The sequence below is a fragment of the Mustela putorius genome, unplaced genomic scaffold (assembly GCF_011764305.1).
Source record: "Mustela putorius furo isolate JIRA1106 unplaced genomic scaffold, ASM1176430v1.1 tig00003846_pilon_pilon_pilon, whole genome shotgun sequence".
Taxonomy (NCBI): Eukaryota; Metazoa; Chordata; class Mammalia; order Carnivora; family Mustelidae; genus Mustela; species Mustela putorius.
The window spans coordinates 10969893-11114071 of NW_025421999.1; positions in this window are offsets into that span (position 1 = coordinate 10969893).

Below are 144179 nucleotides of genomic sequence, written 5' to 3' on the forward strand. Positions count from 1 at the left end.
TACCAATTTTTTAGAGTAGTTGTAGATTTTTCAGTGACAGAAAGCGCAAACCTATTATTTGTATCTGTACTTTTATAGGAGTCTGGATTAACATAAAAAAAATCACGTTAGTGGTGAATTTAAAATGTAGTTTCATCTCTTTATAATTCAGCCTAACAATCATAATGTGATAACTCATCATAGAATAGCACCTACAGTGAACTAACAAATGCAGGTAAAAGATAAAATTTTTCTTAATGGAGAGTAATAGAATATTGCTTTATATTGAAACATATATAAATAGTTTTAAAGTAGAACTAAACTTGTGAGACTTACTATGAAAGACAGTGCTTCAAATCAATTTACGCTTATATTGTGCTATTTCGGGCAAAACCTACAGATGCTGCCATCCACCCCTACATTTCTTCAACCACAAGGAGATATTTTTGTCAAAGGATGTGAAACATTACTGCGGTTGATATAAAGTTGGATTATTATCCTATCTATGGTATTGAACAGTTCTGTAACTTTGGAAATATTAAACTTCTCAGAATTTCAATTTCTTCATCTTCAGAGATAGGTAACATCTAATTCACAGAAGTATTTTAACGATTAAATATAACTGAGATATAAAAGTCAGAAAGACTTGCTCCTTGTGCTTATCAACAGTCACTCTGGAGACAAGCATGAGGCAAATAACATCTATAGAATATGGTGAGTTCTGCATGGAAATGACTTTAAAACCCTCTGAAAGCTCCCAGGAAAGACTGCTGAATTTTTTCAGTGGGACTAAAGAAGTTACACAGAGAGTGCTGCACATAATAAAGGATATGGCCAGAGAAGCTAAGTAAGAAAAAGTATAAGTAACCAAAGAAATGTAGTCATACGTTGGTAAGTGGCTGAGAGGATTTTCAGCAGGTTATGGTGACAAAATAGTGGATAATGATTGCAGATGAAGGTTCAGGTTAAATTAAAGAGGCTCCAATATCTCTTGTAAGCACTTTGACATCACACTACCTAAAATGGAGAGTCAGTAGGGAAATAAATATTTGGGATTTTATAAATTGAGAAATAACTGACATATTGCCAATACTGTATACATATGAGGTATACAGGGTATTAATTTCATACATATATGTACTATGATAATATGATTACCACCTTTGCTAAATCTAGCAGCCCTATCATATCACATAATTACAATTTTTTTGTGGTGAGAACAATTAAGATCTAGTCTCTCAGAAACCTAGCTTCTTTGAAGTTTACAAAATAGCATTGTTGATCATAGTCACTATGCTGTACATTAGATCTTTAATACTTATTTATCTACTAGTTGCAAGTTTGTACCCTTAAGCAACATCTATTGAGGAGAGTATATTCCTTTTAGGAGCAGTCTAAAGCAGATATAATAAGGAGACTCACAGATAAAGGACAATGTCACAACAGCTAATAGCCAAGAGAAGAAAGGAGGAGAAAATTATAAAACAATTTATATAATACAGTGTTAGGGTCAAAAAAACCAATTTTGTAAAATCTAAGAACATATAAAAAATGAGTAAAAAAGAAAACTGTATGACAATGCACTAAATATAAGCAAAGATATACTCAGAGACAAATTTATAATAAATATATAAGCTAATTATTGACCTGAAGAAATCATAAAAATAATTAAATTTTAAAAATAAGAGTAAAAGTAAATTTGAAACAAAGTGAAAATAAAATAAACCCAAGAGCTTATATTTTCTTTGAAAAATAAAATATTATTTTATTAATAAATATCTAGAAAATCTAATCAAGAATAAAATATTGAGTAATAGGTAAGTAAATATGGAAAAGATGGTCTGACAAGTAAAAGGCCTGCTTGTTTAAATTACCAGTAGATAAAATGCAAATCTGTATGTTAACGTATTTGAAAAGAAATTCGTAAAATAGATAATTATCTGAAAAAAAAAATAAAGTATAAAAGCAACCCAAGTGTCCATCAATACATGAATGGATAAAGATGATGTGGTATACTACACACAAACACACACTCACACACACAAATGAGTATTACTCAGCCATAAAAAAGAATGAGATCTTGCCATGTGAAACAGCATGGATAGACCAAGAGAGTATAATGCTAAGTGAAACAAGTCACACAGAGAAAGACAAATACCATATGATTTCTTTTTTATATATATTTAAACACTTCAGTAAGATTTTCATTAACAAATACTTAAAACAGAAATAGGCATGTATAATTATATGCAGATGTGATCATAATCTGCAAGTTTACTTTTCCCTTTTCTTTTTGCTTGCTCTCCCTTCTCTTTTTTTTTCTTTCCATCAAGTAATCCACTCACTTAGCATAACCCCCTCTAGGTCCATCCATGTCTGATTTCATTCATATGTGGAATCTAAAAAAAAAAACAAAACAAATGAACAAACCGAGAAAAAGGACACAAACATAAAACAGACCTATATTTATTTATTTTTAAAGATTTTTATTTATTTATTTGACAGAGAGAGATCACAAGTAGGCAGAGAGGCAGGCAGAGAGAGAGGAAGGGAAGCAGGCTCCCTGCTGAGCAGAGAGCCCGTTGTGGGGCTTGATCCCAGGATCCTTGGACCATGACCTAAGCCAAAGGCAGAGGCTTCAACCCACTTTTTCCCAATTTTAGATGGATATCTAAAAACTGTCTGTTATACAAATAAGAAGCAACTGAAAAATGGAATGAAGAAAAAAGATTGCATTTATAATGAAACTACCAAAACATATAAAGACATTACCAAAAACTATGTAAAACATCTACAAATAATCCTAATAATAAAAATGTGGCCCCATAGAAAGTAAGCTCCCGAACTTTACTGAGGATAACCACAGATCTAAATAAGAAATCAACAAGCATCTAATGGGACTAAAAATAACAGGGAATGAGTTAATTTTGCCAAATCTTAACCAAGTAGAAATATTATTAGATGACATGAAATTCACAGATTATTGAAAATGGAAAGTAATTGGAATTAAGTTAATATTTACATACTGTTTACGATGTGCCTCGGCACTCTTAACATATATAACCCACATAATCTTCACCTCTATCCCAGGGGGCATATTATGCTTTTCTGCATTTTATGCAGCAGGAAATAAAAACTCAGGATAGGAAATTGCTCAGGATCACATAGCTAGTAGATTTTTCAAACCAAGAAATAAATCCACATAGCATGACTCGAAAACCCACACTCGATGTGTTAATGATATTCAGCCCCTCAATCCCAAAAACTGAAGACAGTTCAAATAAATTAGGATGAATATATATATCTTTGAAATACAAAAATGCTTAGATATAATGTCAAATAAAAAGGAATAATAATATGATCTCAATTTTATTATTTTTCCCCATTTGCATTTGTGTGTTTAGGAATAGTGCATTAAAAGAAACTGGACAGAGATACACCAAACATGTTAAATGCAGTTTGAGATAAGATTATATCTGATTTTGATCTTTAAATACATTTCAAATCTTCAGTAAGCAACGGGTAGTATTTGTATTAAAACAAACAATAAGGTTGAATGTTAAAAATAGATATAAATGGTGACCATAGATAGGAAAAGATAAAACTTTGTTTTAAAATAATATTTTGCAATTGGACCATTTCCTTACACCACACATGAAAATAGACTCAAAATGGATGAAGGACCTCAATGTGAGAAAGGAATCCATCAAAATCCTTGAGGAGAACATAGGCAGCAACCTCTTCCACCTCAGCCACAGCAACATCTTCCTAGGAACATCGCCAAAGGCAAGGGAAGCAAGGGCAAAAATGAACTATTGGGATTTTATCAAGATCAAAAGCTTTTGCACCACAAAGGAAATAGTTAACAAAACCAAAAGACAACTGACAGAATGGGAAAGATATTTGCAAACGACATATCAGATAAAGGGCTAGTGTCCAAAATCTATAAAGAACTTAGCAAACTCAACACCCAAAAAGCAAATAATCCAATCAAGAAATGGGCAGAAGACACAATAGCCAAACTATGGAAAGAACCTAGATGTTCATCGACAGATGAATGGATCAAGAAGATGTGGTATATATACACAATGGAATACTATGCAGCCATCAAAAGAAATGAAATCTTGCCATTTGCGACAACATGGATGGAACTAGAGCGTATCATGCTTAGCGAAATAAGTCAAGCAGAGAAAGACAACTATCATATGATCTCCCTGATATGAGGAAGTGGTGATGCAACATGGAGGCTTAAGTGGGTAGGAGATGAATCAATGAAACAAGATGGGATTGGGAGGGAGACAAACCATGAGTGACTCTTAATCTTACAAAACAAACTGAGGGTTGCTGGGGAGAGGGGGGTTGGGAGAAGGGGGGGTGGGGTTATGAACATTGGGGAGGGTATGTGCTTTGGTGAGTGCTGTGAAGTGTGTAAACCTGGCGATTCACAGACCTGTACCCCTGGGGATAAAAATACATGTTTATAAAAAAATAAAAAATTAAAATTAAAAACCAAAAAAAAAAAAAAAAAGAAATGGGCAGAAGACATAAACAGACATTTCTGCAAAAAAGACATCCAGATGGCCAACAGACACATGAAAAAGTGCTCCATATCATTCGGCATCAGGGAAATACAAATCAAAACCACAATGAGATATCATCTCACACCAGTCAGAATGGCTAAAATTAACAAGTCAGAAAATGACAGATGCTGGCAAGGATGTGGAGAAAGGGGAACCCTCCTACACTGTTGGTGGGAATGCAAGCTGATGCAACCACTCTGGAAAACAGCATGGAGGTTCCTCAAAATGTTGAAAATAGAACTACCCTATGACCCAGCAATTGCACTACTGGGTATTTACCCCAAAGACACAAACGTAGTGATCCGAAGGGGCACATGCAACTGAATGTTTATAGCAGCAATGTCTACAATAGGCAAAGTATGGAAAGAACCTAGATGTCCATCCACAGATGAATGGATAAAGAAGATGTGGTATATATATACAATGGAATACTATCAAAAGAAATGAAATCTTGCCATTTGTTACAATGTGGATGGAACTAGAGGGTATCATGCTTAGTGAAATAAGTCAATCAGAGAAAGACAACTATCATATGATCTCCCTGATATGAGGAAGTGGAGACACAACATGGCAGGTTAAGGGGGTAGGAGAAGAATAAATGAAACAAGATGGGATTGGGAGGGAGACAAACCATAAGTGACTCTTAATCTTACAAAACAAACTGAGGGTTGCTGGGAGGAGGGGTATTGGGAGAAGGGGGGTGGGATTATGGACATTGGGAAGGGTATCTGCTAGGGTGAGTGCTGTGAAGTGTGTAAACCTGGTGATTCACAGACCTGTACCCCTGGGGATAAAAATACATTCATTATATGTTTATAAAAAATAAAAACATTAAATTTAATTTAAAAAAATAAAATAATATTTTGCTTAACTGAGTCAGATCAGCCCTAGTAAGTTTCCTTAACTTTTTCAAAGTATATGAAATCAACTAAAAGCCAGTCATAAACAAAGCTAAAAGGATCCTTCCTAATTCTCATGATACCCTTCCTTCCTGTTCCCAGACATATGATACTACTGGCTAAGAGGAATTAAATTAACGAAATTTGTATTTAGAGGAAAATCCCAGAAAGCCACATATTTACACGTTTCAAATTGTATGAAAAGTCTGTTTTCGCCTTTTATTACTCAAACAGTATACAAAGATCAGCAAATTATGCACCGATCTCCCCAATTATAGACTGTGTAATCCTAGGGTTCAACGCAGGCTTTTTCTAAGCACATTTCTCTAGCACAGGAAATGAAAGAAAACAAAGCAAGTGAAAGCTTTTGCATGATTTTACACCTAAATGAAAGTGACAACTAAGCTTGAATACTATATCTTCTTGTTCAAATACCAAAATCCAAATACCCAATACCAAAATATTTTTATTGTTAAGAGTGCAATATTACTGAAACGTTAATCTAAGGAATCCTCCGTGATGACGACTGATTTAAGCTCCTTCAGTCCCCTTCTTGCCTCAAAAACAAAACCCCCCTCAAAAAACATGGATGTTTAACTGTATAATTACCTGCTGGGGTATCCCGCAAAAGTTCCACTTCTAAGTCATGGGTGTTAAGTGAAACCTGGAAACCACAAATCGTTCTGCGGTCATAGAATCCTGCCATAATGAGAATGTCAGTGCTGGCCTCTATCTGCAACCACAGCCACTTTCAGCTTTCAGTTTTTATTTAAAAGGCTTAATTGGAAGTTTTTATTACTCCCAATTAGGCTTTTTAATTAAAAGGAAAAGTTGAAAGAGGCTGCAGGCAAATACTGCTGAAACTCATATCAGCATAAAATCAAAGGAAATAAAAACAAAATTACGCTACTGTAAAACCTCAGTAACAGGCACAGCTTTCAATAATGTTTACCTCTGGTCATATTTAATGTTATGGTTAGTACACTGACAGTGATGAAGTGGACACGACTGATTGGAAAAACCAGAGTGTATCCAATGTAACAATGAATTCATCAAAATGATTCTTAAAAGACCACATTAGCATGCAAGGCAAAAATCTACCAAAATGCACAGTTGACAATTCAAGTAGTTAGCAGCTCTAATTCACCAACATGGCACTAACTCTACACACTAATGCAGACTCTTAAAGTCTCTTTAACAAGCTGAATACTACGTATAAACAATGCGGATAAGTGTTTATTGTTGTAAGATGATTAGCTTTTGAATTTCTTAAAGGATTTTTTTCATTTATATAAAACTTTAGCTTGTCATTATAGTCGAGTTTTGCACTAGTGATGGTTTTTTAATTCAAAATGAAATTAGAAGTTGCATTCTCTTCCATTTCTGGCGTCTTTTAAATTCCCCGTAATGTCTTAAGAGCAAAATAGAACTTCTTACATAAAGGTGAGTTCATCCTCTGAGATAATAGGAATATGTACAGATATTAGATCCATACCAGCATGATTTTGTAACTAGTACACTTGGCTATTTATCCTGAATTTTATAAATTATACTAAGAGTTAGAGGCGATATTTAAAATATTCATATGTAAACTGTGATATTAAAGAAATTATTTCTAGGGCAGCTGGGTGGCTCAGTCCATTAAGCGCTTGCCTTTGCCTCAGGTCACAATCTGAGGGTCCTGGGACTGAGACCCACAACGGACTCCCTGCTTCTCCCTCTTGCTTTGTCCCGCCCCACAACTCCCCAGCCCCCGCTTGAATTCTTTCTCTTTCAAATAAATAAAATCTTTAAAAAAAAAGTTATTTCTTCATGAACTTTCCAACTCCCAGATTAGATTAATACTTGCCCCCCCCCAAATCACACCTACCAAATTTGGGGGGGAAATAGACAAATATTTATGCAGAGAAGGTAAGTTTTAGTATGATGTCAAGACTGACAGAAATCTTTGTTATGTCCAGTCATTGAAGGAGTGCATATTTTAGCAACTGCAATCAGGACTAAAATATAACACAATGTAATGCAACCCCTCTGCCTTTTTCTAGAGACAATAATCATGTATAATCTCTTTCAGGAGGAGACATTCACTAAACTTGTGCAACACTGAAGAAGAACAGTGGGTATCTTTACTGTGTCTGGAGTATAAACCTCTTCAACCCCCTGCATTGACTTTTGTTCCCTAAAATTCATTCCCTGCAAATCAAATTTTCCTAAGGCATAAATCAAGTCAGGTCATCCCCTTGTTTTACAAACTCTTTTATGGCTTCGTATAGTTGCTAGAACAAAACCCAGACTCATAAGCATAGTTTATAAATGCCCTGACTGATCTGACTCATGATTTTAACCTTGTGTCGTGTTTCCTCTCTAAGTTGTTTATTTGAGATACTTCTATTCACCCCATGAACTTCCCTCTTAGAATTACTTCTGTTGCATCCCATAGGTTTAGGTATTATTGTTTTTCCATTTTTGTTTCAATATATTATTTATTTCAACTTTGACTCACTGGTTTTTGAAGAGTGTGTTGTTTAATCTCCACATTATTTGTGAATTTTAGTTTTCTCTCTAGTATTCATTTCTGGTTTCATATCTCTGTGGTTGGAAAAAATACTTGGTATAAATTCAAGCTTTTTAAATGATAATACTTGTTTTGTGATCTAACATATGACCTCATTCTGGAAGCCGTCCATGCTTTAGAGGAATGTGTATTCTGATGCTATGGGAAAGAGTGTTCTCCATATATCTGTTTGGTCCATTTGATCTAAAATGAAGTTCATGTTCAACATTTCTGTAATGATTTTCTCTCTGAATGATCTATCCATTATTGAAGGTAAGGTATTGGAGTTCCTTAGTATCACTGTATTTTTTTCTATTTCTCCCATCAGATCTGTTAGTATTTGGCTAATATGTTTAGGTGATTCAATGTTGGGTGTATATATTTACAATTATTACAGCCACTTGATAATTTGGCTCATTTATTATCATAAAGTGACCTTGTTTACTCTTACTTACAGTCTTCCTGCTAAAATCTATTTTGTCTGATATAAGTATAATTACCCCTACTCTCTTCTGGTTACCACTTGCAGGGAATATTTTTTTCCTTCCCTTATGTTGACCCTATGTGTTTCTTTATTTTTTTTCTTTAAATATTTTATTTATTTACTTGACAGACAGAGATCACAAGTAGGTGGAGAGGAGGAAGCAGACTCCCTGCTGAGCAGAGAGCCCGATGATTCGGGGCTCGATACCAGGACCCTGGGATCATGACCTGAGCCGAAGGCAGAGGCTTTAACCCACTGAGCCACCCAGGCGCCCACACATCAGGGAACTTAATGAAGATAAGGCCACACTTGGAACCACTGGCAATCCTGTGACTTCTCTGGACTGATTTCCTTGATGTTGAAATGAGGGGACAGAGTTTCTGACCTCTGGGGATGTTTCTTATTTTAGTCCATCAGTCATTGAGGTTCCCTGTTTGTCTTCCTTTAATATCACTAAACTCCTGGGGTACAGGTCTGTGAATCACCAGGTTTACACACTTCACAGCACTCACCAAAACACATACCCTCCCCAATGTCCATAATACCACCCCCTTCTCCCAAACCCCCTCCCCCCAGCAACCCTCAGTTTGTTTTGTGAGATTAAGAGTCACTTATGGTTTGTCAAACTCCTGTCACTTTGAACAGTAGCAATTTAGAAAGTGAGTGGGGTAAGACAAGGTGGGACATTTAATTCCTCTCTTGGCTCCTGGAATGATTATGACCTCAGGATCAGTGAGAATGGGGTCTGGACCTGTAGGGTATGAGACAGCTTGGGATTTTCAACTAATGGCCATTATTCTAATCCCTTTATTTTTAAGAGACAACTTCAAATATAATCCTCATCTCTTCTAGGCTTTGAGAGGTTATGGAATTCCCTGTGAACAAATAAATAATTATTATTTTCACTGGACAGATATGGTGAAATGAAATGTTTCTTTCTTATCTGTCTTATTCCTATGCCCCAATTTTAACAGGAACCTGTGTGCCCACACGGAGATTTTCCTTTAAGTAGTACTTTTTAATCTTGAGTTTCTTAACTATAGATGGATTTGTGTTGGTTTTAGCACCTTCTTCCTCAATTGTCTTACTCAATGACTTTTTTTTTTTAGCATTTTTTTTATTTTTTTATTTTTTATAAACATATATTTTTATCCCCCGGGGTACAGGTCTGTGAATCACCAGGTTTACACAATTCACAGCACTCACCAATGACTTTTGATTGGATAATTTAATCCATTCTCACATAAAATAATTATTGATAGATGAGGACTTACCAATGCCACTTTGATTTTTAGAAGTTTTGTAGTTTCCTTGTACCTTTCTCCTTCTCTTGCTGTCCTACATTGTGAATTGATAATTTTCCATAGCGGTGTGCTTTGATCCTCTTCATCATTTGTGTATCTACTGTAGATTTTGCTTTGTCATTATCATGATGCTTAAATAAAACATACTATTTGATAAAGCAGTCTATTTTATGCTGATAACAATTTTAATCACACACAAAAACTCTACTCTGCTACTCTTCATCCCTTTTATGTTTCTGACATCACAATCTACCTCTTGTGTATTGGTGTGCTTTAACAAATTATTGTATGGGTGCCTGGGTGGCTTAGTAGGTTAAGCTTCCGACTCTTATTTTGGCTCAGGTCATGATCTCAGGGTCATGAGATTGAGCCCTGCATCAGGCTCCATGCTCAGTCTGTTTGAGATTCTCTCCCTCTCCCTCTGTCCTTCCCCCTACTTGCACATGCACTCTCTCCCTCTCTAATAAATAAATCTTTTTTAAAAAGATTTTATTTATTTATTTGACAGACAGAGATCACAAGTAGGCAGAGAGGCAGGCAGTGAGAGAGAGGAGGAAGCAGGCTCCCTGCTGAGCAGAGAGCCTGATTCGGGACTCCATCCCAGGACCCTGAGATCATGATCCAAGCCAAAGGCAGAGGCCCCAACCCACTGAGCCACCCAAGTGCCCCAAATATATAAATCTTAAAAAAAAAAAATTGTAGCTATAGTTATTTTTAATATTGTAAAAAACATTGTAGCACTTGTTACTTTTAATAATTTAACCTTTTTACTAGAGTTACATGGTTAATATCACTATATTACAGAAGTAGAGTATTCTGAATTTGAATATATACTTACCTTTGCCAGTATGTTGTATATTTTGCCTTCATGTTACTAATTAGCATCCTTACCTTTCAACAAGAAGAATTCCTTTTAGCATTTCTTATAAGACAGGTCTAGTGGTAATAAACTCCCTCAGCTTTTGTTTGTCTGAGAAAATCTTTATCTCTCCTTCATTTCTGAAGGACAACTTTACCAGGTAAAGTATTCTTTGTTGGCAGTTTTTTTCTTTCAGCACTTCATATTATCCTACTCTGTCCTGGCCAATAAGATTTCCACTGAGAAACCAACTGATAGCCTTACAGGGATTCCCATGTAAGTGATAACTTTCTTTCATTCCTTTTTCTTTGTCTTTGATTTTTGGTGGTTTTATTGTAATGTGGCTTGGAGAATATCTCTGTAGGTTGAGTTTGAGGACAAGTAAGCCTCATGAACTCCAAGGTCCACATCTAGCCCCAGTTTGGGAAATTCTCAGCCATTATTTCTTTAAAATAAGTTTTTTGTCCCCTTCTCTCTCTCTCTTTTCTTAAGACTCCAATAATTCACAAATTGCTTCTCTTAATGGTATCCATAGTTCACATCTTCACTCTTTTTCATTCTTTTCCCTTTGTTCTCCTGTAACTGGATAATTTCAAAGGTCTTCTACTTTATAGATTCTTTTTATGTTTGATCCATTCTGTTCCTAATGCCCTCCATCAAATTTTTCATTTCATTCTATTGTAGTCTTCGACTCCAGGATTTCTGTTTGGTTCTTTTTATTATTTCTATCTCTCTGTTAAACTTCTCATTTTATTCATCTATTGTTTCCCTAATTTTAATTGTCTGTATGGTTTTGTTTTTGTTTTGTTTTGTTACTATACTGAGTTTCCTTAAACAGCTATTTTTACTTCTTTATCAGATAAATTGTAGATATTTATGTCTTTGGGATTAGTTACTGAGAAATTTTTGTGATCTTTTTGCAGTGTCACTTCCTTGCTTTTTCATGTTCCTTGAAGTCTTGAGCTGCTGTCTTCACATTTGAAGTAGCAGTCACCTCCTCTAATCTTTACTGACTGACTTTGGGAGAGGAATGCCATCTGTCAGTCCTGCTAGGGATCCTGAGGCTCTCTCAGACAATTCTATGGGTATAAATAGTATTACAGTCTTCTAATCTGAATGCTTGTGCTCTCCCAAATTCATATGTTGAAATCCTAATGTGATGCAATTTGGAGGTGGAGTTTCTCAGAGGTGCTTCAGTCATGAGGGTAGAACCCCCTGAATAGGACTAGTGCTCTTATAAAAGAATCCCCACAGAGCTCTCTAGGCCCTTCTGCCATATGAGTTTATAAAAGAAGTCAGTGGACTTCACTCAACTATTCTGGTAACCTGAATTTAGACTTTCAGCCTTCAAAACCATGAGAAATACATTTCTGTCATTTATAAGTATTTTTTTATAGCAACCTAAGCAGACTAAAAAACTTGGTGAATGCTTTAGGAGAGAATCTGTTTCCTTGTATTTTCTAATTTCCTAAGGGTGCCTACATTTCTCAGCTCACTGATCCCTTCTTCATCTTCAAAGTCATAATTTCACATCTCTCTGACTCGTCTTCTGTCATCACATCTGTATCTTTAACCACAGCCAGGAAAGGTGCTCCTTCTTTTAAGGACTTATGTGATGAGGACAGAGCCACCCAAATAAGCCAGGATAACTGCCATGTACCCCGAGGTCTTTAACCTTTGTCACATCTGAAAAATCTCATTTGCCTAGTAAGATAAAACATTCACAGGTTCCAGGGATTAGGATGTAGACATATTTGGGTAAGCCATTATTCTGTCTTCCATAATTATCCTTGAATCTCAATTCTCTCACCTGTGTAACAGGAGAAATAATATTTTCTACTTTATAGGGTTATAAGGATAAAAGGTGATTTTACAAAAAGAAGCAGTTGGCCCAGTATCTGTGTATAATTGTGGCCTTAAAACTGTTAGCTAGTTTCATAAATAATAACTTGTCCCTGCTGTGCCCACTCACTTCTAACAAAATCTACTTTCTCCTACTACAAAATCTACTTTCTCCTATTACAAAATAGTCAGGGTCACTGCTTTTGAATCTCTACCCATGACAGATTCCTTTCTACTTCTCAGAAGACAATTTTTTTCTGTTTGTATAGGTTAATCTTTTTCATAACCATTCCCCCTCTTCAAATAAGCAGGAAAGGTGGTACCAGGGGTTATATCTCTACGAATGAAATTTTCAAAAACTGCCGCTCACTAATGGGTCCTAAACCCCTTCAAAACTTCTCTTATGACTATTCATGGATACTTTTCAATCTAAATAAACCCCACACTAAAATTTATCATCAACACGTCTCCTTCCCCTAGGCGCAGAGCTGGAAGCAGTGAGGCAGATAGCCAATCACCTGCTACTTTCAGGAGGGCCTGGTATTACAGTATAACCAGATTGTCAGGGTTCACCTAGAGGATTACCTGCTAAATCACAAGTTTAAAGAAAACAATTTGGAGTTACCCAAGAGGAAACAACATACTTACTTATCTCCAGACTCTCCACACAGACTGTATTAAATTTTCCATAACCAAATTTACTGCAGGACTGAGAACAAGCATGTGATATTTCTGCTGAAAGTTCTTGATATTTGAAACTGCCTTTTATAAAGAAGCTTAAGACATAACATGCAATTCTCTATCTCTTTGGCAAAACTAATTTTTTTTCCCCATTGGGAAAAATTGCTTGGTCATCTAATTGTTCCAAAGTTCAAAGTAAAAATAAGTTCAAAACACAGGACCTACATTAAACTAGATGATGTTTTTCACTGTCAAGATTTTTTAAACACTATACTTGATATCAAACTGTTCAAGAGTCTTTTTAGCACCAATATCTGTGACATTTTTAAATCAATAAAATACAAGTACTCAAACTAGCAGAGGGAAAAAGAAATACAAGATGGCATAAAAGACACTTAACAATTTCCTAACTAAATATACATTGGAATATAGCAATCACTGAGCAAAACTGATAACAAACTCTAAAAGAACTACCCCAACCTTTGGTAGGCACAGCATCAGGTATACGACATAGGAATTTAAAAAATAAGTAGAATTCAGCCAGATAGATTTCTTATAGTCAACATTCATCGATGCTAAAAAAAAAAAAAAAAAAAAAAAAAGAGAGAGAGAGAGAGCATGTTTTGTTTGAAAAGGGCACCTCAATTCCCATCCCTGCCTATCAAGTGAAAGGGAAAATACATGAGGATATCAATTGTGAAATGTCAGAATACTAAGTAGGGTATACGGCTCATGTTTCTTGATATGGAAGGGTAAAATCCCAGTGAATGCTGTTTGAAAGTCCATCTGCCACAGTTGTGCTGTACTTTCCCATGTTCTATAAAGCCACTCAAGGGGATGCACAGTCTAGGAAAGCACTATCTCAATACATCACCCATCCGCACCCACAGCTGTTCAGGGGAGTGCTGGAGAAAACTGGATGTACTAAAGAAAATGAATTTAGAAATAAAAAGAAGAGCTTCAGAATTTAAACAAGAAAAAGAAAAGAACTGAAGCAAACGATATGGTTGCCTTATCCCATGAGACAAGCATACATAAATGAATGAATGAATGAATATTACAAGATTTTTTACTAAGCCTAAACATTACGACAAAATATAAAAAGGACTTACATCTTTTGTTGTCTTTATCAAAGTGGGGGGTTGGAGTGGGGGAAATGAGCTAGTCTGAAGTGACAGTGCTAGCAGCAGAGAATGAAGATTTAAATCAAAATGGTGATAAAGTCTGTGTGCAAATCCTATAGATTGGATGAATATTTATTTCAATTACATTTCAGATTCCACTGAAGAGCACATAACAGCTTGAGAATAATTTTTAAATCTCTCATCTTTTCATTTCAAAAGGAAAAACAGGGTTAGGGGAAATAATCTACAGGGCTGAATCTGAATTCATGAACGGCAACAGTCATATCGCAACATGTTTCTCAACCCCTTAATCACTTCCCCCATTTAACAAGATGACATCAAACCATGAACAGGATCATTTCACACACAATGATATCACAGCCACCTCTGAGAAGAAAGCAGAACAACATTGCACAGTTTAAAAGTGCATATCAAAAGGAAAAGTGCAACCAAACTACCCAGAGTATATGAGCGAACATCATAAATTAACAATGTGTAAAATTTAGCCAAAATCCTGCTGCCCATAGCAGGTATTTTATCTTTTCTTAGAACGTTTGGATGACTGGAAACTTTTAAAGATAGGATACTGTCATTTGAAATGGATTTTCATTTAAAAAGATGGTTTTGATATATCACTACACAGCTCCAGAAGTAAATGGGCACCCAAGTGCAGCAAGGGCACTCAGGAAGACACATTTTCAATACTGACCTGGCCAAGTGTACGACTCTGGAAAATATATTGAAGTTTGATTTCATGGTTGTCTCAAGAAAAAAAAAAAAAAAACTAAACAAAACAAACAACTAAAGAAAAACCTTAAATCCTCTCTCTTTGTATCAACGACAAGATAGTAACATTTGTTTTTAATGCAATCAATAGAGTGATTTCTTATACTGTAGTATATCTCATTAATCTGTCTTATTAGAACAATAATAATTTGGACTGAAATTCACATCAACAAAGTATAGTGGCTTGAGACAGTATAAAAAAAGACACACAGCTAATGAAATCCAGACTTGTATTTGTTTTCTTTTAATCATCTATATAATTTGTCTGAAATATTGCCCTCTTCTACTGCATCTTCTGAAATAAATCTGACTGAATAAATTTGACTCATTTTTCAAATGCCTCCCCCACCATTTCATTGTAATCTGTCATCCTGTTTAACAGAACAGAGACATAAAAACTGCACTCCATTCTTTAATAATATGATGGCAGAAAAACATTAAAAGGCAAAATATTCTGGGTGTTTTTTTTTTTTTATATTCCTTCCTCCTAACTAGTTTGGGGGGGGGGAGCCTGTCTTGATTGAGCTTTTAATTAGTTAATCTCCCAAACAGGTAAGTCAGTGCTGTTAAGTGCTGTTCTGGTTTCAAATAATTACCTGAAAATGAGTGCCTGGGGTTGGATTAACTATAGCCTCATCAGCATTCATCACTATTGCTATAGCAGGAAGTGAAAGAAAGCTATAAAATCAGAGGAGATAAAACTAAAAAACCAAAATGAACACAATTAAAAAAAAAATCTTGGCATTGACTATCTTCTCCCCAGACACTTACTGTATACATTGCCATGGTCACCTAAGAGCCACATTCTTGAAATACACTTCTCTGGCACAAACTTTGTGCTTGTTTCTGTTTTACATGCAGAGACTCTCACACTTTAGTGGGCAAAAGAACCACCTGGGGAGCTTATTAAAAGTTAAGATTTCTAGGACTCAAAAAGATTCTGAGGCAGCATGTCCACTTTTGGGTTCAGAAATTTCCAAACACTGAAGTTGATTCTCATTTAGGGCATCTATAGGTCATATATGGAAAAATACTACCCCAGAGTCTATGGACTATAGGACCTTTTATATATTTAAAATATATATATTTTCTGCATATACTCTACACTCCATAAGGTAGAAGCAGAGTCACAATTTCATCTCACTGCCCACTAGATGAACGATGTTAATGCCACCTACCCCCTAAGCTGAACCTCCCAAGTACAGGTCCTCAGCACCTCAGGAAGTTATTCATGTCATCTAAGAACAACTCTTGACTTTTCCCTTATTTTTATGTTTGCATACATGTCTTTGCTCTAAACTTTGGAACCATATTCTATAACAACTATTTTGCTACCAGAAACCCTCAAAATGACAGCCTAAGTACTCTATAGATGGTCGCACCCAAAAGACTGGCACATGAACCCAGCGAAATTCTCTGGAGGTCATTTGAGATGGTTTGTTCTTATAGAGAGATGGGGAGATTTACGCTATTGGAGATTTGGGTAAAGCTGCATAAGATTATAAAACATAGAGACAGAATAGAGAAAATACCAAAGGAGAATATCTTTTCTAAAGATACAGGATCCACACACACACACACACACACACACACACAAAATTTCAAACTATATGGAAATTAAGAGTAAAAACATAAGATCTTTTTCCCAGATCTGACCTTCTAGCCCCATACTCCCAACATAAGTATTTTGACATTTTTTAAATTTTATTCATTACTATCACGACAACCTATTTATACATCCCTCTTTATTCATAAATGTCTGAGAGTTTCCCCTGTCTCCTCACCATGAGGGATGAGGAATTTGGATAGCTACCCTGCTCTCCTCTCCCTTTCTCCCCTCCACCTAATATTCATTTGAATTAACCCAGTGATTGCCTCTATGACTTTAAATTATGTAGTTAAGTTTCTAGTTCTGAATTAATGCTCATGGGCCATACCTAAAAATACTATAGGAAAGGAAACTAGCACAATCCTTCCTAAAGGTAAGATGTTAAAAATGTTTTCTTAATCACTAACTTATGTGTTAGGTGACTAACCTGAGGCAAACCTATTGAAATAATTCTTTCTTCTATTCATAGGCCACAGTATTGCTGACATGTATACTGTGGAGAATTGTTTTAAAATTTCTAAAGCCTCGTATTTGACATAGATATGAATTTGTAGAACACTCAGACACTAAACTGACTGTCCCCATACATTTTCATTCCAACAGACACTCCTATCTTTTTGTAACTTTGATATGACACGTGATTTTAACTCATACTTTGTGACTCTAATCTGTCCCTAAACAGTTTATGTCTATCTAAGGGCTTCCTGGGTAACACACTCTATTTCAGCCCCACAGAAACCTTTCTTTACCTGACAGGGTCCTGGATTTCTAATCAAACTTCATCAATATCATCCAAGAGTAATAAAACATTTATTGCATAGAAAGGTCACCAACTGATGGCCCAGAACAAAGCCAACCTATCAGTTCTGAAAGAACGATTGCTTCTAAACAATCTCACAGGATTAGTCATGGCTAGAGAAAAAAAAAATGACAGAAACTTACTCAAAAGTTAACATATAATGAAAGAAATGGCAAAGCGATAGCAGGTACTTAATGAATCACAATGGTAAAGATATATAATAGTTGTTGGGAGAAGGGGGGTGGGGTATGGACACTGGGGAGGGTATGTGCTTTGGTGAGTGCTGTGAAGTGTGTAAACCTGGGGATTCACAGACCTGTACCCCTGGGGATAAAAATATATTATATGTTTATAAAAAATAAAAAATTTAAAATTTAAAACAAAACAAAACAAAAAGATATAGAATAGTTGTAACACTGTTTCAAAACCACAATGGCAATCACACACTATTATCCTCAATGACAACAAAACTATTTTCACTATTGAGTAACGACCGAATGAGTGAATCTAAGAGACAGATGAACACTAAAAACAAACCAAAGAACAAGAATTCTATGTCATATACAACAAGAGACACAACTATCATTTTTTCTATCACACCGGCACTATGCAGAACAATCATTTTAAGTATCATCAAGAAGACTAATTGTTGAAGGAGGCTATCAGGACATGACCACCAGTTGACCCTCTAGTTGGCTCCAGGCAACTAGAAGCTCCCTACATACTCCTGTCCTTCGAATGTATGATCTTCTGGCCTTCCCCACTCCCAGAAGCTGCTCCAAGGATACAACCTTGAGAAAGAAATATGTTAAGCGTATGAGCACTAAGTATATGACTGAACCCAGTGAAGAATTCTATAAAACTTTTAAGATTCTGACAGGTAGCTGTGAAGATCTATGTGTTTTGCAGCCATCCAAGGTGTAATGGTTGTAAATTCTCTTACTTATTAAAACTGCTACCTATCATTATGGAGTAATCTACTTCTTTCTTCGGTTTTTCCCCTCCCTGCATGTACAGGGCCAGTCTGCAAACCACCGCTAATTTATGTAAGTCAATTGAATTGATTCTTCAGTTTTCCATATATAGGAAGTTACTGTCTCTTAGAAAATATACAGCATTAACTAATTGTACAGTTCCCTAAAAGAATTTATGGTAGTATTTTGGGAAAATGTAAACTTTTTTTTAAGATTTTATTTATTTATGTGAGAAAGGGTGAGAGCTAGAGGGAGAGAGAGAACACTCCCTGCTGAGCAGGGAGCCCAGTGAGGGGCTCGATCCCAAGACCCCTCAATCATGACCTGAGGCAAAGGCAGACATTTAACCAACTGAGCCTCCCAGGTGCCACTGGAAAAGTATAAATGTTTATACAGGCTTATAAAGTCATGCACTATTATGATATCCATGAATATTACAAATAAATAACCCTAAAGAAGTAGGCTATTTAATGCCAAAGTAACTATTGGGAAATTAATAAGATGTATTATACTATCATAACACAAACATTAAATAGATATGATTTATTATCTTGAGCCAATAGAATACTCAGGGTGCAAAACAAAACAAAACAAAAAATTCAATGAGGTTGAGTCAAATATTTCATAAGCACCCATTCAATGGGTGTGATGAAAACAGGAAAAATCATATTAGCAAATGAACAACAACCAAGACATGAGGGGTGGAAAAAAATCAAAGTAAAATATGGGTTAATAAAAAAAAATCAGGTTCAAAATATTTTAAAAGGCGGAGGGAACATTTTCATACATATAAGATAAAATACATTAGGTATACCATTTGATGGTAAAAAAAAAAGGCAGAAATGAATATAATTTTAAAGGTTTTATAAATCATCTGTTTAGACAGAAGACAGGGTTATAATAATTGAATTTTTTAAAATTAAATATTAGTGACTTTAAAAGTGAAAACCCATTTTAAAAAGTATAATCCATACCCTGATGGTTTAGGATTAGTAACTATGTAAAGAAGAATGACATGATTATGTGATAGAAGTTGTTAAATTCTAGCTTTCTTTTGGGTTTTAGATTTTCCCAAGAGGGAGAAAAAAAAATAATAGCTGACGTAATTCAAAACTGCAAAATTTTTTTTTAAGATTTATTTATTTGAGAGAGAGAGAGCACTAGACGTGGGAGGGTTAGAGAGAGAAGCAGACTCCCCACTGAGCAGGAAACCTGATGTGGGACTCGATCCCAGGACCTCAGGATCATGACCTGAGCTAAAGAGAGCTGCTTAACCAACTGAGCCACCCAGGCACCCCAAAACTGCAATTCTAACTAAATCGTTCACTTCCCTGTCTGTTCATGAATCAGAAATCTACTCTTAGAATATATTCCAGTAGAAAACCCCTCCATGGTCCAGAGAGTATAATACAACAGTTTTTCACTACTCATCGCACAAACAGGTTCCAAATGGTGAAGAATTCCACAGTTACATGTTATTACCAAAAGTACCAAGAAACCACAATTTAGAGATATAAATAACTGTGGATGACTCAACATCTCATCAGAACAATTATCATAAATGTGAAAGTACAATGGACCTTCTTCTTTAGCATAGAATTCATACTAGTCCCTGGTGAACAGCATTTTTCAGACAGTATTTGTTTAGATGCTAATATTCTTGATGTCAGCAACTTTCACTGCATCTTCTATGCATTGTTCACTTGTTTGGTAATCATTCCTCCTGTTTACTGTAATATGTAACCCTAAAGATTAGGCTAGAGTTATCACTTAGTGGCCACCGCAGGTACATTCAAGCCAACGTTAATTAGGTGATTCATAATTGCTGCCTGAGATTTCAAATTATGTTCACACAGAGTTAATTCTTCTAATTACTAGTATTATTCAATTTTCCAGTTCTTACCATTTTCGAAATTTTGTTCCAAAGATCAGGAAAACATAAATGGTCCAAAGAACAGAAGGAGAAAAGCAGAAATGTTATATGGTCAGGGTACTGACCTGGATTTTCTTGGTACAGCTCTGAAGGCTCGACATATACTTTCCAAAGCCACTTTAAGAAAAAAGCCAAAGATAAGACTGGTGTTCTGAGATGTGTCACTATCTCTAAGAACAATATAAGTTCTCTGAACTTCAGATACTATACACCTTTGTTAAAAGTGTTCCCCTTTTGACCTGCAACCAAAGTGTATCCATTCTTCAGGGGTCAAAAATTCCCATCCTCCTCCATTAATTCCTCTCTGATTATTTATCAGAAATATGATATATTTCTACTTTGAATATTTAGAGTTTAGATAACCCAGTTTAGCAAAGAATTATGTAGAATTTATTTTTTAGAGTAGTTTTTGGTTCATAGCAAAATTGAGCAGAAGGTACAGAGGTTTGCTATACAACCCAGCCTCTGCACATGAGTAGTAACCCCCATTATAAACATTCCCCCATGAATGTGGTACATTAGTTCCAACTGTGAACCTGGGGATGCCTGGATGGCTCAGTCAGTTAAGCATCTGCCTCTTGATTTTGGCTCAGGTCATGATCTCAGGATCCTGGGATCAAGCTTGAGTCAGGCTCTGCACTCAGATGGAAGTCTACTTGAGGATTTATCTCTCTCTCTCTCTCTCTCTGCCTCTGCTCCTCCCCAACACACACACGCGCACACACACACACACACACACACTCTCTCTCTCTCTCTCTCTCTCTCAAATAAATAAATAAATCTAAAACAAACAAACAAAAAACAAACACAACTGATGAACCTAAATTGACATGGTCACCCAGCCTCCATTGTTTACATTAGGGTTCACTCTTGGTGTTGTACCTGCTATGAGTTTGGACAAATTTTATGATGATGCATACCTACCATTTCAGTACCATACTCAGTAATTTCACTGCCCTAAAAATCTTCTGTTTTCTGCCTGCTTATCTTTCTCTCTTCCATAACTCCTGGTATTTTTTACTGTCTCCATAGTTTTGCCTTCTCCAGAACAGCATACAGATGAAATCATACAGTATATGTAGTCTTTTTAGATTAATTTTTCTCACTTAATATGCATTTTAAGGTGTTCCATGTCTTTTCATGGCTTGGTAGCTCATTTCTTTTTAGTGCTAAATAATATTCCATTGTCTGGATGTACCACAGTATGTGATCTTGGTTGTTTCCAAATTTTGGCAATTATGAAAAAAGCTGCTATAAGCATATGTGTACAAGTTTCTGTGTGTAGAAAAGCTTTCAACTCCTTTGGGTAAATACCAAGAAGTATGATTAATAGATTGTATGGTAAGAATATGCTTAGTTTTGTAAGAAACCGCAAAACTGTTTTCCAAAGTGGATGTACCATTTTGTATCACAACTAGAAATGAATGAGTTTCCATTGCTCCATATCCCTACCAGTATTTAGTATTGTCAGTGTTCCAGATTTAGTCATTCATTCTAATAGTGTGAAATGAGTGGTATATCATTAACCTTTTAATGTACATACCCCTGAAGACATAAAATGTGGAGTTTCTTTTCATATGCATATTTGCCATCTATCTATCTTCTTTGGTAAGGGATCTGTTAACATCTTTGGCCAATTTCTTAATTGAACTGTTTATTTTCTTACTGTTGAGTTTTAAGAGTTTTTCATATATTTACACTTAGATTAATGTCCTTCCAGGTGCATTCATTTTGTTTCAAACAGCAAGATTTCCTTCTTTTTATGGCTGAATAATATTCCATCACACACACACACACACACACACACAAAATCTAGGCAAGAGTGCCTTCATGGTTTCTTAGATGTTACAGAATGTTTCAGTCCTTTCCCCTAAATCATTTCATTTCTATGTAAGTCTAGTGGGTTCACAGAGAACCTAGAGAAAAGTCAAATTTCCCAGTTAAACAGGGGAAGGGGGGAACAAAATATACACCAACAGGTATTGTGTGATCCTGTTGATGAGAAATAATTCTCCATATTTTATTGTATTTCCAGGTAAGGGAAACTAATTTGTGTAATGCATATTCTCTTGGCCCTATGACTTAACTAGTTGTTAAATGTGGAAAGACTGACTGTACATGCTCTGTTTAGCTCCACTCTCTTTCCTCTTGAGAAGGAGATTTCTTACCAAGAAGACAAATTTTCTTTTCTTCCATGCTGCATTTTACCAGAGGAGGATTCTTGATGGGTAAGTCCCAGTTCAGAACAACATGGGGTCAGATGGGGAAATCTGCATAATCCTGGAATTTCCTACTGGCAAGCCTATTTGGCTGATAGATATAAAGCTACCTTCTCTGCCTAACCTCTGTTAGTATTAAATATTTTTTGGTCTTGATAGTACTTTGGGCATTTTTCCCCCCAACCTTTTCAATGTGGAAAAAGAGTGCTATTTGTTGGGTTTCTCTTGAGAGACCCATAAACCCATTTTTGTAAAATTTTTATGCTTGTTTACTTAAAAATCTGAAAAACAATTAAACAAAAGTGATAGAGTTATAGAAAATTTGGTTTTGTACCTTTGCATATTCTAAACTTTTACTCTATGAACATGTATTGTAATTAGGGGAAAAAATGTTAAGTATTTTTTTTAACATAATGCTGACCTCCTCAGAAAAAGTCCTTTCAGTACATCTTGTGTGAAAATGCTAAATATTCTTATTTCAGGCATTTAACAGGATTTTAATAAAAACCCCCCAAATGGATTGTACAGTTGGAGTTCACAGGAAGTCTCAGGCTTCCTATAATATTAAGAACCCTTTCTAATCAGTTAACAGACTCTTGGAGTAATCAAAGAAAATTGCCCCTTTCTTTTAGCAGTTACAGATCCTTACGACTTTTCAAAAACACATTACTGCATTGCATTCTGACGGTAGATACAGAATCCCTTTGGTCCAGTAGAAGCTAGAGTATGCTTTAATGGTGACATTTTCCTCCAAATATCACTAACTTTCAATGAAGCCAGCAGCTTCAAAGTGCTAGATGCAGCAGCCTTGGAATCAGGAGACATTTATTCCCTCCTCTGTCACTGTATTTCTGCTCACTTACCCTTGCTTCATTTTGCCCATCCACAAAATGAGAAAAATAACTCTTGCTTTTTCTTAACAGTAGTAGGGATATAAATGGGAATGTATAATCTGAGACTCTTACACATAAGGAAAAATACATAACACATAAACATTCAGAATTGTCATTGGTGTAATTAATTACAGCAGTCCATCTATTTAGACTATGCAATTTTATTTTTTGCTTGTTTTTTAACTCCAGCTTAAATATGTGACATTTTCCTCCAAACATCTCTAACTTTCACAAAAGCCAGTAGCTTCAAGGTGGCAGAGGCTGGATAGGTATCAAAATGGCAGAGAAGCAAGCTCTTTGTATCCAGGAGGAAAGCTAGGTTCCTACAATTCAACAAAAAAAGCATTACCCCTGAGAGTTTCTCTCCCCAATCAAGAAATGAAAAATCACTTGTATGTGGCAAGTTAACCAAATAATAGTGGAAGAATGCCAGTTCTAGGAAAAGACATTTTGATGGATGTGAAAGGAATGCAATGAGATGCCTGCTTTATTAAACAGCAGCTGATCTGTGTTCTACCCTCAAGAGGAAGTTTACAAAGGACTAGGACAGTTGTGTCAGGGATCTGAAACCCACAATCATCTGCAGTAGTTTGAAAAGGACAAAAGCACAAAGTACATAAAGCATAAAGAGCATAAAAACAAGTGACATCTGATAAACACAAGAGACAGACTTAATAGAAGGGCATTGCAGCTTGAAGACAGAAAGCAGCAAATTAGGGTCAAGGAATAAGCTTGTTTCTATGAATCTGCAAACACTGAAAAGACCAGGGAGACAGAGAAAACCCCTTGCAACTTAGCAGGGCTATCGATGTCAAATAGCTGGGAAAGGTTATCTTCAATAGTTCCTTCGCAACAGTTTTGGTGTTGGTGTTGTTGTTGTTTAATAAACTGAATTAATGAGCTGAATCTCAGTGCCCTTTTGAAAAGTAGGCAAAAAGAAATAAGCCACTGTTGACAAACACAGCATCAGAAGATGGCTCAAATGTTTTGCGACAGTTAAGCTTTCAGCTTGCCACTGAACCCAGCTGTTGACTTAGGGTGACAGCTGCAGGAAGCACAGGGGGTTAAAAGTATCATTTGAAATTTGGAAATAGGTGTTGAGGGTTTGTGTTCTCTTTTTGAAGTGATCATTTGCCCGATTACATCAGAGGCTTAAAGAAGATCAAAAGCTCCAGATGCTGTAACCTGCTTTGTTGGAAAGACTTCTAATTGAATCAGACATGGACAGAATATAATTACGTAAAAAAGTAATGAAATCTCTGATCAAGATTTGGAGCTGAAATGTTTGGGCTGCTCTAATTTCTTTACTGTCTCTTTTATAAGACATTGGTAATTAGAGACATGCATTATTTCCAAACATCCAATAGTTCCTGTTCTGGATAAGAGAAAAAAAGATCAGAAAAAAAATTCTTAGGGATTTAGACTACATTTGTATTTTTGCTATAAAAATTATATTCACATAAGGAGGAAATGGGTACAGCATGGATATATGGTTATAATGAAAAGGGATAAACATGGCTTCATATTTGAATTTATGACAAAGCATTTGGACAGAACTGGCAAAGCCTAATCCCCGACAAAACCAGATGGAATAGCATATCCATCAGAGAGAGAAACTCACGGAGGGTTTTCTCTAGAATTCAAAAACAAATACCGACTTCTGAATATTTTTTAGACAGCATGTCTATATATTTGTTCTTCATATCTTGGCCAACAGTCTTTAGATAACTTCTGTGCTCCAATTTTGAAAAACATGAAGTGATAGAACAGTTGAGATGTTTACTTCCAACAAAGTATTGACAGCCAGTCAGTCAAAAAATATCCCTCAACACCCACAGAGCTCGTAATACTATTGTGGGTACTTGGAGGTACCTATTGAAGAGGAGATACTGTTTCTGAACCAAAGAAAATGCACGGAAATGATTTCAGTGATATAGGGCATGCATGTTTAGAGACTGGAATTAGAAAAAGAAACCAAATGCAGGAGATGCAAGAAGACATTTCTGACAAGAAACTGATTTTTTTTTTTTTTTTTTTTTTTAACTTTTTGTCATCAGCCCACACAGCAACTATCACAGCCAGGTTCTCCTTGCTACATACTGCCACCTAAAGGACAGCTGGCAAATGCTAGATAATAACCTGTTTTCTTTCTCCTGGCTGAAAGTAAATGTCCTAATTAATTTCATGATGCCCCTATTTTTCATGCAGCATTAAAGTTAAGTATGCAAATGCACACTCGATCTGATGTCTGTTATCATAAAAGTAAAGCACTGCCGTGAGTCTGAGACTGGTTTAAGAAAACCAGGAAAGTCCCTCCTTTCACATAACATTTCACAGCAAGACACATTTTTATTCCTGTTCTATTTCATTTCAGAAAGCAGATTATCAGGACAAGGTGGTCAAAAAATTCTGAGTAAAGAATCTTCCAGAATCTTCTAGATTGCAATAAACCCTAATGTTCAAATGTAGCATTTAGTGGATGTTTTTGATGGTGGTGGTGGTTAGCAGTGAGTACTGTTACCTGTCTCATTAAGTGTGATGCAATTAGCCACCACTTCTCAAGGAAAACATCACTATGTTTATCCTAAAAAGATTAGGAATTTTTAGATAATATTTTTGATAAGCATAACAAAGGGAAATTAATAATTAAAAGACTTTTAATGACATACTTTAAAATACATAAACTCAAGTCTTAGTATCTGCTGAATGTAATAAAATGACCAAAAATATCATGGTTATTAGGAGGAGACCATTAAGAATGAAAAGAAACAATTTGGTCCTTTCAATCTGATAACAAGAACATTATGACATTTTCCCTTTGGAAAGAATTATCAAATTACTTGCTTGAAAAAAATTGATCAAATCAGGCCAGAAGAGCAGCTTCCATGGCAACTGATGCATTAGAAGATCATAGATGTTCTATATTCTCATTTAGCATCCTGACTAATACGACTCAGAAAGACTCAGTAAGCCCTACATGAACTGGATACTAAATGTGATCACATTGATTGGGGAAAGCTACAGTAAGATTCCTGAGGAAGAAAAACAACAGATTCCCAAAGATGGAGTGAGATTTTATTAAATGGCTTAAATTCATCCTGAACACAAATTCATCAGAAACAGTCTTACATTGAAAAACAAAAAAATCTGTTTCTGTTCCACAGTAAATGTGTGACTAGAAAGTTCTGCATATATCACATTTCTGTTATTCAATTCACATTCTTAAATGTACTAGAGAAGCTCCCTATTTATAGGAATCATGCAGTGCATCATTTTGTAAAACAGAATATTTTTATAGTACAAATAGTAACAATTTTCTCTCCTCCATGTATTTGGTAAATAGTAATCTTCAGATATTGAATTTTCTTAAAGTAATACAGCCGTAATTTGCAAATAACAAAATGCCAGGAGACACTTTCAAAAGTTACTCCTTGAGAATTCAGAATTCAAAGATACAGCACTGTGAGAAGGAATTTTTGCAAGCCGATTATCTCTTATTTTCCTGTATTATAAGGAATAAACATTTGTGAATTAATCAGGCCTACTTTCAAAACAATAAGGATCCCGCAATTCAGGTTCTCAGGTTAAGTTTAACACAGCAAAAATCCCATGGCCTGACTATACTATATTCTCCAACTTGGCATCCCAGAGGGAGGAAAACAATGTATCATATTTTTTCTTAGTTAATATGCTTTATTGGAGCTGAATTTAATTTTTTCTTTTAATGCTACTTCAAACTGGCAAAATGTGTATCATTTTGGACTGGTGTGTATATTTCTGCGTGGCGTGGCTTGTCTTTTGCATCTAACCATAGACCATATGAATGACCCCCAAAAGAAAGATCTTATTTTTAAAACTACAGATAAGAATCCATTTTGGGGTGAGGATTTCTCCCCATACAATTCCAAGATTTGGTTTGAAAGAAAACATTTTAGTGGGTCTACAACATAGCATAAATACTAACCTGAATTCTTTATTCTTTCACAGTATTACAGTTGCCAAAAAAGCTCTTTAATCTCCTTGTTCTAGTCCTCAAAAGGGTAGGAACATTTTATTCCAAATTATTTGAAATATTTAAAAATGTTGTATGTAAAGCTCTGCAAGCCAAAAATCACTTTTGCCTGAAATACTAACTCCCCTAGAAGAAACTTAGAATGATTTCATTTACCGAGTAACTAGGGGAAATGATTTTCCTCTACTTTGCATCAATTAGCAAATTATTTCCATTTTACAACTGAGTTTCATATTTGCAAGAAAAGCCTCATTAAAGTTGTGAGTGTTAAAAGAAAGCATAGAGATTAAGAGTCACTTATGGTTTGTCTCCCTCCCGATCCCATCTTATTTCATTTATTCTTCTCCTATCCCCCTAACCCCTCATGTTGCATCTCATTTCCTCATATCAGGGAGATCATATGATAGTTGTCTTTCTCCGATTGACTTATTTCATTAAGCATGATACCCACGAGTTCCATCCACGTCATTGCAAATGGCAAGATTTCATTTCTTTTGATGGCTGCATAGTATTCCATTGTGTATATATACCACCTCTTCTTTATCCATTCATCTGTTGATAGAATCTAGGTTATTTCCATAGTTTGGCTATTGTAGACATTGCTGGTATAAACATTCGGGTGCACATGCCCCTTCGGATCACTACATTTGTACCAACTGAGAGTTGCTGGGGGGTGGGGGATCAGGAGAGGGGGGGTGGGATTATGGACATTGGGGAGGGTATGTGCTATGGTAAGTGCTGTGAAGTGTGTAAACCTGGCGATTCACAGACCTGTACCCCTGGGGATAAAAATACATTATATGTTTATAAAAAATAATAATAATAAATAAAAAGAAAGCATAGAAACTTTCATGCTTATATTAAAGGGGGAAAATACAGATCTTGTGTAATGGCATCTGATCATTATGGTACCTAGGATAGGACCTTTATATTTTAATAAGGCATTTATATAACATGTTTTTGAAAAGATTATAACACAAGAAACATCTCACTAGCTTTCACATTGTCTCGAACTGACAGGCAGGATATCCATCCTAAAGCTGGAAGGTAAAGGAAAATGAAATGACGGCCAGATTCCAAGTCTGTCCTAAAACTAACTACTATAAGCTCCTCGAGGGGAAGCATAATATCTTATTATCTCAAATCCCCTGCTGGGCACCCCGCTTTGTACAATTTGAAAAACTAAAATGAAATTCATGGCCTTTGTGCCTCCAAATCTCCTTTATCTTCACACAGTACTATCTAATTCTACCATAACAGAAACTGCTATTACATATTTGCATACAGTTAAATTTCTGAACCCAGAATTAAATGCGGTAAGGACCACATATATAAGAGAGCATCTTCCAAGTGGCTATTCTCTGTATTTAACAAGTGCATTCATCTCCTGGTTCTCTGAAAACTGTAAAATGAAATAATTTCAAATTATGGTGCTGAAGCTTAAATCATCATCTGAGATATAAGATAAAGCTAATCAGAATATGCTAATCTAGTGATAACTTACCTAAAATTAACCAGAGGACCCCAAAAGGCTTGTATTCCAGTCAATTCTCACTATTTAAATAATTTCCGTGGAAATTACTGATTCCTTTAGAAGAAACCTAGAATGCTTCCATGGGAAGGCGTGGATGGGAAACTGAATGCCATTGTACTAACTACTCTGGAAAGTGGTCCCAATGATCTGCATCTCTTGCTTCTCACACCCTGTGCAGCCCCCTCCCACCTCATGCCAGGGATGAGCTGAGCGACCCACAGCACATGGCAGAAATAATGGTAAGACCATTTCTGAGATTAGTTATAGAAAACTGCTGCTTCCAAGTTGGGCACTCTCTCCCTGTGCTCTCCCTTTCTCTTTCCTCTTCTCTTTTCCCTTTCTCTCTCTCCGTCTCTTTCCCTTTCTCTCTCTCTCTCTCTCTCGCTATAGATAGATAGATATAGATACATATCTCATCTCCTTCTCTCTCTCTCTCTCTCCATATATATCTTCTTAAAGTCTCCAAATGCAAGGAACACGGCTTCCCAACAAGCACATGAGTCAGTTTCAAAGTGACCATGCAGCTCTGGCAGAGCCTTGGCATAACTGCAACCCAGCCCACAGCTTGACCACAACTTCTAGAGGCAGAACGACCCAGCTAAGTCGCTCCCTGAGTCCTGTGAATCTCACTGGAATAATTATTTACAAATTATTTATTTATAAATGATCACAGGATAATTTATTCTCTCCCACAAACTGTGAGATATTAAATACTTGTTTTAAGCTGCTAAGTGCAGCGATAATTGATTATACAGAAACTGAGAAGAACTATAGATATGCAGGCATATGTAGGAATTTTATATTTTCTACCAGTAAAAGTATGACTATAGGAGTAAAATTAAAACAAACAAACAAACAAACCACAGGGGTGCCTGGGTGGCTTGGTGGGTTAACCCTCTGCCTTCGGCTCGGGTCATGGTCTCAGGGTCCTGGGATCAAGTCTTAGGGTCCTGGGATCCAGCCTCCCATCAGGCTCCCTGCTGAGCAGAGAGCAGAGAGCAGAGCTTCCTCCTCTCTCTCTTCCTGCCTTTCTGCCTACTTGTGATCTCTCTCTGAGTCAAATAAATAAATAAAATCTTTAAAACAACAACAACACTGAAAATAAACATCTAACTACATAAATGATGATGATCAGGATTTGGTTTTCTAGACTGAGGTTTATATCTCCTACATCACAGACTACTGAGAAAGGCTGGAAGTCTAAAAATTTTTGCAATGATGAAAGTTTTTAAGACCTAAGGGAGGGGAGAAAATGCCCAGATCCAAAGATTGAACTGGCAGTATAAACAGTGAAAATAAATATGACATAAAAAGAGTAATGAAGGAAAATAATTCACAGGGAAAAAATCCAGTAATAAAACTGAGGTCTCTCACAGGTTTCATTATGGTCTGCATCTAGAACAGTTAGGAATATAGGTGTCTTACAAATTAAGATTTAAAATGTGACCCTCAGAAATAAATTGATCTCGTGGATACCAGTGAAAACTGGGGAGAGGGGGCACTTGGGTGGCTCAGTGGGTTGGGCTGCTGCCTTTGGCTCAGGTCGTGATCTCAGGGTCCTGTGATCAAGTCCTGTATCGGGCTCTCTGCTCAGCAGGGAGTCTGCTTCCTCCTCCTCTCTCTCTCTGTCTGCCTCTCTGCCTACTTGTGATCTCTGTCGGTCAAATAAATAAATAAAATCTTAAAAAAAAAAAAAGAAAGAAAACTGGGGAGAGAGAGAATGTATGTCTGGAAAAAGCAATGGATCTATAACGCAGATATCACTGAAGAGGAATGAGAAAGAGAAATCCATATACCTAAGAGCAGAAACACAACTGGGAATCAACAGATGAGACTGGGAAGAAGGAGTCAAAAACCAACATCATTAAGCATGTGACCTACAGAGTACCCAGCCATATCAAAGTGGTGGATTTCAAAACTGTGTAGATGACAAAATAGAGAAGGTATAAAGTATTTCGAGTATAATAGTATCTTGGGTAAGGTTATTTTTTCCTAATTGAATAATACCTGGTAAATTCTAGGCTTTCCTTGGTGACAATGTCATGATTCATGTTTCACTATACCCAAAATACTGACAGGATTTAGAAATCCTTCTGTACTGGAATCTTGGGGAGGGGGGCAAGGGGTTGGAGATTAATGAGGATGGGATCTAGCTTATATAAGGGTATCATCGACTGTCTTCCTCCATCCCATGCCTTTCATTCCCATCACTTATTCATTCTGGAACTGGAAGCCTGCGTTCCCACCGCCTCTCCCCCATGTTCCCAACCCCACCCCCTCCCCTCTGGCAATGGTCTTAGAAAAATCTACTGGATGAGTAATACCTGTGAATAAGATAATCCTGTGAATAGAAAGTGTACTGAAGTAAATATTCGAGGTAGTTAAAAAAATTCCAAAAGCTAAGCACCAATATTGTCAGTGATTTTTTGAAAAGGGAAAACTATCCAATGAATATACAAATGACACGGATCCCTAGAAGAATTCTAGAATAATGTATGGATACTTAGAAAGCAGCTACTTCCAGAAACTAGCCCAGAGTCAACAAGAGAAGTCCCTTAGTTATAAAACCCCAATCTCCCTTTTTGACAGTATTGTAAGACAAATGATTTGTAATATCACTTTTTAAAAGAGTATACTCTTATTTAATATATCTTTTGATTAAAGTCTCCCTTGAAATACTCATGGGGAACAAAAAAACTATTTGGTTATTAATAGCATAGGTAGGTGGAATGAACATTATCACTACAATATGTTGATTCATAGATGGATGAAAATTTACAATAAGGCTTTAGTGATCTATTGAAAGTGGCCCTTTAATGTTGGGGGATATATTAAAGGCAGGTTTAACATACTGATTTATAGCACTGTCAGAAAAAATAAATTTGGCTACAGAACTAAAATTTTCTACAAAAAAGTAAGTAACAAGAAACACTTAAGGTTCTAGATTTGGATTAAATCAATTGCATACATACAGATTGGGAGATGATGGCTAACTAGTCAACTGAAAACAATCTTACTGTATTAAATAAAATCTCGATATTAGGCCACAGGGAGATATATTGAAAAGAAATCTACGTCTAATATTGTTTAAAATGTGAATTATCCCACTTCTGAAAAAGTAATAATCACTATATTCTGTACTGACCAGATAACCATAGGGATATCATGTTTAGTTTGGGGCACTACTTTTAAAGGGAATAATGGGGAAGCTCAGTGGTGACTGATCACTGATTATTCGAATATAGTAAAACTGTGGATATAAGTTTTTATTACCTAATCTGTTCCAGATGTTATGCTGGGACTGGAAATAGAAAGATTAAAAATGATCTTATCCTTATCCACAATGAGCACATGACCCACTAAGAGAGGGAAAAAAATACACAGTGTGCATCTGCAAAGTCTGTAATATAAGAAGTATTTGAAATAATTGGAATGCGCTACCTGGAAAAGGACTTAGGGGAAAATGAGAGATGTCTTCAAACAGTTGAAAATGTGGCTTTAGGGACACATCCATATTCATGTGTCATCCCAAAGGAGGAAAGTTAAAGGAAGGCAAAATTTGGCCTCAGAACTTTTCAACAATTAGAAATGTATAGCAAGAGAGTAGACTTAATATAAAGTAGAAAAACTTTACTTTGGAAACTTTCTGATCAAAGAGTAGATGAAACTTGAAAAAAATATCACAAGTAAGATTTCTGCCTCAAGGCATGGCTGATGGTGGTGGTATTTGTCTAATTTTTTTTTTAAGATTTTATTTAATTTACAGAGTGAGAGAGCATGTGAGCGCGTGCATGTGTGAGCAGAATTGAGGATGGGGGTGGGGCAGGGGAAGAGGAAGAGAAAACCCCAAGCAGACTCTCTGCTGAGCGTAGATCCCAACTTGGGACTTAATCCCAGGACCTTGAGATCATGACCTGAGCAGAAGTCAAGAGTCAGATATTCAACCCGACTGAGCCATCCAGACACCTCAGTGATGGTGTTGGTGTGTTTAAGTGTATTTAACAAGGAACAGAAATGTAAGGTAGAATGATTTGCTCTGTCTCTGACTCTTTGATTTCATGTACAAAAATCTCTATCTATAAAACAAGATTTTCATGTTGTATTCAATGTCAAAAATGTGTAATGCTTTAAGAATCATCATAATTTAAGCAGCACATTTATGTAAGGAAAAAATTTTCCCATGTTGAAGAGATTGATTCTAGTGTGTTACACCTAATATGATTTATAAAGTTGAGCAACTTTTAGAAAAGGTATAGTTAATAGTCCCACTTCCAGTAGCCTTAAATTAACTTTGGTTTAGGATTATTTGATTTCACATTTATATATAAAATTGAAAGAAATTATGCTATCTAGAAAATCTATTCTTTTTTATATAACTTTTCAGAATTTCTTTCAAAAGATTTTCTTTTGCACAAAGCATATTCTTTTCATCTTATTCAATGATTCTTAATACTGCCCAAAATTGAAGAAGGTGACTGATACTTTCTTTTGAGATTAGTTCAAACACCCTCTCAGGGGATTAATAACACAAATTCTAGGAAATTTAGTACCTACCCCCTGCTATGTGCTGCTAGGTCAGCTAAAAGACCTAAAACCTTCAAAACACATGACTTATATTTCTATTACCAAATACATTACTTTGAAGTATAGTTTAAAAAGACACCATCTCATTTACTTTTTGCACAATATAACCATGTTACAGAATAAATAAAGGATAACTACTGTAAATCATCTGAAAGAAAACTTAAAACTAGTGCGCTAATTTTTTAATGGTTAAGTAGTAGGTATTTGTCTATTTGACCTTTAAGATAATTTTTTTAATTTTTTTTAAGATTTTATTTATTTATTTGACAGAGAGAAATCACAAGTAGTCGGAGAGACAGGCAGAGAGAGAGAGAGGGAAGCAGTCTCCCTGCTGAGCAGAGAGCCCGATGCGGAATTCAATCCCAGGACCCTGAGATCATGACCTGAGCCGAAGGCAGCAGCTTAACCCACTGAGCCACCCAGGCGCCCTAAAAAAATATTTTAAATAATCATTCCATTCTCTATATAACTCCCCAGGCAATCCTTCATATTAGTGTTCTCCATGGGGATTTTTCTGTGTAGACCATCTCACTTTCGTAAAAATCCTACATTTAGAGTATTTATTGGTTGCAGAGAGCCAGGAAAATACACTGGATAGCAGAAATAATTTTTTTTTTTTTGTTAAGTGCATTTAGCAGGAAGCTTTTAAGGTCAAATTTTACAGGCTGCCTCCCGAATTAGCAAGATTTAATTTCTGCAATCCAGATTCTTGGCAAGTAGCAGAAACACACATATGAGCCATTCTTATATAAGGTTCAGCTGTGATAAACCACCTTTATGGAAAACTGCCAACTGCTCCTCTAGATCAATGTCTCTCCAATTACAATCTTTGGACCACGGGCATCAGGAATCACCTGAGGCACTTTCCAATAACACAGGTTCTTGAACCCAACCCTTGATCTGCTAAGTCAGAATCCTTTCAGGAAATCTTTAACCAACCTAAATATTGAGAACCCATGTTAGATGTGCCTTATTATATTTTGATCAAGCTAGACTACCAAAGAGCTACAACAGGAAAAAGACATATGAGCTCAACATTGTATTTATTTTACAAACTTGTTAGTGGACATTGACCATTATATCACGCAATTGCCTTTCTGTGAGAACACAGAAAGTCTAGCTTTCAGGAACAGGTTTGATTTTTCCTGGAAAAAGCTCTACTTTTATCTTATTCATGATTCTTGCTTCTCTCTTTGTTCTGGTCACTAGATAGCTCAGAAACAAACTTTAGGCCTATATTATAATACTGTAGTATGCAATAAAATCACAGAGACTGCTACAAGTTTACTGCTATTTTTAAAGACACATAGACAGTAACCTGACTCAAACCCAGTTTGGTAGAAACTGGGTTTGGACTTATAAATTCATATCTAGGTCAATAAATGTCCTAATAATGCAATCTAAGATTACTTTCATTATCTTGATAGTCAAATGACATTAATTCTGTCAATCGAAATATGTAGGCTTTATTACATATGCTTTACAAATCCTTTACAAATACCCCATCCTTTCCTTTAAATTGTTAAAAATTATTTTATTTTTCCCATTTTCCACATCTCAGAAGTAGTACAAATGTACAACGTGAAAAAAATCAGAAATTACAAATGCAGGAGGCAGGAGGGAGCTGGGACAGAGCCCCCAAAGGTGAAGCAGAGTTTTTAGGGAGAGTGAGGGACAACTGATGAGGCAGGCAGATTCATAAACTGGGCTCTTTGTTGTGATTGTTTAACCATAACCTACTTAAAGTCAGTACCTAGTCCATGTTTCAACACCACTTCCAAAAAAGCATATCATGAGAAAATTTATCATGTGCCAAAATCCATATACACAAAATACACTGTTTCTCCTACATTACTAGATTAGTTAGTTGTTTAAAAGAAAAATATATGTGCTCTGATATTAGTTGCTATCATAATATATCAGCACATGCTAATTTCCAGTGATCACTTTTCCTCATTTCCTTTTGTAAGTGCTCAAACCAGTGATTCCCAAACGGATCGGTGGCAATGGACCAGTCTGTTTGTTTGTTTGTTTCTCAATTTCCAATCTGTCATGGACTGAAACATTTGTAAAATATAATAACAATAATTTTCTAGAAAAATGAAATAATATAAAAAGCAAGACACAAAATGTGAATGTATTTTTAATGATTTTAATTTTGAAAGGTTTCAGAAGTATTAGATTTCTTAGATGTAAAATTCCGTGAAAAAACGTCTACACGTTTTTCAATGCTTCCTCTCTTTTTGTGCTTATGACATGGAGCAGTAACTGCAGACAAGCCCCTGACCGGGGGCCACATTTGGCCCAAGTCCCCAACAACAATCCCTGCAATACTCTACCGGTTTATAATTTACACACTGCATTTCTGACAGATTGTTAGAAAAGGAATTATTCTTTCCACTCTCAACTTCTCTTAACCTTCTTCAACTCCTCACAATCACTCAATAACCACTAAAAGTGAATTAGTGATCCCGGGGCCAAATTCTTTCAGAAATTGTAATATAATGGGACCAAAACTAATGAAAGTCACTAAAAGCTCTTTCTCAATGTTGGCCCAAATCTGGAAAATCATTTCCTTCCAACCATTATTTCTTCTTAGGACTTCAATTCAAAGACAATTACCTTCACTCCCCAATATCAGGGTCTTCTCCCTTCAGGACACAGGGAAAACTACGTTCCTACATTCAAGCTGGGTAAGACCATGTGACTACATCTAGCCAATGGATAATAGTGAGGGGACCCAGAGTTATTCTCTTTTTCCTCCCTGGACCATGTAACCCACCCACCCCATCCCACCACCCCCCAAAAATGAGCAAACAAAAGAAACAAACTAATCTCACTCCCCTAACCAAAAAAAAAAAAAAAAATTTATTCTAGTAGGTTTGCTGCAATGCATGCTGGAGCCTGCCTCAATCATCTTGAGTCTTTGAAATATTATGTAAAAGCTGAACCCACTGCTGATTTCCTCTAAACACAAAGCATGAGCAAGAGATAAATGCCTGGGCGCCTGGGTGGCTCAGTGGGTTAGAGCCTCTGCCTTCGGCTTGGGTCATGGTCCCAGGGTCCTGGGATCGAGCCCCACATAGGGCTCTCTGCTGGGCGGGGATCCTGCTTCCTCCTCTCTCTCTGCCTGCCTCTCTGCCTACTTGTGATCTGTCAAATAAATAAAAAAATAATCTTAAAAAAAAAAAAAGAAAGAAACCTTTGTTGCATTAATAACTGAAATATATAATATATATATATATATAATAATGGTTAATACAGTCTTTTTAAAAAATAAAGCAAAGAAAGACAAGTAAGTATCAAACAAATATTTATAAATAGGGTAACTATAGATTGAAAGGTAAAGCAAATAAATGATGGCATTCCCATAGATCAGGAAGACCTAATTTAGTCTAGGCTAGGAGGTCAAGGGAAGTCTCCCTGAAGATGTAAAACTTAAATTGAGACTTGAATTATGATATGGAGTCATTTGGGAGAAGAGGAAAAATGAGTATTTCAGGAAAAATAAACTGTGGATGGTGGCCTGGAAGCTGGAAAACATGGTGACTAAAATGTGAAAAGGGACTGAGCTTCCCTTCGTGAGCTTGGTGAGCTTCACAACCACGAGATCCCTGCCTTGATGCCATTTCTTTGCCTCTTGCTCCTGCAATCCAGGGTTAGACTTCACTATGGTCTTAGTTCTCAGAAGACAGCACAGCCATGTTCTGGAGAGCACACATTCTTCTGCAGTAGTCCTGCATTCTCCCATTACTTGAAGTACCTCGCGTTTACTGCATGCTGGCACCCAGAAATGCCCAGTAAATAGCTAATAACCAATAGAATGAATAAATAATGAAGGAATGATTGAAAGAAATAATTTGCATGGATCTCTATCTGCATAGTCTATTCTCAAGCAAAAGCAAAAACTAAAAAGTCAGGTTAGCGCTATTCTAAATGTTATGGTTTTCTAAATTTTTTTCATATTTCTTCTCTCCTAAGGATAGAGGATATCAAAGTGATTTTAATCAAACGTGGAGAAAGCCAACATGGATTACTGAAAAAACATCCATTTTTGACGAATTTAAAAAAATGTCATTTTACTATGCCCTCTATACAATAACACAAATTAATAGAACACTAGCAATGCCAAGGAGGCATTCTAGTAGTCCATTTTTGATGAATCAGTCTCCCAAGTGTCTACTGGATACCACCTATATGCCCAGCCTTACAGGCATAGTATTATATTCTCTAGAGATTGTGCTATAGATCCTAAAGAATATTAAATGATTTTTTTTTAAAAAATCACTGTCTTCAACATGCTGAGCTGGATAGACCAGAAGTTACTGAAGATAACCACTGAATCAAAAAAGTATACATTGATGAAAGTTAATATATGTGTATTAGCATATTCATTTATTTTTATTAAAATACATGTAACAAAATCAATTGAAAACAACTTACTCTCTAAAAATTCACACATTTTACTTCCAAATCTTGTTCTATGTTACTATTTATATAATAAAATTCTCCTTTGTGAAAGGTACTTATAAACAAAATTAACTAATTTGGACCTATGTCAAGAACAGGAAAGTCCAGACAAATATTAGTAAAGAAGATAAGCTCTTTCTCCTAGATGTGCTTTAAAATTGCTGCTCTTCACAAACTAGTCTCTAGGATCTTGCAAATTCTCTTTTTCCATTGAACGGTAAGCATTTATGGGACAGCCATCTTAATATTCCCGCCACTTCTGATTCGAGAACTATCTCCAGTTTAAGGAAGGTACTAGGATAACGGTTACAGAAGAGATCTTAGCTGCTCCTTTTGATGACACTGTCATGCTTGCTTTTTACAACAAATCACCTCTTGAAAATTTTGCTTTCTATATTGTTTTATTTGGGGAAAACCAGTAATGCAATCTGTTCTCAATCTTTAAAAGGTGAGTCATTCCATTTGAGATTTGTCCTGGATATTACTCTCTGATCCTCCTGGCTGATAATAAGCAAGACAGTTTCCTTGATTATATTTTACCTTGATCCATTTAACATTTCAACTTAATGGAAAGTCGTTCTCATTGTATGGTACTGCTTCTTTATGAATCACTATCAGATGAGCCGTTTATGGAATCTTCAAAATCAAGCCAATGTCTCTGCTTGTTGCAACATCTAATCTACCATAAACATGCGCTTCTGAGATAAAATCACTTGAAATAATTATGATTACTGTATCTGCTTTCATTAAAATCAATGAACTTGACCTTACATTTTATAGTTGTAGTACTGCTAAATCATAATCTGATAAATTATTCTTAATCTGTATACTTTGCTCTGCAAGGCTAGATTCCAGTTGCATGAAGGCAAAGAGGGATGGATGCATTCTTCAGCATGAATATGTCTGGAGCATAAGGAGGAAAGCACTGGGTCCAGTGCCACTTCCAGCTGAGTCACAGCTTGCCTGGATAGGCCCGGGCGTCAAATACATCAATTACCCCTCAGGCTTTCAACTCCTCTGTTCCTTCTCATTCTAGCTTCGAATTACCCATCTCAGTGAATTATCTCATAAAGCATTGTTGAAAACATTACTAGAATTCCATCTCTAAAAATTGCCATATTTAATTACATGGCATTCATTTATTCCAATAATGGAGATTTATATCCTGCTCTGTATTCAAGGAACAATCATTTAAAAACAGCAGATATACATAGATTCTCAGAGTAACATTCAGCTTTTTAAAGATTCTACTCCTTCTGAAAGAAAAATCCTTAGTAATGTTAGGGGACAGAGTTAATGAAAAGATTCTAAGAAATCATCTTATGGAAAGACAACTTTCACTTGAAGTCCTCAAGGGTCTTTTCATCTTCCATATGGATTACAGTTTAAGCTGATAAACAGGTTCTGTTTCAGCCTGAAAGCCTATAATTTACTTCTGTGTAGAGAAGTTTAAAGAGATTTTTCTTTAACTTAAACAACATTTTTCATCAGCATTTTCTTCTCATCATATTCATGCATCAATAATATAAGATGACTGAAAGTGGAAAGATAACTTCTGCATTTGACAGTACGGTGGATGTTATACCTTTTAAGAATAGGTCATCGGCATATTTTCAAAGTATAGTGAATGGCCAGCAGTTATGTTACAAGACAATTTTTCCCTAAGTAAAATAGTTTGGGGTCACCTTCACAGAACTAAGTGCAGACCCAGAGATTGAAGAGTTCCCATAAGTACAAAGGCCCAGAGATTAAAGAGTTCCCATAAGTACAAAGAGAACTAACACCTTAGCTCATTATCCACTCTGAGGCACACATGAAACTTGGGGTCAGAATTCCAATAATGCTTCTTGTTTTGTACCATGTCTTCAGAGAGAAAGGTTTCATCACAAGTAAACTTTAGCCCCTACCCTTCCTATTCCTAGCTCTACTGATGACAGAGAGAGAGAGAAATTTGAATGACCACTTCTATAATTACTTAAAATTAGATATAGTCATGTCTTCAATTATACAGTGACTTTCATTTGCAAAGTGGTTTCACACACATATCTCACACAAGATGGATTCGAAGCACTTATTACCAGATACTCACACTTAGAATTTCAACAAACACTGTGCCTGTTGTCTTTTTTAAATCCACAAATGTCATTACTTGAACAGAAAAAGAAGAGATGAAAAATTCCCTCCACATCATCGTCTTACATCATTATAGTATTTAACATTAAGGAGTAAGAAAGCAAGACAAAATGTTAGTTCCTTTTATTGGCCCACACATAATCCCAGGAATCTCTGTTGAGGGATACCAAAAAGGGATGAAGGCCAAAGGGCTGGGTTTACATGAAATACAGTATAGAAAAAGCCACTCCCCTCAGAGACCAGAATTAAGAGTGATATGAAATAATGCACCAACTGCAGCCAGACTGAGGCCATCTTGTGTACTAAGGCTGTGAACCAAGTAGAAAAATGAGGACGAAGTAGATGTGGTTAAGCAGACATGCAACTAATTACTTGAGCAACTCAAAGGGTGCTGAAAACCAAACCCATGTCTAAGAGAAACAAACATCCAAACATAAACCACGGGACGTCAACTTTGGGCCTAGACTGAGATTAAAGCAAAGAAGAAACACACTTAATAACTTTTCAGAAAAAAATAGAGCTAAACGAAGCAGCTCACCAAATCAAGATTTAAAATCACTTCCCAAAAATGAAATTCTAGGGAAAAATGAATAAAACTTTAATAAGAATGTGTATACTTTCTCATAGATTTTTTTATTTATTTTTATTTTTTTAAAGATTTTTATTTATTTGACAGATCACAAGTAGGCAGAGAGGCAGGCAGAGAGGGGAGGAGGAGGCAGGCTCCCTGCGGAGCAGAGAGCCCGACGTGAGGCTCCATCCCAGTACCCTGGGATCATGACCTGAGCCGAAGGCAGAGGCTTTAACCACTGAGCCACCCAGGCGCCCGATTTGTTTATTTTTATTAAGCAATACGGAGGCTGAGAATGCCCTAATTTGACAGCATTTAATGTGAAAAGTCTTAATGATATTAGTTGACCAGAATTTCAATGAGTCAGTAGGATAATGCAAATACAAAAATGCTGATGTGGTCATGGACTATATTAAGAAGAACATTTCAAAAGAAGAACAACACAGTGTTCATATCTTTGAAAGAGAAAGGAAGTCTGAACACAGCACAGATCAGGTGACATTTGGAATGCTGAATTTTTTTCCCTGTACCTGACATTTAAAGAGAGATGTGGGCAGCAGAACAACAGTACTTCCCGAAATGTGTTCAATGGAATATTAATACGTGGCAGAAAATAAGGCTACTGTGATCAAATAAATTGAAAATTACCAGATTAAACATGTGCTGTTTTAAAGATAGGTTTCCAGGGGCACCCGGGTGGCTCAGTGGGTTAAGGCCTCTGCCTTTGGCTAGGGTCATGATCCCAGAGTCCTGGGATCGAGCCCCATGTGGGGCTCTCTACTCAGCAGGGAGCCTGCTTCCCTTCCTCTCTCTCTGCCTGCCTCTCTGCCTACTTGTGATCTCTGTCAAATAAATAAATAAATACAATCTTTAAAAAAGAATAAAATAAAAAATAATAAAGACAGTTTTCCAGGCTCCCTTGGAAAATGCCGATGCCAGCATGTACAGGGAAACTCTAAAGAAGGTATGGTTTTTAGTCTTTCACAGATGAATGTGACCATGGGATCCCTTTTTTAAAAATGTACCTCTCAGAACTAGTATCACAAAGGGCATGCTTTGGGAAATACTGATCTAATGTATGTTCAAAAGGTCATGTATCAGGTGATAAGAAATTTGAAAACCATGCTCTTTGAGGTTAATCTGGAAAAACAAGGCATTTTAGTTTGAATAAGAAAAGACTGAGGAAAACTGTAATAAGTGAATTAAAACAGAAGACATTAATTTCCTTCAGCATTATCTTAAGGATGTATAAATTACAATCACTGAGGAGAAAATACAGGGGCATGTTTTGGCTTCGTATAAGGAAGATAATTCTATCACTATAACCAGAAGTGTCAAAGTCTTCCACAGCAGCAATGAGGTTTCCTAAAAGTATTCAGATTTTCTCTAATAGCTATCAGTTAGGAAATCTGTGGAAGAAAGACTGTATGGATAACAGCTTAAATTAAAATGATGTCCAGGGGTGCCTGGGTGGCTCAGTGGGTTAAAGCCTCTGCCTTCAGCTCAGGTCATGATCTCAGGGTCCTGGGATCGAGCCCCGCGTCGGGCTCTCTGCTCAGTGGGGAGCCTGCTTCTTCCTCTCTCTCTGCCTGCCTCTCTGCCTACTTGTGATCTGTCAAATAAATAAATAAAATCTTTTAAAAAAATTTTAAAAAAAATTAAAATGATGTCCAAATTAATTCCAATTCTGACTTGAATTTATACATAATCATTTGTTCTCACCAATCCACGAATACAACTTCACCCTATCAATAATCATTTTAAACCTCACTCTCTATTTCATATCATCCCTAATTAAAACTTCCAAGGGTTCCCTGTTGGGCTCCATGCTCATCATGGAGTCTGCTTAAAAGTGTCTCTCCCTTGGGGCGCCTGGGTGGCTCAGTGGGTTAAGCCTCTGCCTTCGGCTCGGGTCATGGTCCCAGGGTCCTGGGATCGAGTCCCGCATCGGGCCTGCTTCCTCCTCTCTCTCTGCCTAATGTGATCTCTCTGTCAAGTAAACAGAATCTTAAAAAAAAAAAAAAAAAAAAAAAACCTCTCTCTCCCTCCCCTTCTGCCCCTCTGCACCCCTCTCTCTCTCTCTCTCTCTCAAATGAATGAAACTTAAAAAAATAAAATAAAAAAATATACTTCCAGGGGCTGTTACTGTGGCTATCAAATAAACTCTTATTTCCTTAGACTATCATGTCACTAAGCACACATATAGCAAAACTCTTGTGTTATTTAAAAAAGACAGAAGTGTTGACTGTGTGATGCTGTTTAGACACTGTCTTGGGAATCAGTGGTTCCCAAATGTTGCATCAAAGTGGTTGAACAATAATACCCTAGGGAGCTTTTTAAAAAGTGGAAGAAGATTTCAGAGGTCTATGCCCAGAAATTCTGAATCAGGTCTGGGGAATAGCCCTGGAGTGTATGCTCTTTAGAACCCTTCCAATTGGTTCTGGGATACTAAATGGTTTTGAATCCACTCTTCTAGATTCAGCCACCATTTGTTTGGAAGGTATTTGATGCCCATATCCTCAGGCCCCTTGTCACTGTTAAATCTATGCCTCTTAAGTAAAATGTGGTCACAGGTAAAATCAAGGACTCCCAAATCCTATATCCTTACATTATTTCTAGTCAGGGTTTGGCCTCAAACCCTCATATGATGAACTGAGCTGGCTCTCTTTTAAATTTTAAGGATGACTTTGCCCAGACTAGACCAATTTAAGTAGCCTAAATGATGCCTCCTTTGCTCTGGGCTAGACTTTGATTCGCAAATGGATTTCCCTTGGCAAGAAGGGATGCCTGATGCCTTCCCATGTTGGCAGATCCTAGGCCTGGCAATGCTATGACAGAATATGACTCTGTTACTCCTCTTTTGGAACTGCTCTCACGTAGGACATTTCCTCCTTAAAAGCTAACTTAGAGAACTAACTTTACCCAGAAGTCAGTGTTGTGTCTCAGAGTTTAGGAAGCATCACCAACATTTAAAGTCTTCTATAATTTTGGTTCAAACTATCTTTCTACCTTTATTCCTCTGCTACTCTAACCAGAGTGACCTACTTGCTCACTCCTGAACATTTAATATTTATTCTAATCACCCATATTCTTGCCTCATATACCTAAGCCTCTAGAGATGCAACTTTTTCTAACCTTGGCCCCTGGAAAGCCAACCTTTTTTTAGACCAGATGTCAGCAAACTTTTCCCATAAAGGACCAGAGAGTAAGTATTTTTGGCTTTGCCAGTCATACTGTAATGATCATAACTACCAACCCTATTGTTATGTAGCATGAACATAAGCACAGACATTGTGTTAAATGAATGGGTATAGCTGTGTTCTTTTTTTTTTTTGAAGATTTTATTGATTTATTTGACAGAGAGATCACAGATAGGCAGAGAGACAGGCAGAGAGAGAGGAGGAAGCAGGCTCCCTGCTGAGCAGAGAGCCCAATGCAGGCTCCATCCCAGGACCCTGGGATCATGACCTGAGCTGAAGGCAGAGGCTTTAACCCACTGAGCCATCCAGGCCCCCCTAGAGCTGTGTTCTTATAAAACTTATAAGAAAATGGGAACAGATTTGGTCTCAGGTCATAATCTGTACAGCTCTATTTCAGATTCATATTAGAAGTTATCTTCTCTGACACCTTTCATGAAACTTTCTTCCATTTCACCCCAACCAATTAGAGAATTTCATCTTTTATGCTCACCTAGATTTTATGCATATTTTTATTATAATAATTTTCCCATTATACTATGTAAATTATTTACATGTTCAGTTGCTTCTCTAAACAGTGAATCTATCAAGGATAAAGACAATGTTTTATTAAAAAGAATCAAACAAAACAGCTAGCACTCCACAGGTATTCAATAAACGTTGACTGCTGAATGAATAAATAAATGAATGAGTGGGTAGATGATGAATATAAACATTAAGTTGTGGCAAATCTTGAGAAATGGATAGGCTTTAGCAGATGACCCTTGAAATATATATTAAGTACTTTTAAATCTAGGGGGAAACAGTTTGTTTTTCTCCCTGAACAACCTCCTTCATTCGTTCTATAAATATTGATTGAAGAGTACCTTCTAAGGGCAAAGCCCTTGAGAATTAACATTCTGTAAAGCAGCGCTTCCCAGTTGAAGACTATAAAGTACACTAAGTCACTGCGCCCACTAAATGTGCCTATTATCGTCTGTGCATGAAAGTCCTTTTAAAAGTTAATGGGATCCGAATGCATATAGCAGAATAAAAGAGAGGAATACCCAGACCAAATTACATAAGAATTTATGACACTCTATCCCTGTATGTTGAATCAAGGGATTTGGGTTATTGAAGATAGCATTCTAATGAAGTCTTTTCATCTGTTCTACACATCACTGTCCTTTCATTAGCAACACATTGGAGAGGGGAGCATGGCATAGCACCAACATACTAATCCTTTGTTTGAAAAGGTCCCTAGGTCTTTATGTCCCCTTTAAGTACCCTTAATCTTCTTTAATTAACTGTGAATTTCTTAATTTGTATTTTTTTATTCTGTCCAATTGGCTTTCCTCATAGCCATCTGCTCTTATGTATATTTCATAAGTATCTTCATATATTTTAGATGCCATACTCCTCTGGCCAATCGTTTATGCAATTATTGCTAAAAGGACTGAACAACAATTGGCTGAAAACTTAATTTTTAAATGATGTGAATCTAAAGATTTTCTTCAAACATCTGTATACCTAGCGCTAAGCTTCAAATAAACACCAGACCACATTAAGTTCACAGCTCCAGATTTTTGGCAAGAGGGCCTCATGTATATATTAGTATTCTGAGCTTCTACAATGTTCTGTTGAGGCCTGATTAATTGTAATAACTGAAATTTCACTGGCTCTAAAACTCTCTGCCAAGGCTAAACTTTAACCCTTGAAAAGCTTCCCAGAGCCACCCTCAAGTATTTGAGGAATTCCCAGGAGGTCTTCCAAACGCTCAGAAGAAAATCCATTCTCACTAGCCATTAATCCTTGTCTGCTATCTCTTGCTAGAAAACACGATCAATCCATGAAGCCCTCAAAGTCTACTGCTGTGGTAACAGAGGGGAGGAAGCAAGCTACCCTCTTTGCCATAGTCATTGGGGCAAATTAGGGGATCTGTGCCCCAAAAGTTTACATACGTTCATGAAACCTATCTGTTTTTCATGGCAGTGCTTTTAATTCTTAACACAGTCATATATATGTCCATGGATCAGGAAGGGGTTCAAAGAGAAATTTGCAAACTGGCTTCAGAATAAGTTCTTTCCTCTGATGCCAAAGCTTGTTTCTGGGAGTTGTTTCCCTAATGAATGTCCTCAAGGCCAGTTCTTTCCAAGCTTTTACCTTACTTCCTCAATGAATATAATCAGGTGTCTCTCATATTGGCCACTGCCTCTACTCCTGTTTGCCATACTGAAATGCCAGCTGGTGATCAAGATAGATTTTGATCTACCTTTCTAAAATTATAATGCTTTTATCCTAAATGCCACCTTTAATTGAGTAAATACTATTCATAAAAGTTATCAAAAAAGCGTTAATCCACTTTTTTCTGAATGAAAAATGACAAAATACAGATCAAATATATTTATATGACTAATATCTTGCTGGAAAGTGCTGCTTCAAGCACAATGACTACTTTGTCTTTATATTTTAGAGTTGGGTAAGATCTTGAGAATGTCCTCAGTGGCAATGTCCTACGAATGAGAATATTTAGGTCCAGAAAAATTAAAGGAATTTTGAAAGTCACACGGCAACAAAGTTGAATATTTATTAGTGTAGTCACTTGGAAAGACTAGTAAAGTAAAACTTTGAAAAAAAGGCTAGGAAAGGTTCACCATGAACTTCAGTGTAGAGGCCCTGGGAGACACTAGCATCAAGCCAGGAATGGCAGCATGAGTTAGACAGGACAATAACAATCTAATGTATATCGTAGTTTATATTATTCTCCCAGAGAAGGCTTGTAATAAGAGGATACTGGTCACCAAAAATTATGTTCAGTGGTCCATGACCTTATCCCACAACCTCCACCACATTTTAAAAGCTCTAAGACAATAAAGTTATTGTCAGTTGGTATAATTTCTGTATGCCCACTCCCCTTCCTCCAAAATGTAATCTTAAGGAGGTGTTGAGTTTTTTCCTATATTTATTGCACAGTGCCAAAAGATAGGTCAAAGGACATCTTTGAAATTCTTGTAAGCTAAGAAAAGAGAACATATTTCAGTGTCTTCCAAAAACAAAAGGACTTGGGGAATAGGAGCAATGAATCTGGAATCTGACAGCTCCTCTGTTTGTGATGGTTATTGGTTACAGGGCTTTACTGCTACCTGGAAGTGTAAATTGCACCCCTGGGATTGTTCTGCACGTAACCTTTAACTCACACTTGATAGCAAACAAATGAAAGAGAGGCAATACCATCAGATGTGATGATTTATTTTTAAAGTACAAGTTTTTTGTTTAATATAAATGTAAAAACATAACTTTCCCTTCAAGCCAGCCAGGTAGTTTAAGCAATTTATCAAACCAAAAGCACTGGAGCTCTGCAGTAAGAAAGGAATAAAATGCATTTGTGCCCAAGTAATTGTCTTTCTCTTCCTGAAATCTAGTAAGATAGATTTGGGGTACAGGTGATTCCAAATAATGTTTACAGTCAAACAAAGAAACTCCTTCATGCAATTAGACTAATTTCATTTTGTCTCTGATTTTCAGAGGTGCTACCACATAACTAATATTAAGTCCCCTTACGCTCTTTGAAAATTCACTGTTTCGTGAATTATTTTTTTTTTAAAGATTTTATTTATTTATTTGACAGACACAGAGCACAAGTAGGCAGAGAGGCAGGCAGAGAGAGAGAGAGAGGAGGAAGTGGGGCTCGATTCCAGGACCCCGGGATCATGACCTGAGCCGAAGGCAGAGGCTTTAACCCACTGAGCCACCCAGGCGCCCCTCGTGAATTATTTCTTCAAGAACACTCTTCTCATCTCCTCATTCACATAATGAATGCAGTCCTTTCGAAAAACAATTTTTTTTCTTGTCTCCTTTGATGAAAGCTATTCTATTACCTTTGCACAAATCCTGCCCAAATTCAAAGTTGAGCCACACAGTCTCTCTGTGAAGTATAAGTTGTCTTGTGACTATCTATTCATTTACTTGGGTATTTATTGAGCACTTATTATGTGCCAGGAAGTATGCTAGAAGCTAGAAATACAAAGATCAACATAAATTAAAAGACTCTTGACCATATGGAAATTAATACAGTGGGGAGAAAGGAATGAGAAGAGAACAAATGAACAAGATCATTTTACAGGGCAAAGTGATCTACAATAAGGAGGACAGTTACTGTAGAGTGAGTGGAGAGAGAAAACTCCCTGAGAAAGTAATATCTGAGCTGAAACCTGAATGGTAAGAAGGACTCAGACATTAAAAGACCTAGAGGAAAACATCTTGTGTAGAAGAAATAACCAATACCAAGACCCTGAGTCAAGAAAAAGCTCAGCATGTTTAGGAAATAGAAAAGGGGGGGGGGCAGTGTGTTGAGCAGAGTGAGTGATGGGGATATCACAGAGATAAGATCTAAGAAGCAGACATGGGCCAGATCATATAGTGCTTTGCAGGTCATTGTAAAGGATTAGATTATTTCAAGGTGCAGTGGGCAAATATTGTAAGATTTGAAACAAAGAAGTGATGTGGAAGACTTTAGGAGGAAGGGAAATGAGAAAAAATGCAGTAATTTCAATTCTGTATTTTGGTATGTGCTTGCCTGTTGGAGCAGACATTTTGAAGTCTCAGAATTCAGAGGAATGATGGTATAGCATCCATCCATTCTACAGACTGAATGCTTTCTGACCATTTTCCATTAATTACATTTGTTCTATGATCTTGTTTTGAAGGTGCCTAAAAGTGGAGAGATTAAAGCTGTCTGGTAATACACAGACTCCCAAATATGTTTAGTGGGGACTACACTGAGTAGAAAAGATAACCAGAAAGAACAGCTTGAATCCCAGGAACCGGGGCAAACCAGCAAAAATGTTATACAACCTGAAACATCATGGAAATCATCAAGGAAATTAACTTAGCAATTAGACCTTCCATTCTCTGACAAATGCAGAAGACTGCAGGCTGATTTTCATTATCAATATAACAACCAAATTTCAGAACTTTATATACTTTAAGCTGTCTTACCTTTACATTCTTCCAAAACATACTCACAATAGGAAGAAAGTCAAATGCGAGGGCTGTTTTATTTAAATTAATATTTTATACATCACACTTAAGAGTCAGAAGTAGATATAAAGTTAAGACATTTCAAAGCACAAAAACATTAAGGAGATAGACAATACATGAAATCTTTTCTTCTGTTACATTCTGCATCCTTTTCTATATATTGTCAGAACAACGGGAGAAAATGCACAGGAAATTATTTCCAGAATTAGCAAATACACTACACGTGTCTTTAAAAAGAGCTGGAAATTCAACCTGATTCTCTTTGAGAAGCCCCCATATCCTACACTCAGAATATCCAGCCATTTTCCTTCCTTTTTGGTCTTTTCAATTCTCAGACATCTTAGCGGTTTAGATGAGACTCTTGGCACATCACTGTCACTGGTGTGTTTAGGGTTGGCAGAGGCTGGGCCTGATGATTCTGTCCTTCCAGTACTAAATTCTGTTCTGTCTTTTGATGTGAAAGATCAGAGACCCAGAGAACAATGCAAATGCCAACCACTGGCAATGCCCAAGAATCCCTCAATGATTTTACCATTAGTCTGAGTGAAGACTATGTAAATCTGAATTGAATAAGAATGTATATAACTCACAAAATATAGATGCAGATGAAGCAAAACAATAAAGACAATTTAAATATTTGTTTTTTTTTTAAATTTAAATATTTGTTTCTATTTCCAAAACTTAACTACTTAAATTTAGTTCATCTCCCACAATGTTCCTCTGATGGGGAACATTTTCATGGGAAATGGAAACTGTCTATAAGTGGAAACTGTCAATAAGTGGAAAATATTTCTGAAGAAAAAACTATAAAAAGTAGGTAGCTCAGTCAGTTAAGTGTCTGTCTGCCTTTGGCTCAGGACAAGATCTCAGAGTCCTGGGATCCAGCCCCGTGTTAGGCTCGCTGCTCGGTGGGGCGTCTGCTTCTCCTTCTCCCTCTTTGCCTCCTGCTCATGCTCTCCCTTTCAAATAAATGAATAAAATCTCAAAAAAAAAAAAAAAGAGTAGGTAACCCATTAATTAGGAAAAAGCAGCCTAGCACAGGAGTTTAGCATGTAGACTCTGGAAGTAGGATGCCTAGGCTTGATGCTGGTTCTTCCACTTAGTAATCGTTAACCTCCACTGTCTCAGTTTCCTTATTTGTAAAACAGGGATAATAATAACACCTGCAACATAGTGTCTGGCAGATAATTAAATGAGAACATATATATAAAGTGATGCAAACGGCTCCTGGCATGTAGTTGAAACCATATATGCCTGTTAGCCATTATTTTTAAAGTTTACAAATGACCAACAGATGTTGAAGATGATTAAAAGTCAATCTTGAAGACTAAATTTAATGAAGTGTGGATAAATCATGAGTAATATTATTTAAAAGGTAATTATGAGACAGTATAAAGACAGTATAAAGTAAGAAAATATTTTTAAAAATCTTAACTACAGGGCGGCTGGGTGGCTCAGTGGTTTAAGCCTCTGCCTTCAGCTCAGGTTATTATCCCAGGGTTCTGGGATCGAGCCCCACATCTGCCTCTCTGCTCAGCAGTGAGCCTGTTTCCTCTCTCTCTCTGCCTGTCTCTCTGCCTACATCTGATGTCTATCTCTGTGTAAAATAAATAAATAAAATCTTTAAAAAAATAAAATCTTAACTACAGTAAGGAAAGAAATGCAAATAGTAGGAGAAAAAGGTCTACTAATAATAAACTAATTTAACAACAAATACATTCCTAGCAAAATGGTAACATGAAAAATCATGAATAGACTTAGAGATAGCTTATTGCAAATTAAGGCTCTATCATGGTTAGTTATGGGATCTCTCTGATATTCAGGGGGTTTTTTTCACTATAAAATTAGAATATCAAAAAACTTCTCATAAGCTTGAAATAAAGAGTCATTGGGAGAATGATTGTAAATAGTCCTCAGTGTCTAGCAAGTAGTAGGTATTCAGTAAGTTTCCTATTCTTTTAAGAATGATGTCACTGAGGTCAGCTTAACCTTCCTACACCAATCTGTGGTGCCATAGTCAGGGGTACAGGTGGAGATTGAGTCTACAATTGATCTACCCTGGGAAAGCACTGACAGTCTCAAGCATGTATATGATCAGGGGAAGGCAAATGAAATAAATTTGGAATCCAAAAAAAAAAAAAAAAAAAGAAGAAGAGGAGGAGGAGGAGAAGAGAAAGAGTTTCCTCTCTGGCTCTACGGCCAAAGATTTTTTATTACAAAGATTCTGCAGAGCAATGTACCTTGCCCAGGATTTACTGACTTTAGTGAAAGGTGATGGCCCTTAGCAGATGGAGATGTCCTCAAGGATAGCTACAGACCTCAAATGTATTGGACTGAAACGTATCTGGCAAGACAGAGCAAGCACAAGTTAATTAGAAATGAATCAGGGGGTCTTTCTAAAAAGTGGGAATAGCTGCCTCTCCTTCCTATGTTTACCCGTTAGCTGTTCACAGAACACATTTGTACTTCAAGCAGATGCTTCTGCTCTTTCACCTAATGATATGGGGGATTGCTGGGGTAGGATGATGGGAGGATAGATGTGGACTCCAACAAATACAGCATTTTACTGTAGACAAAGGAAGAGGAAATCTGGTAAATAGAATTTTCATAGGCCTACTCATCTGTGCAACTATTTGCAGAAATGTTTAGACTAATGTTTCATGTAAAAAAACATGAGCTATTGCTGGGTCATAGGGCAGTTTTATTTTCAACATTTTGAGGAACCTCCATACTCTTTTCCAGAGTGGCTGCACCAGCTTGCATTCCCACCAACAGTGGAGGAGGGTTCCCCTTTCTCTGCATCCTCGCCAGCATCTGTCATTTCCTGACTTGTTGATTTTAGCCATTCTGACTGGTGTAAGGAGATATCTCATTGTGGTTTTGATTTGTATTTCCCTGATGCCGAGTGATATGGAGCACTTTTTCATGTGTCTGTTGGCCATCAGGATGTCTTCTTTGCAGAAATGTCTGTTCATGTCCTCTGCCCATTTCTTGATTGGATTATTTGTTCTTTGGGTGTTGAGTTTGCTAAGTTCTTTATAGATTCTGGACACTAGTCCTTTATCTGATATGTCGTTTGCAAATATCTTCTCCCATTCTGTCAGTTGTCTTTTGATTTTGTTAACTGTTTCCTGCCCTATGACCCAGCAATTGCACTATTGGGTATTTACCCTAAAGATACAAACGTAGTGATCCAAAGGGGCACGTGCACCCAAATGTTTATAGCAGCAATGTCCACAATAGCCAAACTATGGAAAGAACCTAGATGTCCATCAACAGATGAATGGATCAAGATGTAGTATATATACACAATGGAATACTATGCAGCCATCAAAAGAAATGAAATCTTGACAACATGGATGGAACTAGAACGTATCATGCTTAGCGAAATAAGTCAAGCAGAGAAAGACAACTATCATATGATCTCCCTGATATGAGGAAGTGGTGATGCAACATGGGGGCTTAAGTGGGTAGGAGAAGAATCAATGAAACAAGATGGGATTGGGAGGGAGACAAACCATAAGTGACTCTTAATCTCACAAAACAAACTGAGGGTTGCTGGGAGGAGGGGTTTTGGGAGAAGGGGGTGGGATTATGGACATTGGGGAGGGTATGTGCTTTGGTGAGTGCTGTGAAGTGTGTAAACCTGGTGATTCACAGACCTGTACCCCTGGGGATAAAAATATATGTTTATAAAAAATAAAAAATTAAAAAAAAAACATGAGCTATATGCTTAAGATTTTCTAGTAGATAAATAAAAAATAAACAGATGAAATAATTTTATTTTTTTAAAGATTTTATTTTTATTTATTTGACAGAGATCACAAGTAGGCAGAGAGGCAGGCAGGGGGTGGGGGGGGGGGAGACAGGCTCCCACAGAGCACAGAGTCCGATGTGGGTCTCGATCCCAGGACCCTGGAATCATGACCTAGCCCAAGGCAGAGGCTTTAATGCACTAAGTCACCCAGGTGCCCTAGATGAAATAATTTTAGAAATATACTTTATGTAACTAGGTATTTCAAAAATACTATTTCAAGATGTAATCAGTACAAAAATTATTAAAGAAATATTTTATATTCTTCTTTTGGACTAATCTTCAAAATCTAGTGTGTATTTTATACATACTGCACCTCAATTTAGACCAACCACATTTGAATATATTAACTTGCTCAGATCTAGAGAGCTGATATGAAATAATAATAGTAGACTGACAATTACTCTTTAATGAGCATAATATGTCTGAGTGTAGCCAAAAAATACAGAAATACACCACCACTTGAGATAACAATCCCTAACTTTTTTTTAGTCAGTCCTTAATCTATGTCAGTTCCTAGGTATATCCTAAGTGATATATATGTCTGCAACCATCTTATTTGAGATCACCAGTAAGAATTTTGATGTAGTGGTCTCTAAGGGGAACTCCCAAATACAAGGTCAAAACACACATTGATCTGCCTTTCAAAGTCATTCTGAAATGCTTTATAAATATTAACTATAAGCTCCAAAGAAGACAGATAAATGAACAAAGGAATTATGATGAAGAACACAGAAGTGGATAAAGTTCATATTTCATAATTTTATAATTTGCATTTTTGCTGGTAAAGATTAATTATATGTTATATTGAATAATTTTATAGAAAGTTGACAGGCAAATAGATATCATATGGGATCTAAAACTCCTCTTTCAAATAAAAATTATAGAAACCTAAAATTACATCTAAACCATTCAGTTAAGGGTAGGGACTGCATAATTGAGACAGAGGCATGGTATAATGAAATCTAGGATGGACAATGGAAGATGAAAATTGAAAGAACCTTAAACTCCTTACTTAAATTTTCTCAAGATTATCTCAATCTGTCTGCTTTCCAACTATTAAAATATTGAAAAAAAATATTTTATCCTGTTATATTCTACTTAAGAAGAAAAAAAATCTTAAAATCACCATTAAAACCTCATTATTACCTGTCCATACTATTATGACTTGTTATTGCCTCCAATTTTTTTTCCCCATGTTGACTTATCCAAGCCATTAGATCAAGGTCTTCGTATGAGATGCAGTTTTCATTACACTATTCCCATACTCAAGGACTTCTTGTCTGCTATCAGATCAACTCTAAACTCCTTGGCATCCTAAATCTTCTGTCAGATGCCCACACCTCATAATGTCTCCTGACTCACTACCTCATTAGCCACTCCTCTTTATATTTCTGCACATTCTGTTCCTAACAGATTATTTATGCCCAGAGTCTATGAGAAATGGTGGAGAAAGACATGCCAAACTGCTCTATGAAATTTCACTCTGTCCTTTCTGAGGCCAGCCAGAGTGCCCATGAATCAGCTGCAACAGACAGATACCCACACCTGGCCAGGGAACAGCTATAAATGTGAAAGAAGAAATTATGGGATCAAAAAACACAGGTATGGGAAATCTGATTTTATAAGATCAAAAACACGGAATGGAAAATATGTTCAGCTGACATGTTAGAAACTCTTGCCAAAAACTGAATAAGTAACTAAATCCTGCATCACTGAAGAGTTGCCCAGTGCTAAGGATTTTTAGTAGTATTTGAAGGTCTATTTTGCCAAGGTCAGTGAAATATGCCAAGTTAAATGACCTGTCCAGCCCATGAATCAACCCTGGGAATTTTAAGAAAAGAGTTTTCTTGGCATACACAGAAACTCTGCAGATTAACCAAAATCACAGCTAGATGTTAATTCCTATTACCTTATAGAAAGCCAGACCTCCATATTATTAAGATGAATTTAAAAATATAATGCAGATAACTTATATCACAGACTCCTGTGCTACTGTTTATTCAGAGAGATGTAATGTCAGTTACTAACTAAATGTAGGAGAAACTGTGGAAGTTGATCTGGCTATCCTATAAACTCCATAAAAGATGGATTATGTCTGATTCATCCCCGGCACAATTCCCAGGGCCTATAATAACAGACACCTTGGAATCTTTCTTTCAATTCTTTTAGTTACTCATGACTGCTCAGTGAATACTCTGGGAATCTAAAGTATGTTGTTAAATGTATCTCGGTCTGAGACCATCTATAGACTATTCTATGGCTCAACAAATTATTTTACTTTTTAAGAGTCAAATAAACAATACTCTGGAAAGAAAACATCTAAATCCTTTATGCACAAAGCTAAGATTCTGAATGAGAAAGGGAGTATTTTTTACAGAGAATGCCAATATTATGTGTGCCCAAACAAATCAAAAAATACTATATGCAGTTTTCAAAATTTTAGCCTAGCTCTAAATAACTATATGGATTTGGCTAATATGTACTTTGCTAATTTGTTAGAGTTGGGTTTTTCTTTCTTTTAGAAATATCAGAAAAGGACATGTTGTTTAACAGTGTCAAACACATGTAAAGGATTTTATGTTTTATTTAGTATCATTGTTCTTTCTAATATAAACTTGTATATAAAAGAGTCCTTTTAGGAGGAAAAAATAAACATTTTATCATAATGATGCCATTCAAAAAAATTAAAGTGAGTTAAATTTGGCAAATAAGAGATCTCCTATAAGGTAATCATTTAAGAACATCATAAGCACCAATGTATATCTAATAAAATCATGGTCTAAGAAAAAAAATCTGGCAAATACCGGTGTAATTGCTTTTCTGCACTGTTTTCCTATTCTTAATATGCCTTCCTGCTGGTGAACTCCACCAGGACCATTTGTTATAAAATACTTAGAAAAGTCAAATCGACGTACTCGTCAAAACAGTATGATAGATACTGCCCGTTTCCCATACATACATACATATACATGCCTACACATATGTACAAACACACATCTTACTACAGAAAACGGAAGTCACCTAACAGCAGTAGAGTCCTACTATTATTAGGCATATATTAACGTATATATTGTCTCATTGACTCATAAAGAGATTAAGTATCTCAATTTTACAGATGGGGAAAGTGAGTTTCAGATATACCAGGTGATTTTCCAAAGGTCACAGGATAAGATTTCAAGTGCTTTGCTTCTTTAAGCTATTTCTTTTGATTCTGTGACTCTACTTTTTCCACACCTTTGTCCTTAAAAAAACATTTCAGGGATTCAGAAAAGCCTCACATTTTCCCTCAAATTGGTTCTGGTACAGAAACACATGCACACATATAATTCCATTAAAAAGGTTTTGAAATGAAGATACTTAATCACTTCTGGTGGACATTTACCCACCTATGAAGCATTCCCACTGCAAAGGTACAATGAGAGGAGTTAGACAGCTGACGTGATTATGAATATGTTTTAAAGTCCAACCTTGATTCCTCCATTTAACAGCTGTGTGACCTTGAGAAACAAACCATCATTTTTCTAAGCCTCAGATTCCTTGCCTATAAAATGGGTCTAAGAATACTACCCACTTCATAAGGCTGTTCCGTAGACCCCTTAGCTTAGTGCCCAGCGCTCAGAGCCGTGAAAACAAGCTGTCTGCAGGTTCAAGCAGGATGAACAGAAGAGCCATCTCGTGGTCCCTCGAACTGCTGTCACTTTTTGGAAGCATGTTTCCCACCACTAACTGTGGAGTGTTTTGCAAAGTGAACTTTGTAGCTTTTTACAATGAGAAGCAATTAACTCACCTGCTGGGCTGTCCTATACTGGCTGTTGAGAGGACTGGATGGTGGAAGAAGCTAAGCTGCCAAAGTTCAAAAAGCAAGTTCCTCAGCTGAGCTACAGAAAAGGAAAAAAGGTCACCTTTGCCTGACTTTTGATCTTGGCTATCAAAGGTGAACAGTTTTTCACAGCATATTCCCCATGTGCTTTCACAGGCCCCCGGTGGATGCTTTTGATAGGAGGTTGGAAAGAAATGTTAAAGAAGTGAGATGTCTAAACTAAGCTTCCTCTCTGCGAGAAGCTACCTCCTGTTAGAACTACTTCTAGCTCCACTGCAGTGCACCTTGAAAAGGACCTCTTACAAAGCCAAAGATACAAATAAAGAACAAAAGTGTCTGCTACGACTCTCCCTTAAATTGCTTTTAGATTAACGTTGAAGGTTTTAACGAACATTTTGGGACTCACCTGGAAGATAACTCAGAAGGTATGCCCAGATTTCAAGTGAATGTTGATAAATGCACTTCCACCTGGCAGGGTACAAATAAAGAACAATTCAGGGTTATTAGCATTTACCTCCTGTAAGATTACAAAATCACAGAATTTGCAAGTTAAATTACATATAGGCAGTACTAATGTGCAGAATCTCCACAAATGAAAGCGTCGTCTGCACAAAGCCTTTATCACTACCTGAAATGAAACAAAACAAAACACTCAACCAAAAAAAGAATTTTGGTATGTAAGAGGCAAAGTAATTTGTTGGATCATATTGTTTTTCTGATTTTAATGAACCAACAAGGTGCTTTCTTATCATATGGAAAAGCTTAAGAGCTAATATTCATTATTATAGAAACATCCGCATGGGCAAGAAATTAGCAATTATGGAAAGTGAGTGAGGAGTAAGTCTCGGAACATAAAGAGATCCAACTTGGACACAGATGGCAGCATTTAAACTAAATTTTATCTATTCAAAGAGAAATGCATGTAAGTAATAGAAGTAGAAAATGCACCTCTGCACTTCCCAGTTAACTAGAACACTCAGTGTCATCAGTAGTTTTTCAAGCATGTATTAAGATCTAATGTTTTGTGTGATGCAGCTCTTAGCTTTCCAAACCACCATCAATGGATAATATAGTTATAAAATGACTCTTTCAAGGCAGGAGGGAAATAAATTTCCTTTCAACAGGAAAGTAGTGGGATGCAGTATTGTGGTAAATTGGATTATTGTATTCAATTCTTCGCTCCTTCCCTATTATAAAATCATTAATCTATTCTCCAAGCCATCTAGTCTCACAGCTATTCCCACTGTGAGGATGCTTCCTCATTCCCACTGACAATGGGGTTGGCCATGTGACTTTCTTTGAAATGTTTATGGATATAACCAGAGCATAGGCATTAAAAAATAAGTGTATGTGGTCTGCCTGGGCATCTCTGATAGCCATGAAAAAAGTACACCCTTAGAATACCCCAAATGAGATACATAAGCCATAACCCAAATACGGAGTCAACCAGACTGGCCCAGCCAGAATGCAGCTCTGCTCCTGCAGATCCGCAGCTACAGAAGTGAGAAAAATAGAAATTTTAAATTGAAAGCCTCTGAATTCTGGGGTAATTTGTGTAGCATTATTGAAGCACTAGACATCTTAACAAGTAGGTAGACTTCAGAGTCAGAGGTCTAGATTTGAATAGCCACTCTGCATCTTACCTGTGTAACCTTGGGCAAATTTCTCAACAGACCTGACTCTCAGTTTCCTCATTTGTAAAATGAGTGTAATGATGTCCATCTAATAGTACTGAGGCAATTATTAAGTAGCATGTAAAACACATGTACATGTAAAACACACTGTATACGCCTAAGATATCAGTTACTCTGTAAATTGTTGTTGTCCTCAATGTCATCATCATTGTCAATCGTCATCATCATCATCTTTAAAATGAAGCCCTTCCTTCTCCAGGCTTCACTGAGTCAATGGTAACTTACATCATGAAATAGCTGTGTAAAGCATTTACAATGGTAGTCTTGCACAGAATAGACACAATAAATATTTCTTTCTTAATCAATCTTTCCCAACAGGTATATGTAGAAATGAGACTCATGATTTGTGTTTCAGTAGCATCCTATGCCAAATAACCGCAGTGACCAAAAATATAGTTTTTTATTTTTTTATTTTTACTTTTTTTGCTAAAAGTGATTCATTTAAAGCCACCCTCTTAGTCCACCCCAGACTGAGGCAAAACAAATCAAAACAAAGAAACAAAACCTTATATTTCTCTGGTTCTCAAATCCATCTGATATTTTGAACCCAAAAGTCTGTGTAGTACACACACACATACATGCACACCACATACCCTAAGTACTGCTATGAGTCCCCAGTAGGAATTTCATAAAGATCTTGAGATACAACTAACTATCTTAGGCTGTTTGAACTGCTATCACAAAGTACCATAAAATGAAATGATTGTCTTAAACCAAACAAAAACAAAAACAAAAACCAAAAATAAACAAAACATTTATTTCTCACAGTTCTGGAGGCTAGAAACTTAAGGCACCAGCATGCTCAGGTCCCTGGTGAAGGCCATCTTCCAGTTTTATAGATGGCTATTTTCTCATTATGTCCTCCCACAGTGGAGAGATCATCTCTCTTATATTTCTTCTTATAAGAACACTAATCCCATTCATGAGAGTTCAACTCATCACCTAATTACAGCCAAAGGCCTTAGTTCCTAAAATCATCACACTAGGGGAGTCAGGATTTCAACATATGAATTTGAAAGGAACACAACATGTAGCCCATAACATCTACCTTGTGACTTGGCACCACCAACTTTGCTAGACTCCACTACTGCTTCCACTGGGTACCACCATACCATAATCTTCAAGGTCCCCGACACTGTGGACACATCCATATCATTGCTTGTGCTACTCACGTGGTGAATACCAAGGTACCAAAGCTACACAGTGTTCTAACTAATGGGAGAAACTGATCTTCTTTCCCAACCTTCCCAATCTTGTCAGAAATAAGCCAATGCAATAATCTCTTCTGTCCTAATATCTTAAAGAGGTTTTAGTAAAAGTAATTCTTTCACTTTTTATTTACAACCCTCTCTCCCATAATATCCAAAATTAAATCTACCACAGAAGGAAGTCAGGAGAGAAGAAACTGGACTTGGAACACATCTGAGAGATGGGCACTGTTCTGTGGCTAGTACTGTCCCTCTGGTTTGACAGCTAAAGCTTTGCTATAGGGGCAAACCTGTTTACTTTGCCACTTCCTTTAATACGAATTATTTTCCATGAGGTGCTTCTGTCCCTCTTTTGTAAATTGCCTTTCAGCATATATAGTCTCACTGATCTACAAGACCTACTCACACAAATTCAGGCTTATAATGGTATTGCCTAGAGCCTCCTGCTACAAGTATAGTGTCATTTATTTGGTGTAAAACAAAATGAATAAATGATGAGGAAAAAAGCTTGAGGTATTGCAAGCTTTATTCAGTTATATTCAGATACTCAGCATTATTTTATTTTTAACCACTTGGTAATCTAATAAATACCTCAAGCTTAGCATATCACACCCAATCGAACTCTTGATTCTTCAGCCCACCCCCAAAACCTGCTGTTCTATAGCATTCTCAGTTTGGTGAAAAGCAGTTCCATCCTACTACTCACTCAGGCCAAAGACTTCAGGCCACCTTTGACTCTTCTGTTTCTCACATTTCAGATACAAACCATCAGCAAATCCTTTTGGTTCTACATGCAAAAAATATGGAGAGTCTAGCCACTTGTCAGGTCTCCCGTCACTACTGTATTGATTCAGGCCCCTATCACCTCTCAGCTGGACAGGTGTAAAAGCCTCCTAAGTGATCTCTGCTTTTATACGAGACCATTTATTGTCTATTCTCAGTAGAAGCCTGAGTGATCCTTTAAAAATATAAGTCAGAAAATATCTTTGTTCTGCTCTTAGCATTTTTACTTCTTCTCATCTCACTCACAGTAAAAGCTTAAGCTCCCCCAATATGGTACTCTTCATCACCTGGCATCCTGGTTCTTCTCTTGCTCCCTCCTCCAGCCTTTTGATCTCCCTGCTGTTTCTGGATTTTTCCCAGGTCTGCTCCCATCTTAGGTATTTTATTCTAGCTGATCCCTCTGCCTGGAATGTTCTTCCTCCAAATATACTCTTGGCTCACTCCCTAACCTCCTACCAACATTTGGTCAGATCTCACTTTCTCAGCAGACCTATCTTAACCCTATGTACTGCCTCTCCCAACCCCACCTTCACTACCCACTTCCCCGGTTCCCCTAACCTGATCTATTTCTTCATTGTTTTCAGAGCATTATCTGCACCTATCATAATAAATAATTTACCCATTTATTGTCTCATGTCTTTTGTCTATCTCCCCTCCCTCATATACGTTTCATGAGGACAGGGGACATTATCTGCTTTATCCATTAAACACTGCTGTCCATATAAATGAACATATAACAAAAGGAGGAAAATCAAATTGTTTCATAAAATAATTAATATCGGTTAGTACTTGCCACATTGGTGTTTTGCAGATGGCTAAAAAGAGTTCTCAAATCTTACAAAACAAGTCTTCTTACTTCAATTATAGAGGTATTTTTTAAAGTATTCTGTATACACGCCAATAATCCTTTGCACTCACACACATTCTAATTATTTTATCCATTTCAAATGTCTAATAGATACAAGCTTCACATTCGTTGATTCTCTACCTAGTCTCCTGGGACCTAAGAGGTATGAACTGATATGCAAATGGCAATTAGTCCAAATGGTTACATCATGGTATAATTTTCAGTAGCAGGAAAATGTCAAACATAGCTAATGTAAAAATGATACAGATGACAGATGCTCTGGACAGAATGTGGAAGACATTTTGAACAAATAAAAGTAAATTTAAATATCAGCTTCACAAACACATCTTATTTACATTCCCTCTAAAACAGCATATGCTTCTTCAAGCTCATACATATATTTCAAACATAACAAGTCAAAAACAAAAGCTTTTCTCTCCATTCTCCAAACTTCTTCCTTAAGAAGTAGCACGAACAGCTAACCAGATAGTCCCTCTTCTTCACAGCTATTTAATACCAACAGCCGAGTTCTGTCAATTCCATTCCATTAATGTCGTCAGAACCACACCCTTCTCTTTGTAATTACTATATGCTGCTGTCACCACAGTTGGTCACCATTTCTTGCCTGGACTACAGCGACACATTCCTAAGTGGATATCCACCCCAGGTCTTGCCTTTCTCAAATCCATCCTCCACAAAATGCATATCTGATCTTGCCATTCCTCTGCTGGAAACCCCTTCAGTGACATCCCCTTGCTTTTATTTTATTTTATTTTATCTTATATTTAGAGCACAGGAGCAGAGGGAAGGGCAGAGATAGGGGGAGAGAGAGTAACGCAAGCAAACTCCCCCTGAGCAGAGCCCAATGTGGGGCTCAATCTCACAGCCCCAAGATCTTGACCTGACCCAAAATCAAGAGTCAGACACCTAACTGACCAAGCCACCCAGGCAACCCTCCCTTTGCTTTTAAAATCAAGTTTAAAAAAAAAAAAAAAAAAGTCTTAACATGGCTGACCAAAAACATTTGATATCTTACTATTCCCTGTCTCTTAAGATTCAAGTAAAGGCAAAATTTATGTTTGAGTGTAAAAGTACACAGTAGGATATTTTGAGAAAGGTAATTTAAGTTAGGTTCCCCCAGAATCAAACATGAGACTAAGATTTGAATGCAAGGAGAGGATACCAGAAAAGACACGGGAAGCATCAGACAGAAGAAGCCCTCAGCCAAGAACCACAGGTGTTTGCTATAGGATACCTGTTATAAATGAGAACTATATGTATCTAGGAGATAAGGTAGGGTACCAGCAGCATCTGCTATAAGTCTTACAAACAAAATGAGTCTTTGCCCCAGTAAAATAACCAGGTCAATAAAGGACCTTGACACTATCATAATATGAATAATGGCTGAAGGAATAAAGACTGTTCCACCTAAAATATATATATATATAAAATTAGAAATTTAACTCTCCCCTTAAGAACACCTCCTCAGTAGTAGAGGGAAACTGAAAAGAAATCACTTGGACATTAAATTTCTTTTGCTTATTCAATTTCTGTATTGTAATTCTTTTTCCTTATGCTCATAAAAAGATGAGATCCAGAACTTTTATGACCTAGGGAGTTATATAAAGGATATATTTGCTAATGAATCAATTAGCCTAAAATGAAATTAAATTTGGATATGATCTGCTCTCTATATTAAATTGGCAAAATTCTCTGCTGTATTTGCCATTCAGTATACAGATATAAAGATTCTCTTGTGATAAGGATATTTTAGTATGTATCTAAAATCTAGACTTACAATTTTAAGAACTGAAACATGTTCTAATTAGTTACAAAATATAATGAAACATGATTAATGTAGGAGATAAATAGTTCTCAAATTATACTTTTTAATCACTTCAAACATATATGAATTACTAATGCATGTTTTTGAAGTTCATGGCCTTAAAGTTCTGCCTTTCTTCTCAAAAAATACTTTCAAAAGGAATTTAAACAACCGGACAGCTTGGGGTTCAGAGATGGCTGTCACACTTCACTATCTTCTTTCTCCAGAAGTTTGCAACAAGCATGCTTAAAAATAACAGTGCTCCTGACAGCTTCTAAACCCTAACCCAATGGAGAGCTTTTATACTTTGACACATAGTAACTATCAACAAACCTTGAAATTCTGTCCTGTGGTAGAGGGATTAAACTTTCTGATGGCCACAGGGACAGACTTAAGACAAAAGTGGGAGAAGGATTTCGGTTCAAATAAAGGTGGAGAGGGGCGCCTGGGAGGTTCAGTGGGTTAAAGCCTCTGCCTTCGGCTCAGGTCATGATCCCAGGGTCCTGGGATCGAGCCTGCATCGGGCTCTCTGCTCAGCAGGGAGCCTGCTTCCCCCTCTCTCTCTGCCTGCCTCACCGCCTACTCGTGATCTCTATCTCTCTCTCTCTGTCAAATAAATAAATAAAAATCTTAAAAAAAAAAAAAAAAGATGAAGAAAGAGGAGGAAGAGCGGGATCAGGGAGGAGAGAAAAAAGTACTTTAAAATAGCTAGTTTAGGGCGCCTGGGTGGCTCAGTGGGTTAAGCCGCTGCCTTCGGCTCAGGTCATGATCTCAGGGTCCTGGGATCGAGGCCCGCATCGGGCTCTCTGCTCAGCAGGGAGCCTGCTTCCTCCTCTCTCTCTGCCTTCCTCTCTGCCTACTTGTGATCTCTCTCTGTCGAATAAATAAATAAAATCTTTAAAAAAACAAAAAAAATAAAATAAAATAAAATAGCTAGTTTATTTTTAAAGATTGGCTAAAGCTAGCAAGAGAGTTATCTAAGCATAGATTTGGCTTGAGAATTAGAAATAACTAACAAGCACCCAGTTGTTTGGACCAGATCACTTCAAGGTCTGTTTTCTAATTCTGAGATTCTAGGGCTTATCTGGCAGTAATGTATAGGATGAATTAGAGGAGAGGACAGAGACAGAGAAACCAATTAAGCATCTTAATCATACAGGGAAGAGGCAAAGTATAACTACAGAATGATCCTGGAAATGGAGAGCAGCAAATAAACATGAGAACATGGAGTCTGCTCACATGAGAAGGACAAGAGAGTAAGGATTCAAAGACGACAGCAAGCTTTGGAGCCTATGTGTTGGGAGGTTAGAAACCACTAACAGATTGGAAAATGTTAAAAAAAAAAAAAAAAGATGTGGTATATATACACAATGGAATACTATGCAGCCATCAAAAGAAATGAAATCTTGCCATTGCAACAACATGGATGGAACTAGAGCGTATCATACTTAGCGAAATAAGTCAAGCGGAGAAAGACAACTATCATATGATCTCCCTGATATGAGGAAGTGGTGATGCAACATGAGGGCTTAAGTGGGTAGGAGAAGAATCAATGAAACAAGATGGGATTGGGAGGGAGACAAACCATAAGTGACTCTTAATCTCACAAAACAAACTGAGGGTTGCTGGGGGGAGGAGGTTTGGGAGAAGGGGGTGGGTTTATGGACATTGGGGAGGGTATGTGCTTTGGTGAGTGCTGTGAAGTGTGTAAACCTGGTGATTCACAGACCTATACCCCTGGGGATAAAAATATGTGTTTATAAAAAATAAAAAATTTTAAAAAAATTATTAAAAAAAAAAAGAAACCACTAACAGAAACAAGAACCCGAGAAGAAGAGCAGATCTGGGAGAAAATATGAGATCCACTGTGAGTTTAAGTTATTACCTGATACAGTTACATATAACCAGGAGGTAACTGGAAATAGGAAACTGGAGCTTGAAGGAGAGGGACTAGGCATACAGCAGTGGAAACCGCCTGCACATCCCTGGTTGGCAAAGCTATGATACTAGAAAGGACTATCTGCTTAGAGACACTATAGAGAGAAAAGAAAACAAACAATGAAAGATATTTCTGTGATATCTAAATTTAAGAAATGAGGGGTGGGGAGAGGGGGAAGAAGGAGAGAAGAAGAGGAAGAAGACAGGAAGCGAAGGTGGGAGGAAGGAAGGAGCAAGGAAGAAAGGGAGGGGGAAGACACGAGGGAGGGAGGGAAGCCGCCTCAGCAAGACCTTTGCAGATAATGAGTCAGTAAAATATTTTATATAAATGAGGAATAAAATAGTCCTAATTAACAAATGACTTTGAAAACTTTACTTGCATCATAACTTAATATTCTAATTGGAAAAAAAAACTCTGACTGGCAGAATTATTTTCTATTTTCCATATTAAGAGGCAACCTCCTAGTTATATAAAGGAATAGTAAGCCTGAAAGTCATGATACACTCACTGCTTATTTATGAGGAAGCGTCTCTTGCTCATTTCAAGTTAAAATGAGATGACAGTGCAAAATACTGTTGTGGCCATCGTTGTGTATGTGATTGAACTCTTGGGATTTGTAACTGTTGCATTGTTTTACTTCACCTAATGATATTGGATTACAGGTATCCAGTCTTATGGATCTGAAAAGTGTTTTCACATGCTTCATCTCTTTCAACTCCAATGAACATCCTGTGAACTAGATAAAGTAGGTCTACTTAGTAAAGCTTTAAGTGGCAGGCCCCAAGTGAGGGGCTGTTGGAGCCAATGCCCTGTTCTTTCACTCCCACACACTGACCCCCTGCCTTTGTAGGAACTTGTGGTCTCTCCCTTGTGAATTTGGTCATGCAGCTGCAGGACTCCTTCCTGAACATTTATATTCATAGAAATAGAGAACATTATGGTAAGCTACCTTTTATCAACTGATCCGTCCCTTTAAGCAGCAGATGAGAAAATAAGACAAAAGAGACTTAGGGACTTGTCCTTGAAGCCATCTTTCAGTTCATTAGGACAGCAATAAACAGGCAATAAACAACAGTTATCTGTTATCTCTCCATAAAGGATAAAGATGAGACTAATTTGTCATAAAAGTAGTTCTGGTTTTTTGTTTGACTTCTTTTCACACTAAATGAAAACATCTGGTGACCAAGGTGAATAAAACTATAAGGAAGTTTTTGGAATCTCTATTTTATAGACTTCTAAAATTTTAAACATACTTAAAGTCAGTCAGTCTTCTGCTCCCTCGTTCTCTCTCCTTTTCCATCTCTCGTAAATAACTTGAAATAACAGTTAACAGCCTAGAGTAACTTCCTGGTCTCTAGTCTTACCATTCCACCATTTTATTACCCGTTTTCTTTAACCTATAAAAACTTCATTCTCACCTTTAATTACTCCTCAAAACATCTACATCTCAAACCCTTGGCTGCTCTCCTCTTCTATCAGAGGCACTCAGTATAGATGTTGTTGTTGTTGTTGTTTTTTAAGATTTTATTTATTTATTTGACACACAGAGAGAGAGAGAGAGAGAGATCACAAGCAGGCAGAGAGAGAGGGGGAAGCAAATTAAAGACAGAGCATCTAGGGGCACCTGGGTGGCTCAGTGGGTTAAGCCTCTGCCTTCAGCTCAGGTCATGATCCCAGAGTCCTAAGATTGAGCCCCGCATCGGGCTCTCTGCTCAGTGGGGAGCCTGCTTCCCTTCCATTCTCTCTGCCTGCCTCTCTGCCTGCCTGTAATCTCGGTCTGTCATATAAGTAAATAAAATCTTTTAAAAAATAAATAAATAAACTGAATCATATTTAAGATTATTTCTAGAAGACTGCAATTATTTTCTTGTATTTTGAATCCTTGGATCATTTTTTAAAGATTTTAATTATTTATTTGAGAGAAAGAGAGAGCACAAGTGGGGTGAGGGGCAGAGAGAGAGGGAGAAGCAGACTCCCTGCTGAGCTGGAATCCTGACGTGGAACTCAATCCCAGGACCCTGGGATCATGACCTGAGTCGAAGGCAGCCACTTAACTGACTGAGCCACCCATGCTCCCTTGATATGCTTTCTTAAGTGGGAGATAAAAGAATGTTACACATCTGAAGGTATGAATTTCAGAAACTGTGTTTATATCTTAGGACTGAGTCTGTGACTATTACCTGAGCCACATACCATGACCAGAAAGGCTGGTAATCATCCTTTACCCTATGCATCAAATCTCTCATGAAATCTAAGACAGGTTTGTTTGTTTGGGGGTATTATAATATTTGGCACCATGTATCAAGCAATTACTGTATGTCAAAAGCTTTACCACAACCTTGCAAACTGGGTCTTATGGAATCCATTTTGTAATTAAGAAAACCAAGGTTCAGTAAAATTCAGTGACTTGTACAATATCACACAGTTAATAAGCAGTAGAACTGGGAATCTACCGGGATCATCTCACTTTAAAGCTTATACTCACTTCACAAGAATAATGATATCAGAACATCAAGATAGATTTCATAAATCCTAGGGGGTACTCATAATTGTCCTAGGTTCTTCCTTTTTCTTTTCCAAATGTAGAGTTCAATAAATCATCAGTTGTATATAACACCCAGTGCTCATCACATCACATGCCCTCCTTAACGTCCATCCCCCATTCTCCTATCTACCTCCCCTTCAGCAACCCTGTTTGTTTCCTATAGTTAAGAGTTTCTCATGGTTTGTCTCCCTCTGATTACTTCTCATTCAGTTTCCCTCCCTTCCCCTATGATCCTCTGAGCTGTTTTTGTTTTTGTTTTTTTTCCACATAGACTCTTCCTAAGCAAAGACTAACTCAGGTCAGCAAAGCCAGGAATCTAAGCTGAAATGCTGAAGGAAAGAAATGAGGAAGGGAAGTAGGGAGAGAGAAAAAAGAGAGAAGGAGAGAAAGGGGACCGGGTGAGGATGGGAGGGACTCAAAAGACAATTTCCAACCCCCTCTTCTTCCATTCTACCCTGGGTGCATCGCAAGTTCAAAATAACTCCGTGGTGTCAGCAATTAAGCTCTAACAAATGAGGCAGGTGTGTTCTTTTCTAGTAAGTGCATAGGTGGGAGCCAATCTCATAGTTCAATTTCTCTCTTCCACTTTATCGAATATAACATGCTGTGCACATCACAGTTCTTTAGGACAAATGCATTTCAAAAGAAAAATTAGTCTGGAACATTGAAACTTGCAACTGTGTATATTTTACCAAATGTCAATCTCTATTTGCCGGGTGATTTGAGTTGGTCTGGTTCATTATGCAATTCTAAGCCTGAGAAAGTTATTTCAAATAGAAAAAAAAATGACTTGTCCCAAATCTTGGACTACATGCAGTTTGCAAAAGTACAATTTAAGCCATTTTCCACCATTCAGTTATAATTTTGCTCTCTACTCCCCCTGCTTCCAGCTAGGTTAGAACCTCCTGACCATAGGAAAAAGTGCCTCAAGTCTTACCTTAATTCTTCCATTTTGAGGTAATTTCAGATAACAGCACATACTTATTCAAGAGTCTACCATACCATTCTTTTTTCTCTTCTTAAAAGCTAACCTGATGTTTTTTTCAGGTTTCTCTTCAGTTTTGTCTCACTCTTCATTAATGGATCAACTGCAATGTTATTTATGATCATATAAAAAGGATACTTCTAGATAAAAAAACTTCTCACAATGGGCATTTTCTATCACAATTATCAAATTCTTCCCTGAGACATGTTTTAATATAATGTGGAGAATTAAATTTAAACCTCTGTTATTCTCTTTACCACAATATTCTAAATTGCTGCTACTGGAATTGACTTTTGAACATGTTTTATGAACAACATTTGTGCCAATAATAATAATAATTGTAATAATAACGTTCATTTTATGCTTATATGTACCAGTGTTTCAAATTAATTATGTCAACAAAATACCCCAAAGAAGACCATTTCATTCTATAATTCAGATTATATTCTTACTAAAATTCCAAGCTGAGGAATTCCTAAGTCATTGGATGTCAGCAATTTACAAACCCAATATACAGTTATATCCAAAAGATTATGTTAAAGTATGTTCCCCTCAGCAATGCACGAAAACTGTTTCATAGCTTTGTCAGCATTGGCTAGTCTGACTATAATTCTCTTTGGAAAAATTTCTTAATTTGACAAGCAAAAAATGAGACCTCCACATTGTTTTCATTTGCATACTGATAAGTTTGTTAGCCTATTTTATTTCCTAATTATCTATTAATGTCACTCTCTGTTATCTATGAGGATCTTCCTAGTGCTGTTGTTCCCAATTTGAATGAACTCCTTAAATACTAAACCGATTAACCTTTGTCACATTTATTATAAATGGTTGTCCCAGTTTAGCTTGCTTCTTAATTTTAGTCTTTTTTATTTTGGACCTGCAGCCTTTTATGTTCAAATAATTAAATGTATTGATCTTAGTCTTTATAAATTCTTCCATTATAAAGCCACCTTAATAAAATGTAAATCGTTCATGTCACTCCCATATTTTTTTTTACTTCAAGTCACACTCCTCACCATAACAAACAAGACCTTTCATGATTTAGTTCTCAGTATCTCTTACAAATCATCTTTCCTCACTTTCACCCTTCAACTCTTGATCTAACCTTGCCATATTCCTTTTGTAAAGGCAACCTGCTTTCTTCCCAAATGTAGTTCTCTGTTCTAGTGCTTTCTTTTCCTTCAACACCTACTGTCCCCAGCTCCACCCTACTCTCCTGATCAACTTCTCTTTGTAACTTCCAGACTCAAATGTGTGTCCTTTCCACAATGCCCTTCCAAAGCCACTCACTCTATAGACATGGAATGATTTTCCCAAGTATTTATAGCTCATCTCCTTCATAATACTTAGAACACTATGCTGTACTGTCTCCTTCTCAACTACATGCCAGACATGCTGCACAGGCCAGTATTTACATACTGACTGGTGTTTCCACATTATTTCACACAGAGTATATGCCAGTCTTCACTGGTTAAATAAATGAATTAATGATAAAGTTGACAGTGAAGGGGATAGGCACATGTGGATACATTTCATTTGTAAATATATACAATTTTTATTTATAGCACATGATGTGAAGAGAAATAATTTGGGAGAAACTAAATGACCTACAAATCCTTTTGGTATGTGAAAACATTTCCTATGGAGTACCAAAGAGCAATGCTACATCAAGAAGCAGAAATGTGTTTCTGAAACCATGGGTCATTTAAGTTATGCCACAGCATCTGTTAAAGTAATAATAAAGACAATTTATTATGGCCTTTTGGAAGATGTGTATTTTTTTCTTTCTCATACTATACTTCTTATTTTACTCAATCTCAAGAATACATATTGAAACTTAAATATTACATCAAGGCAGAACCAGGTGACAAGACCATAATAGAGACTTTTAAGGAAAAAAAAATAAAAGAAAAACAAGAGAAATCTTGGGATGTTGCACTGAAATGTCAGGTAAAGGTAATTTTAAAGGGAATTAGATGATGGATAGATAGATAACAAGGTTCCATTTCATTAGATACATAAACCATTTCAGAATGAAGACCACTGATGAGAATTATAAACCTTCCCAATGACTGCCAAGTAAAGCAGTCACTGATCTTTATTTCTCTTACTCTGCCAGATCAAAACGTTGATTCAGTCTCTGAGCTGATTCACAAATCACTAAACTGAAAAATACAGTGGGGGGGTGTGGGGGAGGGGGAGAGGATGACCTGGATCTTTTATTGTACCAAGTTTTAAGTTTGAAGTGCTTTGTCAAAAATGAATATTATTGCCCTATAGAATAAAAGTGGCCTCAATAAAACAAGAATTGGTCTTATTTCAGTGAAAAAGGCTAAAAATAAAATAATCTGTATCAATTTTATATTATAACTATAAAACATAACCAAGATTTCTTTAGTATTTTTTTTATTGAGATGTTTCTGGAAATAGTAGAGATTAATGTAATAAACCTTAAGAATTTCCAGTTCAACAGAGCAAACTATCCAGCCCATGTCACTAAATATCTGTTTGTCTCCAACAACTTTTTTCCAGGTTAAACCTCAGACATTCACTTATTTTTTCATTTAACATAAATATTGGGTCTTTGGGATGAATAACACACTTTTCATTAAAGGCTTCAAAAAAGTAACTCATACAACTTAATAAGACATAGGCTCTCTTTAAGGATTTTATAATTTAATAAAAGTATGAAAACAAAATGATAGACATCTTAACTTTAAAATCACAATGGGGGAGAATGGTAAATTTACTTTAACTAATGTTACAAAAATGATCATCTGAATCACATATTAAAAACATAAAATGTCTATAGTATTTAAAGGAGCAATTAATTTCACTAATAAAATTAATGAAATTTAAACCAAACTAGTATGTTCCATCTATCAAATTGGAAAAGATCAAAAAGATAAGAATACCCTTACCCTAAAGATACAAATGTAATGATCTGAAGGGGCACGTGCACCTGTATGTTTATAGCAGCAGTGTCCAGAATAGCCAAACTATGGAAAGAACCTAGATGTCCATCAACAGATGAATGGATAAAGAAGATGTGGTGTATATATACAATGGAATACTATGCAGCCATCAAAAGAAATGAAATCTTGCCATTTGCAATGACATGGATGGAACTAGAGGGTATCATGTTGAATTAAATAAGACAATCAGATAAAGATAATTATCATATGATCTCCCTGATACAAGGAATTTGAGAGGCAAAGTGGGGGATTTGGGGGTAGGGAAGGAAAAAATGAAACAAGATGGGATCAGGAAGGAGACAAACCAAAAGAGATTCTTAATCTCACAAAACAAACTGAGGGTTGTGGGGGGAGGTGGGTATGGAGAGGGGGGTGGGGTTATCACATTGGAGAGGGTAAGTGCTATGGTGAGTGCTGTGAAGTGTGTAAGCCTAACAATTCACAGACCTGTGCCCCCGGGGCAAATAATACATTATATGCTAATTTTTTAAAAAAGACAAAAATACCTATGATAAGTGAGAGTGTGGGGAAACAAACTCCCCACTCTTCTGATAAGTGAGTAAATTACTCTAATTTTTTTAAAAGGCCATCTGACAATATGAAATTTCAATAGATACATCTGTAGCTTCACCCTTTTTCTTAAATTTTTATTTTTTTTTAACATTTGACATAAGAGAAACTTGGCTATTCTCTAATGACAGTTTCTTTTTAAGTTCCAGAAGTAAAGTGGGCTTTGTTCTCTCATAATCCCCCATCTCAGGAGCCAGAAGTGGGTTAGATATCCCCCTTATTTCCCCTTACCACTTCCAACTATTACTCTACTCATGGTTACAAAATACACTCACACAGACGTGCACACATGCACGCACATGCACGCACACACACACACACACACGCACACACACTATTTGAAGATTAGGCTTCACCACGTACCATTCTTTCCTGATGCTTTCACTTTTTGGAAACTGTCAAGAGCATATGCATGCCAGAGACAGTATTTCCATTTGTGTAAGTTCTGACCACCAGATTGTGAGTGATACTGAACTGTACAACCTCCGAATCATGCATTAAAGTCCATTTCCTTCCACTTATTCCCTTTTTATTTCTGTAGGCTGCAAGGCAGGCATGGTGCAGGATTCAGTCTCTGGAGGAAGACAGTACCCTGGGAGATGATGGAGCAACAAGACAGAAAGAACTTGGCCCTGGAGGATTTCCCTACCTATACCACGTGTCTGGACTGTTATATGACAGAAACATAAATCCCCACTCTGTTATTTGAGTCCTGAACTTTAGGTGTGTGTGTGTGTGTGTCTCTCTCTCTCATTTCTTATCTCCAACCTCTATCTCTGTATCTCTTTACATTGTCTTAGCCTTAGTCTTACCAACCCATTACTGAACAAGTTAGAGATCACAGGGCTAGAGATGGAGCAAGGACTCGATTCCTGATCCTGACCCCAGAGCCAATACCCTTCCCATTTACATTAGGTAAAGAAACTCTTGTGGTAATAAGCAACTATTGCCACAAAGAAACATGTTACAGTGATCTTCTGGGTCTTCTCTACCCCCTTACACTCTATGGAACAGAGCGCATTGAAAGCAGTATGTTTTTCCTTTTCTGTCCCTTTTATCAGACTTAAAAAAAAAAAAATCGAGTAGGCAGAATGGTCAGTCTCTTCCCACTTCTCACAGAAACAGCCTTCTGTTTAACAGAGGGAGCGTGGCCAATTCCACAGCAGACCTGGCTATGTTCCAGACAAGGACTCAAGCTGACTCACAGCACTGGACGACGTGTTGTAGTACATCCTCGTAACTTCTATAACTTCTGTAACTTCTGACTCAGCCATGGCCATTTCTCCTTCTTCACAATTCCACTACGATAGCCATCCCTACACAAATCTTAATTTAGCCACAGGCTCATCATGCATTTTGACACCCCTGTTCTCTTCCCTCATTCTTTGTCCACGCATAGATTTTTTTTTTACAATAGTTTACATGCCTTTTGCTGATTTATTTCTTGCCCTCTGGTAAAAGAAACACAATTTGCTTTTAAAGACATATATATGAGGGCACCTAGGTGGCTCAGTGGGTTGGCCCTCTGCCTTCGGCTCAGGTCATGGCCTCAGCATCCTGGGATCGAGTCCCACGCTGGGCTCTCTGTTCCCCAGGGAGCCTGCTTCCTCCTCTCTCTCTCTCTCTCTGCCTGCCTCTCTGCCTATTTGTGATCTCTGGCTGTCAAATAAATAAATAAAATCTTTTTTATAAATAAATAAATACATAAAATTAAAAAATAAAGACATATATATGGATACCCACATACACACAAACATATTTAATAAAAGCTCACCAAAAAAACTCCATATACCCAGCTACATGTGATAAAGTAAATATACAACAAAGTTAACATCTAATATAATTGCCTTAATATTTAAACACATCACAGCAAATAATCTCCAATATAAAAACATTTGGGATGATTTTACCAAATATCATATTATGTCTTCCCGATTTTTAGATCAATCAAAGGTAGAACATGTATAGACAGGAATACCTGCTGATCTGACTCAGTATTGAGCCTATTTTTTTGTTGTTTTTAATGAAGTCATGGTTGAAAATCCTAATTTGCACAAACACCTAACTGTGAATAGTAATAATAGCAATGAATTTACTTACAAGAAAATTCTTTAAAATTCATCAAAACTTATGGTAAAATTAAAGTCTTATGATCATTCTTCAGGGTATTTGAAGAACAATGCTAGAAGATTTCATTTGTATTTCAGGAGCCAAATTTAACTCAATTATTTGTTTAGGAGTATGAAAATCAAGTAAAAGTTTTATCTCAATGTTTCTTTCAATCTTTCAAATATCTTTTTTGGAAATAATAATTAAAAGCCTGAGCTAGAGAAGTGAAATGTAATAATTCTATTTTTACTTTTTTCAAATTGCCCTTAAAAGTCACAACAATGCTGAGTCGCCCGGATGGCTCACTCTGTTGAGCCCTGGACTCTTGGTTTCAGCTCAGGTCATGATCTCATGGTTGGTGGGATCGAAATCAAGCCCTGTGTCAGACTCCCTCTCCCCCTCCCCCTACTTGCTCACTCACACTCTCTCTCTCTAAAGCAAATTTTTTTTTAAAGATTTTATTTATTCATTTGACAGAGATAACACAAGTAGGCAGAGAAGCAGGTAGAGAGAGAGGGGAAAGCAGGCTCCCTGCCGAGCAGGGAGCCCAACGGGGGGCTCAATCCCAGGACTCGGGGATCATGACCTAAGCCAAAGGCAGAAGCTTAACCCACTGAACCAAACAAGTGCCCCTAAACTGAAATTTTTTTTTAAAGATTATATTTATTTATTTGACAGAGAAAGATTACAAGTAGGCAGAGAGAGAGAGGAGGAAGCAGGCTCCCTGCTGAGCAGAGAGCCCAATGCGGGACTCGATCCCAGGACCCTGAGATCATGACCTGAGCCGAAGGCAGCGGCTTAACCCACTGAGCCACCCAGGCGCCCCTAAAGTGAAATTTTTTAAAAGATTTTATTTATTTATTTATTTATTTATTTGACAGAGAGATACAGCGAGAGAGGGAACACAAGCAAAGGAAGCAGGAGAGGGAGAAGCAGGCTTCCCGCCGAGCAGGGAGCCAGATGCCTGGCTCATCCCAGGACCCTGGGATCATGACCTGAGCCAAACGCAGACACTAAATGACTGAGCCACCCAGGAACCCCTAAAATAAATAAGTTATTAAGACAAAAAGTTACAACAATGTTGAGAACAAAGAATAAATCTCACTATATCAATGATTTTTCTTATCTCAGATGTATTTGATTTGCTGAACTATATTTTTTAGTTTCAAATTTAATTTACTAAGAATGCCAAAAGTATTACTTAAATATACTAAGCCCCTTAACCTAAATATCATCTTTAGCTTTTTGATAGGACCAGCAACATTGATACGGTGACTTCTGCATTTTCAAATAACTCTACTATATTTTCCAGTTATATGTGCTGTTCCACCAACTTCTATTCCGTTACAGTTTTTCTGGGTCACTTACATTAATGAATAGTGCATTTTCCTAATGCTATAGATATGTCTCATCCAAATGCGGGTGGATTAAATTTATCACAACTCTCATAAAATGATCTTGTCATACATCTCTGGCCTAAAATTTTTTAACTTGCTAAACTGGTGCTGTCGTCAACGTGGAGCATGAAATCCACGTCAGCTCTTATACATGTAATAAGTATTGTTTTTAAATATCCTGGAATAGTTAATATTTGACAGGGTAGTAGGTTATTCATAAATAATATGATCTAAACCTGTAATTTATCACCAGAAAGCTCAAGTATTTCACCCATACCTGTTGAAAGGAAATTTTTTTACCATTTTGGTGAGATATTTTTTTATGACACACAATATCCAACTAAATTTGTCCCTCCTAAGGATTTCTTACTAATAATTATTTTTGAAAATTTAAGAAAATTATGGTGACAATTTTTTTTTCCTTGAAAAACTATAGGTTTCACAAGCTGTATTTTACAGAAAGTTTGAAGCCTTTTTTTTTTTTAAGATTTTATTTATTTATTTAAAAGAGATCACAGGTAGGCAGAGGCAGGCAGAGAGAGAAGGGGGAAGCGGGCTCCCCACTGAGCAGAGAGCCGGATGCGGGGCTCAACACCCAGACACTGAGATCATGACCTGAGCTGGAGGCAGAGGCCTAACCTACTGAGCCACCCGGGTGCCCCAAGTTTTAAGCTTTTATGTATAAGAATATAATGATCCATAACATACAGATTTATCATTTTCATCAGTTTTTATTCTTTGACAAAATCATATTTGAAATATTCATTTTAAAGTCTTGCACTTAATTTTGTGTCTTGGAGATGCCAGACACGTGTGGCATTTCTTTTAAGTGAGTTTAAAAGAAATCACATTTACTCATTGGAATTATGATAACTTTGTATCATTTAGCTACAGTGGAACTACATTTCCTAGATTTCCCTTCCTGGTTCAGCTGGGATTCACCAATATACAAATTTATGATATTTGGAAAACAGAATTGAGGAAACAGCCTTTTTCTCCTCTCTCTCCCCTTTCCTTTTTTCCTTCCTGTTTTGTTTTTTTCATTTTGAAGATCAGCGTAAGGATGACAGGCAACACAGGGGCTCACACCTTATTGCTGACCTGCCTTATACGCAGAAGACAGAAGCCAGGACCACAACGTCTCCAGCTGTCACTGGATTTCTTCCTTCTGCTTTTCTATAAACCAGGCTGGCATATGTGTAGCTCTAAGCCAAATTCTCTTGCAGGACACCCATACCATCTCATCAGGGGTGGCGGGGATGAGACAAAGTCTAGTTTCCAGTATGTCCTTTCTCTTACCTACTTTATATCCTAATCTCCTTCCCAGCACCTAGCCTGGCTGACCTCTGGCAACAGCAGGACCAACACCAAATGCAAGAGTCCTTGCACAAACACAAAAAAATTTTGAAGTCCTTGCATAGACATTTCCATTAGGTCATGTAATTATAGAAGGTCTAATTCGTACAACAAATTCTTTATTCTGTAGCACTCTTCTTGTTGCTTTACTGAACAAACCCTCTCAATAGTCAACATTTTCTCAGTGTTGACTATTTACATTTCCATACCCATAACTAAACATGAACATGCCTCTGTATTTTTTTTCACTTCATCCTTCTCCTTCTTCTAATAATAAACACCACTTATTTAAAGGCAATCATGTTACTTCAATTAAAATGTTACATTGTTCCAAACTCTAAAAATGTTTTATTCTATAATATTCTTTTAGAACACACACACACTGAAACTCAGTTGAAAAGCTCAACACTTTGCCAACTGAGAGTCAGTATCTCCTGCATTTTGTTTCACAATTAAATGTAAATTGTACTAATATTAAATTAATTCATTCTTTATTGATGCCCCAATTTTGTGATGGTCAGGATAGCATCCTGACCCATGAGTACAGACTATAAAGCCAAAAAGCCTTGGCAATGAACTCAAACTTCTCCTCGTACTTGCTGTGGATCTTGGACACGTTACCTAATTCTCTACTCCGCATCCCATCATCTGTGAAATGGGACAAAGAAGATTCCTTAAATCATAAATTTGCTGGAATTATTATAAAATAAATGGTTGCAGGGGTGTTTGGGTGGCTCAGCTGGCTGAGCAGCTGACTCTTCAATTCAGCTCAGGTCATGATCTCAGGGTCCTGAGATGGAGTCCCATATCAGGCTCTGTGCTCAGCAGGGAGTCTGCTTGGGATTCTCTCCCTTTTCCTCTGCCCCTCCTTCTGCTCATGTACGCATGTGTGCTCGCTCTCTCTCACTCTAATAAATAAATCTTTAAAAACAAACAAACAAAAATAAATAGATGTATGCAAAGGGCATTCTAGGCAATAATTAGCTATTATTATTATTGCATGCCACAGATTCAGATAAGGCACCAGTGAGCAAAAGAGGAAAACTCTTTCTAGTCAATGTATCACAACCAGAACACCTTTTCCACTTGTTTTTTGTCTCATACACAAATTGCACGTAGCCATAGCATTAGATGTAATGTGTCCTGTTTGTGCTGAGAATACTATCCTGTGACACACTTTAATATTTTCTACTCTTTTCTATTTGATTTAATTAATATGCTAGCCACATAACTCTTCCTCTTTGGAATCTTATGGGCTGCTTGACTTAGGCCTGGGAGCCTGAAACAATTACAATGGGAATGCTAGGAAAAGTTAAAATGAACAGATCAAATTAATGAGCTTCTGCTCTTGAAGCTATGATAATTCCCCAAACTGCATGCTGTTATATAATGGGGGAGGGGTGGGGTAGACATTGAGGTGATTTCCCCAATATCCATTACCATACATACATTACCACACACACATAAACACTTTGGGAAATTCTCTTTTTCTGCTTTGGACTTTAACACTGTTCAACTCCCATAATACAGGTTATGATAAATTTTAATAAAAATCTCCTAAGATTACGCCAGCTTCCCCAGCCCCACCAAACACTGCTCATAATCCATGAAACTGACTTCCAGACCTATCAATAAGTTATAATTTAGAGATTAAAAAAATCTTATCTACAAGAGCTGATACATCATATCGTGCCTGCTCCTGGTTCAACCTCATCAAAACAATGGAAAAACAATGAAAAATCCAGGATCATCTTCCAGCATCCTCATTTTCTCCCTTCCTGACCTCATTCCCCTGTAATGTCTCTGTCAGTGTCTCATTTTTTTTTTTCATTCCTCTCTTTCTAAAATCATAGGTAGCATTTGAGAATACAAACACTGGTGGGGCGTCTGGGTGGTTCAGCAGGCGTCTGGGTGGTTCAGCAGGTTCAGCAGGTTCATGAGTTAATAAAATTACTCATGTTAAGCATCCAACTCAATTTTGGTTCGGGTTGTGATCTCAGAGTCGTAGAATCAAGCCCTGGGTTGGGCTCTGCGCTGACCATGGAGCCTCCTTGGGATTCTCTCTCTCTCTCTTTCCCTCCTCCTCCTCACACTCCTACCCCTGAAGCCCTACTCACCTCCATGCATGTGTTCACTCTCTCAAAAACAAAACACAAACAAAAAATTGACACTAGAGTCAAGAGACCTGAATTGGAGCCTTAGCTCACTGGAGCTTATTTAGCTCTCTAACCTTGAACAACTACTTACTTCTTAGAGGCTTAGTTTCTCCCCCTACAAAACCTGGAATACAATGAACACATTTATAATTTTGAAGTGAGAATGAAATGAGATAAGACAAGTACTTAGAATATGGAAAAGTACTCAGTAGTATTATCCATGGCCACTGCTATAAAAACTAATTCACATAGCAAGATAAACTAATCACTCATTGTTATAAATGAGTATTTCATATTTTCACTCCCAGAACACTAGATGTCTAAAACTAAAGGAAAGAATTTCTAACTACAAAATGCCAAAGATTATATTAAACGGTAAACTAAGAATTTTTATGCCCAAAGAATGCTTTTCAACAAGTCCTAAAGTAGTATTACAGATAGCCATATATTTGACTCTGTACTTGCTGAAAAAAATGGAGAAAAAGGAAAAAAAGAAAAAAGCAGGTATTTCCTAAAGAGCACTAGCAAAATCTCTTTTTCTCTCTGAGTTAGTCTGAAAATATTCAGTTAGATCCAAGGAGGTAAGTTATGTATCTTTCTTCTTGTAAGACTAGTATTTTAGAAAAATAATTCTTGAGAAATGATTACACACTGAACTCTATGGAAAATAAGTAAGTTAAGGAGTGAATTAGCTGAATAAAAACTGTTTTTAGCTTCATTAACAATCTGTGTGACCCCCCCAACCCTTCCCCAATGAATCTTCCAATTTGCCACATGCTATTTTATACTTTTGTTAAAATCTATTTATGCATTCACATTACTTATTCACAGCTAGGAGATCAGAGCCCTAAAACAGAAATCACATTAAATGCTGCAGACAGAATGTGGAAAGGCTGTAAAATTACCCATCCATAGTTATGGAGCTGTTATTAACCCTATGGCAAGAGGCCAATTTACAGAAGTTATTTAAAGTTGTCATTCAGAGAATGTTAGCACTCCACTGTGGTCCCATATTTTCCACATCAATTACATTTGATTTATAAGTTTTCACTTTTGTAATGCCTAACAATTGGCCATTGGTAATATGGTCTTCTGCAGCTAGTTATAACGGAACAAAAATTATACTTTATATTTTGACAAAAAATTGATTGGGTAGATTTATGTTCTTGTGTCTGATTTCATATTGTTCCTGAATATTCAGTATCCCAAAAATCAATTTCAATGGGCTCAGCTACTATCCATGAGCTTAATTAAGTGCTAAACTGAGGCACTTTCTGCTTGGGAACAGGGTAGACAGTAGATGTAAAGGAGGAAAAGCTGAATAACTTCCAGAGATTAAAAAAAAAAAAAAGAGTTGGAATCCAATCTTTCAGGTTTTTCCTTTCTTTTGCTATTCTGATTTGGGGATATCTAAAGAATGAATTGAATTTCGGTAAGCTAATCAGCCATGGATCCATTCTTAACTCTTGCAAGTTACTGTAGTAATATATCACTCTTTAAATTGATGCTTCAGAACATTGATCATTACAATGTACTGAAATGGTTAAAGAAGACTTAAATTATGACTGGGATAAAATGGGAGCATGACAAGAAAATGTATCCTTGCGAATCTACCCAATTATGGATGAACTTTTTGTATAATTGATTGTTTTGAGATGGACTTAGTTCATGCCAAAAAAAAATCCATGCCATCACATTGCGATTATTGTTCATTCTCATATGCTTATTAAAAAATTACTCAATATTTTTAATGGATTAAAGCTGAGCTAAAGCGAACAGAAAAAGGAAACCAAGCACAAAGATGTAAGGAGGCAATTACTACAGAATAATTTGTATCATCTAGCAACTCTCAAAAATGCTTTCATAATTTACCATGTCTTCACAATAACCCTTACAAGCACAAATACAATTTTATAAAACTCAAATCCAAGAAAAATTAAATAACATAGTATTTATCTTATATACATTAGTCATAAGACTTTATTTTTAAAAAGCAAATGAATGATCCACATTTATTTATAACTGAATAGAAGTTACAAATAGAAATCCGAATACTGATTACCACTGGGGAAGAGGCAGGGAATGGGGTAAAGGAAGAACTAAAAAAAAAAAAAAAAAAAAAAAAAAAGCTATTGCTGGTTTCTAGGTCAGGGCTTGGCAAACTATGGCCCATAGGCCAAATCCAGCTACAATCTGTTGGGTAAATAAAACTTTATTGGTACAAAGCCATGCCCACTTGTTTACATATTGTCAATGTATGCTTTTGTGCTACAAAAGATTTTGGATGCTTTTGTGCTACAACAGCAGAGTTGACAAGTTGTGAAAGAGACCATATGGCCTACAAAACCAAAAATATTTACTATCTGGCTCTCCACAGAAAAATTATGCTTACTCCTGATCTAACCAGTAAAAATAAAGAAGGCCCATATTTATTAATATTTGTGTGCAGAATAATATTTAACTCATTAATTATCTTCAGTTTTATCTATTTCATCCCTAATGAGAAACTGTTCATTCCACACAAAATTCCATATAAGCAGTGAAAGGAAGGGCAACTGAAACTAAAAAGATCAAATTGTGTTTGTTTTATATGTTCTCCAACCTGAAGAAAGTAAGAATCCAACATAGCCCTTTTAGCATGGAACCAGAAAAGTGATCCTAATTTGTGACCACAATAGAATGATAATATAATTTTGTAGCCACCCACTGGCTGACTATACATAAACCAAAAGACAATTCATGGAAATAGAGTTATTCTACATCATCTCCTAATTGTCTAATTAACTTCTAATTAGATTCTGATTAACTTCATAATTAGATACCAGTAAAAGTACAGTGGTTCTTTTCGGTGCTTAAATGTCCCTCCCACAAAGTGCATATCATAACAGCAGGTTATATATAGACCACTGGTTCTCAACCCCTGATTTTGACACCTTCCCTGGCCTTGCATGGAACATTTGGCAATATGTGGGAAATTTTTTGGTTGTCACTCCAAAGGCTAGAGAACAAGGATGCTGTAAACAATCCTATAATGGCCAGGGCAGCCCAGCAATCAACAGTGGTGAGGCTGAGAGACCCTGACACAGACTCTTAGACTGGATATACTGAGAATTAGAATCAAGATTCTGATGGTGAAGCCAAATCCCAGATAAGTAACACCCTTTACAAAATTCCTTCTGGATTTAGTACACAGGATGCAAACACAGACACATATTCAAGCACATCCTACACACGTCATTACTAGAGAATAACAAGAACGGTTGAGGCAACTCTTATCATTCAAACTTCTTGGGTACATATCTCTTAAAATAAAAAATATTGAATTGTCCATACAATTTGCCATAGTTCCTTAGTATATTCTATGTGCAAGGAGACAGCACACAGATATAATTTTAAAAACCATACTCGTTTTCACTTTATCACATATATATCACATATACATGTGTATCACATATACATATCATGTATGTATATGATAAATCATATATATACATGTGATATATATGATTTATCATATACATACATGATATGTATAATTTTGTAGCCACCCACTGGCTGACTATGATATATATACATATATATGATATATATATTTATCATATTTATCACATATAGATAACTGCCATATTTCAACAATATGAATGGCGAAAAGACACTTCATGAAGTTTCTTGTTATGTAGATGCACAGGGCTTCAGCACCTATGCATATCTTGATCTATGCCCCAATGATATTACTGAGTACTCTAAGAAGAGTATCTGGAAAATTACCTGACCTTAAACTGGCTGTCACCACCAGGAGAAAAAAAGTGGTTTTAGTAAATGTTTCAGATGTATCTCAAAGAGGCTGTGCATATTTTCACTGAAATAATCTGTTTTATAATTAGTATTCCATATATAACCATTCCCTTTTTTGATTTTAGTGAATTAATGGGTATTTCCAATCTTCGCAAGAAGATATATGACAGCTTTGTTGTTCATTAAGTGTCTCATTAGAAGGCTCTAAAATGTAGGATTCTAAATAACCAATATTAGTAAATGTTAATAGACATTTCTGAAACTTTTAAAATGCAAGATATGGGGCACCTGGGTGGCTCAGTGGGTTGGGCCACTGCCTTCGGCTCAGGTCATGATCTCGGGGTCCTGGGATCGAGTCCCGCATCGGGCTATCTGCTCAGCAGGGAGCCTGCTTCCTCCTCTCTCTCTGTCTGCCTCTCTGCCTACTTGTGATCTCCGTCTGTCAAATAAATAAATAAAATCTTTAAAAAAAATAATAAAAAATAAAATGCAAGATATGATGCTCATAATCACAGCTAGCATGTCCATCATTATTTATTTATAGATGTTGTTAGTAAAGTTCTAGTAGAAACACTTATTAAGGAAATTAAAATAGTTGTTTCCACAAATAAATTAATCAATGTCTTATTCTGTGTGGTCTACTTTAAATTGTATAAGTATTAGGATTTACAATGTGCCTTAATATTGTACAGATCATCAAGTGAAATATGAGACATTCCCAGAATTAATCTTAATCATAACTACCATTGCTCTAACCAGGATTAACGTAAGTAAAATTGTGAAGTAGATAGTATACATCTCAGCATGCTTTCTACCCAATATATTTAGAGGCTAAAAGGCCTCTTTTTATGTTGTTTATTTTATTTTCAACTAACTCCATCCCTTTTGGTGCAGGTTGTTCATTTTTCCAACAGTTCAATTATCTTTAAAACAAGGCGTGGTTGACTTTGTTAGACAAAAATCACATCTACAAATCTAGCCAAATAATTCCTTCCCTACCTTGAGCTGTCTGTAAGGCTACTGTATGACCATATCCTTAAAGGTACTCTTCTTTAAAGCCAATAATTTGCAGGGCATGCTCCAAAGATTCTTGAAGGTATATTTTTCTGTTTACGGTTCTACCTTAATCTTATATTTTATATCTACCTTAATCTTATATTTTATAAATCTTTTCATTTTATATTTCTAACTTAATCTTATATTTATATTTATAATCTTATATTTAATCTTATATTCTACCTTAATCTTATAATCTTATATTTACTCTACCTAAATCTTATATATATTTATATTTATAATATGTATATTTTATATTTTATAAATATAGACTTATATTTATTAAATAGTAAAACATTAATTTTAAGTAGTGTGAAGTAAAGAATGTATATTATAATTCTTAGATAAGCACTTTGAAAGTAATGCAGAAAGTTATAGCTAAAATACTAAAACTGAAATTAAAAAAATATTCCATTAGTCAAAAGATGGCAGGAAAGGAAGGATAAAGGAACCAGAAGCAGAGGTGGCAAAGAGAAAACAAATAATAAATTGATAGAATAAATCCAATAACATCAATAATTACATGAAATGTTAATGGACTGCACATGCCAACCACAGAATTAAATGATCAAATCAGAGAGAGACAAACCATGAGAGACTGTGGACTCTGAGAAACAAACTGAGGGTTTGGGGGTGGGGCGGTGAGCCTGGTGGTGGATATTATGGAGGGAATATATTGCGTGGAGCGCTAGGTGTGGTGCATACACAATGAACTTTGGAACATTGAAAAAAAAATGAAAATTTTTAAAAAATCAAATTGGATTTAAGAAATAAAGCAAACAAGCATAGGGAAATCAAGAAAGAGAGGAAAACCATGAAACAGACTATGGAGAACAAACTGATGGTGGTGGGGGGAATGGGTGAAATAGGTGATGGGGATAAAGAAGTGCACTTGTGATGAGCACTGGGTGTTGTATGGAAGTGATGAATCACTAAACTATACTCCTGGAACTAATATTACACCGCATGTTAACTAACTGGAATTTAAATAAAAACTTAAAAGATAAATAAATAAAAGTAAACCCCAACTATATGCAGGCTCTTGCACAGATGCACTTTAGAAATGAAGGACAGATAGGCTGAAAGTAAATAGATGGGAAACATAATGTCAGCCCAACAGCATAATAAGGCTGAGTCATGTTACATTAACATCAAATAAGATAGAATTCAAGACAAAGTATAATCTGTCTATGCCTCAACAATGAAAATACAACATATAAAATATGTGGAATACAAATGAAGCCATGCATACAGGGACATGTATAGCTTTAACTGCTAATAGTAGAAAATGAAATGAGTTTTAACCAAATAATTTAACTTTCCACCTGAAGAAGCCACCAAAAGAAATGTAAACTAAGAGTAAATAGAAGGAAGAAAACTATAAAAATAAGAGCAGAACTTTTTTTTTTTTTTTAAGAGTTGGGGGCATCTCGGTGGCTCCGTTTGTTAAGCAGTAAACTCAGTTTTGGCTCAGGTCATGATCTCAGGGTCCTGTAATCAAGCCCTGTCTTGGGCTCCACATCAGCAGGGAGTATGCTTGAGGATTCTTTCTCCCTTTGCCTTCCCTCTAGTTGTAAACACATGCTTGCTCTCTCACTGTCTCTCTCAAATAAGTATTTTTTAAAAATTAAAAAATAAAGAACAAATGGGTCAATTAGGAAATTAAAGAAGATTTGAAAAAATTCATGGAAACAAATGATAATGAAAATACAACGGTTCAAAATCTGTGGGACACAGCAAAGGCAGTCCTGAGAGGAAAATATATAGTGATACAGGCCTTTCTCAAGAAATAAGAAAGGTTTCAAATATACAACCTAACCCTACACTTAAAGGAGCTGGAGAAAGAAAGCCTAAACCCAGCAGGAGAAGAGAAATAAGAGAAATAATAAAGATCAGAGCAGAAATCAAAGAAATCAAAACCAAAAAAAAACAATAGAACAAATCAACGAAACTAGGAGGTGGTTCTTTGAAAAAATTAATAAGACTGATAAACTTATGGCAAGACTTATCAAAAAGAAAAGAGAAAGGACCCAAATAAATAAATTCATGAATGAAAGAGGAGAGATCACAGCCAACACCAAAGAAATACAAACAATTATAAGAACATATTATGAGCAACTATACGCCAGCAAATTTGAGAATCTGGAAGAAATAGATGCATTCCTAGAGACATATAAACTACCACAACTGAACCAGGAAGAAACAGAAAACATGAACAGACTCATAACCAGTAAGGAGATTGAAGCAATCATCAAAAATCTCCCAATAAACAAGAGCCCAGGGCCAGATGGCTTCCCAGGGGAATTCTACCAAACATTTCAAGAATTAATTCCTATTCTCCTGAAACTGATCCAAAAAAATAGAAATGGAAGGAGAACTACCAAACTCATTTTATGAGGCCAGCATCACCTTGATCCCAAAACCAGACAAGGATCCCATCAAAAAAGAAAATTACAGACCATATCCTTGATGAACACAGATGCAAAAATTCCCACCGAAATACTAGCCAATAGGATCCAACAGTACGTTAAAAGGATTATTCACCATGACCAAGTGGGATTTATTACAGGGCTGCAAGGTTGGTTCAATATCCATAAATCAATCAATGTGATACAATACATTAATAAAAGAAAGAACAAGGGGCACCTGGGTGGTTCAGTGGGTTAATCCCAGAGTCCTGGGATCGAGCCCCACATAGGGCTCTCTGCGAAGCAGAGCCTGCTTCCCTTTCTCTCTCTGCCTGCCTCTCTGCCTACTTGTGTCTCAGTCTGTCAAATAAATAAATAAAATCTCTAAAAAAAATAAAAATAAAAAAGAAAGAAAGAACAAGAACCATATGATACTCTCAATAGATGCTGAAAAAGCATTTGACAAACTAAAGCATCCTTTCCTGATCAAAACTCTGCAAAATGTAGGGATAGAGGGTACATACCTCAATATCATCAAAACCATCTATGAAAAACCCACCACAAATATCATTCTCAACAGAGAAAAACTGAGAGCTTTTCCGCTAAGGTCAGGAACATGGCAGGGATGTCCATTATCCCAACTGCTATTCAACACAGTACTAGAAGTACTAGCCTCAGCAACCAGAAAACAAAAAGAAATAAAAGGCATCCAGATCGGCAGAGAAGGAGTCGAACTACCACTCTTTGTAGATGATATGATACTCTATGTGGAAAACCAAAAAGACTCTACTCCAAAACTGCTAGAACTTGTACAGGAATTCAGAAAAGTGTCAGATATAAAATCAATGCAGAGAAATCAGTTGCATTTCTCTACACCAACAATAAGACAGAAGAAAGAGAAATTAAGGAGTCAATTCCATTTACAATTGCACCCAAAACCGTAAGATACCTAGGAATAAACCTAACCAAAGAGGCAAAGAATCTATACTCAGAAAACTATAAAGTACTCATGATGGAAATTGAGGAAGACACAAAGAAATGGAAAAATGTTTCATGCTCATGGATAGGAAGAACAAATATTGTGAAAATGTCTATTCTACCTAAAGCAATCTACACATTTAATGCAATCCCTATCAAAAAACCATCCATTTTTTGAAGAAATGGAAAAAATAATCCTAAAATTTGTATTGAACCAGAAAAGACCTCAAATAGCCAAAGGAATATTGAAAAAGAAAGCCAAAGTTGGTGGCATCACAATTCCAGACTTCAAGTTCTATTACAAAGCTGTCATTATCAAGACAGCATGGTACTGGCACAAAAACAGACACATAGATCAATGGAACAGAATAGAGAGCTCAGGGGCGCCTGGGTGGCTCAGTGGGTTAAAGCCTCTGCCTTCGGCTCAGGTCATGATTCCAGGGTCCTGGGATCAAGCCCCACATCAGGCTCTCTGCTCGGCAGGAGCCTGCTTCCCCATCTTTCTCTCTGCCTGCCTCTCTGCCTCCTTGTGATCTCTATCTGTCAAATAAATAAATAAAATCTTTAGGAAAGAATAAAAAGAATAGAGAGCTCAGAAATAGACCCTCAACTCTATGGTTAACTAATATTCAACAAAGCAGGAAAGAATGTCCAATGGAAAAAAGTCTCTTCAACAAATGGTGGTGGGAAAATTGGACAGCCACATACAGAAAAATGAAACAGGACCATTTCCTTATACCACACAAGAAAAGAGACTCAAAATGGATGAAGGGCCTCAATGTGAGAGAGGAATCCATCAAAATCCTAGAGGAGAACACAGGCAGCAACCTCTTCCACCTCAGCCACAGCTACCTTCCTAAGAACATTGCCAAAGGCAAGGGAAGCAAGGGCAAAAACGAAGTATTGGGACTTCATCAAAATCAAAAGCTTTTGCACAGCAAAGGAAACAGTTAACAAAGCCAAAAGACAGCTGACAGAACGGGAGAAGATATTTGCAAATGACATATCAGATAAAGGGCTCGTGTATCCAAAATCTATAAAGAACTTAGCAAATCAACACCCAAAGAACAAAGAACACAATTAAGAAATGGGCAGAGGACATGAACAGACATTTCTGCAAAGAAGACATCCAGATGGCCAACAGACACATGAAAAAGTGCTCCATATCACTCGGCATCAGGGAAATACAAATCAAAACCATAACGAGATACCACCTCACATCAGTCAGGATTAAAATTAACAAGTCAGGAAATGACAGACGCTGGCGAGGATGCGGAGAAAGGGGAACCCTTCTACACTGTTGGTGGGAATGCAAGCTGGTGCAGCCACTCTGGAAAACGGCATGAGGTTCCACAAAAATTTGAAAATATAGCTATCCTATGACCCAGCAATTGCACTACTGAGTATTTACCCTAAAGATACAAATGTAGAGATCCGAAGGGGCACATGCACCCTAATGTTTATATCAGCAATGTCCACAATAGTCAAACTATGGAAAGAACCAAGATGTCCATCAACAGATGAATGGATAAAGAAGATGTGGTATATATATACACACAATGGAATACTATGCAGCTATCAAAAGAAATGAAATCTTGCCATTTGCAATGACGTGGATGGAACTAGAGGGTATTATGCTTAGTGAAATAAGTCAATTGGAGAAAGACAACTATCATATGATCTCCCTGATATGAGGAAGTAGAGATGCAACATGGGGGCTTTGAGGGGTAGGAAAAGAATAAATGAAACAAAATGGGATTAGGAGGGAGACAAACCATAAGAGACTCTTAATCTCACAAAACAAACTGAGGGTTGCTGGGGGGCGGGGGGTTGGGAGAGGGAGGTGGGGTTATGGACATCAGGGAGGGTATGTGCTATGGTGAGTGCTGTGGAGTGTATAAACCTGGTGATTCACAAACCTGTACCCCTGGGGCTAATAATATATTATATGTTAATTTTAAAATATTTAAAAAACTAAATAGAAAACTGATGATTTAGAAAATGCAAAAAGCCAAAAATTGTTTCTTTGAAAAGATCAACAAAATTGATAAATTTCTGACTATGGTAATCCAGAAAGAGAGAAAGAGTGTGTGTGTGTAAGTTACCAATATCAGCATCAAACAAAGGGTGTCACAACATATCTTACAGACATTAAGGCAATAAGGAAATAATTTGAATAAATAAATGCCAACAATTCTGACTGCTTAATAATAATATCTACTGTGAGGAGCTGTTAAAAAATAGTGTACAGGGGTACCTGGGTAGCTCAGTGGGTTAAACCTCTGCCCCCAGCTCAGGTCATGATCTCAGGGTCCTGGGATCGAGTCCTGCATCAGGCTCTTTACTCAGCAGGGATTCTGCTTCCCCCTCTCTACCTACTTGTGATCTCTCTCTCTCTCTCTCTCTCTCTCTCCCTCTGTCAAATTAAAAAAAAAACCTTCTAAAAAAATAAACATAGTGTATATAAAGAGAAAGCATATAAAGTGTTTGCATTACATTGGTACCAAAAATAAACAAGGTCTTATAAATATTGTAATTTCATGGGTAGGGATAATTTTTCTGCTTAGTGGATGAGGAAAATGGAGCTTAGAAATAATAACTAACTTCTCAAAGTCTGCAGAGACAATAAAGTACAGTTGTTATTTGAACCCACTGTGTACTTGGTTCCAATGTGTACCCCTTTTAAATGACATATAGTAGTATGTTGCTTTAGTGATGTTTTACCTTGTAAAGCACTATATCTAATATTATCCTCTGTTTGCAAATATCAAAATTGTGTATTTTGAAAAAAATTATTGGATTTTTTCCTTTAAATTAAAAAATATGTTGCAAGTAGGATAATTTGCACCCTAAAAATTCTGAAAGAAATTATAAGTAAATTTTAAGTAATATGAATATAATATAAAATAACCATAATCACAAAAATCTCCAAGATCTCTGGGTTAGGAACCATATTTTACACAACTTAATATTTTCCATAGGAACTAATTCAGTGCCTTCCAACTTATTTTTAATCACATTATTTTTAAATTTTGGTTGAAAGATACATCTATACCTCCAAAATTTATGGAAATTAAATGGACATATCAGAAAAATTATAAAATAAAACTATTACCAAATGAATCATATGAAAATGTAATTAATTATTGAAATTAAAATTTCTAAAGCATCATACCAAAAAATCATCTGACCTCAGGCTTGTTATCTTCAACAAGATGCTAAATTACAATGGAGCAATGTTTCAAATTCCTACAGGAAATTATAATATACTCTCACTTTGATACATGGCAAGTTATAAATCAAATGTGAGTCCAAACCAAAGATCCTTCTATATATTCAAGGACTCAAAACATTAATTTACTATTCTTTCTAGTGACTTTGAATATGTAAACTTAAACACGAATAGAAAATAAGAAAGAAGGCTTAGGATACAAGAAAACAGGAAGCTCTCACAGAGGTCGAACAGAATAAAGTGCCAAGATGGCAGCTGGGCAACAAGAAGAGAAAATAACTGGTCCAAGTTAGAAGGGGAAGTCAGTGGGTTCCAAAAAGGATTCCTTATAAAGAACACCATGAGAAACAACATGAAAATGTATTTTATTTAAAACCTCAGGGTTCCCATAAGTAGCAAATGACAAAGTGGCATGATTTTCAGCAATTGATGAAGAGTTAGAAAAGATCATCCATTTCTCAATTCTATTGTTTTCTTCTTCTAACAGGGAACCCTTAAGAGTGGATCTTTAGGAAAGGAATGCTAACACAACACTTGGTTCTGAAGCTAAAAAATATTGAAATAATAAAATGTATTTCAATTAAATCTACTAAATCCTGAGACATTTATTTAAATATAGATAATGCATGAAATATTTATGTAGATATGAATATAGATAAAGCATTGGATATTTCCATCAAATAAACGTAGAGATTAACAATGAAAGACCCAATTATGTTTGCAAAACCAAATGTAAATATCATCAGTGTTAATAATGCAAAATAGATGGCAAAATTTGAAAGGAAATGGCAAGCATGCTAATAACCATGACTTAGATTAATGCAAAATCAACAGTTACTGTCTCAATTTGATAAAATTATAAATATGTTTACATATAATGCTTCAAGTTACAAAAAGAACTAATAAAGCATATTAATAATACTAACATCCATTACTGAGAGGGTAGAAGGTATTGAATAATATACTTATCTCTCAAAATAGAAATAATCAAGTTGATATTTCCAAGGCTGATAGTTCAAGAAACAGAGTATCATTTAGATGTATGGAACTAGCCAACAAAAGGTCTAACACTAATGGCTGAAAATGATCACTTGTGACAGTGAGCATAAAAGATGAAGTTTTCCATTATAAGCCCTTCTGTATTTGAATTCTTAGCACGCTCTTTTTGTTTGGATAAAAACAAAATAATTTTAAATAGAATATAAAACAAAGAGAAAGAATATTTCAGAGACAGTAACATGTAACTTGACTAACAAATGGATATCCTGAATAAATTGTCATTGACATGAGCAAAAAGCATAAAAGCCAAGAATAAATTTCCTAAAGAGGTAGACAATGGCTATAATTCACGAAAATTATTCTACATGTAATATTATTAGTAATAAAGCAGAAATTGATACAAGAACAATTTTACATCTAAAAATTCTGCAGGCAGTGCTCTTCTATAAGCTAAAGGAAATGTAAAGAATCAAAATACTGCTGAGCATTTATGGTAGTTAGTCACTAATGAAAAGATCCAGGCCATCAATAAATCAAGTACTTCAATAAAATTCTTAAAAGCATAAGAATGTTTAACTATATTCCAATAATGAGAAATATAAATAATGAAAAATGTTGGCCAGAATAGTCTCCAACAGAATTTCAGAGCTATTCCCAATGCTTCCATTAAAGTTTGGTTGTCACCACTTAAGATAATAAAGAATATTTCCCCTTCAAAGAGAATGTCTTAGGATACAGTCTTACCCTATGCCACCCAAGAGCCCAGGCTATTTTCACATAGTTTTAGTACTCTTGGCCCTTAAATTTTATAAGGAAGATGTAATTTAAAAGATCACAATTATTCAGTAAGCTTCAATCTTGAAAACACCAACTGTCTTGCAGTCTTCTCAGCTTCAACCCTCCTCTAGGTAGATTATGATTCCCTTGAATCACCGGATGCTTGTAAGGTATGCTAAGAGTACTCTCTTTCTGACCACAACCTTGAAAAATAAGTGTATTTTCTGTCCATAGTCCATATCCATTACTTCATTTCAGGAAGAATCTACTCTTCTCACAGCCAGCTAGGGGTTGCTCAGTATCTCATGTTAGTGTGGTGCAAAGAATCTTTTTGCTCCAAAAGGCATTTATAGCAATTATGATTCAAGTAGATTCTGTTACGTTAGCGACCGCAGGATTGTAGGACCAAGTATTTTATACTGCTTATGCTGTAACTGGGAAATGAAACAGGCAATCTCTATGGGCAGGATTTTTCAAAGACTTAAGAAGTCAGGCATTCTTTTTTTTTTTTAATATTTTTATAGTAATTTTATTTATTTTTTTAATATAATTTTTTATTTTTTATAAACATATATTTTTATCCCCAGGGGTACAGGTCTGTGAATCACCAGGTTTACACACTTCACAGCACTCACCAAAGCACATACCCTCCCCAATGTCCATAATACCACCCCCTTCTCCCAAACCCCCTCCCCCCAACAACCCTCAGTTTGTTTTGTGAGATTAAGAATCACTTATAGTTTGTCTCCCTCCCAATCCCATCTTCTTTCATTTATTCTTCTCATACCCACTTAAGCCCCCATGTTGCATCACCACTTCCTCATATCAGGGAGATCATATGATAGTTGTCTTTCTCCGCTTGACTTATTTCGCTAAGCATGATACGCTCTAGTTCCATCCATGTTGTCGCAAATGGCAAGATTTCATTTCTTTTGATGGCTGCATAGTATTCCATTGTGTATATATACCACATCTTCTTGATCCATTCATCTGTTGATGGACATCTAGGTTCTTTCCATAGTTTGGCTATTGTGGACATTGCTGCTATAAACATTCGAGTACACGTGCCCCTTTGGATCACTACGTTTGTATCTTTAGGGTAAATGCCCAATAGTGCAATTGCTGGGTCATAGGGCAGTTCTATTTTCAACATTTTGAGGAACCTCCATGCTGTTTTCCAGAGTGGTTGCACCAGCTTGCATTCCCACCAACAGTGTAGGAGGGTTCCCCTTTCTCCGCATCCTCGCCAGCATCTGTCATTTCCTGACTTGTTGATTTTAGCCATTCTGACTGGTGTGAGGTGATATCCCATTGTGGTTTTGATTTGTATTTCCCTGATGCCGAGTGATATGGAGCACTTTTTCATGTGTCTGTTGGCCATCTGGATGTCTTCTTTGCAGAAATGTCTGCTCATGTCCTCTGCCCATTTCTTGATTGGATTATTTGTTCTTTGGGTGTTGAGTTTGCTAAGTTCTTTATAGATTCTGGACACTAGTCCTTTATCTGATATGTCGTTTGCAAATATCTTCTCCCATTCTGTCAGTTGTCTTTTGATTTTGTGAACTGTTTCCTTTGCTGTGCAAAAGCTTTTGATCTTGATGAAATCCCAATAGTTCATTTTTGCTCTTGCTTCCCTTGCCTTTGGCGTTGTTCCTAGGAAGATGTTGCTGCGGCTGAGGTCAAAGAGGTTGCTGCCTGTGTTCTCCTCAAGGATTTTGATGGATTCCTTTCGCACATTGAGGTCCTTCATCCATTTTGAGTCTATTTTTGTGTGTGGTGTAAGGAAATGGTCCAATTTCATTTTTCTGCATGTGGCTGTCCAATTTTCCCAGCACCATTTATTGAAGAGGCTGTCTTTTTTCCATTGGACATTCTTTGAAGTCAGGCATTCTTAAAATTACTAGGAGGAGACAGCAAGAAGAGGTCATTACATTCAGTCAGAGTGTTATGTAAAAGGGGGAGCAGTAGCACACAGTGACCCAAGAAGTTTTACTTTTCCTAAACCACTGTTAGTATAGCAAAATTTCAACTCGAAACAGAAAGCAGAAATCCCAGAAAGCCAGAAAAGCACAGACAGTAATAGTATCACCAATGAATGACAGGTACTGAGTGGTTGCTCTAGGTCAGATACTTCACCTATATTATCTCAATTAAGCCTCAAAGAACCCTATACACTATGTGTTATTACAAACCTCATTTTGTAGATGAGGAAACTGAGACTTAGAAAAGATACCTAAGTTGGGGCGCCTGGGTGGCTCAGTGGGTTAAGCCGCTGCCTTCGGCTCGGGTCATGATCTCAGGGTCCTGGGATTGAGTCCCGCGTTGGGCTCTCTGCTCAGCAGGGAGCCTGCTTCCTTCTCTCTCTCTCTGCCTGCCTCTCAGTGTACTTGTAATTTCTCTCTGTCAAATAAATAAATAAAATCTTTAAAAAAAAAAAAAAGAAAAGATACCTAACTTACATATAGCTAGTGAATGGTAGGACAGGGATTTAAACCCTGACAATTTGAGTCCAAAGCTGATATGCCTAAGCAGTCAAAGATTCACACATAAAAAGTTAGAGTGGCAGATAGATTTATTAGAGCTGAGCTAAAAGATAGGTATCAATGATAAAGGGTAATTGCAGGTCCTAAAAAGGAAAATAAGGAAAAGTGAGATTAATAATCTGTTGGCCCAGCACTAAGTGGAATTTAAAGGTGCCTTAATCTCTTCTGGAAATATAACACAAAACTCAAGACTGATATGGGAATTAATTAGTCATGAATGATATTTAACAAAACATGGGAAAGTCAGAGCTAAGAGTGAACATATCTTAAGAGCTTATTTGAATGTGATTTACATTTAATAAGTGTTATTTTATTTTTTTAATGAGTGTATTTAAATAAAGTTTAATTTAAATCTATTTCTATGCATGAAAAATATATAATAGAAGGAAAATAGAGAAAATATTTTTAAAAATCCAATGAATCCAATCTACAAAAAAAGACTGATATAGAGATTTGCAAGAAAAATGAAGGTAATGGAGTCATAAGGTTCAATATTATATTGTTTCTAATAGGCCATTAATACCCATTTCTGTGTTCAATCTGATGGCTATGTTTCCTCTTTTCTGTAAGTGTTATGGTTGCAGTTACATTGTCCCTATCTGCTGACCTCTGAACCAGATACCCAATGAGACCCTCAGAGGTCTGTACAGGGGAAGAAATTATAGAGGCTTTTGGGGAATACAGAGTAAAACCAACCTAATTGAAATTCAAGACTCAAAATTCTATAACTCTTGGTCTACATTGGGTAGAAATATTTAAGATCCTTTGGAATTAAAATACTATCTTCTCAGAGAATTCTGTTTTCTAATGTGAATACATTTAAGTAGTAGAGTAACAGATGGATAGGTAGAAAGATTAGGTAAGTGGATGGGTAGGTAGTAGGTAGATAAATAGATGCTAAGAAAATCATTGTGAACATGCAACATAAATTATGATTTTAAAAAAAGCATAGTCAAAAAGAATAAACTGAATTCAAAATTCTATCCAAAATCTCTACTGAGATTTCATCAATAAATTCATTGCCCAAGTTACACAGGCCAAATTTAATATTCTACATTTGTAGAACATTTCATGGCAGTCATCCTCATATGTAAAAACAACTCTTTGATTCTCTTACTCTCTGAGTTGGCTCAGTTTTTCTTTCTAAGAAAATGTTCATCACACTAGATTCCGATTAACCACTCAATTATAAAGTTTATTCAGAGCTTTAAAATTAAAGTAATTGATATGGGTTGTTTATTTCAGAAGAGATTTTTCTCCATGTTACTCTTTCAAGCCTCACCTTTTCCTTATCTAGTCACTGAGACTAGACTCTATATTTTTTAGTCTTGCAGTGTATCAGACATAACATGCTATTTCTTACCTATGTGTCTTCATTCATTTTGGTGTCTTTGCCTAGAATGCTCTTAATGCTTACCCTTGAGCCACCTAGGGCATACTTGTACTTAAAGTACAAGTGTCTGATACACTGTGAGTCATTCAGTGAACTGAAGAGAAAACCAAGGCTTGGGAGTTGGTTCAGATTTGAAATCTGAAAGCCAGGCAAAAGACAGATCATCAAATGCATAGTGAGACATCTTCTCTTCTCCTGGAATTATACATTTCAGAGACTGCTTGATATTAACCTAAAGGTCACTGAGACTCTATATTTTTTAGTCTTTTCTTTCTGAGTGGGATTCATTTTCTTTAATTTCTATATCTGTATATTCTAGTTCACTAATCTCTTCGGCAACGTCTCACTTGCTATTAAGCCATTCAGGGAATTTTTTACAGATATTGTATTTTTCATCTCTAAAGTACCACTTTCTTAAATTTTGTAACTTCCATTTTCCTTCTCATACAATGTTTCCCTTTAAACCCTTGTGTATATTTATAGTATTCATAATAATATATTAATATCATTTATCATCATTTATTTAATACCATTTGTTAATTTCATCATTTCTATTGATTTCTATTGACTGACTTTTCTTCTAGCTGTGGGTGCAATTTCTTCATAAGTTTAGTAATTTCTGATTGGGTGACGGATGTTGTATGTATTCTACATTGTTGGGAGACTACATTCTGATCTGGCAACTTACTCGATGCTTTGAAGTTCATATTTAAGCTTTAAGGAGTAGGTATAAAACTTCTCAATGAGGATTCCACAAGAGAATTAAACTCTAGTCTCTAAGGCAACATTGTATATAATGAATTAACTTCTCTCTGATGCATTTAAATGGTACTATACCACTCTTGAGAGAAATGAGAAAATAGTTATTCAAATTCTTTTGACGGGAATCCGGTTGAGAAAGAAACAATTTAGCTGCACTAAGGCATAACCCCCCTTGAAGTCTCCCTGAAGGCTTCAGTGCTCAAGAATAATTCTTCATTCTGCCTGATCAAAACTCAAATGTCTCTCAGCCCTAAGTGAATTTTGGAAACTTTCAACTTACAGCTGCTTGACATTCTTTGCCTGGCTTCAAGGAGTTTCTTCATACATATGTATAGCTTAGTATTTAGGAACACACTCAAGGGGATATCAACACAGATTTCTGACATTCTCTTTCCATGTAGCCTCCACCTCTTTGTTATTCTGCTCCACAAATTCTAGAGGCCTAAAGATCCCCAGACACAAAATTCTGTCTGTTTAAGCAATGAAATCATAATGTTCTGTTCAAGACACCTTTTCTTACATTGTAGTCCACAAAGTGCCTGAAGGCAGAAAACTGGGAATAGGCTCATCTTGTTTCCCTTCCTTCAGTATCATGCCAACTGTTGGACCAACGTCCAAAAATTATTGCAACACATATTTTGTCCATTATTATAATTCTTTTTTTTAAGCTTTGATTTATTAATTTGACAGAGAGAAATCACAAGTAGATGGAGAGGCAGGCCGAGAGAGAGAGAGAGATAGGGAAGCAGGCTCCCTGCTGAGCAAAGAGCCCGATGCAGGACTCGATCCCAGGATCCTGAGATCATGACCTGAGCCGAAGGCAGCGGCTTAACCCACTGAGCCACCCAGGTGCCCCCATTATTCTAATTCTTAAAGGAAGGAAGTTAAGTCCAGGCCAGAGTGAAAGTTTTATCTTAGACTTTAGATTACAGTTGACGGAAAGCTAAAAAAAGATTTTAATCAGAACATTGACATGGCTAGATTTATAGATCATTCTAGCAATTCTGTGGAAGAAAAATATGAGAAAGATTAGATTAATGAAAGGGAAAAGCTCCAGAAACACTTAAGAGATAAAACTATCAAGATAAAATGGTTTATTGACTATAGGAAGTAAAAGGACGAAGTCAAAGATAGCTCTAAGAATTCAAATTTGATTGTGTGAGTGCCACAAACTTACATGGGGATGGGACTTAGTTTATGGTGATTTTAGTTTTATTTATATTGCCTTTGATGTATCTTTGGAACATCCAAATGGAAATAATCTTTGGAGAGTTGAATATATAAACTTAAACTCAAGGGAAAGACCTTAGTTGGAAGAGATAAAACCAAGAGTAACTAGCATATAAATATTAGTTGAAACTAGGAAATAACATTGTTCACAGAGAACATATAGTATCATAAGGCAACTGGAATAAAATAAAATAACACTATCCTTTAAGAGACAAAGGAATAATGTAGAGATGGAGAAGTATTGAGAAATGAAAAGAACCAGAAGACAGCAGAGTTGAAAAGTCAACCAAACAGAAACAGACACATAAATACAAAGAACAAATTGGTGGTTGCCAGAGTGGAGTGGCCTGGGGGGATGGACAAAACTGGTAAAGGGATTAGGGATAAAATAAATAATTCACAGGGATGAAAAGTACAACTTAGGGAATATAATCAATAATATTGTCATAACTTTGTATGGTGACAGATATAACTATACATATTATGATGAGCATTTTATAATGCATATAATTGTCAGATCATTATATTGTACACCTGAAACTAATATTGCAAGCCAACTATACTTCAAATAAAAATTAAAACATTAAAAATTAAAAATAATTTGGAAAAAACGTCAAGGAAATAAAGAATATCAGAAGGAGAGATTAAAATATGATTTTGAATAGGAGTTCCAGCAAAATAAAAGTTAGAAGACTGGCCACTGGCTTAGACAATTAAGAAGAAACAAGTAGCCTTTCACTCACTCAGAAGGTGAGTATAGCTGAAATGCCAGCAGGTAGAGAAAGTGAGGGAAACAGCAAGTATAGATTACTCTTCTAAAGGATTCAAGAAGGAAGAGGATTGACTAAATTGAAGGTAAAGAAAGATACAGGTCAAGACAGTATACCTTCAGACTTGAGTTCTTAAAAGTTGAAGATCTTTTTTTTTTTTTTGCGTTGTTCAATGATTCATTAGTTAAGTATAATATCCAGTGCCCATCACAACGCATACCCTCCTCAATACCCCCTTTCCCCCCTCCCCTCTGAAACCCCCAGATTATTTCTCAGGGTCCATAGTTTCTCATGGTTCATCTCCCTCTCTGATTTCTCCCCCTGTGGGCTTCCCTCCCTCCTCCTATGGTCCTCTGTGCTATTGCTTATGTTCCATATATGAGTGAAACCGTATGATAATTGTCTTTCTCTGTTTGACTTACTTAACATAATTCCCTCCAGTTCAAGCCATGTCGATGCAAATATGGTATTCATTGTTTCTGATGACTGAATAATATTCCATGGTGTATACATACTACATCTTCTTCATCCATTCACCTGTTGGAAAGAGCATCTCAGCTCCTTCCACTGTTTGGCTATTGTGGACATTGCTGCTATGAAGACTGGGGTGCATGTGCCCCTTCTTTTCACTATGCCTGTACTTTGGGGCAAATATCCAGTGGTGCAATTGCTGGGTCGTAGGGTAGCTCTATTCTTAACATCTTGAGGAACTTCCATAATGTTTTCCAGAGGGGCTATCCCAACTCGCATTCCCACCAACAGTGCAAGAGCATTCCCCTTTCTCCATATCCTTGCCAACATTTGTTGTTTCCTATTTTGCTCATTTTTGCTATTCTAACTGCTGTAAGGTTGTATCTCATTAAGGTTTTGATTTGTATTTCCTTGATGGTTAGTGATATTGAACATTTTGTCATGTGTCTGTTAGCCATTTGTATGTCTTTTTTTTTTTAAGATTTTTTATTTATTTATTTGACAGACAGAGAGGCAGGCAGAGAGGGGGGGGAAGCAGGCTCCCCGCTGAGCAGAGAGCCCGATGTGGGACTCGATCCCAGGACTCTGAGATCATGACCTGAGCCAAAGGCAGCGGCTTAACCCACTGAGCCACCCAGGCGCCCCTGTATGTCTTGTTTTAGAGAAGTATCTGTTCATGTCTTCTGCCCATTGTTTGACTGGGTTATTAGTTTTTTGAGTGTTGAATTTGAGAAGTTCTTTATAGATCTTAGATATCAGCTCTTTATTTGTAAGATCATTTGTAAATATCATCTCCCATTCTGTGGGCTGCCTCTTAGTTCTGTTGACTGTTCCTTTTGCTATGCAGAAGATTCTGAAATGAAAAGTTCATTTTGGTTTTTGTGCTGCTTGCCTTTACAACATATTCCACAGTAACTTTTTAACTTGAACTTTTTCATACATATACTTCTTTCTTTATATATATAGATAGATAGATATAGACATAAAGCTTCAATATAGTTCTTTTTCCCCTATTCAATACTACATATACATATGTGTGTGTATGTGTATGTGTGTGTGTGTATATATGTATATATATGTATATATATATATTAAATTAAAACTGGTGTGTATATATGTATATATATATATACATATATATGTATATATATACATATATACATATATACACACCAGTTTTAATTTTCCTGTATCTCTGGGAAGTAGTGTTCTCTAACAAAGAAAACAAAAGACACCCAAAAAGAACTGAAACACCCTACCTCGCCCACATCAAGAGATTATAGCTACCTTCCTCTCACCACCACCCCTCCTTTTTGTACTTTATAAATCTTATCTTTGGGTTTCATTTTGGCTGGGGGCGGGTTTTGGTAGTGGCTCCTGATTGCTCTGAACTTTCCCAGGGTGCTCCTTGCCTGGATTGTGGCTGGTATTTTCAACTCTGTATAACCCCCTCAGCCACAACTCAACAACATGACTAGGAGGAGGAGCTCCCAATAAAGAGAAGAACCAGAGACAATGGCCTCTCCCACATATCTAATAGATATGGATCTAATAAAGATTTCTGAAATAGACTTCAAGATAACAATTATGAAGACAATAGCTAGGCTTGAGAAAACCATTAACAGCAACATAGGATCTCTAAGGGCAGAAATGAGACCTAATCAGGCCAAACTTAAAAATGCTATGAATGAGATATAGTCTAAATTAGATACTTTAACTGCTAGGATAAATGAGGCAGAAGAATGAATTAGTGGTCTAGAAGATAAACTGATAGAAAGGAAGGAAAAGGACAAGGCCTGGAGCAAACAGCTTAAAATCCATGAGAACAGTATTAAAGAAATCAACAATGCCATGAAACATTCCAGTGTCAGAATACTGGGATCCCTGAGTGGGTGGAGAAAGAAAGAAGACTAAAAGACATATTTGAGCAAATTTCAGCTGAGAACTTCCCTAATCTGGAGAATGAAACAAGCATTCATGTCCTAGAGGCAGAGAGGACACCTCCTAAGATCAAGGAGAACAGACCAACGCCCCAGCATGGGAAAGTAAAATTCTCAAATCTTAAAACCAATGAAGCCATCCCAAGGGCAGTTAGGGGGAAGATACTCCTTATATACAGAAGGAGGAACATCAGAATAACATCAGAGCTGTCCACAGGGACCTGGCAAGCCAAAAAAGGCTGGCAAGATATATCCAGGGTACTAAATGAGAAGAACATGCAGCCAAGAATACTTTGTCTGGCAAGGCTATCATTCAGAATGGATGGACAGATAAAGAGCTTCCAGGACCAGAGAAACTGAAAGAATATGTGACCACCAAGCTGGCCCAGGCAATAAATACTAAGGGGGATTCTATAAAATAAGAAAGACCCCAAGGAAAATATGGACCAGAAATATACAGAGACAATCCACAGAAACAATAGGATGGCAATAAACACATATCTTTCAGTAGTAACCCTCAACATGAACAGCCTATATGCTCCCATGAAATGGCACGGGGTAGCAGATTGGATACAAAGACAAGATCCACTCATGTGTTGTCTGTAAGAGACAACCTAAATTGTATTGAACCTAAATACATCTTCAGACTGAAAGTGAGGGGATAGAGAAACATTTTTCATGCCAATGGACCTCAAAAGAAAACTGGGGTATCAATTCTTCTATCAGACAAATGAGAATTTAAACCAAAAACTGTAATAAAAGATGCAGAGGGACACTGTATCATTCTTAAAGGGTCTATCCCATCAGAAAATCTAACAACTGCCAAGTATCTATGCCCCCAACATGGGAGCCACCAACTACATAAGCAAGCTGTTAGCCAAAATAAAGAATCAGATCAACAATAATACATTAATGGTAGGAGATTTTAACACTCCACTCTCAGCACTGGAAAGTTGAAGATTTTAAAAATACAAGAGATTAGGAAAAAACAAAATGGATTGAGGACCCAGAGAAGAGAGACCAGGAAGTCAAGAACATGGAAAGATTACTTAGCATTCATTGGTCAAGAGTCTTAACAACCATTGGTATTAGAAGAAAGAACATAGAATCAACAACCAAACTGACAAAGAAGGTTCTGAGCAAGGGTTCCTAACCAGCTTCCACAGGAGTGGCGGGACCTTGATCCGAGAATGGACTGCCACAGCTTAGGAAGAGAGAGCAAGGGTGTCAGAAACTGAGAGTAAGGGCCTCCATTTAGAGCCTTTAGCAGTGACAAAGACCCTGCCTAGAGAACTATCTCTGAAGGCCTTATTCTCAGTGTGAGCTATCACATAACATTCAGAGCACATTCACATGAAATCTGATAAAAAAGAGAATGCTGATTATAATGACGATGATTAAAATAGATGCTCTGATATATCCTCCAGGTACTCCCTTCAGAAGTGTATTCCCCTGGCTGCTAGGAGTGCTGCCAGCTGACAGCCCTCTCTGCAAGCTAATCTCAGCTGAAGAGGGCTGTCTTCCCCAAGGTCATGAATCTTTCCCAACTACAGCCTGTACCCCATAACTAGTCAATGCCAGGGTGCAGAAATCTAGCCATAGGACAAGCTGAAGAGCCATTCCAGTTTCATTTCCCTACAGGGTCAGCTGAGGCCTTGGTTGCTACTAAGGAGCAAGCAGTCCAACTTCTCCCTGGACGTCCAGCTCCTCTGTCCTTCACTTGCTCCACAGATAGCGTCGTCACATAAAATACAGGACACCAGGTAAATCTGAAATTGCAGATAATTATGTCCCAAACCATACATTTTATATAAAGAATTGTCATTGTTTACCAGAAATTTAAATTTAACTAGGCATCCCTGTATTTTTACCTGCTAAATCCGACAACCCTATCCACAGGTATTAATTTGAGAGGACTCCCTAGAAAACTTCCCCTACACTAGTCTCTGTCTTAGAGTTGGCCTCCTAGGGAATTCCACTTAAAATAGCAAATTGTGGAATTTATTCACCTACTGGTTGGCTGGCAATGAGGAACAAATATCTAGGAATAGGTAGAATATAAACAGTTCCCAGCAGTATAGCAGTATGAAAATTAAAACATTGGTGATGACCTGGGGTGACTTATAGTGAAAGGAGATGTACTAGTATATGGAATTCATCAGTAGTTTCAGAAATATTGGGGAAACAGTACAATTATAATAAGAATGGAATTGGACGGTTATTGCTAGAGACAAGTGATGCTTTAGGAAAAAAATAATAAATGGACATTGGGAAGTATATGTGTTATAATGAGCACTGTGTATTTTGTAAAATTGATGAATCACAGAGCTGTACCCCTGAAACAAATAATACACTATGTGTTAATAATAAAACAAAATAAACATAAACATAATAAATAGCTAAGAGTGATTAAATAGCAATTAAAGGCTAAGAGGGAAAGAGAGAGGATTTCAAGGAGAACAAGGAGATATTTGGTGTCAAGTTACCTCTTCTACCCTGGAGGAGCAATGTGTTTATTTGTCTGCTAAGGTCTTTATATTATAGGCATACAAATCAAGGCATATTTAATGCTTCCCTGTCCTTCTCATTAGGACTGTACCACTATCCAAAAGCTGAAAGCATATTTGATCCATTGACATGAATCTCACATAAAATCACATCAGAACAATAGAGGTGCAGCGATAGGTACCTGAACTTGGGATTCAGTGGTCCCCTCACATAGTGCACCACTCAAAACCTGCCAGCCTCATAGAGCAAAGGAAAGCCCACTGACAGTATAGCTAAGGCATAAGCTCAGAGACAATATCTTACAAGAATGGGACCCGATTCTTTGGAACACAATATGCACTTACATATATACACATCTCTGTACATGCAACGGCAATGTGTTCTCAAGAGGTAAATTCATAAATCAGAGAACTTAGGAATGGAAGAAGAGATAGTCTCACTTGTATCACTCCCAGGGAACCACCCTGGGGAATCTTTGCTTCCTACCTCACAATTTGGGGTTCTTTGGGTTGAGAAGTCTTGATTCCCAAAGGAGAAATACTTCTACCAAGGAAAACAGCAAAAGTGCCACTGAACTTTAAGCTACAATTCTTACTGTGGCACTTTGGGCTTAACATGACAAAGAACTGGCAAGCAAGAAGAGAATTCACCAGGCTGGACAGAGGAAACTGCACCTGATCATTAGGAAGAGGTAAAGCCATTATTCTATAATGAAGGCAGGGAGAAATGTGTTTGTCACACAGGTAAACCTCTTAGACATTGCTTGTTACTCCCTTGCCCAATTCTAATGGTAAACAGACAAGTAAAGAAGCCAGGGCCTGAGAAGGGCATAGTGACCAGGGACTTGAGCAGACTTCCTCAGGAGTACTATGGCAGGATAAGAGATCATGCTGAGTGAAATAAGTCAAGCAGAGAGAGTCAATTATCATATGGTTTCACTTATTTGTGGAGCATAACAAATAGCATGGAGGACAGGGGGAGATGGAGAGGAGAGGGGAGTTGGGGGAAATTGGAAGGGGAGGTGAACCATGGGAGACTGTGGACTCTGAAAAACAATCTGAGGGTTTTGAAGGGGCGGGCGGTGGGAGGTTGGGGGAAACAGGTGGTGGGTATTGGAGAGGGGGCAGATTGCATGGAGCACTGGGTGTGGTGCAAAAACAATGAATACTGTTACGCTGAAAAAAAAAAAAGAATAAAAATGACAAAGAATACAAGAGAAAAGTAATACAGAGGTCTGAACAAGCTTTCCCTAAATTCAGAGTGTGTGTATATATATATATATATATATATATATATATTCCTATAATCTTCCGATTTTCTAAGAATTATGATCTACTGTCATGGAAAACAATTAATACATTATAGATAATGCAAATTAGTATTTATTAAGGTTTCCTCATATTATTTCACATTAACTCTCAAAAAAAGAAAAAAAAACCTCTGTAAATTAAATATTGCTCTCCACGGAATAGGAAATTGAGTCTTAAGAAGTGAATAGTGTTAAGATATTTCTACCACAATATGAACACAGAAAACTAATAGGACCTATGGGCTTCAGAAAGATTGAAAAGGACCATAGAGGTTGACAACAGTACTGAAAGGGTCAAATATAAAACTCAAAAGCACTGCTCTGAAAAATAACTTTCTGGGATAATGGAAATGTTCAATATCTGTGTCTGTTCTATCCAACACGGCAGCCACTAGCCACAAATGGCTACTGAGCAATTAAAATGTGGCTAATGCAACATGGACGGGACTGGAAGAGATTATGCTGAGTGAAATAAGCCAAGCAGAGAGTCAATCATCATATGGTTTCACTTATTTGTGGAGCATAACAAATAACATGGAGGACATGGGGAGATGGAGAGGAGAAGGGAGTTAAGGGAAATTGGAAGGAGAGGTGAACCAAGAGAGACTATGGACTCTGAAAAACAACCTGAGGGTCTTGAAGGGGTGAGGGCTGGGAGGTTAGGGGAACAAGGTGGTGGGTATTAGGGAGGGCACATATTGCATGGAGCACTGGGTGTGGTACAAAAACAATGAATACTATTACACTGAAAAGAAATTTTTAAAAGAAGAATGAATTAAAGGTGTTTAACAAACAAAAAAAAATGTGGCTAATGCAGCTGAAGAATTAAATTTCTGATTTTAGGTAAATTACATTTGAATTTAAACAGCCACTACTGTTGGACAGTACAGCTCTAAAGGAGCCTGCAATTTCTTCAGCACCTCTAATAAAATTACCCAGGGGTTAAGACGGCTATTACAAGAAAAGCAATGCAATTCTGAATTTCCAGAATAAGAATTCTAGTTCTCTGGCCATATAGTTCTTCTCCCCTAAGTTCTAACAAAACTAGACTCAGGGCTCCTGGGTGGTTCAGTCAGTTAAGCACTCTACTCCGTTTCAGCTCAGGTCATGATCTCGTAGTTGTGGGACTGAGCTCCGCATGGGGTTCTGCATTCAGGGCAGAGTCTGCTTCAGAGTCTCTCTCTCAAATAAGAAAATAAAAATCTTTTTTAAAAAATTGGACCCATTGTATGTCAAGCTCTAATTCTTTTTTTTTTTTAATTCCAGTTAGTTAACATACAATGTAATATATGTTATGTAACACCTCCATACACCCCCCCCCCACAGTGCTCATCACAAGTATACTCCTTAATCCCCATTATCTATTTCACCCATTCTTCCACCCACCTCCCTTCTGGTAATCATCAGTTTGTTCTCTATAGGTAAGAGTCTGTTTCTTGGTTCTTCTCTCTCTTTTTTCCTTTGTTTTTTTTTTTTAAGATTTTATATATTTATTTGATAGAAATCACAAGTGGGCAGAGAGGCGGGCAGAGACAGAGGAGGAAACAGGATCCCTGCTAAGCAGAGAGCCCAATGTAGGGCTCGATCCCAGGACCCTGGGATCATGACTTGAGCCGAAGGCAGAGGCTTTTACCCACTGAGCCACCCAGGTGCCCCTCTTTTTTCCTTTGTTCATTGTTTTGTTTCTTAAACTCCACATATAAGTGAAATCTTATAATATTTTTGTTTCTCTGATTGACCTATTTCTTAGCATATAACTTAGCGTTATAATCTCTAGCTCCATCCATGTCATTGCCATATATATATATACATATATATATATATTTGCAACAATAGATGAATGGATAAAGAAGTGGTGTGTATATATAAATATAAATATAATTATAAATATAAATATATATACATACATATAAATATAAGTATAAATATAAATATATAAGTATAAATATAAATATATACATATATTTATGTGTATATATATACTTATATTTATATTTATATACATATATACATATACTTATGTATACATATACTTATATTTATACTTATATTTATATTTTATATTTATATATATTTATACTTTATATTTATATATACACACCACTTCTTTATCCATTCATCTATCAATGAACAACACTTGGAATGTTTCCATAATCTGACTATTGTACATAATGCTATAATAAACACAAGAGTGCATGTATCCCTTTGCATTAGTGTTTTTGTACTTTTTTGGGTAAAAACCCAGTAGTGCAATTACTGAATCATACCAAGCTTTAATTCTTAAATAGAGCAAATGTACCACAGACATTGGCTAAAGACTTTAAGCAGTCACTGCAAAATACAGAAGACCCTATTACATAGAAGCACTCAGAACTACTTTTCATTTTTCACAACTTCTTGGTTGGAAGAAGTCTAACTTTCTCAAAAATAATGTAGTGATACATTAAGTTAAACAGCTGTTTTCTTTGTTGTTTTTCTGCCCGATTTTTGTGAGGAGGAGCTGGTTTGGTTTTGCTTTTCATTGTCAGACTCATTTTTAAATGTCTCTAGTTTATTGTTTACTGTCTGTGCAACCTCCTTCTCTAGAGATTTAGACCAAATAGATTTTTCCTGATTAGGTTGCTCATCATTATTTTCTGAGCTTCCAATTAAGTATCATCTGGCAATCTGGCAATTTTGTGAAACATTAAAGCAGGCTGTATTTTAATTTTGCCTTTTAACTTTTAACTTTCATTAAAGAGAATCTATTTTGAGGCCACTGATGAATTGAGACCTCCAAATATTTCATAAGTTTTGACACCATGCCAAACCTATAAAAATCTACACTCCTCTTAAAAGGATTTATTAAATCGAATTCTATGACAGATCATTTAACAAATTGAGTATATATAACTAATTTTCTGGCTTCTCTCGTTCAGCCTAATAAGTCACATTAAAATCCTTAAACTCTGGCCATTTTACAACTTCCCACAAATATTTCAGAATTAACACCGTTTTTCTTTGGAGAAAGTATGAGATAAAAGAAATACCTCATAGAGAGTATTCACAAGGTACCTATCCCTAATTTCACATAAATACTTGTTTCTCACCTGCTTCTTTGCTGAGATGAAAAAGAAGATACAGATTTTTAATTGCCAGTGTTGATGAGGCATTAAAATTAAAAAAAAATTGTACAGAGGGACAAACCTTTACCCTCAAATTATTATAGCTTTCAAGTAACTAGCTAGATGGTGGAAGCCACACAAACAGAATCAAAGAAAATACTAAACTCTCCAAAGCCAAAGAGCCTGAGTTAAACCCTGATTCCACTGTTGAACATTAGACAACTATTTCATATACAGGTACTTCTGTTGCTTCATCTATAAAATGCAAATGACAATATCTATCTCATAATGTTCTGATAAATAAATTAATACTTGTGAAGCCCAAGCACGGTAGCTGGTACACCAGCATAAGTTAAAATAAGTACCACAGAATTACAATAAAAGAATGTTAAATAGAATTTTGGCTGCTAATTCATTTTATGTGTAATTTAACACTTGCATGATTTTAGAAACACTTTTACACATACCTTTGGGACTTTAGTATTTAGATTCTAAACACAGCAATAAAACATTAAGCATTCATTTATAACTTGATATAAGCAGAATTCACAGAAAAAGGGTTTTTCATTCAGTTTGGAAATTGGTATTGTGATAGTTTTGTCACTGATAAAGATATGAATCTTATATTCCTAATGGAAAATATGCCTACAATTCTCATAGTGATAACATTTATGAACATTGTTACATCTATGGATTTGTATTATTCATTCTGAGATTTACTTATTCAATCAATCAATATTAAGTAATCACCTTTATTTCGCCTCTTTTTGCTATTTTACTCACCTCTATCCCTAAGTATGGTGAATAAAATTATCAACAAAATAGTTTCCATGACATTTATTCTAGTAAAAGATAAACACATTAAATCAAAAGAAATCATATGAATGTGAAAATTCAGCTGATGTACCTTAATTTACTTGAGTGTCTTAATTGAAGAATTTGGCACAGTGAAATCAAGGAGTTGGCCTTAAAGTAGAAAGAACTGGACTGATGTTTAAAGGATGAGAGAAGGTTAACTAAGTGACTAAAGGAAGATCATTTCTAGAAAGGAGCATGAACAACATCTCATGGAATAAAGAGAATAGAATAAGGTCAATGAGATCCTCAACAAAGTTGGAACAGTAGGTAATGAAAACATCATGCAGAGACCAAAAAGCCATGTGAAGGAGTTTTACTGACATCTTCCAGAATCCACTGAAGGATTCCTACCAGGAGGTGGGGAGGAAACAAACATAATCAGGTCTGCTTTTACACAGGATCAGTAGGTCTACAAGGAGAAGATAGACTGGGGGAGAAAGAGGCAAGAGTTAAATAAACTAGTTGAGAAGCATGGTATCTTAGTCTACCAGGTAAGTAGTCGAGAAGGAAGGAAGCATACATTCTAGAGATACGTGGGGACTTTGAGGACTCTCTGGATGTGGGAGGTGAGAAAGAGGGGTGTATAAAGGCCAACTTCTACATTTCTACTTGTATGACTGGATGAGATTTTAAGGAAGGAAAACCAGAAATTTTTTGGACATGTTGCATTTAAAATGTCTTAGAAATTTTCAAGTAAGGATATCGTGTACACAATAGGAGAAATTTCAAATATAAGGGAGCTGATACCACCCTACTCTTCTTATAGTAAGTGACTGTAAAACTAATATATAAAATAATATTTTCAGACCTTAGTCAAAAGGCAGCATTTAACTCTGATTCCTGAGAAGGTAAGCACATAAGGTAAGCCCATTGTAGCCATAAATTTCCATCCAGGAAAACTTCTAGACTATAAGGGGGGTCAAGTCAAGCAGAGCACAGCAGTATCATGAGCTGAGGAGGTAGATATCAAAATCTGGAGCTGCTGAAGGGGCTGAAGTTTGTAGAAATGGATACTGTAGACAAGGAAGCTGCACTGAAAAAGATCTCACAAATTTACATACAGATCCTCTTAACACTTTGGCTAAGTTCTACTGTGTATGCACACAGTAAGACTCAAAGTGGTCCAGTAGAGAACTACTTCTAGGAACTGTAAAATAAAATGTATATTCTAGTGGTTGCAAACTGCTTAAAATACAGAAATTCTGACTAGCCAAAATGGAGAGATGTCACTGAACCCAGGGACTCAGTTGACCCCTCATAGAAAGGTCATATCAGGGGCGCCTGGATGGCTTAGTGAGTTAAAGCCTCTGCCTTCGGCTCAGGTCGTGGTCCTGGGGTCCTGGGATTGAGCTCTGCTTCAGGCAGCAAGCCTGCTTACCCCTCCCTCTCTCTGCCTACCTCTGCCTACTTGTGATCTCTGTCTGTCAAATAAAAAAATAAAATCTTTAAAATAAAAAAAAAAAGAAAGAGAGAAAGAAAGAAAGGTCATATCATTGAAGTAGGGCTACTCTAGCTAAGGTATACTCTAGACCCAAAAAATTGGGTAAAATTTAGATACAGGTTCTGAAGCATAAAGATGATCCACTAGCAAATTATCTGTCTGCTGGCTTAAAACCCAGTAATTCTTAAAGGAAGAAATTTTAAAACTCAGACTTTGGAAAACATCTTGGAAATTTAGTACACAACAAAAAATTAGTAAATTTTGGGGGTGCCTGGGCAGCTCAGTTGTTGGGCTTTCGACTCTTGATTTAGGCTCAAGTCATGATCTTGGGCCTAGAGAGCCCAAGAGATTGAGCGCCGTGTCGGCTCCACCCCGAACATGGAGCCTGCTTAAGATTCTCTCTCCTCCTCCATAAATTGTGAATTAACAAGACCATGGCAGCAGAGAGTACTTCCCAATTCTATTCAGAGTTTGGCATCTCTAAGATACCCAGCAGGTTAATCTAAGCCCCAATGGGAAATAAAAAATAACAAAACAACAATATAATTAAGACAAGGCAAAAACAAATACACACATACATATATAATCATATAAATTGTAATAAATATAAAGAGGAAAAAGAAAACAAGTAGGACCTTAAAACTACTATATCAGATGAACAGCAACACAAAATAATAATTATAAATCATCTGTGATTTCATTATATTAAGAAAAATATTTCTGGAAAATATTTTAATTGGAAATTAAATATAGTTTAATTGAAGTAAAGGAGACCAAATTAGTGTCTTTGAAGATCTAGAGGATGAAATACCTAAAAAGAGAAAAAAATATGAAGACAGCATAATCATGAGGGAAAAGAAAAAAAAATGATGATTTAGAATATCTAATATTAAATCATATTTCAGAAGAAAAAAGTAACAAAGTAAAAATTATATAAATCACAAAGGAATATTTATCTCATTTTAAGAAGGATATTTATCTCATTTCCTGGCTCAGTCGGTTAAGCATCAAGTAAGTGCAAAGTAAGTAAAGTAAGTAAGTAAGTAAGCATCAAGTGGTTTTGGCTTAGGTCATGACCTCTGGGTTGTCGGATCCCCTGGGTCCGGCTCCACATGCAACATGGAATCCGCCTGGGATTCTCTCCCTCTCCCTCTACTCCTTCCCAACTCATTCTCTCCCTCTCTCTCTCTCTCTAAAATAAAATAAATGAATAAAATATTTTTTAAAAGAAAAAGAGAGAGAGAAAGGAAGGAAGAAAGGAAAGAAGGAAGGAAGGAAGGGATGGACGGATTTGAATCTACCAATTTAAGGCCCTTACTGAGATTTAAAAGACACAGCCAAGTCGTACCTAGCAATTTAGAAATTCGAGGTTTAGTAAGGACATCAGATCCTAATCTCTGGAACCCATGAATGTTGCTTTACATGGTAAAGTCTGCAGATGTGATTAAGGATCTTGAGATGGTGAGATCATCCTGGATTATTTGGGAGGTCCCTAAATGCCATCATAACAGAGAGGCCGGTAATACATTATGCACAGACAGAAGTAGACAGGGTCTGGAATTCGAATGGTACAGAAACAGACAAGAAATGCTGGCAGTCACCAGAAGCTAGAAAACAGGATGTATTCTGAATGCTCTCTATTGCTCATCTATTCTGAAGATCCTCTAAACATTTAGAGTAAATGTTTGCTGCGTATTTAGAAACCAAAGATGTAAGGAATGGAATCTCCCCTAGAGCCCGCAGAGAGAGTGTGGGAGTGCTGACCCCGTGACTTCAGCCCAGTGATACTTATCCCAGGCTTCCGGACTCCGGAACTGTGAGAATACATTTTGGTTGTTGAAGTCACACAGTTTGGGGTAATTTGTTACAGCCCACAGGAAAGTAATAAACAAGGGTAAAGAGAACATTTTGTAAGTCCTCATGTGGTAAGAACAAGTTACTTCTGCAGGCAAAAGAATCAGACGACTACCAGACTCCTCCTCTACAACTCTAGAAGCTAAAAAACAATAGACTAATTTATCTAATTGATAAATTAGAACTACAAACCAAGAATCCTAAAGCTAGCCAAGGTATCAATTACATGTCAGGGTGAAAAAAAGGTATTTCACATATTCAAGGATTCAGACAAAACATAACCAACATGCCACAACTGAAGAAAATGTTTGAGAAACTAGGCAAATGGGTCAACACAGATAGAGAAATATGAGGAGGGCAAGAGTAGAAGATAGGGGCTTTTCAATGCATTATCATTAAATCTAAATGGATAAAAAGAATGTGTAATATAAATAAGGGAAGGGCACCTGGGTAGCTCGGCTCGTTAAGCCGTCTGCTCAGGTCCTGATCCCAGGGTCCTGGGATGGAGCCCCACACATCAGGCTCACCGCTCAGTAGAGAGTTTGTTTCACCCTTTCTCTCTCCCTCTGCCTCTCGACCCTGCTCATGCTCTCTCTCTCATTCAAGCAAATAATCTTTAAAATAAACAAACAAATAAGGGATATTTTGAAAACTTAGTGAATGCCTTAAAAATCATAAACGTTTTCAGCAAAATGGAGGTATTATAGGGAGAGAAAGGTAAAAACATATTAAATATATCATTGTATTAGAGAAAAAGCAGTGGTGAAATAAAACATGTGGGAGGAGATCATTAGTATCCTGTTTCATATAATAGTAAAGACATGGAATAGAAGTTATGATATAAAAAACACAGAAATTGTGGTATAAAAATTATGATATAAATTAACAAGTGGAAAAGTGGGAATTAAATGTAATGTCAACAGGTCTGCAAAAATAAAGAGAAAAAGGAAATGATATAATGAAAGAAATAGTCATCTTAAGCAAGATGGAAAAAACATAGTACAGCTGATTTTACACTAAATGGAAATGGGCTGGATTCTCCTATATTGCATGATCAGCAATATATTGGTTTTTTATTTAAAAAAAAATTAATTCAAAGTGATCAGGGAAGAGGTTTTCAATTTTTAAATAGGCCACGAGATACCACAAAAATGCCAAATTCCAGAGTCTAGGAAAGTAAACTGGTGCCTCACGGACTTTTGCGAAGAGAGGAGGAGTATGTTCTATCCATCATTTCTTAAGGATGGAGAAAAGCTCCAGTTTTTACTCACACCCTCCTATAACGGTCTGTAAGTCACACTTCCGATCCAATAGTTGCTATAAACAGATAATAACATCGAAATTCCACTTCAACATGATTTTATATCTATTCCCAAACCACTCAAAATCAACAATAATGAATGAAAAGATACAATTTCACAGAAACAAAGAGAACAGAAGAGTAAAGGCAGCAAATAAGATGTCCACAAATCATTGCAAAGGACATGAAACATAATCACGGTACAAAGCATATATAGTTCAGCATCAAAATATTATAAATATTGATAGTGAAAACGAAGAAGAGTGATAAAACTATATGGAGAGGCGGTGGGAATAGGAAGACTTACATCAGTAAGGTAAATTCATAACTACAGTGACAACTACAGTATATATCTAAAATCAGTACATTAAAAGCCAGCGATAGAAGCAGCTTCTTTAGAGATGTGAAGGAAGTTAACGACTGATATAAAGAAGAACATACAGTTCCCCTTTAAGGGGCAGGATCTAAAGTAGAAAGAAGTGGGGTAGAAAACTGGTATATTTTGTCATAACCTTTTAAACTGCTTGGTTTTAAGTGTTGTACATATATTAGATTAATTAAAATCTAAATTATTTTTCTAGAGCTCAATAAAGCACAAAATAAATCTGGTAAGTTTATAAGACGGCACTCTTTTTTTTAAACATCAGTCTTTTGTGACATCAGCCTCCTATGCGTACTATTGTTACAGGCTGATGTACATTAATGATGGCCATGTGGCCCTAGAAAAAATATCTTTCTTGGGATAGAGAGAATTGCCGAAGATTATCACTGTATATTTATCTTTCTTTCAAGCCTTACCAAATTTCTAAAAATTCTTTACACTCTAAACCTCTATTTGGTCACCTTTTCGTGTGCATATTTGAGGAAATGTAGTAAACTGAGGTGGAATTTGAAGCCAGATAGGTCTAACTTTAAATTCTAGATTTCTAAGTTTCTAGATTAAGCAGATTTGTTAATTTATCTAACCTATAGTTTCTCATTTACAAAATGGAAGTAGTAATTCCATTTTTACATAAAAGAAATCTGGGGGCGCCTGGGTGGCTCAGTGAGTTAAGGCCTCTGCCTTCAGCTCAGGTCATGATCCCAGGGTCCTGGGATCGAGCCCTGCATCGGGCTCTCTGCTCTGCAGGGAGCCTGCTTCCTCCCTTCAAATAAATAAAATCTTAAAAAAAAAAAAAAAGAAAGAAATCTGTAAAATACCTTTTGGTATGTATGGCATACAATAGGTATTCAATAAATTATGGATGTTCTATTACATGAATTTCCATGGGTTTGTTTTGTTTTGTTTTAAGTAGGCCCCATACCATGCATGGAGCCAAATGCAGGGCTTACACTCCACCTCTGCCAAGATCAAGACCTGAGCTGAGATCAAGAGTCAGAAGCTTGACCAACGGAGCCACCCATGCATCTCTGACTGGTATTTTAATCGAAATTTTGTAATCCAAGTGATCATAAATTACAGGCCTACAAAATAAGGTCATATATCCTTTTAAAGTTTAACTTATCATGGCATAATTCTCCACAAGCCTAATTACAAAAACTGGTACCTCCAAAATATCCCATTATTCTGGGACATTCCAAAGAGTCCTCACAATTGCCCAGGAAGCAGCCATCCCAAACATCTTTATGCCTCCATGGTTCCTGCTTGTGAGCCACCCTGAGAAACCTCCCAGACCAGCTCCACTACCACCTCTCATGACCTCTGAGATCTGAGTGAAGGCTATTAACTAGAAGAGGCAACTAGGCCAGAGCATTGCAGGACAAAAGGGAAAAGCCTCTTTCCTAATTTTACGTTATGCTGTACGACAAGATTTGTTAAAGTTTTTGAGGAGACAATTTAAATTAAAGAATTGGGATTTAATTATTTTTCCAAATGAGGCAGGTTTTGGTCTATGCATGGAAATTACTGCAGATGGTTCTTCTGCCTTGGGAAAATGGAGGTACGAAGCCATCCTAATGTTTAAGATTCAGGTGGTAAGCATGTTTGAATCAAAAATTTCATGAATCAAAAATACCTTGGCCCTAGTCAATATGACCCAGCCTGGAGAATACAGCTGACCCTTGGTATTGGTGAATTCCACATTTATGAATTTGCCCACTCGCTAAAACTTACTTGGAAGCCCAAAATCAATACCCATGGTGCTTTCATGGAAATTCACAAACATGGACATGCACAGAGTGGTGAAAAATTTATCACCCATGGACACTCCCAGCAGCAGTCAAACAAGGCAACACTCTGCCTTCTTGTTTTATTTCTATAGTAAACAAGTCCTTCTAAATGAAGGTCCTTCTCAGTATATTTAGTGCCCTTTCCACATTTTTGTGCTTCCTGGTGGTAATATGACGGTTGAAAATGCCTCAAGCATAGAGCTGAAGTATTACTGTCTAGTGTTCCTGAGCACAAGGCGGCTTTGCAATGTATTATGGAGAAAATACATGTGTTGGATAAGCTTCCTTCAGGCAGGAGTTACAGTGCTGTTGGATGTTAATTCAGTGTTAATGAATCAACAATATATACTAAATAGAGTTAAAAAAAAAAAACTGAAACACAAATAAAACAAGGTTACACACTGACTCCTTGATGAAAATGTTGCAACAAGAAACATAGGCACCTAATTCGAGGCAATGATTCAGTATTCGCTAATTCAGTGTTCCCAAGAATACCTACATCACTGCTAAGAACGATGAGCATCTACTGTATTCTGATTTGTTAGAGTAATTGAAGCCCCTCTTCTCTGTCTGGGTACCAGAACGAAATAAGCCAATGAGACATAAACTTATTGTGACAGTCTTGGGAAGCAGGAACAAGGGGGATCTGATTCTGCCCTGAGAGAAATTCTTGGGAATGAGAAGTGGGGGAAAGCTCCAAAGCTCTGAGTTCCACTCACCAACTGGGTTGCTATAGCTAGTATTACCCGTCCATCAGAATGGACCCTTCTCTTACTCTCCCAGGACTGGGGAGATGTTCCCATCTTCCGGGGGAAGCCATCCACACTGGAGCTACCCCAACTAATCTATGCCCGGGGTAAAATATCCTGTTCCTGGGAATCAGCTCTGCAGCCAGCAGTGGGGCCTAGAAAACTACTTGGTCTCAGACTTTCCTGTTTGGGGCATGCCCCTACTAAATAGGTTTCTTTTGTTTGTTTAAGTGCCCAGTGTTAAAAGGGTATTGATTTACTTGAACTAGGCAACTAGTCTAGAGTGAAGTGGAGTAAGTAATGGCAAATCAATAAAGTCAGCCTTCAGAAGCTATTTTGCAACACTTCAAAGTAACTGTTTGCTCTTCACAAACTCTCGCTTGAGAGTTCTCTTCGCCTCTGACCATCACCTCTTGCCTGGCTTCTTCCAGATCTCTTTTAGAGCACTCGTTCTGTCCATCTTTAAACACGGCCATTCAAACCAGCCCGCGGGCCTGCCTGAGACATACCCAGCGTCATTCCCAGCTCCTTCTCTTTCAACTGCAGCACAAAAATACACACACGAGACCACATCAATTACTGCAAATAAATACTGAGAGACGCATTTTTGGCCTTATTTTTGGAGTTCAGCTCAATGAGCCCAAAATGCATGTAGCATGAGAAAAGAGAGAAGAGACAAGGAAGCGCCTCCCAACTAGTTAATGGTAACAGCAAACCCTAAGCGTGTTTACTATATGCAAAGCACAAAGCTTTTTAGCCCAATTAACTCATTTAATTCTCACAACTACATGAGGTAGTGGTTTTCATAATCCTTACTGAAGCCATACAGAAACTGAAGGATAAAAAAGTAAAGGGACTTGCCCAAAGCTGCACATTTTAGGAAGTGATAAAAGAGGGATTTGAATTCAGGCAGTCTTTTGAGTCCATTTTTTTTTTAAGATTTTATTTATTTATTTGACAGAGAGAAATCACAAGTAGATGGAGAGGCAGGCAGAGAGAGAGAGAAGGAAGCAGGCTCCCTGCTGAGCAGAGAGCCCAATGCGGGACTCGATCCCAGGACCCCGAGATCATGACCTGAGCCGAAGGCAGCGGCTTAACCCACTGAGCCACCCAGGCACCCCTCTTGAGTCCATTCTTAACCACAGTATAATACTGCCTCTCAAGCTATTTATAAAGTCATTTAAGTGAAAGACCACGCTTGGTTTCTCCTAGCATTTCCTAGCACAATGTGATTACACCAGTGGCTCACAAATAGAAGTGTGTAAATGAGGACTTCCCAGCAGTTGGATAATTTCTATAACACCAAACTACACTAAAAGTTTTTAAGGATTAGTGATGTCCAGTGTGATATCATTACTAAGGACAAGATTATCTAATCTGAGAACCAACAGGCCTTTGCCCAGCGTCCCACAAGGATAATCCAGTTCTGATTCAAGGGCATGGAAATTTGGGTTGAAAAATATGGTTATGGTTTCATGGGCCTAGGGACATGATAACTTGTCTTGATTTGCTGACTACTGGAATATGAGAGGAGAAAAAGGTAAGATAAACCTAAGGTTACATGCTCAGAGGAGATGCTACAATGTTTATGACTAAGGGTGACAGAAAACTGAGGAAGAAATGAAAGCACGTAAACAATGACAAGAAAGTCTGCTGAGGGTTTTGGAGGGGAGGGGGCTGGGGGATTGGGCAAGCCTGGGGGTGGGTATTATGGAGGGCACACATTGCATGGAGCACCGGGTGTGGTACATAAACAAGGAATCCTGGAACACTGAAAAAATAAAATAAAATTTTTTTAAAAAGGGAAAAAAGAAAGTCTGCTTTTGCTATATTGAGACTGCCAACGAAGACATCTGTTAGCCTAGTAGCTCTGTCCCCTGTCAGTCAGAAATTTATTGACTGCTTCTCAGGAAGATGCTCAGTGGCAAACATTCTACAAAGACAAACACATTGTATAAATGCCATAAATTGTGTTGCAGAGATTTCTAGCCACTGCTAACCTCAACTGAGTAAACCTGAACAGTTCATTAACATCCAGAGAAACATTCAGATCTGACACTCCAATCATTTTAAACCTTCCAGAAGTGGGAAGATTCAATAAAAGTAACCCAAAATAAAGTACATTTCCTACTATTTTGATATATCAGTAGTGCTGTGTTTTTCACAAATGTAATCTAGGCAGGATTTTAATGTACCAATTTGAACAAGTAGGAGCAATATATTTCGTTTGTTTGAGGATAACCATTGATTTCTCACATACAATCTCCCTACTTCATTTAATTATTGGTAGGAAATCTGGAACAGCATTTTAAACTATACTGTCTTTTTTTCATATGCTACTCTCCTTCAGACATAGAATTTAATATCTATTAGATTGGATATACATATATGTATATATATATATTTAGAAATTTCAGTGAATAATGGTACCTATTTTAAAATCGACTAACTGTAAAAAGTTAGTGTTGCCATTTATAGACTAATAGAGAATTACTTTACAATAAGGTACTGATTTTCAAACTGCTCTTCAGATGCCCACGGTTCTGAGGTGTATAAGGAGCTCTGTCAGGAAGGAAGAGAACTTAATGGACAAAGAAATTGGGTTGAGGGCTCATCAGCACATTCAAATCAATTTTTAAATCTATCAAAAATTACAGTTTTACATATGCTATTTTTGGGGGGGGAAATTCTGGTCAAAAATGTATATAAACTACCTCTAATAGAATTCTGTTATACAAAAGAAAAATATTACAAATCCATTTCTAGTCTTCACCCTATAAAAATGATTATTATGTTTTAATGGTTTCTAAAATAATATGCTTTAACTATGCTCAGCTAACAGTTTATGTAATATTAAGTAAAATCTCAAGTGTTATCAAATTTCACAAAGTAAGTCACAATTTAAGATAAAACACTCAATCTGAAAAGCAAGTGAAATATCTAGATGCCTTTTGCTAAAACAATATGTTAACTCTCATAATAATTACCAAAATAAGGTAAGGGTTTCTTTTCTTTTTCAAACACATCAGCAATCTTTCTTAGTTATTTGTACTTAAATTGACTATTTTCTTTCCAAAGTATTCTACTATCTCCACTAGTTTATTTTCCTATTCTTCCACATGAATAGAAACAAAGCATTTGTATGATACAATAAAATTAAATTTAGGTCATATGCCTGAAGTTCAAAGATAATTCAATTTCACATTTATTCATTTATGGTATTTCTAAATTTATTTGAAGTGCTGTGTTATTGCACAGGATTTTTTTCACCTTTATAATAAAAACATACTTCAGTTATTTCATCAGGATTCTACAAAACCTATATAAAGTTATACAGAAAAGGAATACTCCAAACCCCCTAATACAATTCCCTCATAAATGTCAGTGTGTGACCAAGTAAAAAGTGGATGTACATGAGAATCATTTTGTGCAAAATTAAACTATAAATTCTTTATTATTCTTCATCACTTCCTTAAAATAAGAGAGACCAATAAGTTCATAGCTAAAGGGAAACTTTGAAATTATTTCATCTAACACATCTTTTCATCGTTTAACATGAGGATACTAAGACCCAGAAAAGAGAAATACCTTCTTATTTAAGAGCAAAAGTATGACCAAATCCTAGGCTTCTGTCTAAAGCCCTTTCAAGTACATTATCATGGAACATAATAAGTGATAGCACATATATAATAAATAGAGTAAGAAATTATAGTTGCATTTCAAGATAACCTCTGTAAATTCCTGCCCTCCCCTAGAAATTGTAACAATAAAACACACAGGGCACAAGCTATTTAAATGTATTTACCACAAGATTACAGGAATAAATATTCATTAATATTAAAATTTAAAATAGTGAGCATTAAGTGAATAAATGACATGTAGGCACTAAGGTTGCTTATACCATTTAAAATTCCCCAACTTTGGGGGCACCTGGGTGCTCAGTGGGTTAAGCCTCTGCCTTTGGCTCAGGTCATGGTCCCAGGGTCCTGGAATCGAGCCCCACATCAGGCTCTCTGCTCAGTGGGGAGCCTGCTTCCTTCTCTCTTTCTCTCTGCCTGCCTCTCTGCCTACCTCAAATAAATAAATAAAATCTTAAAAAATAAAATTCCCCAACTTTGTGCTCAACATCATTAAACATCAGTGAAGCATAAATAACCACAATGAAATATCACTTTACACCTTTCAGAACAGCAAGAATGAAAAAGACAAGAAATAACAAGTGTTGGCAAGGATATGGAGAAAAAGAAGCCCTCATGCACTGTGGGTGGGAATGTAAATTGGTGCCACCACTGTGAAAAACACTATGGAGGGTCCTCAAGAAATTAAAAATAGAAATATCATACGATCAGTAACTCCACTACTGGATATTTGTCCAAAGAAAACAAAAACACTAATTCAAAAAGATATATATACCCCTGTGTTTACTGCATTATTTACAATAGCCAAGATCTGGAAACAACCCAAATATCCATCCCTAGATGAATAGATAAAGAAGATGTGATATGTAAGTGTGTGTGTGTGTGTGTGTGTGTGTGTGTGTGTAATGAGATCTTGCCATTTTCAACAATGTAAATAGACCCAGAGGGTATTATACCAAGTGAAATAAGTCAGACAAAGAAAGACAAATACCACGTGATTTCACTTACATATGGAATCTAACAAGAAAACAAAAGAACAAACAAACTAAAAGAGAAAGAGACCCATAAATACAAACAAGAAACTGATGGTTGCCATAGGGGAGAGGGATGGAGGGATGGACAAAATGGGTAAAGAGGAATAGGATACTGACTTCCGATTATGGAATGAATACGTCACAGGGATGAAAGGTACTGCATTGAGAATATAATCAATCGTATTGTAATAGCATTGTGTGGTGACAGATGGTAGCTACACTTGTCGTGAGCATAGCATAATGTATAGAGTTGTCCAGTCACTATGTTGTACAACTGAAACTAACATAGTACTGTATGTCAACTATAATTCAATTATTTATTTTTTATTAACATATAATATATTATTTGTTTCAGGGGTACAAGTCTGTGATTCATCAGTTTTACATAATTCACAGCACTCACCAAAACATATACCTTCCCAAGGTGCATCACCCAGCCACCCCAAACCTCCCACCTTCATTCCCTCCAGCAACCCTCAGTTTGTTTCCTGAGATTAAGAGTCTCTTATGGTTTGTCTCCATCTCTGGCTTCATCTTGTTTCATTTTTCCCTCCCTTCCCCTATGATCCTCTGTCTTGTTTCTCAAATGCCTCATATCAGTGAGATCATGTGATAACTGTCTTTCTCTGATAGACTTATTTTGCTTAGCAGAATACCCTTTGGTTCCAATTTTTTTTTTTTAAACAGTGAAAAAATAAAATAAAATCCCCTATCTTTGGAATATCTCTCAGTTCAGCCAAAATGACTGGAAAGCAAACAGCTTTTTGGCTTCCCTTCCACAATGGCCTAAGGAGGCAATATGTTTTTCCGTGGGCACTCCTGGCTCTCTCACCTGTCCTAGGGCTGTAAGAATCATCTCTAACTTTAAGAGAATGTGCACCTATCGACATAGTGGGTGCCTTTTCCTTTGAGTACTGACTCCCCACTCCATCCCAAAATCTTACAAGGAAAAACTTCTTTGCATCATTTGGTCACTCCCTTACATCCATATTTTTACCCACCATGAATAAATATGCTTATGGTTCTGTGTGTTTCTGTTGCCATGACTGGATATATTTTTTTAAACCAACTGGGGTAAAATTACAAAGTCTTTAATTTTGTAAACAAGCAAGATAGCACATATAAAATTCCCCTGGGACAAGGGGGCCAGGGAACATAAGGGATATGAGGACTAGAAGGGAAAATATAAATTTTTTAAAGATTTATTTATTTATTTATTTGACAGAGAGACAGAGAGACAGAGAGAGAGCACAAGTAGGCAGACTGGCAGGCAGAGGAAGAGGGAGAAGCAGACTCTCCACTGAGCAGGGAGTCTGATGCAGGGCTCAATCCGCGGACCCTGGGATCATGACCCATGCTGAAGGCAGCCCCTTAACTGACTGAGCCACCCAGACACCCTGGAAAATACAATTTTTAAAAGCTTTTTAAAAAGTGCTATTTATTCTGAAGAATTTGGTCAGAATTGGAAGATACATCATAGAATAGTATTTAAGATGAAGAGCTATTTTTTTTAAAGATTTTATTTATTTATTTGACAGACAGAGATCACAAGTAGGCAGAAAGGCAGGCAGAGAGAGAGGAGGAAGCAGGCTCCCAGCCGAGCAAAAAGCCCGATGCGGGGGCTTGATCCCAGAACCCTGGGATCATGACCTGAGCCAAAGGTAGAGGCTTTAACCCACTGAGCCACCCAGGTGCCCCCAAGATGAAGAGCTTTTGAGAACCTTAAGAAATAAGCAATCATCATTTGGAGGGACTCAAAAGACTGTCTGACTATAGATAAGAGAGAAATATTTGTTCATGGATGGTTGAAATTGGGATGAAGCACCAGAGATACAGGCTAGCTATTAACATGTCATTGATAGAGAACACAATGATCTCAAAATTAAATTCAAATCAATTGGGCTAGCATAGTGGGATTACAAAATAAATATCTACGGCTACAATACATGAAAAGGAAACAAATCGAATCTTTTCTATGAACCACATTCTATCGAGTTACAAGAAAATTTAAACTCTTCAATTCACGTTCTCTGAATCGCTTAGGGTTTCACTGGTTTCCTTCTAGTGCATTATACTATCTTTCAAGAAATATATTCCACAGATTCTCCCTATACTCTCCTAAAATTGCCAGAACAATATTTCCCACCCCACTTGCTCTTCTACAATGTGACTTGCCATTTCCCATCAAGAAATGGGGTCTAGGTCCCTTCCCCTCAAATCTAGATTTGTGAATGCTCCAAACAACAGAGTGTGGCCAAAGTGACACTCTGTGACTTCCAAAGATCATAAAAAGTGATAAAGCTTCATCTTGACTACTGGGACACTTGCTGTTAAACAAACCCAGAACTGCCATATAGGGCATCCCAACTACTCTAAGTCTTCCATGTTTTGAAAACCAGGCCACATGGAAAGGACGGGTGGAGGTGCTCTGGCTGGCACCGCCAGAGGACGTCTTAACCAACAGCCAACGTTGCCCACCAGACATGTGAATGAAGACCCTCCCAATAACTGCAGCCCCAGCAATCAAGGTACTTTCAATCAGTGAGGGTTCTTAGATAAGGCTTTACACCATGTGTTGGAGAAAAAGCATCCTCACTATGCCTTGTCCAAATTTCTGATTACAAAATCCATGAGCATAATTAACATGGTTGTTTTATACCAGTAAGTGTTTGAATAGTTTTCTATGTAGCAGTGGTAACTGCAGTATTCTCTCTCTCCTGGCTCTACCCTTATATAGTGTCTGGGGACATCAGGAGCTCACAGTGTTATGACAGAAGGTGATACTGAATGTCTATGGGGTCCTCAGGATCCTTTCCAGTTTCTGTTGTTAAGTGACTGGTCTAATCTAATTCCTGAACTTGGACCTACTATGGTGTGATGAGCCTACTGAAGAACCTTGATGACATCTACCATGAGAGTTTGTGATCTTAGATCTGTGACTCTGTTCTTTACACTCTGTCTTTGTTTTAACTTTGGGCCTCTGATGGTCCACTGACCCTATCAGTCCCTCCATATCCTCTCAACCAGGAGATAAGGAAATTTCTTAATCCCTTCATACTCTGTCCATACCACTGGAGTCCAGAAGGCTGCCTCATGCCATCTCTTAGCTAACTCCCTTCATCATATTTGTGTTTTTATCTTTGCCACATTGGATAAGGTTAAATATAAGATTCTGAGTTTTGCAGTGCTTAGCTTGCTTCCACTAGACCCTATCATGTGGATGCTTCTACTATATACACTAGGTTCTATTCGTTAGAGGAGGAAAATGATGGCATGGAAATCTGACCTCTTTACACATCTCATTTCTCTTCTCATTTCTCAATCCACATGTTCAGAAAAGAATGGCATCCCTTTTTATTTCTCCCTGGAAAAGACTTTCCTCCATCATAGCTTCCTCCTTTCCAGCAGACATTAAGCCTCAAATCCCAGTCTCAATAAAAGAAGAGATATTTTCCCTAAAGAATAAATAGTATAATCTGCGCCACCAGACATGGCTTTTCATCTCAAAGTCATAAAGTTACGGGGGGGGGGGGGGAATCCCTATCTGTTTAATACCATGGAAATATTCCTGTTCCACTAAGGAGTATTACAATTTTCCAATCTTTAAATGAAAAAGTGAGCTAAATAGCATCTGCTTTATCACTGACTTGTTTATTATATACTTCTTCACTTAGAAATATAATATAGTTGCAATGTACTGAGATCATATTTTTTAAAGTACAGTGGCAGATTTCCTCATCATAAAGACCAGTTCTTTGGATATGATCAAAGTCTGACAGTGAAAACATCCCTCATGATATTAACAAATACAGACTTAAAGAACTAAAAATAAAAATCATTTATAATATGGATTCAAAATCATTACCTTCCTCTGAGTGTCTTTATGTCATTCTGGTCAATTCCAAAACTTCCATGGGACAGATTTATTAAGACAGTGAATATTTGCTTATTTCTTTGAACTTGTTATTCATCATCCATTGTTCGTTTTAAAAGTGGGCTACGTAATGCATACTTTTGAACAAGTTGTCCCTGCTACACAGCACTTAAAGGAATAGAAAAATGCCCTGTCCCCATTACCCAGTCATATGCAAGGCCATAGACAATAATGTCAGTATAGAATTGAGTAAGAGTCAGTGTACAAAGTGAAATCTCTACAAGGGACTCTCTTTGGGAATTAAAATGCGTATGTCTGACTAAATCGTAGTCTATATGTGATCAATACATTGACCAATCTTCCGTTGTTTTAAAACCAAGAGCCAATTACTACACAAAATAGTGGCAATATGTTTATTGCAATTCAACCATTAAAACTTGTCTTCTAATGAGAATTTGTTTTATCATATAAACATCAGTAAAATGTGCTTCTGGAAAAAAAGAGCAAATATGACAAAGAATCAAATATGGATAATGCCTCATTCTCCATCTCATTTAACTTATACCACCATGCCATGCTTATGAAACCACAGAGGAAAAAAAAAATTAAATTCATCTACATTTAGATTTCTAAAAGACAAGAGCCCAATCCATCTTGTACATCTTTGTATTTCCAACACTGGCATCTGGTACACAAGCATTTGAGTGAGCCATGTCCAACGTTTTATTTAACAACTGAGGAAACTGAGACCCAGGAAGGTCATGTGTCTTCTCCCCTCTTTTGGTATGAACAGCTAAGATGTTGCTAAAATGAATCTATACTCACTATGACTATTTCATTAATGTCGCTTACATATGGGAGTGCCTAGGCAACTCAGTTGGGCATCTAGCTTCAGCTCAGGTTGTGATCTCGGGGTTCTGAGACTGTGCCCTGTATCAACTCCCTGCTCAGTGAGGAGTCCGCTTCTCCTTCTCCCTCTGTCCCCCTCCCCCGGGCCCCTGCTCACGCTTGCTCTCTCTCTCTCTCTCTCAAATAAATACATAAAATATTTTTTTAAAGATTTTATTTATTTATTTGACAGAGAGAAATTACAAGTACACTGAGAGGCAAGCAGAGAGAGAGAGAGAGAAGGAAGCAGGCTCCCTGCTGAGCAGAGAGCCCGACGCGGGACTCGATCCAAGGACCCTGAGATCATGACCTGAGCCGAAGGCAGCGGCTTAACCCACTGAGCCACCCAGGCGCCCCATAAAATATATTTTTTTTAATGTTGCTTAAATATGTCTATGGTTTATCAGCTACCTATATATGTTTGATATCTATTCAAGCAGTTTAATTCAAAATTGACAAGTACACTCGACTATATTTAGGTTCTTTTTGCTTATATTAGTTACTTATTGCTTCTGATTGAGAGTTGGCAATAAAACAAAGAAAACAGGAAGAAATAATGTATATAAAATATTCAATCAGTTTTGGACTTTTGATTTCAGTATACCCTAAACTAAAACTTTTCTTTGGAGCTAATGATATAAGAGACACTTTGGTGCAATACTATAATTCAAGTCATTCTGCATATTTAGAGCCCTTTTGATGAAGACCAAAATCTTAAAAATGTCATGATATTGAAAATCAGGTTGTACCAAGGCCCTATTACTTTAATTTATATTATCTATTATCTATTGTTTAGAATTTGTTTCCTATTTGTTGAATAGAAATGTATGTTAAAGGAGAAATACATCCTTTTTGTGTGTGGTTTATTTGACAGAGAGATAGATCACAAGTAGGCAGAGAGTCAGGCTGAGAAAGAGAGGGAAGCAGGCTCCTGAGCCTGATGTCGATCCCAGGACCCTGAGATCATGACCTGAGCTGAAGGCAGAGGCTTAACCCACTGCGCCACCCAGGCACACCAGGAGAAACACATCTTAATGGTGGTTATTCCTAAAGTCCTTTTCTATGTTATCTTGAAATTTTCACTTAAATTCAGTAGTATTTACTATATGATAATGAGAATTGCCTACACTTATTGGAGTTTAAAATCAAAAGGAACAAAGGCACACAGAGAAAAAAATTAAAACATAATTGAAAAGTGCTTCCTATGTTTTAGAAGCAAATATTAGAAATTATTAACTCTGCCTGGAAAACCTTAGAGGTACTTTTAGAGGAGGTGATTTTGAACCAGGATTTAAAGAATATGGAGGAAGTTATCAGACGAAGGAAGGTAAAAGAAGAAATAAAACACAAGTCCTAAAGAAAACATTCACAATTACACAGACAAGTGAAACAACCAGCAAGTATAAGGAACGCCCAGTGATATTTCTGAGACTAAAACAGATGATACAAAGAAGAGTTTTACTGGCTTGATTCTCAAAAGACAGGCAGAAATCAGGTTAGGAAGGACTTTTACTTCATGATAATGAGTTTTAGTTTCATCTTCTAGTAATGGAAAGTAATTTCTAAGCAGGAGAGTAACATAATTTGGTTTATAGATTAGAAAAATAATCAACTGAAATAATGAAGAAGCTAAAGCCAAAATATCATAACAAGGCTATTTAAATGGGCCAAATCCGATGACAACAGTTGTAACAGAAAGAATGGAAAAGAGGGAATACATTGTGTTTATCTTTGAATAGTATATTATTTTTTATTTAAATTCAATTAATTAACATATAATGTATTATTAGTTTCAGAGGTAGAGTTCAGTGATTCGTCCGTCTTATAGAATACCCGGTTCTCATTACATTCCGTGCCCTCCCTAATGTCCATCACCAGTTACCCCTACCACCCTCCCTGCCAGCAGCCCTCAGTTTGTTTCCTACGATTAAGAATCTCTTTCCTAGGGGTGCCAGAGTAGCTCAGTGGGTTAAAGCCTCTGCTTTCAGCTCAGGTCATAGTCCCAGGGTCCTGGGATTGAGCCCCGTATCAGGCTCTCTGCTCGGCAGGGAGCCTGCTTCCCTTCCTCTCTCTCTGCCTACTTGTGATCTCTCTCTGTCAAATAAATAAAATCTAAAAAAAAAAAATCTCTTTCCTATTAATTAATAATTAAGAGGGTTTTTCTCCCTCTCTGATTTAGTCTTGTTTCATTTTTCCCTCCCTTCCCCTATGCTCAACTATTTTGTTGCTTAAATTCCATGAACAGTACATTCTAAAGTAGTTGATGACTGGTTAACTATGGACCATGAAGGAAAGAGATCAATCAAAATTTCTAAGCTAGGCAACTGAATGGATGCTGACAATTTTAACCAAAGAGAGTGTACTAAAAAGAAAGAATTAGGAGTTTGCAGCATTTTTAAGATTCAGCAGCAATTACTTGAAATCTGAAATTAAAAAACTGAATAACTGACTTATTTTTTATTCAACCAGTTAAATCAGTCAGCTATGTTTTCTCACCACAAGGAAAGCTATCTGAAGCCATACCAAGGGCCTACTCGATATCTTGCTCCTGGCAATATGGCAATATGCAGTAAGTCATATTTCAATGTGGACATATTTGAGACACACAAGAGACTGGATATACTCTAACTTCCCCAACTTCTCATAATAAAACCAGTGGAAGTGTAGCTTCTACCCCAATCCTGACATCATACTCCATGTGGAGGGAGCTTCACATTCTTGTCCTTCCCCACAGTCAGTCCTTGGGGAGAGGTGTAGAATTACCTAACAATTCAATGAGTTCGGTGTGTTAGTTCAAGACTTCTGAAAAGCAGATGCAAAATGGGGTTAGACATCCAAGATACATATATTGGGGGAAATGCCTGTGAAAAGAAAGGAGCAGGGAAAGAGGAAGAGAGTCTTCACAGACGTACAGATCTGATATCTGCTACAGGGAACTGGTAAGAAAAGACGGCAAATGCCATTCCACGAGAGGTTTGGCAAGGCCAACTGGGGACCTTAGGCTAAGGCTACCCATTAAAGGAGTCTGCAGGATGGGTTGGCACCAGCCCCCAAGCTGTGTTCAGTTACTGGCTGGGAGCAGCTTGCAGGTGGCTTTAGAGAAATCACTGGATTGGCTCCAGAAGGGCAGAAAAGAGGGCAATTAGTCAATTATGCTCCTTGTTGCCCAGAATGTCAGAAGTGCATTTCCGTGGCTGCCACAGAATGGAAACCGAGCACGTGGCACCTGGCTCCTCCCTCTCTCCTTTCTCTTGGGAGCCAAACTCCGCTCAAAAGATTATACTCTTTATTGCTCCAGGCCAGGACGCAAGATTTACCAATGTGGTGGGGCAAGGAGGAGTGCATTTATCTTTGATAAATATCTGGAAATATCTGGTTCTTGGGGCCAAATACTTTGTAACAGAGAATTAAAATTTGGGGACTGACATAAACCAAAAGTGACTGAGGCTTCGAGGTAGCTGTAAATACATGGTTTCTTTTCTTTTCTTTTCTTTTTTTTTTTTTTAAACTTTGACCATGTAGCTTATAACAGGCTATCTTGAGGTTTACAATTATGCCATTCATTTTTTTCTGCCCTGGCTTGACAGACTTTAAGCCCTAAGCCCCATCATATTTTTTCAAAAGGTGGTAACCATAAGCTCTTTCTCTGGGGGTAGGGCCAACAAAGGAATGTGAACCTGTGGGTTTCACCAAAGACCTGATCTATAGCTGCTTCAAGCAGGCTCAGGATTAGCTACTGCTGCTTGACCATGAACCATACATGTGCAACTTCCTAAGAGGTGCAGATGAGGCAAAATTCAACTATAGGAAGCAGTCTCTTTATACACAGACCTATCAGACAGGAGAAGGAGACACAATGACATTTGCGGCTATTATTCTGAAAGTAGCACAGGCTACACTACACTACACTAGTAAGGTTCTAGGTTCAGGTCATCCACGTCAGGCACAGATAAATAGTACAAAGATGAGAGGCTTTGAATATGAAATGGGAAAGAGGATTTCCTCAAATTAATATTTTCTGTCTGGAGCTTCCACCACTTAAAATTTCTAAACTTTGAAAAACAGGAACAGTGTCTCAAATGCCACTATGTGGAGGAGGACGCAGCAAACAGATGTGGATTCTTCTCCATATGTGCGTAACGGAACAATTAACCTGATTTCTCCCACTGTGTTTCTGAATTCTGAACCAACTGGCAGAGACTGACTGGCATGAGAGCAAGACTAAATCAAGAGTATTTTCTCTGTCTGAGCTTCAGTCAGATATCATCTGGCTTACACTGGGGTCTTTGGTAAACAATATTTGGCTAGACTAAGTCCTGGGTTCTGATTCTGGGAACATTATTTTGCCTTGTATAACAATTCTAGGAACAGAAAATTGGTTCATTTTGAAAAGTGCTGTGCGTGTGCCTAGAACTGTGATAGTCTGAACTGTCCTAGTTATCATTTTGTCTCTTTAAAACTGTAACTCACAAAACACTTGACATTAAGCTAATAAAACTCCTGAGGTGTTGAAGGATCTATACCCATTCTAGGATAAGACAGCCTAGCCTTCAGCTTTTTTTACTTTTAAAATAATTTTTTTTAATTTTTTACATTTATTTAAGTGATTGCTACACCCCACAAGGGGCTCAAACTCCCGACCCCAAGATCCAGAGTTGTCTGCTCTTCCAACTGAGCCAGCCAGGAGCCCCCAGCCTGCAGCTTTAAAAAAAAAAAAAAGAAAGAAAGAAAGAAAGAAAGAAAAAAACACACATTTACCAAGCACTGAGAAATTACTCCAGCTGAGACTAAGCAGAATATTAAGTTAAAAAGAATGGATTTGGAGCTTAAATTTCTTTGGCATTTTACAACACAAGGGCAACAGAATTTGATTTTGGACTTTATTTCCTTCATGCTGCTTCTTAAACTTGAATTTATCGTTATCTTCTTTCTGCTCCTCCATATCACTCTCTACTCTGTATGCAGCAAAGCCTGCATGGGCTCCTTATCCTGTGACTGCCCGCTGAACTCCACCAGTGGAAAGCACCAGTAAGATAGGACCAAACTAGGTCAGGGTGTTTATCCCATTGGCTCCTTCCCTGCTAGGTCACTACAGGTTGGCTGCATCCCTCCAGTTAGAGTAGCCCTCTCCATATAAGGAATTTCTGCGGACTCTGAGGCTCTTCCCCACCTTGTGCCTCCTTAGGACTAGGGTGGTGACAGGAACTCCGTCTTGGTAACCCCAGAATACTGCCTATCCTTTAGTTCCCCTATACCCTGTGTGCTCTGGTATGAACAGTCCTTTTATTTTTTTTTATTATTATCTTTTATTTATTTGATAGAGATCACAAGTAGGTAGACAGGCAGGCGGGGGTGGGGGGGGGAGCAGTGAAGCAGGCTACCCACTGAGCGGGGAGCCTGATTCGGGGCTTGATCCCAGAACCCTAGGATCATGACCTGAGCCTAAGGCAGAGGCTTTAACCCACTGAGCCATGCAGGTGCCCCTAAACAGTCCTTTTAATAAAGGAACTTTTTAAAAATAAAAACTTTTCTCTCGCACATTGAGGTCCTTCATCCATTTTGAGTCTATTTTCGTGTGTGGTGTAAGGAAATGGTCCAATTTCATTTTTCTGCATGTGGCTGTCCAATTTTCCCAGCACCATTTATTGAAGAGGCTGTCTTTTTTCCATTGGACATTCTTTCCTGCTTTGTTGAAGATTAGTTGACCATAAGAGTTGAGAGTCTATTTCTGGGCTCTCTATTCTGTTCCATTGATCTATGGGTCTGTTTTTGTGCCAGTACCATGCTGTCTTGATGATGACAGCTTTGTAATAGAGCTTGAAGTCCGGGATTGTGATGGCACCAACGTTGGCTTTCTTTTTCAATATCCCTTTGGCTATTCGAGGTCTTTTCTGGTTCCATATAAATTTTAGCATTATTTGTTCCATTTCTTTGAAAAAGATGGATGGTACTTTGATAGGAATTGCATTAAATGTGTAGATTGCTTTAGGTAGCATAGACATTTTCACAATATTTATTCTTCCAATCCAGGAGAATGGAACATTTTTCCATTTCTTTGTGTCTTCCTCAATTTCTTTCATGAGTACTTTATAGTTTTCTGAGTATAGATTCTGTGTCTCTTTGGTTAGGTTTATTCCTAGGTATCTTATGGACCTCAATGTGCGAAAGGAATCCATCAAAATCCTTGAGGAGAACACAGGCAGCAACCTCTTCGACCTCAGCCGCAGCAACATCTTCCTAGGAACAACGCAAAAGGCAAGGGAAGCAAGGGCAAAAAATGAACTACTGGGATTTCATCAAGATCAAAAGCTTTTGCACAGCAAAGGAAACAGTTAACAAAATCAAAAGACAACTGACACAATGGGAGAAGATATTTGCAAACGACATATCAGATAAAGGACTAGTGTCCAGAATCTATAAAGAACTTAGCAAACTCAATACCCAAAGAACAAATAATCCAATCGAGAAATGGGCAGAGGACATGAACAGACATTTCTGCAAAGAAGACATCCAGATGGCCAACAGACACATGAAAAAGTGCTCCATATCACTCGGCATCAGGGAAATACAAATCAAAACCACAATGCGATATCACCTCACACCAGTCAGAATGGCTAAAATCAACAAGTCAGGAAATGACAGATGCTGGTGAGGATGCAGAGAAAGGGGAACCCTCCTACACTGTTGGTGCGAATGCAAGCTGGTGCAACCTCTCTGGAAAACAGCATGGAGGTTCCTCAAAATGTTGAAAATAGAACTGCCCTATGACCCAGCAATTGCACTATTGGGTATTTACCCTAAAGATACAAACGTAGTGATCCAAAGGGGCACGTGTACCCGAATGTTTATAGCAGCAATGTCCACAATAGCCAAACTATGGAAAGAATCGAGATGTCCATCAACAGATGAATGGATCAAGAAGATGTGGTATATATACACAATGGAATACTATGCAGCCATCAAAAGAAATGAAATCTTGCCATTTGCGACAACATGGATGGAACTAGAGCGTATCATGCTTAGCGAAATAAGTCAAGCGGAGAAAGACAACTATCATATGATCTCCCTGATATGAGGAAGTGGTGATGCAACATGGGGGCTTAAGTGGGTAGGAGAAGAATAAATGAAAGAAGATGGGATTGGGAGGGAGACAAACCATAAGTGATCCTTAATCTCACAAAACAAACTGAGGGTTGCTGGGGGGAGGGGGTTTGGGAGAAGGGGGTGGGATTATGGACACTGGGGAGGGTATGTGTTTTGGTGAGTGCTGTGAAGTGTGTAAACCTGGTGATTCACAGACCTGTACCCCTGGGGATAAAAATATATGTTTATAAAAAATAAAAAAAATTATAAAAAAAAAAAAACTTTTCTCAACCATCCAGTTTGAGTGTGCCATCCACTCCCTGCTAGAACTTGACAGATACAACTTGAAAGGGGAATTAAGTTTACAACTTTAATTTCTTTCTGGGAATTTGATAATAAGAAGGGAATTCTATTTTATGACTTGTCATTTGCTCTCTTTGAAGAACCTCTGATAGATACTTTTGGATATGTGGTTGCATACCTTAGGGATATAAAGTAACATATAACTGAACATTATTGAGTGCAGAGTGGCTCTGCAGGAGTTAATTTAATTGGTTATTGTTGGGACTTATGTTAGAGCCTTTTGGGTACAAAATCTGTACTGATGCCAGTAGTCCCCAGGAGGTACTCCACAAAGCAGTGACTAGTATTTGCAGGGCAGCCTCTAAGAAGTGGGGGAAGGGTCATCCTGAGAGACTGTGCCCCCTTTCCTGCTGGAAATGACTATAGCTTTGGGTGATTAAAGATTTAATAGTTAAGCCCAATGAATTAAGAATGCAAAAATCTCAGAAATTCTAGTAGTGACAGATACTGATTGCCCACCCCTATTGTTGCCTAAGAGGCAGAGGGAACCCCATTAGTAAAACACCCATGGCCTCCCTTCTAACCCCTCACTCATGATCCCCTAGATGACTGGTGAGTCTGGAAGAAGAAAGTGGATCTAAAAGCCCTTTCCTCTTAGCAAGGCCCTGCCTACAGTGGGTGGGAAGTCCACTCAGCTCCTGCCACAGTCCTCGCCCTTTGTTCTGTGGTGTGTGTACAGGGAGCTGCCTGAACTCAGACAGTTATGAGTTGGTGAGAAAACTGGCCTAAATTCAGAACTCTGTACTAAGAAACACATGCATGGGCACATATAGACCACATTCTGAAATATCAGCTTTGTGTGGCATAAAGATAGCATCTGGGCTTCCACCTGCCTTGTTCCTGGCGGAAGAGAGGTAGTATTTATATTTGTCCCCTTCAATGGTCCCCTTAGACAGATACTAAGTTAAATGCTTCTCAGACTAAATTCCATATTTTGCCAATATAATTTCCTAGGGTTTAACTGCACAGTGCATAACATATAAGGTAATTACTATCATTAACCTACCACCAAACACTAAGTAGTAATTTCATTACTTGTTTCACAAACCAGGTAGAAGATATAATGCCCAGCCAAAATGCAAAGCATTAAAATTATATAGCAGTGAATGAAATAATGAAAATAACAGATCTGCCGTTGTTTGGAAAATTCAATATATTTAGCTAAAATGAGTATGTAATTTTTTAAAAGCATTTTAAACCCAAATCACAATAAATGGAAGAATTTTTCCCCTTAGTGCTACCTTTATGGACTCTTCCATCATTTTCTGTTGAAAGTATTAGGTTTTTTCCTTCTTCTTTGTCCTCAGTATATGGAACAAAGGTCAAACTCTGCAAATACATCTCTGTGGTTAACTGTAAGTACTGATGATGGTGTCTGGTAAAATAGCTGCTGACACCAGGTCAGCATGAATGATAGAAAAAAACATTGCACTGATAAAAGAGTAAGACCTTTCCTTGTTTTGTGTCATGTTTGATATCCAATGGAGCACACACAGAAAATGTTGGTTGACAAAGACATATTATTATGTGAAAACTATTAGAGTTGAAAAGAGGAAAATTTATACTTGAGAGAAATATTTCTGTATTAAACAATTGAATAGTTGCTACAGCAGGCTACTGAAGCTCTGTGGACATATCTGCTCAGAAAAAGATAATGCTGGTGAGGAAATCTCCTAACCCAAATCACTGGGAGCCTAGTATTAGTACTGGTGATTTTGTGACCCATGCCTCTGGCAGATCTCACTTCAGAAACAAACCCGCCTTTCACCACGGCCCGAGTGGTCTGTGCTTGATACTAAGAATACAAGATGACTTATCCCAGAAGGAAAGCTAAGGAAGCAGCATGGGCCAGGAGGAGAATGGGTTGAGCAGACCAGTTCTCATAGCTCTGCTGAGAGAACGCAGAGATTCACAGAAAGTGTTCTATGCAAGAACTAGTATCCAAAAGGAGGAAACAATACATGAGGAAGGAGTGGCTATTTCATAAGTTAGCAATGTTCTGTATTATCTCTTCATCTCATGCTCATCGAACCCAGTTCATTGAACACTAGGTCAGGAACTTTGCTAGGCAAAATTCATACCTACGCCCAAGAAACACACAATCTAGTTAAGGACATAGAATATATTTATAAAAATACAAATAACAAATAGGTCATGTAATAGGTCATGATGAATGATACTAAATATCCCAGTTTTAGGGAAATATACCAGTGTCAGGCTATTATGACTACCTTAACAAGAGCATAGAACCAGACCACATCCTTGAGGATTTGGTGGAGTTTTCTCCAGAAAGGAGGAATTTTCTCCTCTTATCAATCATCCTCAAAGACATTAAACAAGAGGGCTGGGTTCCAGAGAGTGAGTGGTGAGAAACTACAGAAAATTTGTCTCTTTATGGACAGGAGCATTTTATATATGAAGAGGACTGAGAATCCTGGAATGTTTCAAATGGTGGGGTTTGAGCTATCCCTGGTCGGAGGGATAGGCTGCAAGCAAGGCAAAGAACGGGCCTCCAAGTGCCCATAGGTGTGCACACAGGTTTAGGCAGTGATTGTTATGAATTCTCTGACTTAAATCCCTCTTCTTTCAACCAAGATGCATCAGTGAAACCTACAAGCAAGAATCATCATTGGTGTCAGTTGTGCTGTGGATCATTAAGAAAGGCCTGGTGCATACATTTGGGAAGGAATGAGATAAGTGAGAGCAGTTCCTCCTGTCCAGAGCCTAGAGAAGGATGTGGGTGTGGAGTAAGGAGGGAAGGGTGGGGAGCCAGGGGAGCTGGGCAATGCAAGGAGTACCAGGTAGAGGGGCTGTCTCATATGGATCAGTGGTCAGGAAGCAGAAGCAGCATGAGGATCAAATGAAGAAGACTGGAGAGAAGAGACTGAAGGGTTTGTATCTGAACAGATGAGAAGCGGTCCTCTGGGAATGGCCAGAAACAGCTGAGGTTCATTCTGATGAACCTCATTTCCTGACAATTAAGATAATGGGAGCTCTGCCATAACAATTTGCATATAAAGATAAAGTTTGCTTTGATTTGATAATAACAGATTTGATATCTTAAGGCTCCACTATTCACAGGGTAACCATCTGTCCCTTTGCCCAGGTCAGTCCCAATTTATGCCACTCATCCCAGTGTAATTACCAAAAATACTCATTTTCCTATCAACAGAGTCCCTGTCTGAATCATAAATAATGTGGTCACCCTAACTAAGCCCTGCATCAATGACACAGAAAAAAAGCACAATTTCAGTGTTCCAAGATTCATTGTTTATGCACCACTCTCAGGGCTCCATGCAATCTATTCCCTCCATAATACCCACCACCAGGCTCACATAACCCCCCACCTCTCTCCCCTCCAAAACCCTCAGTTTGTTTTTCAGTGTCCACAGTCTTCGATGCTTCATCTCTCCCTCCGAAAACAAAACAAAACAAAATAAAATAAAATAAAATAAAACAAGAAAAAGAAAAAAGAAAAAAGAAACACAATTTCAGGACAGGAGACATCACTGAAGGAAGAAGATTAGATACGAAATGTGCTCTGAAGGAAGCCAAGACTTAACAAAAAAGTCATGGTTTTATAGGAAAAAGAATAGTATGTGAAAATAAATGCAACGAGGCATAGCTACCATTTTTTTGCTGAGATATATCTGAATTCTTTCCTTGTGTCACATATGATTTTCTGGGATTTTATGTGTGTGAACAATTTTACTCCTCTTAACTATCCTATAAAGTAGCTATTCTGACCAGTCTTTTTCTAGTGAGGGACAGGGAGTTTAATTTACTTACAGGGACAGGGAGTTTTTAACTTAATTACAAACTATACAGTGAGATGGTGGCAGAACAAGTATTAGACAGCCTGGCCTTTCTACAATACACTGCCTATCAGAAAGTAATATGCACATTTATTTTGCTAAACTTTCTGATGAAAGAATAGCTGTAGATAAAGTTGGCGAGATGGATTAAAGGGTCTGCAGTGCCTGATACAGCACTTGCACTTCATTCTTTACAAAGCATAGCGTTAGTGAAGGGTTCAGAGATATGATTTGAGGAACTCTCATTTTCAGAAGGTTTATCGTTGAGAATAGCATGCAGAAGGAACAAGAATTAGACATACGAGAAATCACACCGGTTTATGATCTCAAATGTATTTTATGTGTTACCCCTCACCCTGCATGTAGATAGGTATGAACATCGGTGACATCTTTAAGAATAGTTTGCGACTAAAATTTGAGGAGAATAAGATTAATAATAATCAGAACACAGAAAAAGAAAGTAACCAGGGAGGGATACATACATCTATTTGAACATACAAACATTTCTTGTTTAGAGATATGTATCTAAAACAAAGCCCCAGAGTGGAGTGTGAAGGGAGCTGAGTGGAGTAGAGGACTGCGTTGGAGAGGAAAAGGAGAAAGAACAGGAGGGTTATAAAATGAGATCATAAATCTCAGCGCAAAACAAGAAAGAATCTTCACACAGATACAACTCAAGAGTGAAAAGGTTTGATGTGATTCCATGAGTATTTGATCCCAAATGGCTCTATTCTAGAAGTTCGATCTACTGAACGTCATACAAAAATTGGAACGATGTATAACTAACAGAGTATCTGTACAAAAGAAGACAGTACGCGTTTAGTAGGTGAAGGCGTAACATACTGTGAGTAAATAAATAGGTAAGAGAAGGACAGACGGGTAAAACAGATACTGACCAGATGACTGGACTGATAGGCAGGTAAGTATTATCACAGTGTGTCACCAACTTCCCCATTTCCAAAGTGTAGAAACCCAAGCAAGACAAGACTCCAAGAGTTTATGGTCTATGCCTGAATAATGATTCACATGGTCCACATAGCAGCAAATGGGAAAAGGAAAATGAATGAAGGTTTTAGTAATTATTTCAAACATCTGGATCTGGACAATTAGTACTTGTTCTTGAGGTTAAAATTGGATAATATTTCACGTTATTAAAAATCTAGTGACTATTGGAGTTTGGGGAAATGATTTTCCTGCAAAGATAAAATATAAATACTTGAAAGTATTCCTTCTCTCAGCCTATAAAGAAAATGAATTCATCATGCTTCCTTATAAATATTTGGGGCATCCTATGTACAATGTAGTGCTTTCCCAGATGTTAGATTATAAGTGTTTGTGTGTACAATAGCTTTTGTATATTAGCTTTTGTACAATAGCTTTGTGTACATATAATAAAAGTGCAAACTGTATGGGGTGTCTGGGTGGCTGAGTGGGTTGAAGCCTCTGCCTTCGGCTCAAGTCATGATCCCAGGGTCCTGGGATCGAGCCCCGCATCGGGCTCTCTGCTCAGCAGGGAGACTGCTTCCCTTCCTCTCTCTTTGCCTGCTCTCTGCCTACTTGTGATCTCTGTCTGTCAAAAAAATAAATAAAATCTTTAAAAAAAAATGCAAACTGTATTCTTGAAAATTTTAATTATATTCATCTCAAATAATAAATTTTAAAAATAATTGCTTGAAACACCCATGAAAGCAAACAATTAAAATCATAAACATTAGGGGTGCCTGGGTGGCTCAGTGGGTCAAGCATCCAACTCTTGGTTTTGGCTCAGGTCATGATCTCTGGGTCAGAAGACTGAGTCTGCATGGAGCCCCACAAGGATCCCTGCATCAGACTCCACAATCAGCGGGGTATTTGCTTGAGATTCTATCTCGCTCTCCCTCTGCCCCCCCATCCCACTCACTCTCTCTCTCTAAAATAAATAAATCTTTAAAAAATCATAAACATTACATTTACCCTAATTTATACACACACACACACACACACACACACAGGGGTGCCTGGCTGCCTCAGTCTATAGTATACAACTCTTTACCTTGGGATCATGAGTTCAAGCCCATGCTTTTCTTTTTTAAAAGAAAAAAAACTGGGGGTGCCTGGGTGGCTCAGTCGTTAGGTGTCTGCCTTTGGCTCAGGTCATGATTTCAGAGTCCAGGGATCGAGCCCCACATCGGGCTCCCTGCTCAGCGGGAAGCTTGCGTATCCCTCTCTTACTCTCCCTGCTTGTGTTCCCTCTCTTGCTATGTCTTTCTCTCTCTCTGTCAGATAAATAAATAAAAAATCTTAAAATAAAATTTAAAAATGTTAAAAGAAAAAAAACTGAATATATATACATGTATATATGTGTGTATGTATGTCCAGACATACATATACACATAAATTGCATATGCATAGTTTCATTTCTTTTTAGATAGTTTATACCTCATGGTAGCCCAAATGAAAATTCCAGCAAGGAATCAGACACCTGTTTTCTAATGCTTATATATTACTTTGAAAAACAATGAATTCTGCAGATGAACAATAAAAATATTTTCATTTTTAAATCATTTATTTCAGCAGAAAGACAACCAAAGGGTTTTTTGTTTGTTTGTTTGTTTGTTTTACTTATAGTTTTAGGTTATATAATGAAGTCATTATTTCTAGAAAATAATTCCCTTTCCAACTGCTTGAAACCACTGTCATAATAATTTGATTTAGATTGGAAAGTAACATAGTTTTTTTTTTTCAATTAAGAGATATACTTCATTTTCCAATACCTCCATTTTCTTCACTTCTTCTAAAACTCATTACAAACCAAATAATTTTATTCAGCCCAAGTAACTTCTGGAAATACAATCAAAGGTTGGAGTTTAATTGTGAAGTTTTAATGTTGTCCTTTATCTTTTCCTTGGGAAAACTATACATTAACAGATAGAAACTCCAACTTTTAAAAACTATTTCCTTAAAGTATAACATCAACTATAAAAATAAAAATAGGAAAACTATATCTTTTCTCCAGGATTAGTATGATAAACTATTAAAGTACAGTTTTTAAGATATAAATGTGTCAAGAAGTGATGACTATTATTATACAGCTAAAGACAGCAATTAAAGAGAGTTGGGGGAAATTGGAAGGGGAGGTGAACCATGAGAGACTATGAACTCTGAAAAACAATCTGAGGGTTTTGAAGGGGCGGGGGCATGGGAGGTCGGGGTACCAGGTGGTGGGTATTATAGAGGGCACGGACTGCATTGAGCACTGGGTGTGGTGCAAAAATAATGAATACTGTTATGCTGAAAATAAAAAATAAATTTAAAAAAATTACTCATAATAAAAAAAAAGATTAAAAAAAAAAGGCAAGTTTTTTTTTGGGTGACTCAGCTGGTTGAGCATCCAACTTTTGGTTTCAGCTCAGGTCATGATCCCAGAGTCCTGAGATCAAGCCCTGCACTGGGCCCCACACTCAGTGAGGAGTTGACTTGAGATTCTCTTCCTCTTCTTCTCCCTCTGCCCCTGTTCCCTCAAATAAAAAAATGAATCTTAAAAAGTCTTAAAAAGCTACAAAGCCAGGTATATGACTTCTTAATGTCAGCAAAATCAAAATACATTTTTCCAAATATATATATTCTGAAATTCAAGCTATAATTTGAGAAGAATGCTATTCTTCTGAAAATTAAGTAATCAAGCAAAACTTTGTACTAAGATATGTATGTGAGGGCTCAAATGGGACTTATATTTTGAGGTTATATATTTAGATAAAAAACTGATGAAGGAATGGAAAAATAATTTAACTATAATTCTTAGCTCTAAGAATTTCACCAAGACTTTACCAATGTAGTTGCCTCATTGATTCTTTCAATAATCCAGGAAGGTTGTTACCATAGCCTATATTTTATGGATAAAGAAACTGAGGCTCCAAAAGACCAAATAATTTACTCAAGGTTACACAATGAGTAAGTGGCAGAGTAAGAATTTCAAACTAGACGTCAACTCAAAATCCTTCACTGACATGAAGATTCTTTGATCTACTGTGCTGTAATTTTCCTAGATTAATCACATTAAAATCAGTACTGAAAAGATACAGAGAAATATTAGTAGGAGTATATCCATATAGCCATTTCGGAGAATAATTTGCCATATATTTTAAAGTTTTAAATATTAGGGGTGCCTGGGTGGCACAGTGGGTTAAAGCCTCTGCCTTCGGCTCAGGTCATGATCTCAGGACTCTGGGATCGAGCACCGCATCGGGCTCTCTGCTCTGCAGGGAGCCTGCTTCCTCCTCTCTCTCTGCCTGCTTCTCTGCCTACTTTGATCTATATCTGTCATATAAATAAATAAAAATCTGTAAAAAAATTTTTTTTTAAATTTTAAACATTAAAAGGCATATTCTTTTATCCAGTAATTCACTCAGGAATCTGTTCTATAGAAATTCTTACTATACATACAGTAGTATGTCATTGCAACATTATCTGTTATTGCAATAAAATAAAACAAAAAAAGTAGGATCAACCCAATGTCTATGTCCATTCAGTAGAATACACTGTGCCCACACCCAGAACTATAGACAGTAATATAAGACTGTACTAAATCTTTATGTACTTACATGGAAAGACCTCTAAGATATTTCTGAGAGTAAAAGCAAAACAGAATATTACAAAGCATGATCTTAGTTATGGATTATATTAAAATTACAAATTGATGATAGAGTGACAACATATTGAAGAGAACTTCCACTCTGCAATGCTATATTTATTCTGACCTTATGACCATGATTTATCTTTATTTCTAGAAAAGCACCCCTGGCACAAGTCAAAAACCAAAAATTAAATGTCTCTGTCTTCCCCACAGGTCTATCAGGGTTCCAGGACCAAAGTCACCATTACCATATTAATCACAAAATATTTAAAACACTTTCACTCAAATTACCTAATCTGGTCTTCACAATACCCATAATCTAAGAACCCCAGAGCAGTTCAACAATAACAAAGTTATACTATTCTGCTATTTCATGCTAGTATAAACTCATATTTTTAATTCATTTGACAAGCATTTAAAGAGGGTTTACTGTGAGCCAGCTTCTCATAAGAGGTGTTACCAGGGTAGAAAGATAAATCTAATTAGACAAAGATCCAACCCTGAATGAAATAAGCAACCAGCCTATATATGTTGGGGGAGATAATAAGTTATAAGACACATGCACAAATAACATAATTTTAGGGAAAACAGAATAGGTGACCTTAGAAAGGTACCAAAAAGGGACATCTGGGTGGCTTAGTCAGTTAAGCCTCTGCCTCTGGCTCAGGTCATGATCTCAGAGTCCGGGGATCAAGCCATGTCAGGCTCCCTGCCTGACAGGGAATCTGCTTCTCCTTCTCCCTCTGCCTCTAGCCCCTCATTGTGCTCCCTCTCTCTCTCAAATAAATAAATAAAATATTTTTTAAAAAAGAAAAGAAAAAGAAAAGAGGGGCACTGGGTGGCTCAGTGGGTTAAGCCTCTGCCTTCAGCTCAGAAGCAGGGAGCCTGCTTCCCCTCTCTCTCTACCTGCCTCTCTGCCTACCTGTGATCTCTCTCTCTCTGTGTCAAATAAATAAATAAAATATTTAAAAAAAAAAGAAAAAGAAAAGGAAAGGAAAAGAAAGAAAGAAAAGAAAAGAAAAAGAAAGGTACCGAAATAAAAGGTACAAACCATTACCTCAGTACTCTACAAATCTCGATGCCTGGGGATCTTCTGTAAGGTTCTAAGTTCCTAATTTAAGTTGTTCATATAACTTTCTTTGCTTATTTATTCACAACAGTTCTTTTAAGATCTTAATTATCCCATAACACTCTACTATACAACGTGATCAAGTGACAAGCACACACAGTTAGAAACAAGTCAATCCAATCTCCTAGTGGGGTTGCTCCATTTACCAGCTGTTTGGAAGCATTATTTAACCTCTCTTGGAGGCTTTATGTAGTCAACTGTATTTTGTAAAAGTGGCCACACTGATTCTTCTCTTCAGAATCTCGCCTCTCCTCTATCAAGAGAAGTCAATTTCTCCTCCTCTTGAAATTGGGCATTCCTCATAGTCACAGAGTCATTTAACAAACAGAATGTGGCAGAAATTAACACTGCCATAACTTCCCCGCTAGTCATAAAAGTCATCTCTCTCTGCCCTCTCAACACATTCATTTACCTTCTCTCTCCCCTCTCAACACTTACTTTAAAATCCATCCACCATGCTCTTAGGAACTGCAAACTAGTCCATGTGAAAACAACACAGAAGTCCTTCTCATCCACCAGCATCGACCCCTGGACTTGATCCAGCCTTCAAGGGCTCCATCTGAAGCCTCAGATGTTGCAAAGTAGAGACAAGTCATCCCCATCCGAATTCCTGATCCACAGATCCATGGGCATAAAGATGTTCATTTTTGTGTAATTTGTAGCAAAGGTATAGAACACTCCATTTCTTCATCTGGAAAAAACAAAATAAGAACAGTATCTGGAGAGTTATTTTGAGTATTAAACGAGACGAGATAAAGTGTTGAGTTCAGAGCCAGACACATGGAGATACTAAATAAAGGGAATTTACTATTACTATGTGAGTCTCTCTCAAAGGCTCTCCCCTCTACTACATTACACATTATCTTGCCTCTTCTTTTCAGGTCTCTGGTAGAAAAAGTTCCCATTTTGAAAGTGACCCCTAGAAATGTTCAAGAACTACACCAGCCTGTAGTTTATGAGGATCAATGTGGCCTTCAGCGAGTGGTTTGTAGCCCTGATTCCTTCCAGTAAACTTCAACTCTGGAGGTA